The sequence below is a fragment of the Populus trichocarpa genome, chromosome 4 (genome assembly GCF_000002775.5).
Source record: "Populus trichocarpa isolate Nisqually-1 chromosome 4, P.trichocarpa_v4.1, whole genome shotgun sequence".
In the NCBI taxonomy this organism is placed as follows: Eukaryota; Viridiplantae; Streptophyta; class Magnoliopsida; order Malpighiales; family Salicaceae; genus Populus; species Populus trichocarpa.
In genome coordinates, this window is record NC_037288.2 from 23,821,174 (window position 1) to 23,937,647 (window position 116,474).

A 116,474-nucleotide genomic window follows, 5' to 3' on the forward strand; every position below is an offset into this window, starting at 1 on the left:
GAAAAAACAAAATTCGTTTTTGTCTTTATTCTCAGTCATGGCCCGGTTGTAATTAATTCTTTTAATTAGTTTTATATTCTTTTCCAATTTATTTTGTTTATTTTTTTTAAATAGAATAAAGAAAAAAACAAGTAAGCAATTGGATAAATTTTTAATCAAGAAAAAAGGGTTTTTTTTAATAAAAAAACTTACTAAATTAAGAATAATTAATGCTAGTCAAACTAATCGATTATTAGTCTAAGTATTTGATTCTTACATGCTGTCATTTGACGTGACATGGGAATATCCACTTGAAGATCAAATAACCCTTTATTAGTTGGAAGGTAATAAAGATTATTTTTTAAAATATTTTTTTTAAAAAAATATTCAAATAATTTTTTATTTTTTAAATTTATTTTTGATATTATTACATTAAAATAATTTAAAAATAAAAAACATATTTTTTTAAAAAAATCAAAATTTTAAAAAACTTTTGTTCAACAACCTAGCCAAACACCCCGTAGTCTCCTCTTCTTAGTTTTGAAATTGATTTTCAATCCTTCAAGAGTTACAATTTTACCAATTAGCAGCCTGGTGATCTCTCAAGAGTCAAGAGGGAAATGCAATTTCCTAACAGTTTCCTTCTGGTGCCCTTGACTTTGATGGTAGCTTTACCAAATAACCCTTGATCTTTATCCTGCCTGTGGCAATTTTACATTGTTTTAAAACCTGTACCAGTCTAAATAATAGATTTTGAACAACTGATTTTAGATTTAATCGATCAAGTTAAAAAAAAAAATGGTTGTTTTTATGATCTCGATTGACTCGAGCCTCACTTGGTCAAAACCGAATAGTTAATCCATGGACTTTTTCTCTTAAAAAAATCAATTTATTTGGTGTGTATTTTTTGATAAAAAAAAGTAAAAATAAATAATATATGCATAATTGTTCCATATATATACTAGCATATTGACCCGCGCTCCTTAGCGAGTTAATAACAATTTTTTTTCAAATGTATATATATATATATATATATATATATATATATATATATATATATATATATATATATATATATATTTTAAGTGTCTTGAGACCCAATAGTCTTGGGTTTGGCGTAATTCCAGACCCAGTAGCCTTGAATCTGACGGCAATTCCAGACCTTAAATCTTGGGTCTGGCGACCATGTTATTTTTTTTATAAAAAAACATTTAAACTATTCTTGAAATATTCTAAATAGAAATCCTAATTGATTTTTATTTTATTTTTTATTTTTTATTAAAAAACATTTAAATTACCCTTGAAGTATCCTAAACATTAATACTGATTAATTGTTTTTATAAATATTTTGTATTTTTTTTACAAAAAAAAACATTTAAACTCTCATTGAAGTATCCTAAACAGAAATTTTAATTAATTTTTTTTAATTATTTCTATTTTGTATTAAAAAAACATTTAAACTACCCTTAAAGTATTCTAAACAAAAATCTTAATTAATATGTTTTATAAAAAAACATTTAAACTACCCTTAAAGTATGTTAAACAGAAATTCTCATTAATTTTTTTAAAATAATATTTAAACTACTCTTGAAGTAACCTAAACAAAAATTCTAATTTATTTTTTTTATAAATTGTTTAAATTTTTTTTTATAAAAAAAACATTTAAACTACCAATGGATTTCATTAGATATCTTACAACTAGAATCCCTTTTTTTTCTTTTTCTTTTTGGAAATAATTATGGATAGAATTATGACTATATTAATAGATTTTCAATTCAAATTAACCTTATGCTACAATTCTCACCAATCAATTAAATCCAATCACTAGTTGAGATTTGTAGCTTTTGTAGTTATTAACCAAACAAAATGAAAAAAAAATATTTCAGACTTTTAGATCAAACCTAGATCCTTGTTTAATGATTAAAAATAACTCTTCAATCAATATTTAATCAAAGGGGGTTTGTCTATTTTGATTAAACATTGAGATGAATTCAAAATTGTTCAAATTGTATAATCATCAGTTACTAACATTGGTAAACGACCTAAAGCAAGTTTTTTTTTCCTTTTGGAAGATATAGGAGCGAAACAATCAATCTATTGACATTGGAAGACCCAAAGGATTCTTACAATGTATCATTTCTGGGTCCTATAGAATTTATAGGTATAGGAAGAACCCCTGTTAAATAGAGATTTTTTTTTCTTTCGACCATCTTTCGATTGTTAACACAATATAAAAGGACCACTACTACAAATAGTACTACACCCTTGATCAACTATTGTTCTCTTGTCCCCTAAAAGTCATGGAGTAAGACATCATCTTCTTAATAAGTTTTTTGATTCCATAATGTACTCCTCTGAAAAAACATCGGCGCTGAGCTACAACCCTTTTGTTTGTGATATATATTTTATCATGTCAATAATTTCTTGTCAAGATGAATATTTCATGATCCAACTTTTCTCTTTGATCAGTATTGCTTATAAATAATATTACATTTATAATCCATCGATGTGACTGGTTCAATTTTTTTCTTTTTTTGATTCTAAATTACCTACTTAACTCAGTGGTTAGAGAATTGCTTTCTTACAGCGGGACTAGGAAACAAATCTCAGAGATCTTTTTTCCTTTTAAAAGATGCAGGAGCGAAACAATCAACATATTGATATTGGAAGACCCAAATGATTTTTCCAATCTATCATTTATGGGTCCAATGGAATTCATAGGTACGGGAGGAAGCCTTGTCAAATAGAGATTTTTTCTTTCGACAATCTTTCGATTGTTAATATGATATATAAGGATTAATTAATTTTTTATATATAATTTTTTTATATTTTATAAAAAAACTTTTAAATTATCCTTGAATAACTTAAATAGAAATTCTAATTTATTTTTTTATATATAAAAAACATCGTGCACTATAACATGACAAATTGCATTAACAAATCAAATGAATTGGATTATCCAAAACTTCTGTATTCTTCATAATCTGTTTCCAAGTACAAATCAAATGAATTTTGTTGAAACTTCTAATATGGCTTGAAAATGAATTTCACTTTCATTCTTCTCACGTAACAAAGTATTTATTATTTAGATTATGAATTTGATTAAAAAGAACGTAAAGGATGGAAGAGAAAATTCTTGAACTACCATGCATGTTCATTTAATTCACAAATTTAACCAATATAATAATAATAATAATAATAATAGGAGGAGGAGGATCAATGAATTGTTTTATATTAAATAAAAGGTTTGAATCAACACAACTATTCATTTAAGCACAAAAAATGGATGAATGTTTGGTGAACAAAATATTTTGGAGTGACCTCCAAAAGTCATTTAGATATTGAATATGTGGATGTGAATGAATTAACTTGTAGAAAGTAACATTTCATTGTTCTTTTTTAGGAATTTGAATATATTGGCAAGATTGTTGTTAAATATGTTTTAAAATATTTTTTATTTTAAAAAATATTTAATTAATATTTTTTAAAAAAACATCAGCTGCCTCTGCATTAGCCTCGGGTAACCACGCATGAACCGGTACCATAGGCACTTCGACGGAGAAAGAGGTTAAAGAAGCAATCCATAGAAAGAACGAGGAGTCTTACAGTCTCATGTATATATGGTTCTGTAACAGTGATGGGAGAGCAATTCAAGGATTCGCGATTTGTCAATAGATAGAATCTCATTTGTCTTCGTTACAAACAGCCTGACTGGCATATGCAATACCAAAAGCAACTGCAAAGAGAAACCTGGCTTCGATAATTATCAAGTAATTTGAAGGGCCAGAAAAAAACAAGAAGCATACTAGCTACTGGCCACCGAGACGATAGCCTCTTCCTCGAAAAGCCACTCCGTTATTTGAATCAGGCTGCTGTGTTTGAGGGTTTTCTTGTGCTTGCCCAGCAGAGTTATTCCGGGTGCCATTGAGACGATAGCTCCTTCCACGAAAAGCAGTCCCTGCAGATGGATCACGCTGCACTGGGGCATTTACTTGTGTCCCCTCGCCCCAGAATGCTACCAGTTTGTGACTGTAAACTACATTAAGGACTTCACATTAAAAAAAAAATAAAAAAATTTAACGTGATTGCCACCGATCAGTACGTACGTATATGTGATTAAACTCAAGTGGATAGAGTACAAAGTGATGAATATTCTTAAAATATTAGACGATCAAGGAAGGAAAAGCGAAGAAGGATACACCCAAATAGGGGTCTTGAAAATGAATTTTCCACCAGAGAGTGGATGAAGCACAGTAAGGAAGTAATAGAGATGTCCAGCAAGCATTCCAAGAATATCAGGCATTAGTGGATCGCCAAAAATCAAATCCAATGCTAGCATTGCCCAGGGTAGATAGAATCCCTGTGTCAAGCAACAAGTATTAACTAGTATAAGTTTGTGTTTAGTACTGTTCTGATAGCATTTACTGTTGCAATTTAAAAAAAAAAGTTCAAGAAAAACTATAAATAGTAGATTTTTTTGGATGAAAAGCAGGTTTAAACAATGAGAATCAAACGGCTTTTGAAGTCATGGTGGTCGGAAAAGCTTCTTCAGCCGTACCGCACCGCAATATCAAACAACGAAGACATTAAAACAAGATTAGTGATTAATCATGGGATCCATACCTTTAGGGACACCAGACCATAAATGCTGACTTGAGCATTTGGAAACTCACGTCCCCAGATGTAGACTATCATGAAAACCAGAGAAACTCCCATAAATCCAGACCAAAGGAAGGGAACAGCAGCCATCACCTAATTAATATAAATAAAAATTAATCACGATCATATATATATTTTTTAAAATATTGATTATATATTATGTTGTATCTACTCTTTTTTTCTTATGAAATAATAACGTAGAAGGCAATCCGATTGAAAATTATAAGTGAACAAAGGATTGTATCTCATACTTCTTAGAAAATCATGATTCCTAAAACCAAAAAAAATAAAATTGAGTTATTATATTGCTAAGATCGCAAGGATTAAATTATTATAATTTGGAATAAATTACAATAATAACTCTTTTGAGGTGTTATAAAATTGCAGGAACCGCTCAAAAATTCAGTAGAAATCCTTTATCATAACCAAAATATCCATAATAAATAATTGGAAAAAAATAGTCAAATTGTTTTTCTTTTTTAAAAAATAGAGATAGAATATTAAAAAGAACCCGTAACAAAATTGTCAAAAATTAAATAGTGAAATTAATCAGTATTTCTCATGTAATTAAAAAATTCATAAACCATTTTTTTTATATTCTTTCTCTGATTTTTTTTAAGTTTGTAATTTAACTATTTTCTTTAAATAGTAATTAACTAAGGGAATCTTGCATGTAAAGGAAGGTTTCTGTAGTGTTAATCACAGCACATTTTCTCACATACCAGAAGTGACAGTGCCCCAAAGAAGAACATCCACACAAAATCTGCTGTTCTTTTGTCAAATGGTCCTCTCTCCAGTTGAACACCATATCTTGCTCTGTGTAAGTTAAAGAAATAGAAAGAAAATTAATTTGAAGCACGAATTAAAGGGGAAAAAAAAACAAAAGACTCGAGACTTTCTTACATAATTATAAGCCGAAATGCAAAGGGAAATGAAAATGGCCCCAGAAAGAAAAAATTAGTAATTAGCCTCCAAACCTGCAATAATCACAAGGAAATAATATAATTAACTAAGACATTATTAATTAGCTAAGCTTCCAGGCATCGATTAGTGCATAATCAATGGACATAATCACTTAATTAAAGCACAAGATTTTACCTGAAAACGTTTGATTACGTCATCATAGTAAAGTGCTATAGAACTGGCTTGGTAAAGACCAAGATAATAGGCAGCTGTGGTCATTAAGCAAGCCACCCCATATGCCTTGCTCACAGGTGGTAAGGACCGATAGTATCTACACAGAAATTAAATTAAGAAAACAAAATAAAATCTATGAACACAGGCAATCTTTAATTCAAGAGAGGGAAGAAGAAGAACAAGAAGAAGAAGAAGAGAGATTACTCTCCAGGAGTCGACATTTTCAATGCTGTTGGAGGTGATGGAGGTGGAATTGTAAAGAGTAATGTGACATCTTCCTACGTTATGGTCTTATATTTGGCGTCTTCGATGGTGGTGGCGAGTCTTCCAAAGTGAAGGGACTTCGGAGTCTTCCCAGATGCAAAAAGTCAAGTCATCGTTGCAGTGTCCTTTGGGGCTAATGCCATTGACATTAAAAATTTACCATGGACAAAATTCAATAGCGGTGGAACGATAAAAATAAGTTTTTTCTTTCTTTCTCTGCCTCTCTTTCTCTACCTAGGGTTGCCTGCCTCTCTTGTTTTTCTTCTCTTTTTTTTTTTTCCTTTCCCGTCTCTCTTTTTTTTCCTTTTCTTTTAGGTCAGCAGCAAAAGTTTATATAGACTAAACGCTGCTCTATTTAGAAAACAAAATACACTAATCTAGGATATAATTTTGGGTGTCTTACAATCAAATAAAAGACATTAGGAAACCAGAATATCCTAATTGATATTTTTATGATTCTTGTGATTATTTTTCAGTGATTAGAGGATAGTGCGACTCCTTTAGGCACCAACTCTTTCCTGTGGATTGAGGCAGAAAAAAAACATGATCTGCAGCTCAAAAATCGAGCAAGAGAATCATAGAAACCAGCGGGAATAGTTGTGCAGAGTGTCGCACCCGACATCGCGGCGGCTCTAAAAATTAATTCTCTTGATTATCGAAAAAGAACAGATTTCTGGCATCCGGTTCTTTTAGGTGAAAATGTCTTGTTTAAGGAGTCACCACCTAGTATTATGGTCACTAGGAACCCTAACTGGTCAACAGAGATTCTATGGTACGGGACTGGTTACGTAAAAGGAAATATATTATCACCCCTTAAACGTTCTGTCTAAGGCAGACTGCATTGCTGGTTTTGTTTTAAATTGCTAAAAATTTATTCGCTTATGCTATGATGATTTGTTTATAATATTCCTGACTCTTGCGCCAATGAATATTCGAGCTCAAATAATTCCAACTCTGGCGTTGGTAAAAATTCGTAGCTACGAAAAAAATTAGATCAATATTTTTTATTCCTTACTCTAGCGCCAGTGAATAAATAAATAAATTTATTTTTACGCATGCATATATTTTTTTATTTTTCTAGCTAAATAAAATAAAATACAACGAATAAAAATAATATAAATTTAAACCAGTATTTTTATTCCTGACTCTGGCGTCAGTGAATAAACCAATAAATTTACATTATTTTTATTCATGCATACACATTTTTTTATTTTTTCTACTTTTTTTTTCTGTTTTTTTGGGCTGGGCCCAGCTCAGCCCATATGGGCTGGGCTGGACCCAGCCAGCCCGGCCTTACCCGCAGGCGTGCGTCACGCACTCCTGCTACAGCAACAACGTAATTAAATTTACAAGTGTACAGTGTGGGCGAATTATCCTGCAAAGCTGGAGAGACTTACTTGGAAGCAGGGAGACAGAGACGTGATGGAGGGCTGGCCGGCTGATGCTATTTTCTCCTCCTCTATTTTCCTCTTGGCGTTCCTCTAGTCTTCCTTCTCCCTGCCCTCTTTTTCTTTACTTTTATGGGTTCCTTCGTCTCCTCTGATCTCTCTCCCTCCCTCTACTGTGTTTTATTTTATCCACTTTGTTTGCGTTCTAGGGACGAAAGCAAAGCTGGGAACGCTGGCTTTTTGCTCTTTCCTTTTCTTAGTCTGTGCTTTCGATCCTCTGTCTCCTGGGTCTTTTTTTTCTGTGTTCTGGCTTTTTTTCTCTGGTTTTTCGTCCCCTTTTCAGTCCCAAATCTCCCCCTTCTGCTTTCTTTCTCTGGCTTCTTATAGCCAGAGAAAGCCATTCCGTTACACAGATAATAAAGTGACTGTTATTGCAGGAGTAATGGCGATGCATCGTTGGACATCCGTTTTTCTGGTTTGGTGAACGGAAGAAGATGATGGGTTCTCTTTGAAACGACGCCGTTCGATTGTTAATGGCCATTTGTGTTTTAGTCCTTGAAGTTTTGCAATTTTCGTAAGCAAGCCCCTGGATAAACTTTAATTGGACCCCTGCAGTTCTGAGCTTTTTACAAAACAGTCTTTGGACTCTAATCTGTTTCAATTTTGCCCCCAATTAACCCCAAACTTTGGTAATTCTTCAATTAAGTCCCTGATTTCATTAATTAAATTAAATACAAGTCCAATTAAGTCTCAAAACTTATCAATTTTACAATTAAACCCTTAATTGGATTAATTAAATTAATTCCAAGCTCAATTAAGTCTCAAAACTTATCAATTCTCCAATTAAACCCCTAATTGGATTAATTAAATCAATTTCAAGCTCAATTAAGTCTCAAAACTTATCAATTCTCCAATTAAACCCTTGATTGGATTAATTAGATTAAATTCAAAGTTTAATTAAACCCCAAAACTTCCAATCATGTTGCCTTTAACCCAAAATTTAATTCATTCTTCATTTATTTCATTTTACTTGTTTTTTCATCATTATCATCATTTTTTTTATCCTTTTCAATAAATAAAATAATAATAATAATTAAAATAAAATGATCAAAAATTGGATTATGACACAGAGAAAAGAAAAGAATTGCACACAGGGAGGATTGTGCAAAGAAAAGAAAAGAATTTCAGGCAGGGAGGGGCATTGTTCAAAACACAAATGAACAGTACCATGCTTCGAAGTTGTATTTTCTTATTCGGCGTGATAGAATTCCTGTTATTTTTTTATGATCCAGTTCCCCTCTTCAACTTCTTAAAAACCAACCCATTTCCTTCTAATTTCATCTTCAATTAAATCCCTCATTGTAGTACTTTTCAATTCAGTCCTTGGTCCAAAAAAAGTCATTCAAACTAGCCCGTAATCCCTTGAATCAAACCTGCGAACTTGGGCTAGAATCCTTCTCGCGGTAAGATTCTCTGCTTTCATGCTAGACTTACTCATACAAGATCATATTTTTACCCCTCCTACGTTGCATGAAGCAGGTCAAGTCAGGTAATATAAAAGAGGAGATGAATGTACAGAAAAGGGTTCGAAACCTTATACTCTGAGACATAAACACACTTCCTTTTCTTCTACCTGAATTCTACATCTTCTTTCCTTTTCTCTTCTCTATCTTCATAAAAGCTCATTAATGTCTTCATTAATGTCATTTTTACCACATAAAAATAACTCGTACTGACTTAATCTTCGAAGGGTCCCCCATCAACACCCTCAAGGGTCTATAAAGGGACTTTATGCAGGTATTTATTCCAGAAGAATTTCACACCCCTTGAGGAGATCCATTAAAGAAGAAACACGTGTAGTTTTGAAGTGAAGGTTATAGAATACACCGTGAATACTTTGTGCAGGTATTTATTCCAAAAGAATTTCACACCCCTTGAGGAGATCTATTAAAGAAGAAACACATGTAGTTTTGAAGTGAAGGTTATAGAATATAAGAATATCTAGTAGTAATTTATCCCAGAATATCCCCTATTCCCATCATAAAGTAAAGGCAACGAGACTTTTCTAGCTAAGTGCTTACTGTTCTCATGGCACCATACATTTTATTGTTTTAGATTTTATAAGGCCTATGGGATTGATGAATGTAAATTAAATTCCAAGGAAAGACTTAGTTTTCTTTTTGACCACGTTTGGTCATGATTCTGTTGGCAAAAAGTTAAGATGACATGGTTTTGTATAGTGCATAATCCATTAATTATCATCATTCTTGTATAGGTTAGACTTAGGGCAATTTCAACGCGTGTAGATTGTCATTTTTTATTTTTCCTTTTTTTTATATATTAGATTGAAATAATTCTTATATATTGATTATTATACTGGTATGATTCTTGTTTTAAAATTAAATCTATCTCTTTGATGGTCTTGAAAAGTACTCGGTGTAGAGTTATGGATGCATGCAATTAGTGTTTTAATTGGTATTTACATTGTTATCAAAATTATTTAACTCAACTTAACTTAGAAGTCTAGGTTAAGAGTTGAACGGAATTCATTTTATTTATATAAAAAAAATTAAAATGATATCATTTAAAATATATTTTTCACTCAACTCGGATTTTGATCAAATTAATTGGAAAACAAGTTAACTTGTCGGATTAAATAAGTCAGATCAAATCACTATAGGATGATATTTTTGCAACTTGTCCCAGGGGTAATATTAGCCAGGTTCAGAGTTCACCAGACCCTTACCCTAACTCAATTTAATTATTGTATAATTAATTATAATATGGTTATTAATTACAATGGTTTAGCTATTAGTTATTAAAAAATAATTTAAATACAAAAGCTTAAGTTATTAGATAAAATCATAAAATATAATTTATATTATTATCTGATACACCATATCAAGTGTAAGTTTTTTAAGTTTAAAATTTGTATAAACTTGTATTATTTTATATTATTAATATAAAATTTGAATGTATAACTATTTAGTTAAAAAAACTTTTATAATATATAAAAATATTATTTTAACCTATAAATATAAATTATTAAATAATTTAAATTATTTTCAAACATTATTACTCTGGATTGCATGCACACCTCCCCGTTACCAAATCCATGGGCTACTCTCTTCTACTACCCCATGATCGTGGTTGGCGGTTGGGCAGTTGCGCCAAAAGTCTCTCTTAACTAGCTTTCTGCGCCCTAGTGGCCAAATCATAACTTTGACTAGCACATTCATGTAATGGATTTCACCTAATCTTTTCATGAAATGACCTGATCTTGACACGTGTGCCCTTAGCATTCAGTACAAAAAGAAAAATCTCAACCCAAACTATGTATATGAATTTGTTCGTATTACTGTATCAAATAACAATATAAATAATATTTGTAACGCAATGTGTCTACAGCCCAACCAAACTTGTAACTCACCATTTTTTTCCAATTATTTTTTCAGTGACATATGCATTTTAGTAAAAAGACAATCTCATCCTTTCCCTACAATTTTTTTTAACTTTATGTGACAGGACAGTTCTGTCATTATACTATTCTAGTCTATAATATTTTTTTTTATTTATATAAACAATAACAGGATCACTAATCCCTTTTAATATATTACATAATAAAAAGTTTGTATCAACACAACTATTCATTTATGCACAAAAAAAACTAATGAATGTTTGGTGTACAAAATATTTTGGAGTGACCTGTAAAAGTCATTTAAATAATTAATAAATAGATGTGAATAAATTGACTTGTAGAAAGTAACATTTCATTGTTTTTTTTTTTTAGGAATTTGGATATATTTGCAAACTTCTTGTTAAATATATTTTAAAATTTTTTTAATCTAAAAAAATATTAAATTAATACTTTTTAAAATGTTTTTTTTTTATATAATTAGGTATTGTGGCTATGACAAACCCAACAACTTTTAACATAAAAAACAGTAAATACAATGCCCTATGACGATATAGTAGAAACACACTATAAACTCTATGTTTGTTTATAGAGTAGTTTACAGTAGTCCCCAAGGGGCACGACGTAATGACAAAGGGTTTGAGATCTGCACAGCAGGTCTCGAGTTCGAGTCAGGATGTGCATTTCTTGTAAGAGCATGGGACAACCAGAGTTTTACTCGCTTACCTGAGCTCACAAAGTGCACTTTCTAGAGGTGGGGTTTCCTCAAATAAAAAAAAAAAAGAGTTTACAGTACAATAAATCCATGATCTCCACAGTATATGCATAGTATTTTTCCAACTCGTTTTAAAATATAGAATAATATATGCAGATGATTTAACCGACCTTGTTCTTGTTCCTGCCACGACACTCGAAAAGAGCTTTCACTTTTTGAAACACTAGCCCTCACCATCCCCACAGTGTATGAGATAAATATATGCATTACGTCAATTTCAGAGAGCCAAGACGACGGGTCCTGCCGCAGGTGTCTCTGCATGAGCCTCGGGTAACCAAGTATGAACCGGTACCATGGGCACTTCGACGGAAAAAGAGGGTAAAGAAGCAATCCATAGAAAGATCGAGGAGTCTTACAGTCTCATGTATATATGGTTCTGTATCAGTGATGGGAGAGCAATTCAAGGATTCGCAATTTGTCAATAGATAGAATCTCATTTGTCTTGGTTACAAACAGCCTGACTGGCATATGCAATACCAAAAGCAACTGCAAAGAGAAACCTGGCTTCGATAATTATCAAGTAATTTGAAGGGCCAGAAAAACAAGAAGCATACTAGCTACTGGCCACCGAGACGATAGCCTCTTCCTCGAAAAGCCACTCCGTTATTTGAATCAGGCTGCTGTGTTTGAGGGTTTTCTTGTGCTTGCCCAGCAGAGTTATTCCGGGTGCCATTGAGACGATAGCTCCTTCCACGAAAAGCAGTCCCTGCAGATGGATCACGCTGCACTGGGGCATTTACTTGTGTCCCCTCGCCCCAGAATGCTACCAGTTTGTGACTGTAAACTACATTAAGGACTTCACATTAAAAAAAAAAAAAAAAAATTTAACGTGATTGCCACCGATCAGTACGTACGTATATGTGATTAAAGTCAAGTGGATAGAGTACAAAGTGATGAATATTCTTAAAATATTAGACGATCAAGGAAGGAAAGCGAAGAAGGATACACCCAAATAGGGGTCTTGAAAATGAATTTTCCACCAGAGAGTGGATGAAGCACAGTAAGGAAGTAATAGAGATGTCCAGCAAGCATTCCAAGAATATCAGGCATTAGTGGATCGCCAAAAATCAAATCCAATGCTAGCATTGCCCAGGGTAGATAGAATCCCTGTGTCAAGCAACAAGTATTAACTAGTATATGTTTGTGTTTAGTACTGTTCTGATAGCATTTACTGTTGCAATTTAAAAAAACAAGTTCAAGAAAAACTATAAATAGTAGATTTTTTCGATAAAAAGCAGGTTTAAACAATGAGAATCAAACGGCTTTTGAAGTCATGGTGGTCGGAAAAGCTTCTTCAGCCGTACCGCACCGCAATATCAAACAACGAAGACATTAAAACAAGATTAGTGATTAATCATGGGATACCTTTAGGGACACCAGACCATATATGCTGACTTGAGCATTTGGAAACTCACGTCCCCAGATATAGACTAACATGAAAACCAGAGAAACTCCCATAAATCCAGACCAAAGAAAGGGAACAGCAGCCATCACCTAATTAACATAAATAAAAATTAATCACAATCATATTAATTCTTTTTTAAAAAAATATTGATTATTATGTTGTATCTACTCTTTTTTTCTTATGAAATAATAACGTAGAAGGCAATCCGATTGAAAATTGAGGTGTTATAAAATTGTAGGAACCGCTCAAAACTTCAGTAGAAATTAATCCTTTATCATAACCAAAATATCCATAAAAAATAATTATAAAAAATAGTCAAATTGTTTTTCTTTTTTTTAAAAAAAATAGAGATAGAATATTAAAAAGAACCTCGTAGCAAAACTGTCAAAAATTAAATAGTGAAATCACTATTTTTCATGTAATTAAAAAATTCATAAACCATTTTTTTTTTATATTCTTTCTCTGATTAATTTTTTTTAAGTTTGTAATTTAACTATTTTCTTTAAATAGTAATTAACTAACGGAATCTTGCATGTAAAGGAAGGTTTCTGTAGTATTAATCACAGCACATTTTCTCACATACCAGAAGTGACAGTGCCCCAAAGAAGAACATCCACACAAAATCTGCTGTTCTTTTGTCAAATGGTCCTCTCTCCAGTTGAACACCATATCTTGCTCTGTGTAAGTTAAAGAAATAGAAAGAAAATTAATTTGAAGCACGAATTAAAGGGAAAAAAAAAACAAAAGACTCGAGACTTTCTTACATAATTATAAGCCGAAATGCAAAGGGAAATGAAAATGGCCCCAGAAAGAAAAAATTAGTAATTAGCCTCCAAACCTGCAATAATCACAACGAAATAATATAATTAACTAAGACATTATTAATTAGCTAAGCTTCCAGGCATCGATTAGTGCATAATCAATGGACATAATCACTTAATTAAAGCACAAGATTTTACCTGAAAACGTTTGATTACATCATCATAGTAAAGTGCTATAGAACTGGCTTGGTAAAGACCAAGATAATAGGCAGCTGTGGTCATTAAGCAAGCCACCCCATATGCCTTGCTCACAGGTGGTAAGGACCGATAGTATCTACACAGAAATTAAATTAAGAAAACAAAATAAAATCTATGAACACAGGCAATCTTTAATTCAAGAGAGGGAGGAAGAAGAAGAAGAAGAAGAGAGATTACTCTCCAGGAGTCGACATTTTCAATGCTGTTGGAGGTGATGGAGGTGGAATTGTAAAGAGTAACTAATGTTACATCTTCCTGCGTTGTGGTCTTATATTTGGCGTCTTCGATGGTTGTGGTGAGTCTTCCAAAGTGAAGGGACTTCGGAGTCTTCCCAAATGCAAAAAGTCGAGTCATCGTTCGAGTGTCCTTTGGGGTTGATGCCATTGACATTAAAAATTTACTATGGACAAAATTCAATAGCTGTGGAACGATAAAATATTGATGTTTGCCCCTTGCTGCATGTACACAGTTTCTTCTTTTTTTTTTCTACAATTAAGCTTTTGTAAATTAATATCCTTGAAATAAATATTAGTTTAAACTTCAAATTTACGAAATACAATAAAGTTTTTAATTAATTATAAGATTACCCATGTGGGACTGTGGTTATTACATGGTATTCAACCTCTACACACACCTACCTGTTTTATTGCAGGTTCCTTTGACTACGTGGAGATTGCTACACAGATTCCCTGTATCCTATTGCAATCCTATAGTTTTTTTTTTTTTTGACCTGCGATACAATATGGTGGGCTAAAAACCACCACCTCTGGCCTAAGTTGATGCCAGACCATTTCCAAAGCTCTGCTGTCAGGCCAACTGGTTGGGATGCACTTCAAGTCGCCCAGCAAGTCAATTATGTAGCAAGAGAGTCATCTGAATGGTGTTCTACTAAACTTCAGGGCCGGATGCAAACAAGCTAACAAGGCCTCGAAATACTTGTGCAGAAAGCTGGTGTGCTTGGAAGAGCTCACCATCCAAATTCCAGACACTCTGCTTGCCAAAAGAAGTAAACGTAAAAGCTGGCGTCTGCAGACAGCAGAGAGCATAATTAGAAGGTTCTTCAAAACACAATGCGGGTGCAATAAAGCAAAGAATAATACCTTGTGATGTTCCACAAATTCAAAATTGAGGGGCTGTCCTCCTCTCTTTGCAAGCTGGGTAAGGTGCCTGTATGTTCCAGACTCAATAGTGGTTAATGACACAAGGATTTGAGACAAACCCACGAAGAAAAAAAAGCAAACTGAAAACTATGGTTTTGAGCAACACATTATTTTAGGGTAGAGAGAATGATTTAAAAAGCATGACTTGATACAATGAGACAGGGCCTGAACAAGAAACTTGCAGGGGGTATGTGGGCGGAACACAACAAAAGAGAAGCAAGATGATCTACAGTTACACCTTTGCTTTAGTGAAATACATTGATTGCTGAAACAAATGGCATCATGGCCTCTTTCTTCCAGAGCTTTTTTTTAACTCTAAAATGAATGAAAACAATGGAGAATTGATGGGGTGAAGATATTTTCCAGATTTGACATGTGCATCATAGTACTCAATAATCAATGTTTTCTGTTCACATGCAAGACGATTTCCTTTTCTTCGACAGAAAGTTAATAATAAAAAAAGAAGCAAGGATGCCATGTTTGTCCTCTTTGTAATGAGCCACATGCTGAACAATATGGTACATGTAATTAAATAAAAGAAATATTTGTGCTAGAACAAGAGTCCAAATTCTGAAAAAATATTGGAGACTGAGAGGTTTTACGTTACCATAAATATAAAGCGTGAGGGCAGTCTCTAATCATTAAAAGATGCAGAAAACCATCTGAAAGATGTGCATCGGCCACCAAACCATCAGGTGCTCTTTCATTTCTGTTGGAAATTATGGCAGCACCAACACTAAGAAATTTACCTTTAGATCTCAGCCATCTAGTTTCACCCGAAGATGAATAAGGTGTTGAACAGGGACTTCTCTTGGACATATAATCTGATTTCGTGTTGCAGACACCACAGTTTGTGCGGCAAACTACTCTTTCTGATTTTTTAGGACCCTGCCTTTTTCTTAGCCCACTAAACAGTTGACCCTTCTCAACAGTTGGATTTGTTTTTTCAGATTCAGTTTCTATGTATGCTACTTCTGCCTCATATGAGCTGAACACCATAAAGATAATTTCAATCAGAAAAGGTAAACAAATTATTTACATCAAATGTATTGGTATAAACATTAAAAAAATTCCAAAAGGCTGAGGTGTCCCATGTATGAAAAAAGTGGTGGAAAATGGACATAGAGTACCAAAAAAGGACATGCACATTGGCACACCATTTCAGTAATGGTTATTTTGAGTTACAAATAAACCCAACCCAACCATGCATAGCTCGGATGAAATTGGGTTTAAAGCAGAAACCAGAGCAGGCAGAGAAAAGTGACTAATTGATGGAAAAAGAAGAAAAGCATCTGAGGGTCCGTGCCATGTCACATTTCAAACCCATGTATTTGCTTAAGGAAAAAAAGAACATCCCATGGAAGTAAGAGTAATTTTGTTTTTCTTAATGGAGTAATTTTCTAAAAAAATAAAACTGAAAAAGAAATTATTAGGTGCGCAATCAACTTTATCAGTAGTACAGTGATCCTTCCAACTTTAGCTGCTGTTTCTACTCAAAGCAGAATAAAAAAAACACCTTATTGAACACAACAAAAAAGAAAGAAAATAAAAGAAAAAGAAGAGCCAACGGAAAGAATTACCTGTGTCTCAAAAACACTTTTGTTCCAGCGTAATCATAACGTTTGGGGCCCATCCAGCGATATTTTTCACTTTCAGCAATGACATCTCCATAAAACCCATACCTGATGACAATGGAATGATAATTTCAAGAAACTCTCCAAGCAGCATCTTAAACGAGTACAAAAATAATAGCACTGGTGTTTTTCATCACTCTTTAGGCCAAACTTTTAAGAACTGACAAGAAATTCCATGGTGAGAACAGGGAAGGAATTACATTAAGAGACAAATGTAATGCAAACATACAAGATAGATGAAAATGGTTAGCTGTATTTGAATGAGGATCAATCACAATTTAACCATCAAAAACTTGTAAGAGTGAAAATAGATGTGCAGTTAATGGTAAAGAGTCTCAGACATTTATTTTCGTGGACAAAGGAAGAAAGAAAATGAATTAATTGCTGATATGATACTCTCTAGCCTATGTTTCTGCTTGATCTGGGAAGGATGGTGAATATAAAGAATGAACGCTATTTGTTACAGGCAGGCAGCATAATCTATTGCATGATGATTCATTAACACTTAAAATGCTCATGTAATAGTGAGTGAAGTAGAAAACTACCCAGCAAAAGAAGCTGCATAGCGTACATAAGGTTCGATATCAGACGCCGTTGTTGTTTTCCATCTCACAACTTGAGCTATATCGAGGCACACCTTTTTTCCAAGGACAATGTTCAATGCAGATGTTATAGGATCTCGAGTTCCAGTTGTACTGCAAAGAGAAATGCAATACAAGTACAAAGGTGCATTACAATGGTAGGGAAAAAATAACTAAATGTATCACTGATACCAGATATACACGTTTAACTTTTACTGACCCATCAACAGCAAACCGCAGAGCACTAATGCAGTCTGTAGGATATAAAGAGTACTAAAAGAAAGACAGGTGCTAGAGAATAGTGCATGTTATATACAAACAGGAGAAAAACAATAGACATTTCACAAATTCGTATTTAACACTTTAAGGAATGTTGAAGATTTCTGTAAGTATAAATTGACCATCCCAGGCACATTGAACCAAGTTAATTTAAAGTTAAATCCACAAACCCTAGTCTTGGAAGTGATGCTTTCCTTCCCCCGGTCCCTCACAAAAATAGAGCACAAATAACAGTCATCTCCATTCTTCATTCCCATTTAATGCTCTTGTTTCTGATGACTTCTCTTAGCATGATTGGTGACAGGAGCTCTCTAGAATTTATTTTATTATATTTCTGATATCAGAGTCAATTAATCTAGGGCCACGTTGTTAGCATGCGACTTTATCTAAATTTTAGCCATTATTCTACTGTAATTTCCGTTTCCTACTGTTTTCCTCTTCCCACCCTATGTCAATCAGTCATTTGTATCAGTAACTGATTAAGCACAACTGTCCTTTTCAAGTTTGATAGTATGCTAGGACCATATTTCATGTAATGCATGTTGATCAGGCTTTCTGTAACACAACTTTGAAACTTTTTATGTTTTATTTATTTAAGTCTTTTCAACAACACTGCATATGCTAATTCTCAAAGAAGTCAATCTTAGGAGATGACAAGAACTCCATAAGCAAATGCTATCAAATAAGTTTAGAAATTTCACAACTTAAGGGAAATAAGATAAGGAATTACCACATCACAATAGCATCGGTTGAGCCAGCAGGAATGATTCCAAATCTAAACTGTTCACCTGGAAGGGGAAACTCAAAATCTTGACCTGTCAGTTGCAACAGCAGCACAAGAACTGTTGTCAGATATCAGGTATCACTACATGTATGTGTACACATGAACACTGATCCAAGCAAGTGCTTATATCAGCTCCTTATTCTGGTAGCTATTAAAATGAGAGAAACAATTATAACATGCTATATTTTTATCAATTTAAATACCCAAGTCTATAAGATTAGAGCTCACTAACCTATGTTGCAAGTACCATCTTCTGTTCCTGTAATTCAGAAGATCCAGTAATACACAAGATAAACAGATATTACAACTAGAAATTTACTTGCATGAATGTATGGTAAACACATACTGAAATTGGCTTGTCTCGTTCCATTATAAACTGAATTTGATAAAAGGGGAGAATGGTCTTCATTTTGACAAGTAGCTTCAGTAACTCTCTCATTTGGATTGTGAAACAAACCATTGCCACTACTCTGATCAGAATGAACAATATCTGAAGGGGATGGTGGCCGAGGAGCTTTATGTCTAGATAAAAGAAACCCATTGAGGATTTCATTGAAGAAACCATCACCACCCTGGGACCAAAGTGATCAGCAACAATCAATAACTAGGAAATAACTTGCTACTTGGCACTACCAAAAAAAAAAAAACACAAGTATAAATGAATTTGAGGGATCCTGATGCTTACAACAGCTATAACACCATTATATGATTTAAGTTCGTTGTTTGCAGCAGATGCCATCACATCAAATGCATGTCCTGCCCTCTCTGTCACAATCACCTGATCAAGACATTGAACAGAAAGTTAACTTTGGGCATACCAATTTGCAAAGAGATTAGATAGCCGACTGTAGTTCAGATTGTTGCAACACTAACTTACATACACATGATTCAACATATCACCTTCGGCTTAGTCACAGGATAATTAAATATGTTTAGCATTACCTTTGTTTTTACTTTAGCACGCGAGAATATGGGAGCCACCATTTCCCAGGTTCTACGTCCACTGGCTTTGCCACTCATTGGATTAATGAAAACCTAGTCAATAAGAAATAAATTCTGGAAACATTTTTACAACTAGTTTATGCCTTCAGCCATTAAAAATATATCCAAAAGCACAGAAGACATAATAATGAACCTATAGCAGCACAAACCAGAAGATTCTTTGGTCTCCCCATTTCTAAGTTCAGAGAAGCGTTAATTCGATCAACCCATGTCTGACATGTCTGCAAATCCTTGTGACCAAAACTGTACACGGCAAGGACCCAAAGACAAGGCTGGCCTCGAGACTTTTGGAAGCTGTGCACTGTAAAGCGATACATCTGTAACATCATTTAACAAGCAAAGCACATCACCTATATAAGTACTATATTATTAACAAAAAAACATCACACAAGTTAAGGAGAAAACCAAAACAAACCTCAGATCCATGAGAGGCACGACCCTGAAAACACCGTTCAGCTTTGGATTGACGTGAAGCATTAATTAAACCATAGTTTATGAACTCCACACCATACACATCAGAAAATCTGATCTCATTTACAAATTTTTGAACAGGTTTAATTCCAGAAGTTATTGATCCGTCCTGTTCAATCAAATGTGAAAATAAAAAAACCAACACAAGTTAGGAAGTTCAATTCTTTGATCATAAAAATCCATTATAACAAATCAAGCCATCATTGAAAAACCAAGTTAGCACAAAAAGATTCAATCTTTCTCAGCTAACACATCTTACATCAACCAAGACCACATTTTACAATCACAAAAAGATTAGAAAAAACCACATTAAACTGTCAAATCCACTTCAAGTGTAGGTTTACTTACATTATACGAGGTACCAAGAAATTCCAAAGACAGCCCATCAGAATTGAGAGTGAGAACTACATCCCCAACATTTTCTAACAAAAGGGCCGACTTCAAAACCGATGACGATGCTGATGATGTTGCTTCTCCGACATTACCTGACTCCACAACTTTCGGGTCTGATTTATAATCTTCTCTGTTTATCTCCATTAAAACAGACTTGAATATGGAAAAGGAAAAGGAAATTCAGAAATAAATTTTTACAGATTCTCAATCAACTTTACTATCCCAGATTGTTTTCTGGTTTATCAATTACGAATTAAAGAATCAAAAGTCAGGAAAGTTTACTAGGTTGGATTTTCAAAGTTGGCATTCTTTACTATTCTTATTCATGGTCCATACACGACTTGGGCTCTAATGGTACCCTCACATCACATTAAATGCATGTTCGGTAATACACGGAATTGTGTTTTTAAAAAAATATTTTTTAGTTTAAGGTATATTAAAAATCAATTTTTTATAGTTTTTTATTTGTATAAAAATATTAATTTAATATTTTTTAAAATAAAAGATAATTTAAAAAACATGCTAAGCCACCAAAAACAAAGTTATTTTTATCTTAGTAAAATAAAAATATTCTCGAACTAGATTTCAGGAGAGTAAAATCCTTAATAAATGATTTTAAAAACATGCTACTTGTTTCCTTCAATGAATTAAAGGAATTTGATAAATTCTTCAAGTGTTATTCTAAAAAAAGTTGAGCTTTTATCTTTAAAGAATTGTTGAATAGATTCATGTTTTAGTGGCTTAGTGTTCTTGATTCATGGGTCAAATCATGTGAAGACAATAAGTATTCTGCTTGAAATTTATAGTCATTTGAATTTTAGAACGAGATGAAAGAAGCACTCTTTTCTACTAATCTTATCTGATTTTATTTTTTTTCACTATACAAATACCTCAATTAATCTTGAAAAACTATAAAGTTAAATCTTATATGATTGTTATCATGCATGTTTGCGGATTGATTTCTAGCAAAATAGCCAATGATCATGATACAATGTGTTTTTTCTGTCTCTCTTTCTGTATATACACACACATCAACTACATGATACAATCTTATTTTATTTTTATATATATATATATATAGGTTTTTTCAATATATTTTTATAGTTTAAAAAATTGTAACAAGTCAAAAAATTTATGCACACATATAATCAAATAAACTAAGAATTATGTGAACTAATAAATAAATAAATAAATCATTAATGACATCTAAAAACAAAACTTGAAAAACCAAGAAATAAATATAAATCAAGATATTTAATTTTAAAAAATAAAATATTAAATTGATTGAATAAAATTAAAAAAAAGAAGAAATAATATGTAAGACTACATATATTAAAAATATTATCTGAAAATAAATATTTTTTATTTCAAAAACATAATTTATCTATATAAAAGATAAAAGCAAAATCATATATGAACCAGAAAAATCTCTTCAAAAATTTAATGCATAACAAAAAAATTAATATTATTTAAAAGAAACTCTCTAAACAAAATAAAAAAGAGAAAGTTTTGTCCATTTTTTCGGTTTCCAGTTTTTTAACCTATCACGCCACTTTATTTCTTTTCAATTGTATTTCTTAAAATTATATTTTCATGGCAACCATACCAGATTCAAGTGCATTGGGTCAAACAACCATGTCAAACACAAGACGCTTGGATCTCGTAATCATGCCAGCAACAAACAACGCGTTGTCTGTTTTGCCTAGATTCTGGCCACTGTAATAACTGAAAAATCAGGACCTATGCTCTTTTGACCCAAAAACTTGTTTTGCAATCTGTTTTTTACCCACAACACCTATAAAACACCCTAGAAATCATGAAAAACTCACCTATTGCCTAAGAAAACCCAAAAAAAGCCCCAAAAACCGAACTCAGCCCGAAACTAAAAATCAACCCAAGCTCATATCTATTTTTTCACGAACTTTTAAGGTACAAAACACCTAATATGAATTTCCCTCATCAAATGAAATAATTTGACACAAAAATCTCTCAATAAGTTTCTTTTTCTACTGTCAGAATCAGGTAACTTTTGTCTCTCATCTCTCAACCAGGTACAAAATATAACAAAAATAAACGTTTGCACCAAAATACAATTGGAACAATTTCAAGAAACCAAAATTCTATAATTTACATGATTGTTTAAGTTGGAAGACTAAAGTGAATATTTTCAAAACTTATGATACATCACCCATGTTTGCCACGTTTTTCATTTCAGTCATCTCTTTTCCAATCTCACCCTTTTATAAGAATTTAAAATCAATTGCTTCTTAAATAGAACTTGATTGCCCAAAAACTCATTTATGACCTAAAAACCGAACTAAACCCAAAACTAAAAATCAACCCAAGCTCAAATCTGTTTTTTCACGAACTTTTAAGATACGAAACACCTAATATGAACTCTCCTCATCAAATGAAACAATTTGACACAAAAACCTCTCATTTTGGTGGCATAAATTAATGGCAATAATAAATTCTTTTTTCTACCGTCAAAATCTGACAACTTTTCTCTCTCATCTCTCAACCAGGTATAAAATATAACAAAAATAAATCTATGCACCAAAATAGAATTGGAACAATTTCAAAAAACTAAAATTCTATAATTTGCATGATTATTTAAGTTGGAAAACTAAAGTGAATATTTTCAAAACTTATTATACATCATCCATGTTTGCCACGTTTTTCATTTCAGTCACCCCTTTTCCAATCTCATCCTTTTATAAGAATTTAAAATCAATTGCTCCATAAATAGAACTTAATCGTCCAAAACCAAAAGTTGAGGACCAAACTAGAAAATTGTTTTTGCACAATGATAAATATACAACAAAAATCCCAAATCCCCCGCGCTTTAGAGTATTTTATATATATATATATATATATAAAGCAAGACACTTAGAGTTTTGCTTGCCTCCACACATAATCAAGGGATTGGTTACTTTTCCTGGAAAAATATGAAAAGAAAACAGTGTGCCTATAGCAAGCAATGATTACAATATTACACATCTTATTGTCCTGATTTTCATAGAACAATCATGTTTAGGGCAAAATTTGAGCACTTCCGAAGACAAACAAATCAGAATATAGTAACTTGCTAATCACTAAAATTTACAGAACCACGTCCAACAGTCTCAGATTTGGCTAAAACCATAATATCTGCTATCGAGCAATGGCTTATCCAGGTCAAATTCAGAATTCCATCTTCACGAGTAATCAATTGCTATGTTTAACAGGATGGATTCTCGGTTGATTCCAGCCCGGGACACTTATTCATCTCCAAACAGTCTCATTTGCATCAGTAAAGATTGCATTGTGCTGTTCTATGAGACACTGAACAATGTCAATAGCACCGAAGTCCGTTGGCATTGCATCATCCAGGGGAATGAGTGAGGATGCATCCATGTCTTCGCTTTCTTCTGTTTTCATATAAGAGAAGAAAGTAAGAAACCCATCAATTTAAGGCAGTTAGCGTTTTACTTTTCCCTATCCCTTGGATTAACTTTATCTGTCACGTATAAAAGCTGTGCTCCTCATCATATGTGTAGTGTAAGTATATTGTTTGAGATAAACTCTCACCTGAAAGCATGTCCCATGCACTGTAAGTAGGAGCTGGATCCATATTCTTCTTGGAAGGACTTCTTGACAAATTATTCCAATATGACCTGTAAGTTTCTGGCTTCCTTTCTTTCTGCCACATAATAACAGGGGCCATTTCTGTGGCAATGGCCCGGGCATCCATCTGTAGAAATTAAATAACAGTAGGCAATGCTTATCATATATTTGCGCCATATCCATCACTTTCACCTAATGGTAATCTAACCTCAACGGTAAGACCCACAATTGGAAGAGATGGGGTTAAGAGTTCAATTCCATAAAAAAATAAAGGACAATAAAATAAAATCCAACAATTGCGTTCACATAATTAAAGAGTTATTAAATGAAATGGACAGAAAATGAAAATGAAGGTCATGTTATCAGAGCCGGCCAGAGCATATCGGCAACTTGGGCAATGGCCCAAGGCCCTCACTTGACAAAAAGACCCCAAGAAATAAAAGGTATATTTGTCAATTATGCTTTATGAAATGAAAATTGCTCCCACTTAACAAACAGTCTCAAATACAAAATGAAAATTGCTCAAGGCTCCACTTGTCAGACATACATAAAAAATAAAATAAAAATATTTCTTAAATACTTTAAGAAACCCCATTTATAATTTTGCCCAAGACCTCTATTCATCTTAAGTCAGTCCTGCCATCATGGCCTAAGGCATTCTTCTCACAATAAACTCGAGGTGACTAGAGAAATAAAATGAAGGATACGGCCTAGGACATTCATTCAGATTTAACTTGAGAGATCAAAAGCTAGCAAAGAAATGCCTCATTGAGATCTATATACCAGTGGTTGTGAAAAATGTGATATTCAAAGTGTACTACATAGGCAAACAGCCATAACTTCTCATCAACATGAAAGGAATCTATCCACAATAAGAGAAATACAACATGTACATGAGGATGAGCATATGCACATACAAATGCACTTGTGCAATCCCATATTGAAACAAGAAAAGTTGCAACAAGCCATCAGGATGCTACATAAAAGAAAAGTTTAGCCTGCACACGTAAAATGCAGCAGCTTGCATGTATTTAACCTTAAAAGGTTCATAGACAATGTGTGTCATAATGAAGTGATAAATCCAAAATGTATGCTTCTGAAACTCAGAATGAAAAGAGGCGAGAAATCTAAGTAAAGGGACACACCAACAGAAACCATATGCAGTCTTCCATGAAGTGGACTGAATGAGAAAATGATGACAACTCTTTAATGAGAAGATGAACAGGATCAACAAGGGACACGTGCAAAAACTGCACTGTTCCTTACCTTGTTAAGAAGTGACTTCTGGCTAACACGGAGCAGTAGTGCAGTGATGAACTCCAGAGTCATGTAGTTTACAGCAGGAAGTTTCTTCAGGATGTTTTTCATTACATGGATGCTAGAACGGGCACCTTTGATCTCATCATAAAGTTCAAATGTGGTTAGGGGTTCAGGAAGGCTTGCAAGATAGCATTTGGCCAGAAATGCCACATCAATTGGATTTAGACCCTCTGGCAATGATGCATTGGAGTCTGAAACAAACACCAACCAGCATTAGAATACAAGACCACTGAGACTAAAAAGAACAGTAGTCAGCATCAAGCACATAACAATAGATACCTTGGTTGTACAAGGATACTAATTGCTGAATAACCTTTTTATCCCCTTCAGCTTTAAACAAGTCCACTGAGTTCAATCCTGAATCAAAATCATAGATTATTAATCCCTGCTCAAAAGGAATGAGCTTCACAATACCAAATGACTACTAATTTATCTAGTCTAATTTTTATATCAGTTACCTGATAATATGAGATAATCTGCACATTTGACCAATATATGTGGAACAAGCTTGCTGAATTCTTGTCGTTGAACAGTAACTTCAATTGGAACTCCAAATACTGAAGATAAATTTTTTATCAACAACCATCAAGTTACATGTAATTTAGAATTTTGTAATACTTTCAGGAAAATGAAAAGAAAAATAAGGAACAGAATAACAATCAAAAAGCAATATTTTCAAAGATTATGATAGTGTGAAACTCACCGTCAGTGCTTGCAACTCCCTGGGAATGGAAAAAAGAAGTAAGAACATCAAAGCATGTGACAGCAAGCAAAAACAAAAGAACGAAACTGGAAAAAACAGGAGAAAGCAGCCTCACAGTCCTGTACCTTTTGCCATCGTTCAATGTCAGTCAATATTGTCTTACTTTTCTGAGCAGTCTTTTTTGCCACCTGCAGGAGATTCAACATTTCAAAGGTGTTGATCATCAAACTTTACAAGGGATAAACCTATTTTTAGCTGTTAGGAATAAAAACTAGGGTAGTCGAGGATTGAATATTATGAAGTATCAATTATGAAGTATCAGTTTTGTCAACGATAAAATATTCCAATCCATGGGCAACCAAGTGAATGGGAAGCACAAAGTCTTGAAAGTTTACTATTACAATTCAGAGTAGTCTTTGCCAACATACACGGTATAATCCTGCCAACACAAGATAACCACCAATTTTGAGCCACAGAAAGTACCCAACATAATAGGCAAGTGTGAATACCTCTTCCACTTTTGTCTTCCCAACAGTAACCTTGTCCTTTGTCTCTGAGATTCCCTTCCTGAAGAACATACCAGTTGTAGCAGCAGCAGTTATAAGACGTTCCTGCATAGCATGCCTAGTCGATGGCTCCCTAAGAATTGCCCATCGAGTTTTGACTGCTGATCCAACCTTTTCTGCTACATCAGCAACATTACCTTTGGCATCCTTTGCAACCTCTCCGACAAATGTTCCAGCCGATTGTCCAGCTTCTTTAAGCTTCACCCCTTCATAAAAGCAACAAATAAATTCCTAATCAACGAAATTTAAAACAGAATATTACATCAAGCAGTTGAAATTTTAATAAACTCACCAGAGGTAGAAAAGAAACCAGTAGCCTTCTCCTGCCACTGAGGCGAGACAGCTGAAGGCATCTCTCCAATCACAGTACCTAGTAGCAAATTCCAAAAGAATTATTTAAAATTGAATCTTGTTGAAGCAAAACCATCAAAGAAGTATATACCTTTATATAGCTTAAAGCCTTGACAAATTTCAAGCAGACAAAAAAGAAAAGAAATATATAAACAAACAGACAGACAGCTTGATTCCAATCAGCATCTCCCTCAAATAAATAGAATCCGTCTAAAAACACAAACTTTTCAGTAATTAAAACCAATCAGTGAATCAATCAGCTATCAAAAAGTTACAAACTTTTATCTCTGATTTAGCTTAACAGTTCACTAAAATCATCATCAGATCACATGCCTTTTAATCTAAGCTAAAAAGTTCCAAATCCCACCTTCCCTCCAATTTTTGCACCAGCCAAACAAGAACACAAAAAGAAGAAACAAACAAACAAGCTATCAAATCCACGACAGTACTAGCATAAAGAACATAAATTTATCAAAATTTCGCCTTAAAAAAACAAAACCAAACAAGAATCCATCATCAGATAATAAAATTTAACAAAATAAAAACCAGAAATTGAATAGAGAGAGAATATTTGTACCTGTTTATAGTTTCTGAGGGCACAAAGTCAAGGGAAAGTAGCACAAAACAGAATCAAAGAGAGAGATTTAGCTTTTTGATAGTTAAATGGAAGTAATCGTGAGACAAGTTGAAAAGTTTAAAACTTTGAAATTGAAATTGACAGTCAGTGGATTAAACTATTTGTTTTTTGGAAAAAATAATAATATTTTTGGTGTAAGAGAGAGAGAAGTGGTTTGCGTTTGGTTGTGTTTGTTTATTTTTTATGGGAGACTGACGCGGTTGCGGGGGGCTATTAGGGACATGCTTGACATTGCGGCATGGTATAATTTGTTTTTTAAAAGTTTTAATTTTTTTTAGTTTTAGATTTTTTTTTATATATATTTTTTAATATTAATATTAAAAATTAAAAATAAAAATTATTATTTTAATATATTTTCAAATAAAAACTACTTTAAAAAAACAATTTTTATTTACATTTCCAAACAGCCTTTAATTAAAATGAAAAATGGGTTGCTGCCATGTGGATAATTCTTGTTTGGTTTTACCTTCTTCTGTTATAACCGTTATAACGACTCTTGTACCAAATAATGACCTTTTTTTTTTCTCAAATAACACGGTAATTGTTTTTGTTGCAAACTAGCATATTTTAAAATTTAAAGGTTTGTTTCAGAGCATGAAACCATATTTTTTTTTAAATTGAAATTATTTTTTTTAAATGAATTTTTTTTCTAATCTTCTTGATGTGCTAATAGTAATAAATTTTTTTTTTATAAAATTATTATTTTAATATATTTTTAAATAAATAATACTTTAAAAAATAATATCTATCATACTCTTAAAAAATACTAAATCTCAATATCTATAACGTTTTAAACTATGATTTTAATAACAAAAATGTTAAAATAGTAATTTTTTATTCAAACTATAGTTTCAACAATGACATTTCCGCGTAGATGAACCATTAATTAATAGCACATAACTATGAATCATGCAACCATTTATAAGAAAAGTTAAATAGTATGGCATTTGTCTTGTAGCTTAATTATTGTTTATCATTTCATATTTTGATTATAATAGTGAAATTTTTAAAAATTTTAATTTCATCCTTAAATTTTTTTTTATTTTTTTTTGCATAATTAAGCAGTTTTAAGCACAAATTAAAACCCAATTGCATTTTTTTGTGAGGGTTGAATTGAAAAACAAGGGACTGAAGTGACAAAAGTTGGTAAAATTGGTGGCAATTATGCAATTTCTTTAAAAATTTCATTTTCATTCCCCACTTTTTGAACAATTAGGTATCTGATCCCTATAATTATTTAAAAAAATATTTTGGTACCAAAATTATTTTTTTTTTAGTCATTTTTAAGTAAAAGAGAGGGGGGTTGTCAGATTCTGACTAACAGAGAGAAAATTGTCATTTGAAAAGATTTAGGCAACCAAAACTTATGATTTTCATGTCAAAAGGTTTCAAATATTGAGGGGAGTTAAGATTATGTGTTTTCCCCCCTTGAAAACACATAGAATTAATATTTAAGATATGGAAGATTTTTGATTTCATGTTGATCTTGGGTTTTGAGCCTGTATTTTGCATTTTTGAAGGTTATGGTTTGGTTTAACAAGATTCCAAAGATGTTTCCTAGATATTTTGGGCCAAAACAGGTTAAAATAAGCTTTTTGGATGGAAAAAAAAACTATGGACCCCATTTTTCTGACTACCATAGTAATTGGATTTTGGGATTTCAGATGATGCATTGTCTTTTTTTTTTTAAAAAAAAAAGCTTGTCCGTCCCTTTAACTTAAAAAAATTACAAGCCCATGCGCAGGCCCTTTCTATGATGAGCTTGACCTCAATTTTTTTCCTTTTTTTTTTAAAAAATTAATGCTTGTTTTTATATGTATTTTTTAAAAAATAAAAAATTAATATTTTAATTAATACCCCTTATCTATATTTTTTTTGCTTATTTAGTTTTTTTAATTAGCAATTATTTCTTAATTATATTGGATGTGTTTAATTTGTTAAGAAGTTAGTATGAATTATTTATAATTTTTTAATGTATTTTATTTAGATTAAGTATTTTGTTTTTATAATTGTTTGAACATGTGCAATCTTGCACATTATTTTTTTAAATTTTTTTTAAATAAAATTTATATATGTGTCGATTTATATTATAAATTAATTTTCATAAATAAATTTATTAAACACAACCAAGTAAATAACCCGTGTTGCAATATTAAATGTCTTAATTTATCTCTCAATTTTTCCACTTACATTTTTATTTATCATTAATGACTTTTTTTCATTTATTTATACAATAGTTCATGATTTATTTAATTGAAAGCGTGCATAATGTTTTTGATTTACATTTATGAGTTTCTTAATATAAAAAACACGTTGAAAAATTCTACATGTTTAATTATTTTAATCATGTATTGGAGTTTTTAATTTAGTCCTTATTCTTATAATTTTTTTTATTTTTTTCCCTTAAATCTTTTATAAAAATTTAATTTTTTTTAATTTCACCATTCAATCTAAGTTGATAGCGTCTTGTTTTTTTTTTCTTTTCATTTTTGTCCTCATTCTTTTGGTTTTTGTTTTTGTTTTTGTTTTGTTAATGTTTTTGTTTTTTTCAGTTTAAATATCAAAATGAAAAATTATTATTGCCCTTTAATTTATTCTTTATTTCAATTTTAACTTTCATTCTTTTAATTGCTATTTTTTATTTTATATTTTTTATTTGTAATTTTTTTTTTCAATTCCATACTTCAACATTTCATTTTATATGGATTGGGTTTCATGATTATGTTATTTATGGTGCTTCTCTGATGATCCAGGTCAAAAATTAACATCCTTTTTGTCTTATTTTCTTTTACAATATTGTCGTTTGATTTTTTTTTAAATAGTTTTGTGGTTTTTTTTAGTTTATTTTTGTATCGAATTATCTCAACATTATATCCTAGAATACAAGTTTGTCATGTGAATCCGGACTAGCTCGCCCCTTAATGTCTAGATTATATGTCTACCGTGCTAGCTCGGGTTGGCATAGCCTCATTTTTTTTTTATAGTTTTGATTTTTTTTAATTTAGAAAATTTTTATATTTTTTAAAATAATTATTTAAGTTTGTATTTCACTTTTTTGTGATTTTTTTTGCGTATTTAATTTTTTAAATAGTGATTATTTTTTAATTATATTGGATATGTTTAAATTTTAAAGAGATTAGGATGATTCATTTGTAATTTTTATATAATTTATTTATATTAAATTTATTTATAGAAATAAAAAATATTTACTTCTTAAAATATTTTTAATATATACAACCTTGCATAGTTGCTTTTTCTTTTCCTTTTATTTTATTCAATAAATCTTTTATGTTTGTTGATTTCTATTTCAAATTGATTTTAATAAAAAAATCATTAAACACAGTCAAGTAAATAATCCATATTGTGATTTTACATTTGTTTCTCTGTTTTTTTTAAATTTATTTTTGTTTAAGAAATAAATTACACAGCCAAAATTGGTTTGTTGAGTTTTTTTTGTTGAACTTAACTTTTTTTTTTTTATCTATTTTTTCTTATATTGTAGAAAAAAATAGTTTCACATTAAATTTTATACAATATAGATAAGGTTGTTTACCTTATATTTCAACATACCATTTGAAAAAAAATAGTAATAAAATTTTAAAATGAAGTTGTTAAATAATTATTTTATTGGACAAAATTACACATTGTTTGTGTTATATTATATTGATCCAAGCAGCTATTGTTCTTTCTGTTTCTAGAGATAATTGACTTTTTTTGTTTGTTCTTAGAATTATATATTATTCTTGTTGGTAGATGGATTAAATCACTTAATCAATAATCTACTGAGGGTGGCGGCTGCAGCTGAGGTATTTGGACTGCCTAACAATTTAGAAGAGTCAGCTAACAGCCTAAAGAGAAAGTGAGAGGAAAAGCTCAAGCAATGATTCATTTGCTTCTTTATCATCAATGATGTTTTGCTTTCGTTATCTTCTCTATTATTTATGAGAGTAAATTATAAATCAGTCCCCTAGTTTTACAAAATAATTTCTCTAAATTAAAAAAATTAATTAATTAGTCCCTTTTTTCTTTTCATACCCCTTTTCAATTTATATTTTTTAAGAAATAGAAATGGTAAGAAAAAGAAGAAGATAGATATTATAGAGAGAGAAAACATTTTTTGGAATAAAATTAAGCATGGTGAACACTAATCAAGGGGGGGGGGTAATTAATTAGTTTTTTTGATAAAATTGAATATTTAATTTGCTTTGTAGAATTAGAGAAACTAATTTATAATTCTCTCTTGTTTATGAAAAACAAAAGCTCGCTTGGATTGACCCTTTTAAGAAATATATAACATTTGATGAACTTTTATATTCACGGTCTAGAATGAAAGATGCTTAATTTTTTATTTTTAATTTTTTTTCAATTTTTTTTAGGTTTTTTTTTTAATTATTATTACCACTATAAATTTGATTTCGGGTGCATAATAGTTTTCATTTGAAAATACATTAAAATAATTCTTATTTTATTTTTAATACTAATACATTACAATTATTAAAAAACAAAAAACAAATATCAATATACTATTTTTCAAACCAATAACACTTTTAAAACATTCTCCGCACACAGTGTCAGACTCCCTCGGAAAGCAGAAGCCTTTTCCTCATTTCCATTTCTGCAAACCAAGTGGACTAGAGGATCACACATTCTAGCATATATATGTTTCCATTTCTTGAGAAAAACTACAGGCCAAGGCACAAATAATATTGTGGAGTTGAAGTCAAGCAGGTTCCATTTTACTCTTGTCATCAAATTCCTCTACAATTCTCTTCCAAAACCAATGCTCCCTCCACACTCTATCCATTACCTCGATCGGGACTTTTTTAGTCTCAGGCAGCAACAAATACACAAAGGCAGTCATCACTGCCACCCATCCACCAAAAAAGAAGAAAATCCCTGACTTGAAATGGCAAAGCATAGCCAGAAATGTCTGTGCAACAATGAAAGTGAAGACGAAATTCACCGCCACCACAATGCTTTGCCCTACCGATCGAATTTCCAAAGGAAAAATCTCACTTGGAACTAGCCATCCCAATGGACCCCATGACCAAGCAAAGCCAGATACATATATGGATATCATAGTCAGAACAAAATAAGCGTACCCTTTGTTTATGCTGCCATGATCACCTAGTTGAGCTGCCATGATACTTCCAATCATAATCTGTGACACAAACATTTGTACACCGCCGCATATGAGCATTACTCTTCTGCCAAGTTTGTCCACTACGAGCATCGATAGGAACGTTGAAGCAGTGCCGACGACCCCAGCTATCAGCGCAGACATGATGAGCGACACACTCTCGCTTAGACCTATAGTTCGGAAGAGGATTGGAGCGTAGAATGAAATGACATTGATGCCTGTTACTTGTTGGAAAAATGGTATTGCTATTGCCATGACTAGTTGTGGTCTATATTTTTTTTGTATGATTTTCTTGATTGGATGTTCAATGGATTTTGAAACCAAGCTTGCTTTGATAAGATCATTAAATTCTGCTTCGACATCGGTTGTGCCACGGATGCGTTGTAGCATGGTTTTGGCCTTTTGTTCGTCGTTGAAGCGTTGAATTAGGCTGTTGGGTGTCTCTGGTAGGAAAAGTGAACCTATTGTTAGGAATGTGGCAGGGATTGCCCCCATTGCTAGGGAGATTCGCCAACCCCAACCACCTTCAATCTTCTCAGTGCCAAAGTTGATGAAGTTAGCCGAGAGCACCCCAATAGCGATGCAGAGTTGGAAGCCATTGTTGATTGCCCCTCTATATCTTGGAGGTGCCATTTCAGAGAGGTACAAGGGAACCGCCTACAGAAAAATAACAGGACAACAACATGCCATTTCAGAGAGATGGAGTATCCATTCCTTACCACATGAAAATTAGGAGACACAACAGTCAAGTGATCAAATATGGCAATCTAGGTGCGCTAAAAGATTCAAGGTACACTACCTGGTTTGCAAAACCAACTCCAACTCCAAGAAGGACACGGCCAAATATTAGCATGTACAGATTAGTCGCTGCCCCATTGAGGGCAGAACCAGAAAGAAATGCAGCACCTCCTGCAAGGATTGATGGTTTGCGACCGAAGTATCGAGTGATTGACGAGGCAAAGAAGGAAGCGACAAGGCCAGCAACATAGAGTGATGATGTAAAGGAGGTCAAAAGCTGGCTATCGAATTTGCAGTAGTTGCTAATCTTGGTATCTTCCTTCATTCTAGTGTACACTTCTGGGAAGAATTTCTTGAGAAAAGGTTCCATGGATGTCACTCCACCTATAAATTTAATTGCTTAAGTTAATAATCAAATTGATCTCTTTTATAGCAATAATTACATGACAGCAAAAACGTTGACAATAGCAGTAGCAGTAGTGATAAAATTTAGCTCAATCAAGGAAATTAATCTCTCTCTCTTTTTTTTTATGATTTATGGAGTTTAATATTCCTACCCTCCTTGCAAGTGAGGGAATACAAGTTCAAGTTCAAATTCAAAAAACTAAAGAGAAAGAAAGAAGGTTAGAGCAACAGACCTGAAATTCCAATGTCATAACCAAAAATAAGTCCTCCCATGGAAGCTACCATACAAGACAGGATAACAAACGAAGTAATCCTACCATTATACTGCCCATCTTCACTTGCTACAGCAAATCCTACAGCCATGGCTTAATCCTCCACAAGTTCAAAGAGAGGAAGAGATATTCCAAGTTGTGGATAGTATATAGGGAATAAAAAGAGCAGCCTTCCTTGACTGATAGAGATCACCACCAACATCATCAGTGTAGGATAGTCAAAGTAAGAGTTTTTTACGATGTTGTTATCTGAAATAGACTTGATAGGAGCATGTGAGGTTGGATACTTGGATGTTGAGGTTACAGATCTGGAGTCTAGCAATGTATATATACATGCTTTACTTTTCATGGTCATCGCATAAAATCCAAGCAGAAATTGGAGACTAGCTAGTAATATCATTTGTGTTACAAATTCACAGCACACTTAGGGATTTAATTCAGATTTGATTGAACTTATTTAGACTAGTTATATGTGGCACATTGTGTAGCGAAATAAGTTTAGTTTATAGTACCTAGAAACGAGCAGAAGAGCAAAATTTGCAGGAAAGATCCTGTTCAGGATTGATATTGCAGAGAAAAAAAGGCCTGAAATTCTAATGTCATAGCTGAAAATGACTCCTCCCATGGCAGCCATCATACAAGACAAAAGAACAAACCATGTCATCTTGCCGTTGTATAGCCCCCTTGTTATGCTCAATCCTACTGCCATGAGTCCAAGTTCACACACAAATCAGTCTGTGAGAGAGTGAGAGAGCAATGGAGGACACGAGTTTTTTTCGGGTATCCAAGTCTTTTTTTATTTTATTTTTTTACAATAAATAAAAATATGTTTTTTTAATTCGTGAATAAAATTTAAAACTGTTACCCAATAATTTTTTTAACTTTTTATAAACTTTTAAAAGTAATTTTTTTTTATTTCGGATTAAAAAATATTATGCAGTGTAGTCTTTTTAGAAAATTTTGATTTTTTTATGTAAAAAACATATTTCAAAAAACGGTATGGCTATTGCCATTACTAGCTGAGGCCTATACTTTCTTCTGATGATATTCTTAAGTGGGTGCTCATTGGTTTTTGAGGTTGAGTTAGCTTGGATGAGATCGTTAAGCTCTGCTTCCACATCTTCAGTGCCTCTGACCCGTTGTAGCATCAGCTTAGCCCTTTCTGTGTCATCAGTGCGCTGAATGAGGCTGTGTGCTGTTTCTGGGAGGAAAAGTGCACCTAGAGAAAGAATTGCAGCCGGGACTGCTGCCATGGATAGGGAGATTCGCCAGCCCCAGCCCCCTCTGATCCTTTCAGTTCCATAATTTATAAGGTTAGCAGAGAGTACGCCGATGCCAACACTGAATTGGAAACCATTGTTGATTGCTCCTCTGTATCTTGGTGGAGCCATTTCAGACAGATAGAGAGGGACTGACTGTAAAATAGATTTAATATCATAATTTTATCAAAAGACTCTAGAGACTCAGAATTTGAAAAGGATTCAAGTAGATTACCTGGTTAGCAAAACCAACACCAACTCCAAGCAAGACACGGCCGAATATTAGCATGTACACATTAATTGCTGCACCACCAAGGGCGGCACCTGCAAGGAAGGCAGCACCACCTAAAAGAATCGATGGCTTGCGCCCAAACGCTTGGGTGACCGATGATGCAAAGAAAGAAGCAGCAAGGCCAGCAACATACAGGAGGATGTGAAGGAGGTTAATAATTGACTATCAAATTTGCAGTAATTGCTAATGTCTGTGTCTTCTGTCATCTTTCTATACACTTCAGGGAAGAATTTCTCCAGAAATGGTTTCATTGAAGTCACTCCACCTTCACATGAACTTACATTACTCAATCTTCCTACTTATTTTCTTTAGTTTCACGATCACTATCATGATCTACATGAGAAATTGGCAAGAAAGTGTCTACAAAAAAGCATAATCTAGCAAATTTATAGTTTAGTACAGCAAACAGAAGAGGAAAACATGCAGGCAATTGGCAATGAAGAAATCATTTCAAAAGACTTGATAGGAGAGCGTGACAGACCTGAAATTCCAATGTCATAGCCGAAAATGACTCCTCCCATGGAAGCCATCATACAAGACAAAACAACGAACCAAGTCATCCTTCCCATTATACTGCCCCCCTTCACCTGCTATGGCTAACCCTGCTGCCATGACTTAATCGTTCCAAGTTTACACACAAATGTCTTTAAGAGAGAAGACAAGAAGGAGGAGAGGTTGCAGATAGCCTTCCTTTGAGTTGTAGATATCAGCACCATGAACATTGAAAGTAAATGCAATATCATTCACAATCTGGATTTTTGTGGGACAAAATTCTGCGGTCTTCCTTGACTTAGAAATATTTTATGGTTTCCCTCTCAAAGAAGTAACTATTGCAGGACCAGCTAACTTCATCAGTTGGCATGGTGTCTATATATGAAATGCTAAAAAAACTGTTCAAACTTTGAAGATATTGCACAAATAAGAAAGGATGGTGGCAGTCCTCAATTATTGGAGCAGGAGAATATCTTTGACGATGAATGGGTTAAAAGGAAGTTTTTGCTCCTTCAGTATTGAGGTTGGGGCAAATTGAGGCTTCAACTATCAATCTAATCAATTATGTCCTTGAAATCAAAATTTATTGTAAAAAATTATAGTTTGATATGCTTAGCTGAAATTTCACATATTATAATAAAAACTCAATATATTCCAAAATAATTTCAAGATTAGGAAGTGTTTGTTTTATTTTGTTAAACATTAAATATTCATAAAATTGGAAAAACAAATCAAGACTTATTAAGATCAAGATCAAGTCGATTGCATGGAGTGACCATTATTGTTATTTCTACTCTATTTATTTTTGTATTGATTAATTTAGCCCTTTTTAACGTGCTTGTATCTTATAATTTAAATTATATAATATTAGATACCAAAATAGCCTTTAAATTCAAAATTTAACAGGTAATTGAAAAGTGGTGAGGATTATATATTCTTTTCATATAGCTCCCTAAAAATACTTCAAATAATTTGGTATTATCAAGAAAAATAAAACTGACAGATCAATAAAAATAATTAAATAAAATAAATCGAGTATCACAATCCAAACTGATTTCATGACCCAGTTCAAAACTCAAGTAATGAGTTAAGCAATTTCAATAAAAATGAATTAATTAAAATAATATTATTAAAAAATAAAATAAAATAAAACTAAACTTGATGAATCAGATAACAAATTAGTTAAATTTGACCGGATCACATCTAAACCCTGTAAAGTCAAGTTTAATAATCATACTCATGCGATATAACATGGGGTTAATGGAGAGGAGTGATAACTACTGGCAAGTGGAATAATTAAATACGCTTAGCTCAGAGAGCTCGTTTGGTAATGCAGCTGTTGCTGTGTTTTTAAAAAATTTTAAAATTTTTTTTATTAAAATTTAATATGATTTTTATGTTTTGAATTGTTTTAAATTTCAAATTTTTTATTTTTTTTTATTAAAATTTAATATGACACGCAGCTAAAAAATTTGAAATTTTTTTTTATTAAAATTTAATATGATTTGTATGTTTTGGATTGTTTTAATGTGTTATATAAAAAATAATTTTTTAAAAATAAAAAAAACATCATTAACATATATTGAAAAATTATTGGAAAAACATGCGCAACCACACTGCCAAACACGCTCACCAGTGACTAGTTGCTTCCACATTTTTGTCATCATCCAAAGTTCCCAACTTTAAGTCGTCGTCGTCGTCGTCATCAACTTCGACGTTTGAGCAGCAAAAACAAAATCAACCACTTCTTTCATTTGGCTTCATTTTCAACAACAAAAAGCCATATAACTCCAGTTGTCCTGGTAACAGTCACTGCAAGAGCAGCTGCAACAAAGACAACCGAAATGGTTAAATCTATCAGGGTTCATGAGCTTGGTGGACCTGAGGTCTCTTTCTCGATCTCTTGTACTATTGTTTGTATGTTATACAGGTGATCTTATAGGGTGCTAATGTTTTATTATGGTGATGGGTTGATAAATTTTTGTTCTATTGATCTAATTATGGTGACCCTGTTGATAAGGTTCGATAGGCATTAGTTTTATCTGTTTTGGAATCAATGAAATGATTCATCTTTTTAAGTTGGTGATGGGTTTTGTAGACACCATGATTTGGGAAAAATAGAAGCCCCCTGAGTTTGTTTTGTCCAAATTGCTATGCTTTCCTTTTAAGTGTGCCCATGTGTGAGATTGGACTTAAAATCATTGAAAGTTCAGTTCTTTATAGTTTTTCTTAAAAATCTTCGTGGGAGTAATGTATAAGATCGTGTTTTGGTGTTGCATATCTAGAATCATCTTTATTGACGACCATTTCGTGCCTAATTTCTTATTCTTTAATTACCCATTTTTTGCTTATTGAATGTTCATGACGGCAATGATATGTAGGTCCTGAAGTGGGAAGATGTGGAGATAAGAGAGCCAGGTGAGGGTGAGATACGCGTGAAGAACAAGGCCATTGGGCTTAATTTCATTGATGTCTACTTCCGCAAAGGAGTTTATAAGGCTTCCACAATGCCCTTCACCCCAGGTTTGACTTTAACTCTCTCGGATCACCGTGTGACGGCTGTAATTATTCAACAACAGTGGGCATATTTCTAGTAGATTGGCTTTTATGTGAAGAAAAAAACTTTTTAATTTTGAGGGAGAGCACAAACGGGGAATGTTTTAAAATTAGAATCTTGGTATATGGTTTGTTTAGGATATTTTCTCCATCAGTTTTTGCTAGAGTTTTTGACACTATGAAGGTATACATGCATCTTCATCTATTTTCCTTTATACCAGCCAATGTTGGGCTATTGAAGTCCCATCTCCTGAAGGTATTTGAGAATTTTTCTCTATTGAAGGTATGGAGGCTGTTGGAGAAGTGATAGCTCTGGGCCCTGGAGTTACAGATAGGAAAGTTGGAGAAGTTGTAGGTTATGCTGGTGGTCCTATGGGTTCATATACTGAAGAGCAGATCCTTCCTGCAAACAAGGTTGTGCCTGTCCCGCCTTCTATTAGTCCTTCAGTAGCAGCATCTGTGATGCTTAAAGGCATGACTGCTCAGTTCTTACTCCGTCGTTGCTTCAAGGTAGGTTGTATATCTGGCTACTTTCTAACTTAAGCAAGCCTTCGAACTTGTCCTATCATGTGTATCAGATCGTAAAATATTTTGGGTTCAAAAACCCGAGAGGTAATTTGAAATTATTATTTGACATCTAAGTACCAAAAAAGGCAAAACAACATTTGTTCATCGAAATTTCAATGTAAGTTAACACTTTTTCATGTAGTTTTCTATTTCTATGTTCCTGCACACGCATTTGCATTTTCAGCTTGGTATTTAGAGATACTTGTGATTATCATCGTCTTTTAATTGTTCAACTTTTGTTGGACTTCATTATTTGGCTACACGGACCTTAAAAACAAAGAACATAATAATGATAAAATTTTTTGTCTTGCAGTGGATTATTTCAGTTACTTCATTATCTGTCATTTTCCAGAGAAACAAATAAGTTAGTTAGATTTTTTATTCCAGGTTGAACCAGGGCACACTATCCTTGTTCAGGCTGCAGCTGGTGGAGTCGGTTCTCTGTTATGTCAGTGGGCAAATTCTCTTGGTGCCACTGTCATAGGTACTGTCTCAACCAAGGAGAAGGCAGCACAAGCCAAGGACGATGGATGTCACCATGTTATAATTTATAAAGAGGAAGATTTTGCTGCCCGTGTCAATGAGATAACATCAGGAAATGGCGTCGATGTTGTCTACGATTCCGTGGGGAAAGATACCTTTCAGGTAATGCTTATTCTATTCTTCCATTTATGTTGTCTATGAAGGCAATGCCTTTATTTCCCAAATTGATACTTTCAGCTGTAGTTTGATTCTACATCCTCTATATGCTTTACATAAGCAGGTTTGGCTTGTCATGAACCCAAAGAGAGACATTTTTTTTTTCTTACAGATTGCACCTGATCTTAAACTAAAAACTGTCTAAAAACTGCACCTGACCTCAAACTCTGATCTGTCACAGCTCTGACCTGGAAAAACCTGATTTTTTTTTATTCAGTTCTATTCAGAAGAACTATAGAAAACAGAAGTTACGTTCTGACCAGTTGGGCTGCTAGGTTTAGCTTATATAAGGCCAAGCGTGCACTTCTACTCTCAATTTTTGTTGGTTGAGTCCTCATTGGTATGCTGTCATATGCAGGGCTCATTGGCATGCTTAAAGACTCGTGGCTACATGGTTTGTTTTGGACAGTCATCTGGGACACCAGATCCGTTCCCACTGTCAGTGCTTGCCCCAAAATCACTGTTCTTGACAAGGCCTTCCCTCATGCAATACACTGCAACCCGGGGTGAGCTGCTAGAAACTGCAGGGGAGGTATTTGCCAACATTGCATCTGGCGTGTTGCGGGTTCGTGTGAATCACACATACCCTCTATCTCAGGCAGCACAGGCACATGCAGATCTGGAGAGTCGAAAAACATCTGGGTCAGTTGTATTGTTACCTTAAAGAATCTGAGCAGTCAGAATTGTGGTCACAAGCTATTCCGAACCATTGCCAGGGGAAGGACGGGCTTCCACTTTCTGTGGTTTCAACTCTATCAAATAAATCTTGTAGGGGATGTCTTCATGCAATCTATTGTCCTTTTCTAGCAGATTGTGCTCCACTGTAAAGCTATCAGCTTTTTTTTTCCTCGAGGAACAAGCTGCTGTCTTTAAAATAAATCCATGATGGACAAACAACTTTTATTCCGTCTTGAACACTTCTACAGTTCTACTCTCTAATTAGATAAACGCAAAATCTCTAACGTTTTTTTTTTTTTTTAACAAAATTGTGTTAGGCTACAGCCTAACAAGATCAGTCTTGGAAAGAAATAAGAGAGAAGAAGAAGTAGAATTGTTCATTCATGTCATGCCTTCCTCATTCATTATTTTAGTTTATATACAAGTTTCTGAATTATTGCTTATAGTTAGTAACTACTAACAGATTTAACCAATAACTGTAACTAACTCTTACAGCCTAACCTACTGATATTTCACTCACGTGCTAAGCTTTTGTTGTACCTCCATTGCAACCTCAATGCTAAAAACCTTACAGGGCCTATAAAGCCTTAAATTAAGCTTCATGTTCTTCCTCAAAGCTAAACTTATATGTTTGTATGGCTGCAACTTCAAATAAACCAAATCACCAACTTAAAGATTCTTTCTGTCTTGCCCTTATCTGCCATTTGTTTCATTATGTTCCTCAGAGCATTCTAGTTGCAACTTAAGCCATTAATTCATACTCTCTCTTCGTTGGATAGCTTTTTCCAAAGCTGCTACTAAAGGTGTTGCAAAAGAATCAACTCCAATATTAGAAGGGTAGCCATATAATGCCTGAAAGGGTGTTGTTTCAATAATTGAATGGTAACTTGAGTTATACCACCCTAACTAATTATGCCATTTACTATGGCAATGCATGACATACACCTTAGGTAGGTTTCTAGGCATTGATTCTCTCTTTTTTTACTTGACCATCAGTTTGATGATGGAAAGATGTGTTTATCAACAATCTCATCTCAGAAGTATGAACATTTCTTTTCAAAATAAGCTTGTAAAAACCTTATCTTTATCCGTCATAATAGAAGAAGGTAATTAATGGAACTTATAGACATATTCTAAGAAAAAAATGAGCAATCTCTTAAGCGGCAAATGAATGTGTAATAACTAAGAAATGTGCATATTTTGAGAATCGACCCACAATAACCAATATGGCATTCTTCCCTCTTGATCTTGGCAATCCCTCCACAAAATTCATTGTTATATTTCTCCAAATACCCTTAGGTATAGACAATGGTTGAAGCAGACCACAATAAGACACCTTTTCCATCTTGGCTGGTTTACATACATCAAATTCCTCCCTAAATTTATTTATTATAGATTTCATGAAAGGCTAGTAAAACATAGCTTTTAGCCTCTTGTATGAATTTTGGATTCTAGCATGCCCCTCCATTTGAGAATTATGTGCAAGACTAACAACTCTCTCTCTCAAATCCCATGTACAACCAATGATAAATTTGCTTTTTATACCTCAAGACTCCTTCTAAATATGCATACTTTAGCCAATTATCTATATTGATTAGCTTCTCTGCTATAATCTTTTTAAACAACTCATCTATCTCATAAGTTTCACCAACTTAGTCATGCCAAATTTGTGTAATAACAATCATGGTTGCTAAGTCACTACTCTCCTTCTTTAGGGTTTTCTAATTGTCTTTAAATTGTCATCTTTTCAGACAATGCATCAACTATCATGTTTTCCTTCATTTTCCTATACAGAATAATAAACCTCAATTCCAATAGTTTAGTTAATCCTTTCATCTGGATAGGGGTGTGGAGTTTTTGTTCTAGCAAAAACTTTATAATTTCATGATCAGTTTTGATAATGAACTGATCATATTCTAAATAATGCATTCATCTCTCCACCATCATGAGAATAACCATATCTTTTTTTCATGTATGGATAAACCAATATATCTTGGGCATAAAACTTTACCGAAGTATGTTAATGGTCTCCCATTCTAACTTAACACAACTCCTAATCCAGTAACATTAGCATCTATTTCCAAGATAAATGGTTTGGTAAAACCAAAATTGGTGTCTTGCACAAAGCTTCTTTTAAATCATCAAAGGCTACTTATGATTTCTCATTCCAATTAAATATATTCTTCTTCAATTGATTAGTCAGTGGTTTGTTTATAACTCTAAAGTTCTTAAAAAATTTTCTATAACAACAAGATAATCCTATAAAACCTCTCAATTCTTTATCTGATTGCAGTGTAGGCCGATTTCTAACTGCTTCAATTTTGTTTAAGTCAGTGGCCACCCTTTCTAAAGAGATAATACATTATATATATTACACGTATAATAATGATTATTGAACAGGTATTACATAAACAATGACAGAACACACAGATATGTTCTGTGCAATGATCTTTATTTTGAAGGCTTGGTAACAATATCACAAGCAATACTCTTACTCTAGCTGATTGTAGCTTATAACCACGACTCGTGAGATTGGTAATATTTCTTATTATCAATAAATCTGCGTTAGTTGACTGCTCTTACGATTCAGAATCAACACTGACACAAGTAGGGTTGCAAGAGTAAGGGCAATCGATTTTTTCCATGGCACTTCGGTCGTAGAACCAATCTCCAACAGCCTTTCCCATTTTCTGGAGTAAAAAGAGCCGATACAAGGATTAGTAGGAATGCAGAAGCAATCAATATAAGATTATAAATGGTGGAAATAAAGTAAATAAAAGGAAGATATGCCAGTCATTACCGTATCGCCCACTTCGGGAGATTTATCGTTTAACCAGGTAGATACCGACCCAGATTGGCAGTGAGCATAGCAAGAATCTATCCACAATCCTCTTGTTGAAGAACTGCCAAGTCCAGTATCCACTGCTTTTAAGAATTGTGTCCTGTAATCTGAAAATGAAATCCAAAATATAACTTCTGTTGGCGCAAAGGAAAACCAAGCCGATAGACTTCACTTAATTTCCCATCAAGAACCACGAAATGCTCTCGAAAAACGAAACTCTGAAATTTGGTTATTGATTAATAACGGGGCATGAGCTTTGGAAATGATCACCTTGCACGGTCTGGAGTTGACTAGCTGAGCATTTTTTCAAATCAAGCTTGCAGTCCTTCCATTCTTTTTTGGAATCAACAGCTGTTGGTGCAAGAATGTTTTTTATCTGAACGAATACGAAAAGATGGAAGATCAGATAACACACGAAGAGATATGTGTCGCATAAAATTGCGCAGTTGTGTGATCTTTTGGGAATCATTGTGTGGGTTGGGGTGCACAATGATTCAGATTAACTGAGTAACAAGTTAGCATACCTGAAGCCACAATCCTTGCCTTTCAAGAAAGATATAAGAACAAGAGGAAGATATATAGTTGAACGATAAGAAAATGTTCGCAAAAAAAGAGATATTGAACAAAAATCTTTACTGAGAAGCAGAAATTTGCTAACCTGCCAGGAATCGTAAGCTGAGTTTATGATGAAAAGTGGTGTTCGCATAGTCTGCGCCACATATTGTGGGAAGAAACACTGCAATAACAAGAAAGGAATTGTGAGACTGGAGAAGAAATGATGAAGAGAGGTACCAGGTCAATATTAGAATAGCCTTCATTACCAACTCCGGATTCATTTTTGAAGTGCATGATGCAGGCAAATTCTTTGCTGATCCCTGCAGAAAACATAGAGAAACAGAATGAAAAGGTAACTCTAGTAAATCAAATTCACAAGTCAACAACAAGAGAAGGGATCAGATAATTCAATTACATGCACATTACAGCAAGGTCAGAAACTCAGAATAAGATAGAAACAATTATCATAGATAGAATAGAGAGTTACATGAGTTTTAACGACTTGACCGAAGAAGGATTCAATTCGAGACCCTCCAGAAATGTCCGTCCTGTCAAGAAAATTATATTAAAAAAAAACTGATATGGAAGATTCTCGCAGTTAAACAAAGGGAGATTGGATCTGTTCTTGGTATATGAGCTTAATTACCCGTGAATAAAATAACCAGCATCAGAAACACATTTTACTCTAGCAGTTGCAGGCAGGAGGGATTGGAATTTATCACAATGCAAAATAGCAGCCAATCCACCAGCAGAACATCCGGAAAGAATAGCCTGTCATTGACAAGTCCCGACAGGTTATCCCAAGAGAATAAAGGCATAAAACGCAAGTAAATAAGGCTCAGTAGTAGTTATTGAAAGGAGTCGTACATTTCGAGCATTTTGCATTCCTTTCGCCAATAGTTCATCAATTACAGCCTGCCAAACCCTCTCTCCCCTGAAGTAAAGCTTAGTTTCCTGGTCCAGAAAATCAAATGCTACTTCAGTTCATATACAACAATTTAGAATTTTCATCTGTAGAAGAAATCTTTGAAGTTTCAAGGCAACTAAGTCAACAAGCTTATTACCGGATCGACAGCTTCGACATCACCAGTAAATGATGAACCATCACAGTATCTGACTTTGATTCTATTCCAGTTATAGAAGTCTACACATTCAAACAGAACCCAATTACTTAATTAAGCTGCTATACAGATTGATAACAAGATCTAAACCAGTAACTGCTGAATCCTAGCTACCAGGATTAGCTGCTTGCTTGCTGCCCAGTATGCCAGAGAACCCCATTGTCTTCTCCATTTTCGATGAAGAACCCCTGAAAGTGTCCCTACGAGATACACAGGACTCAACACTCTCACACCATCCTCCTCCCTGTTGACCCCCATTTCACAAGAAGAAAAGTTATAATTAAGTAGATCAAACTCATACAACTATCATTATTAACATCCCATTTATCATATTTAATCAAATTCATTAGGCTAGTCCATAGTATAGCTAGCAAGAAAGAAGATCAAGGCCAAGAAGAACTAACCTCCATGTGAACCAACCAGTTATCAATCCCAGAACCAGATCCTTTGTCAAAGTGGTAACCTGGCGGACTCCCATCTAAGCAAACTGCACAGTAAATCACAGTGACAACAGATTAGAAAAAAAAAAGATTAAAAACACGTACTGTATATTCATTAGCACAAAACAAATGAGCTTATGAGTTGCTCACCAGCTCCGCTTGAAACAGCAGTCTCGACAATAGTAATGGGAATGCTAGCTCCTTCTGCCTTGAGCAATATCAGTATGCAAACAACAAGACACGGCCATTGGCCTAATCTTGAACCAGCCATACACTGCTTGGTATCAGAAATTAACAAAGTGATTTAGAAGAAAGAATTAACACACAAAAAGGAAAAATAGGGATGCTTAAAGAAAAGAATATAAACTTGGGACAATATATATAGGGGAGAAAAGGATGTCGTACATGTGCAGGAACAAGAGAGCTTGCGTCAGGAAAAGAATGCTATAGATTCTCAGAACTTTCCTTTCAGACAAGAAACTCAAAATGCCACTTGTAAGAGATAATGCAGGGAATAAAAAAAATTAAACACTTCATATATAACGTGTTCAGACAAATATTAATTTTAAGATTATAAAAAAACATTTTAAGATTATATATGTAAGAGGAGAATCGGCAGTTTCTTTGAGAGTAGAAAAGTATTTTGATTGCAGAGAACTAAAAATAAATATATTTTTTTATGATAGTCTTAAAATAATTTTTTTTTATTTTAAAAGAAAAAATAAACGATTATCTCTATCTATTTTGTTAACCAAACACCGATTAAAGTCAAACAGAGGTTGAAACTAGGGGCTAAGAATTTTGTCTGCAAATAACTTGTTTTCAAGTTTTTTACGTTCATTGACTTGACAGAAATATATAAACGTCTTTTTTGGTGAAAGATTTCCAAATGGAAGTGAAACAATGGGTGGCCGAATGGAGATTGTTGTCTCTTTCCATGATCAGTCCATGCATGCAAATGGCTATATGATCAAATTGATGTCGTTTTCTGTTGTCTATGTCGTTTAGTTTTGAGATTTCATTACAGGTTGGTAGCCCATCTCTTTTTTCTTTCGAATCATTACAAACTTTACTGTCATTGCTAGCAGCTGGTCAGATCTTTTATCATCATTGTACATCCATATCATTAATTATTAATTGTCGGTGGTCTTTAAAGGAGGCTAGCCATTGATGCATGTTTTCATCCTTAGTTTGGCATTGGGATCCAAAATATTTTTGTTTTGACAGTTTTCACATTCAAATTGTTTGAACATTTTCAAATAAGATATTGATTTAAAACTGGTATATTTCTTTTGTTTAGATTCTTTTCCCTCTAAAGGGTAAGAGGGATTTCTGTAAAAATTTCCTTCTCTTAGCTTGCACTGACTTTGAATTTGAAATGATAGCCGAACCTTATCTCAAAAGCTTGACTAAGTAAGCATATTTGCATGCATGCTGGTTCAAATTTCTCAAGTGGAAGTGGGAAAAGGAGGTTTTATATACATTTAAGTGTAAAATCCCAAATTATATATTTGTTTTATATTAGGTGAAGTTGCTGGCCAGTAAATATTACATAAAAATAGATTTTTATATTTGGATGATGTTGATTTAGCCAAACCTTGTCTCAAAGGTTTGACTAATTAGTGTGTGTATATATATATATATCCTGGTTCAAATTATGTGTGGGTTTAGAACCGGTAAGGGGTGATTTTTAAAAATATTTTTTAAATACAAATATATTAAAATAATATTTTTTTAATTTTTTTATTATAATATCATCACATTAAAATTATTCAAATCAATTTTATGTTTTTTTAGGTGAAAAATGATTTGAAAAAACACTTTAAAAAAACACATGGTAATATAAAAACAAACACTCATTATATATTGTTTTATAATATCTATTTTAAAAAAAAAATGAAAAGAAAAGAAAATAGATGAAAATGAGTAAATAAATAGTTTTTGAAGTGAAAAGGAATACTTAATTCATTTATCAAAACTAGAGGGACTAATTTATAATTCACACTCCCATTTTCTATGCCCAGGGGCTAATTGGTTCAAAGGTTGATTTCAGCCAGCTGAATTTCTTTTTCATTATTCTTTTGGATGGGCAGGAAAATACAGACACCTTCCTTTCACCTTCCTTTCACTCGTTTTCAATCCATTCTCGGAACCTTAGGAGGACAGCGGAATGAGAGTAAAATAAGTCACATCATGTGATTGCATCTTTACAATTAAAAAAAAAAAAACTTAATTCTATCCGTAAGCAAATTATTTAATTATTTATTTATTTTTAAATTGTTTTTGATGTACTTATGTAAAAAATAATTTTAAAAATTAAAAAAAAATATTATTTTGATGTATTTCTAGACGAAAAGTAGTTTAAAAAATAACCGCTACCACATTCTCAATCACCTCTTATTAAACAGAATCCAGTACTGAATTTATGTTTACCTATAGTTAAATTTAGTTTAAGCAAACCAACCAACGAATATGGAATCGTTTTTAGAAAACATTAGTTTAGAAACTCGAGTTGCAAGTTGAATCAAAATTTTTATTAAAAAATAATTTGAAAATAAAATTAAAAAAATTGATAAAAAGATATCTTTCAACTCAACTTCTTATCTAATTAGGATTTTAAATTAAATTGTATGAGAGTTGTCTCAATATGATATAGTTGATTTGATCGGTTAAAAAAAACAACTTCTATGACTAACAAGAAAAATAAAGGATGAAACTGAGGAAAAAATAATGAAATTAAAAAAATAAAAAAAAATAAAAAGAAAAGAGCAGGTTTAATTAAAAAAGAAAAAAGAAAAAGAAGAGCTTTAGTATTTATACAAAGGTAAAAAAAAAATCATCGTTTTTTTTAGTACAGAAAGAAATGTTACAAAGAGGGAAAAAAAATATTACATAGATTTCTCTTCGTAATCATATTACTAAAATTGCAAGGGATTATAGAAGAAAAAAAATAAAAATTGATGATGATTAGTATCAATTGTGAATTAAGGATAACATTGATGATGATACCGATAGAACTTAAGGTTCTCTGATCTCTCTCAATCTTACACACATAAAAAAAAAAAAAAAAAAAAAAAAAAAAAAAAAAAACCTTTTTACTACCAATGACTTTCTCTTACCAGTGGCATCCGTAGTTCTCTCTTTGTTTTTTCTCCTCCTATTTATTAATATTTAATTTAGTAAAATCTTTCAATGTGTAAACTTGTTTATTTCAAGCTTGCAACTGTGGTAGAGTCCATCAGGATCAACCAAACTTGATACCAAAATGTTATTTATTCGAGTAATATAACAATTTTTTGAAACTAAATTAAATAGAACTAGATCCATGTCATCTGGGTTTGACATTCTGCTAATCCTAAAGATGCTGGGTATAGATGCAAGCCACGCCCACCTATCAATGGGTTATCACCCTGTCTTAAGGCTTTTTAAACAAGGACTTAGACTTAAAAATGAATTTTCATAGAATGCCAAAAATTTTGAATCATCAATAGCCCCCTAAGTCTTTATGTATTTAATACGTAAAGATTTAAAGGGTTCTTAATTTTTAATGAGAGATTTTACCTTTCCCATATGATAGATTATCTTAAACAGAATAGTTGAGATTCTTATGGTTACGTGGTTTGCCCTTATTAAAAAAACGTTTTTTAGGAAGAGAAAACGGCTGCATGAATTCAATGCAGTAATTAAGTAGTTTTTTTGAAGATTTATGGTGACATCATAGGTTATTCATCCAACAATAAGGATGAAAAAATATTTCTTTTATAAACTGATATGATCCAAGAAATGGTTGAACAAGAAAATTCAAATTCTACCTTAATTGTGCATATTGTCTAGTTTTACTCTATAGGGCATAATTCTTAATTAGATCATTGGATTGAACTTTAATTTTACCAGGATTTTCCGAATATATTGTTCTATATTTTTTAAAAATTTTAGGTCAATCTAAGTTCTAAAATGTATCATGATACATGTCAAAAGATGCAATACAAATTTTGTTATTTGTTACTTTTTGACTGATGGACTTCATATTTGGAAATGATTCTTTTCATAATAATGCAAGGATATTCAACAATTAATTTTAAGACTTTTCCTAGTCCTAAAATGATTTTTTATGGGTAACAATATAGTTTTCAGGTGTGGCAATGATTCTTTTAATGTTCCAAAATCATTTTCTTATAAGGATTCTTGGGTTGATTTCTCATATTGCATAATTTTATACCAATAAGTATATTGTTTTTTTTTTCAACCATTAGATTCGATTGAAGTTTTACCAAACGTTTCTAAATGCCCTATTTTATATCGAGTTAAAATCTCATATCAATCCGACTTTAGAAAGGTCTTGTAATAAGGTCCAGAAGCTACTATGCAAGATTTACATTAACTTCCTAGTTGATTTAAGATTTTTATTATATTTTATTTAGAATTTTTATTTTATTTTTTTTCCAGAATTGCTTAGGATGTTTTTCACTTATTATAAATAGGGTTATTTAGATTGTACATAGATTCTTAGCTTTGGAGCCATGATGTTTTGAATAAATTTGTGTTTTGCGTGATGCAACACTTTTCTCTTTAGTCGAACAAAGACAATTGAACTTATTAAAATATAACTAACTTTGTGATGTTCTTCCTTATACTTCTCATTCATGATTCGCTAATCGTTGGATGGGGGTTCATATGCCAATAATGTTGGTATTTTGGTTCAAGTAATTTTTGTGTCACACTTTTATGAAACCTAAATCTTTGGATTTTCAGGATTTATCTTTATAGCGTGTGGGTTATGTGACCATGTAATCATGAGGTTCATATCATAAACCCTAGTCACTTTCATTTTCATTTTTTATTTTCACTTTTACCACTTTTTTGCTAAAACAAATTGTTGAAGAAGCTTTGAGCGAGACTTGTTCTCAATTGTAAGAAAAGACTCTACTTACTTGATTTTAGGTAATCCTCACCCTTAAACTACTTGATTCTTCTTTTTTATTATTTAGTCATAGAAAGACATAGACTCTAGAAGGGTTATGTTTGATTTTAGGAGTAAAGATTATACTTTTTTAGATGATGAATAAGAAAAACTATTTTTTTTATTTAATATCTAGAATACGTCTTACATATAAGTTTGTAATCTCGTATATTAAAAGAAACAAAATAAATTTTTGATGTTTTTGAAATATAGATCAAGTTCTCATGACTTTAATAAACTAGTTATTAAATTCAATTTGCATGCAAAATTAAAAGATTATTTTTATGATTTTTCTAGTATGCTAAATTATGCAAATATGATTTATTTTTTTAGAAATTTGTCCGTGTGTAATTTAAAATAAAATTGTGTTTTTGGGAGAGAGTTTGCAGGTATTTTTAGTGCAATAAGAGCTAGAATTTTGGTTTGGAGTGAAGTATAGGTACTAGGGTGTAAGTTAGCATAAAATTTGTGTGGTGTAGTGTATAGGTGAGAGAGAAATTAAGACTGAAAAATGGGTACTTGGGCATCCTTTTCTTTTGTTTTTTTGGGAAGAAGACAATGAATAGTAAAATTATAGTTTTTTTTCAATTTGGTCTCTAAACCTTTGGAACTTTGCAATGAAGCCCTCAATCAACCCTAATTTTTCTGATTCCTTGTAATCTCACCCTTAGTCTTCTTCAATTGAACCCTTAAATTTCAGTACTTTTTACAAAGTTGTCATTGGTTTCAGATTTCTTTAATTTGGTCCTCAATTAAACTTCATACTTCGAATTTCTTTCATTTAAGTCTCTGATTGCATCAAATTAGTCTTTCAATTGTGTCCCTAATCTTCTAATCTTTGCTAATTGATTTGAATTAGGCTTTCAAATTTTATTCTTTTTTAATTGAATTCTTGATTAAATCTGCAAAACCCATTAGAAGTTTAATGAATTCCTTAAATTTAATTAATTTTTTTAATTTTTGCTTAATTGACTTTCAAACTTAAATTTTTGCTAAAATTAAATCTTTAAATGAGTCAATTATATGAGCTTTGAAGCAGAGGTTATCTTCGTCATTGTCAAATCGAGCTCACAGTAACATTCCATCTTGGTCTTAGAGCATTTCAATTTTCAACGCATGTATTGTAATTTTTTATAGATAAGACCAATCGCATGTGAAAGAGGAAGAGTCCATGGAGATTCTTACCGCAAATATCGTGTGCTAGGACGTGTCCCAAACGAATTTAGTGATCAGTTTTGGATTGTTTTCGGTGCTTGATGGACTTCAATTTAGACAATCGACCACACGGATTCGAGTTAAGTTTGGTCGGTCATCATGTATAATGGATGGACTTTGTCCTAAATTCCATTCGCACGACTGTCCACTGTTTTTCTTTGTTCGAGAAAGAGTGAGTGATGCAATAATTCATGAGAGGAGGAAATGCATGGGCAAAAATGTTTTAATCAACAAGGGCTTCCTTCTCCACGTTCGTTGCAATGAGAGTCTTGGTGTTTGCTACAGCTAGCTAGACAGGTTCTTCTACGGTTTGAATTGCAAGTCTTTAATAGGAAACGAACATGTAAATATCAGTTCAAGAAAGCAGATTACTGCAAAGACAGATTCTGAAGATATGTTTTGATATATTGAAAGTAGATGGGGGTTGATCGAGTGATATAGAACTTGTGATTGGTGGTAAAACATCAATTTTCCTGTTGAGATTTAATTTGATCTTCATGAAGAATCTCTTGTTATATATATTTTTATTATGAAGTTTTGTTATAACATCTATTAGAGGACTAAAAAATCTTAAATAGGAACTAACATGTCATGAAAATAAATTATTTAAAAAAAAAAAAAGATCAAAATGAGTTCGACCCTGGCTCGAGATGAACGAGGCAAGTCAGGCGGGAAGTGGAGTTTTCAATTGCAGACGGGTGAGTAATGTGTATTAACCTGTTCTTGGGAGGGGAAAGACAACCGGAAGACGTTGTTAATTGAGAAGCAAGAGGAGGAATCCACCCGAGGAGGAGCTCTCCCGTTTGATTATAAGCTAGATGGTAAGGCAATAACTTATGCGCCAGACACACTAGAACTGAGACATCACCCAGATTCCTGTGGGAGGCAGCAATGAGAAATTTTTGCAATGAGCGAAAGCTTGACTGAGCAATGATGTGTAGAGGCAGAAGGTTTACGGGTTGTGAATTTCTTTTCCCGGAGAAGAAGCAACGATCATATCCAGGGAATGAACATCGGTTAACTCTGTGCCAGCAATATGCAAGCTTTATCTGGAACTTCACTCGTTCTTAGGCGCCAAACACTCTCCAAGAAAATGTATCTTTACAATCCAGCCTAACCCATTTAACCCTCATTTTTTTACTGTCGAGCCCAACTCGATCCAGTTTCATTTATTTTCTCCTGTCCAGCACGCCAATGGCGCTCTAGAAGATCATTGATGTTGGTAACCACTAGCTTTCTCAACTAGACCCACCACATGCGACTTTGAGTACGAGGAGGCTGTTGCATTTGCCACCACCACGAACAAGTAGACAAGAACATAACAGGTTAACAACTTTTCTGCTTTAGTCTCTTTAGCATTGTTGTGCTTTTAAAGCATAGATGCTTTTGTTTTAAGATTGAAACTGTTGCTTTAATGGAAAATTTCTTTGCAAGGCATGGTAAGTTTAAATTCTGATATATTCAGAAGATTACCTACCCTTTTATACTCAAAAGCTTGGGAAAACTTGTGGAGCCATGAACAGTGAAGTCTCTCCTCTCTCTTTTTCCAATTCTACCGCCACCCTTTTTCTTTCATTCCCCTCTTTTCTCTACCAATTTCATTATTCATGCTTACCTTTGTTAACAATAATTTGGGTCGCTTTTAGACCGTTTAAATTAACTACATCATAAATTTTTTTATATAATTTAATTTTAAATTTAGATTAAGTAAATTATTAAATTAAAAGGTTTTTTTTTTTTGCCAAGTTTTTTTTTTAATTTCATCCTCAAATTTTTTTTTATCAATGATCGAGTTATTTTTAGGTTGGTCAAATCTTTTAGATCATGTCAAGACAATTCCCACGTAGTTTAATTTTAAATCCGAACTACATAAGTTTAGATGAAAGGTTTTTTTTTTGTTAATTTCATCATAAGATTTTTTTTTACCGGACGGTCGGGTTGCTTTTAGATCACATTAAGCCAACTCTCACATGTTTAATCTTAAACTTGAGTTAGATAAAAAATCAAGTCGAGACGTTTTAAGGTTGATCTGTCGAGACGTCCTTAATAACAATGTTGCGGCTAGATAATTTTTTGTCATGTTCAAAAAAAAAAATCCAAACCCATAGCATAAACTAATTTTATCAACTAAACTATTTGTAGCTCACACCACCAAGCCTAAGTACTAAGCTACAAACAACTGAACAAAGTAAAAAAAAAAAAAGGTTGAATTCTGGTTTATTCACAAAATTTGAAGATAATCAAATAATAGAATTAGGAATTGGAATAAAACTTGTTGAGGCCTACTGCAACATAAAGCAAAGGAAGAAAATTCCAGAGGACGAGCGTTGATGTAAAGTTGATAGATGTCCCCTCCACTTGCACAGCTTTGTTAGGGGTTGTTGCTGCCATTATTACATCATCATCCGGGAACTGCTGTCTTCCAGTGGATTTCCTTTGTGAGTCAGCATCAACTTCTTCCTTAACCATAAAGAAACCTAAAAGATAAGTTTCCATGGCAAATTAACACATGTAACTCCTGTCCTCAATTGCAACCAAAAAAGAAAGCTAGTGTTTATGTACCTGAAATTCAAGACATGTAGCAGACTCGGTAGCTGCAAAGCAACCTTTCCGTGCTTGAATTTTACTCTTTGATTTGTGCTTACTTGATTTCATCTTTCACAAACTGATTCTCATGGCAACATCACTCCCATTAGCATTAGTAACCCGCACAATAACGTACTCATATTGACTGATGCTGCAGACCCGTTTGGCGGTTTCTTCTGCAAAAGCAAACCATCAATATATGAACCATGCCATTCCTCTGTCCCTTTTCTTACGCGTGAAATTTCCTTAACAGGTTAAATGTATTTCTCTGGATATTTGTACATGTGAGCTTATATGTAATACTGATGCGGTCTTGATTTTCCAGTTTCATTTCTTGTTACTTTTTAATTTGGCAAATGAAAGTAATGTTCCATGGAGGTTTCTTCCCAGTTTTGTGCTTACAGATTCCTTTAGGTTACTTTAAGAGATGAGAATGCTTGTGAAACAGAGCTGGGACTTTCAAGGATAACTATTAGATTTTGGAGGGAGAGAGCTCTGTGATAAGTCGTAGAGTTTGGGATTTTTTATGCAAAAGCTGCGAATCACAAAAACAGAATCTAGTAAAATCATATACTACTGTTTCTCCATTGAGAAAAGAATGATTTTGTTTTGAGTAATAATTGAATTTGAATACACTAACAATGATGGGAGACACCCAGCGCACATAGGTTGAGTGCAGTGGTGACTTTTGCTTATTCAGAAGCCTTAATTAATCATAATTTTCTATTAGCTTGTTTAAGCTCTATCTCTGCTAAAATTGTGACTAATGAAAAGAAATATGTGGTTTGAAGAAATAAATCTATACTTCTGGGTTGTCTGGTGGAGCCAAACCACTGTTTTGGCAAGATGGATTGCAAGGGTAAGGACAATCAATCTTTTGGAATGGATTCCGATCATAAAACCAATCTCCAACTGCCTTTGCAATTTTCTGCAAAATAGTATGGTTTTAGAAAACAGAAAAGAAATCAATCTTTTAATCTAGCTTAAAAGAAGAATGAGCTGCAGCAAAAATATTACTGATGTATACACAATAGGAGAGGATTGATAATGAGGAGAAAACTTGCAGTCTCTTACCTTTTTACCAAGCACTGGGGAGTCTTCCATGAACCATTTCTCTTGTGTTTCAGTTTGGCAGTGGGCATAGCAAGAGTCTATATACAATCCTCTAGATGAAGAGTTGGTTGATTTATTCAATGCATTCAGAAACTGCAACCTAAAATCTGAAAAATAAACCCACAATGAAATCCTTGAAAAAAATTCCCAACCACTAGTTGTTTTGAATGAATGCTATCTATGATTACTCTCTGTTGACTGGGAGAAGATTATCACAGATGTCTGAAAGTTCTGAAATAGGAATGTTTAAGAGTTTCAACCACTAATCATCAAAGTGTTTTCGGCTCAGTTGATGAATGTTTGTACAACAATTGATCTTTTTTTCTGTTCTTGTTGGGGACACAGTTTTTAACCTTAAATTTTGAAGTCTTTAAACATGGTTTGTAATAAAAAAAAATTTGAAAAGTAAGTTCATAGGATTGCTTGAGTGTCTAAATTAAGTTGCTTCCAGTCACCTTGCATAGATTTGAGTTGAAGAGGTGAGCAGTTGTTTATGTCTAGCTTGCAGCTCTTCCAGACGCCAAGGGGATCAGCAATACTCGGTGCCAAAATGTTTCTTATCTGAAATAAATACAACACGAATTAGAAATAAGATATGCAAGGAGAAATATAAAGCATAAATAAAATATGAATTAATTTTAATGAAGAGAAAGTGCTCCAGACATAGAGATTACTCTGAAACTCGTCTCCATATCCACAACAGAGCAGATATGTTTGCACTACTTGGAATGAAAGAAAACCTTCCATTCATTTAATGAATTTCATCTCTCAAAAATAGGCGTGTGTTGCATAAGAAGACATGAATCTTTCCAGTGTATAAGCCCCCTTCACCACATAATGGATATGGAGACCATTTAACAGTACTGAGTAACATAAAAGATAAACCTACTTTCTGTTCAATGGAAAGTAATTGTTTACGGAGAACCAGATGTGTGCTAACCTGCCATGAATCGTAGGCTGCATTAAGAATGAAAAGTGGCGTTCGTACTTGTGGAGCCACATATTGTGGGAAGAAACACTGTAAATTGTTGAGAAGTATCAGCAAGACTGTATACGAAACGATGAAGAGAAAAAACCATATCAGCAAGAGCATGCTTACGAATGAGGGTTTCAGCACTGAAGTGCAGGACAGGGGCAGATTTTTTGCAGATCCCTGAAAAAGAAAAATAGCAAGTCTTCATCTGCTCTTCTGTGAAATCTACATTAGAAGGAAGAAGAAAATCCGAGGACAGTACATGTAATGTCACAATTTCATTAAAGTAGGTCTGCACATGCGGGGCTCCGGAGACATCCTTCCTGTTACAAAATACTTTTGTTGTAAGATTTCAAAAGAACATTAAGATAACGGCATAGGTTTCTGAAATAGGTCCTATCAATGAGCTTACACTTTGATAAAATAACCAGCATCTGAAAGGCATTTTACTTTAGTGCCCATACGTAGGAGTGCACGGAAACTGTCGCAATGCAAAATGGAAGCCAATCCACCAGCTGAACAGCCAGAAAGAAGAGCCTGTTCGGAGATGACTAAACAAGTTACAGAGAAAGTTCGGTCAAAAGAGAAAGATGCTGACAGATCTTCAAATGGATCTTACGTTTTCAGCATTTTTCAATCCTTTTGGTAATAGATCCTCAATGACAGCAAGCCAAATCCTAGCTCCTCTGAAGTGAAGATTAGTAGCCTGATCAAATTGTTTCTGATTAAAAATGAAACTATGAAATTCTAAAATGGTTCCTGCTCAATTTTTTTTATTAACTTACAGGATTGACTGCCTGCACATCACCGGTAAACGATGACCCATCACAGTATCTGATCTTAACTCTATTCCAATTGTAAAAATCTGCAAATTCAAACAAAACTAATCAATAACCTGTCTACAAAAACCATGCTACTCAAATTCAATAGCAAGGTCTCAGATAATGAAATATTTGGCCACACCTGGATTAAACGGCCGCTTGTTGTTCATAATCCCAGAGAAAGCAATTTGCTGTCCCATTAGCTTCGATGAACCTAAATGAGTTTTCTTACGGGAAAGGCAGCTCGTGACATTGTTGCACCATCCTCCTCCCTTAATATCACAAGCAAAAGGCATCTTAAACAAGATTAAATGAATTATAAACAGTTCAAGCCATTCTAGACGTGTAAACTGGATTTCCTCAATCTGTCTACTACTCATATTATCTGATTCATACAACTAAATGCTCATGTCCCTTACATCAAAAACCAAAACCAACTTGCCTGTAATCAAAACCAGGCCCCTAACCAGTAACAGCTTCATTTTATTGGCGTAAGAAATTATCAAGTGGACCAAGACAAGAACACATACCTCAAAATGTATCAACCAACTATTAATGCCTGTACCAAACCCTTTATCCCAGTGGTAAGCCGGCGGGCTTCCATCCAAACAAACTGCAGAAAAAAGTATTGTTTCCAAGAGAACAAAAACAATTATAAATTTATAATTGAAAACAAAGTAAGTCAATAAATAATTGAATTCAATCAGAGTATTGTAATTCCTAACCAGCTCCTTTGGCCACTGCACTCTTTACGTAAGTAATTCCTACATAAAGCCCTTGTGTTTTCAGCAATAACATCAGAGAAACCAGGAGTTTTAACCAGTGGCCTAATCTTGAATCTACCATTCTGCACATGCCAAACAGAAATTACACATTATAAACACAGGTTGACACAAAGAAGTGATGCAAAGAGAAAAGAAGCCAAAAGCAAAAAAGAAAATAGGGAATGGCAGTGAGAATTATCAAGGAACAGACATATAATTATACAATAATACAGCATAATCTAGCAACAGAAGATGGAAATGTGAACTCCCATGATCAGAGAATCTTTAAATATTATAAAAGAAATCATGGGGTCTGTCATTTTTAGTGCTAAGATTGTAAAAATAAATAAGTCAAAACAGACAATGGGGCAACCTGACAAACATGTAAAAACCGACCAACCCATATGCATTGAATATAAAGAAAAAGACACCGCAAAATCTAGCGGCAACCATTAAAGTTTCAATCTTTTCTATTGCTTTCAGCTTTAGAATTTCCGGACCACCAATGATTCCCTCAAAGTTTCTTCTTTTTTTTTCAAAAAAAAAAAAATGTAAAAAGAAAATAACCATGAATATAAAATATATCATGAACAGATCAAGCAGCATAATTTCCATTATTAGAATCAAAACTACAATGCTGAATCACTCTTCTCTTCTTTAACCAAGAGTAAAACTTCCATAAGTTTTTTGAGTTGAAATAGGTTTTTTATATATAATATTATATAACTTAACAGTCACTATCGTGACATAGACACAGTTGTATCATTTTTAATTAAATTAAAAAGCACAGTGGTAAAAAAAAAGAAAAAAAGAAAAAGAAGAAGCGGTGATCATTACTAACCTTTGCTGTTCGGTGGGTGATGAGAGAAGCAAAGAAGAGAGAATGTGAGCGAAAGAAACCCAGCAAGTAGTTCAGTAGAAGTGCATTGGCTTTCTAAGCAAGAGAATGGGAGAAGAAGAGGAGAGAGTTGCTACAGCCAACTGTTTGGCCTGAGAAATTCTACAGCTTCTTTCTTTTATTTTGTTTATTGAGCAGAGAACACAAGGCTGGACAGCCAGCCGACACTCATTCGACTTAAAACATTCACTTTCACAAAAGGTATTTATATAGGAATAAACAAAGGGTAAAACTACTCTTTAACCCCTTACAATTTCAGAGCTTCTCATTTTAGTCCTTCTTTTTTGTATTTCTACCATATCATCTCTTATGCTTCCAAAAAGTTCCGAAATCACCTAATATCTAAGTGACCTTACAGGTGAATGTTCCATCAGATTGCGTTTAGTTATTGTTTTGAAATATAAATAACATATACAAAAAATATAAAAATATATTGGATTAAAAAAATCAAAGACATAAACATTAGATAAATTTGTATCCATAATAATTTTAGAATAAATTTATGTATTTTTAAAATATAAAACATGTTTGATTAAAAAAATCAAAGACAGAAACATGAAATAAACCCATATCCGTGCTAGAGTAAATTTTTATATTTTTAAAATATGAATTATATGGAGACATACCCTAAAATATAAATACCCTTTTTTCTTTCATAATTAGAGCAATATTTGAACTAGTCTAATTTAAAAATCTTGAGAAGCTTGAATCCGTTTTACAAATAACATCCGGCATCCCTCTTCCTTTTTCTTTTTTGTTAATTTTTAATACCCTTCTTTTTTTTCTTTCCTTTAAAATATAAACTCTTGAAAATAAATAATTTAAAAGTGGACATGCGATTACCTTATTCTAGCTATGAACTAAGAGATGCTATTATAGAAAAATCTATGAAAACATAAAGGGTAAGTAAGAAAATTGTGAACTATAGGACCAAAATGGAATAGTTTTGAATTCTATAGAAGCAAAAATTTATATAAAAAAGTAGTCCCTAATTTATTAATTGTTGTAGTTTGTGTATGTCACGGGCCTTGAAGGGCAGAAACCTGACCCATAAAATTAGCGGCTAAAAGGCATCTAATGTTGTCACCAATTTATCGAATTACGTGCTTCCCTCCGAAATAAAAAGAATTAAATAAGTAACAAATTAAACTTGCATTTTCTATCATGGGTTTTTATTCTTTTTTGTTTTTTTTATCGGAAACTTATATATATATATATGTATATAGATTGAATCTCCCTATTCTGTATTTTATTTTGTAAATATTCATTATATATTATAATATTAATGATTAATACGTTTACATAGCACTTTTTTTTATCATAATATTAGGTTAAATGGTTGACAAGTGTTTGATAATTAAGATTGCACTAATAATTATTAGTCTTTGATAATATTCTAGTATTGCATTTTAATTAAATTAATAAGGTTCTATATATATGCTATATCAATTCGAGATTTTTATCTCTCATTACATTGCATGGATGTTCATGTTGTCAGATAATTTGGAATGGAAAAATAAATAAATTTGGAAACAAATTAAAAAAAAAACGAATTAGATGATATATAAGAAAATAGAAGATTCGTGGAAAAAAAAATCAATTCTCATTAATCATGTAAGATTTGAATCCTTATCACTATGAATTAATTTGGAAAACTATCTTATAAGAAAATAAATTAAAAACTTGATATATATATATAATTCCTCTAAAAATTAAACCTATTGTATATTATTACTGGCCTTCATCAGATGAGCGGCAAACTTGTGTGGAAGCAGGAAACATGGGAGGAATGTGACCCCACTACCCTTTCCTCCTGACACGTCTTAAATTATCATTAGTTAAGGTTTGTTATTGAATTTTGTTTACCTATAATTTGTCGCTTGATTGGCGCCTTGGCGGTGATCGGCTATCAGTGGGACCCAAGTTAGTTCCCCCTTTTTAAAAATACCGTGATTTCATTAGATATTAAATTAATTTTAAAAAAATATATTTGATAAAATATTTCACAGTTTTAATAAATCATTATCTTTCAAACAAAAATAAATCTGTTCCATTATGTATTTTTTTTCTCTTAATGGTTTTTGCTATGTAATCTGCTATTGCTGGATATAGAGATTGTAATTGTGTTTGTGTATGCTCATGGTTAATAAATGTACATCTTTTGACAAAAAAAAATTAAATAAAAAATTAGTCACTTCCCACGAATGATGAATCTTATATATATATATATATATATTATTAATCTTTGTATGAAAGAATGTATATTACAAAACTATAGTATAAAAAAAGAGACATGGGAGACATGTCCTATGTCTTTCCTTTTTAAAAACAAAAAATTAATTTAAAATTGTTATTGAGATAGATTTATTTTATGTTTTTGTCTTTATCTTTTAATTAAATACATTTGTGCTCATTATATATACATTTATTCTATCTAAAACATTAACCAAACATAATCTATATAAACAAAATTGCTTTGGAGATAATTTTTTTTTAATTTCTCTAATTAAATATATTTTTTATATGTATTTTTCTGTCTAAAACATTAATCAAACGTAATCTAGAGGAAGAAATCTTGAGTTATACATGTTTGGCTGGAAAGCACTAATATTGCTAAATGATTTTAGAAATGCATGTTAAACTATTCCCAACATAATTGAGTGCTCACTAAAAAGTCAACAATGGGAAAGATCCTTTTTTTTCTCTATAGAATATGTTCTTTTTTATTGTTCACCGCCCTAAAAGGAACTCATGTGCCTGCCTTTAGTACTCCATTAAGGAAGAAAGAGGCCGAAAAATAAAATTCCAAAAAGACCTTTCTAATTCATGATCATGACTTTGTACCCTCTCAAAATTCGAAGCATATAATATAAACATCACAATATACTATAATAGAGAGAGATATTGAAATTCATATGGGTGTTACTTACTCGGATATGAATATACACACATACATATATTATGATTTTTCTGATCTTTAAAGGAAATGAACTAGAAATTCATGGTTATTTAGACATTAATTCTCAATCAGATATTGATGATAGCAAATCTCAGTCAGAATATATTTTTACTCTAAATGAAAACACTGTGAGTTGGAAGAATTCCACAAAAAAAAAAAACCACGGCAGATTCTACAACTGAAACCGAATACATCTCTGCGTCTGAGGCGGCAAAAAATGTTGTTTGGATCAAGAAGTTCATTATAAAACTTGGTGTGGTTCCTAGCATTGTTGATCTAGTAGTCCTATACTGTGACAACAATGAAGTTATTACACAATCAAAGAAACCAAGGTCTCATCGAAGATCCAAATATGTAATTAGGTGATTCTATCTGATTAGAGAAAGCATAGAAATAAAAAAAATATAAAAATAGAGCGAATACCAAATGAAAAGAATCTTGCAGATCCTCTCACTAAGGCACTGTCTTAGCATAAACACGATCATTATATGGAGGGATATGGTATTAGATATATGATCGATTGACTTTAGTGCAAATGAGATATTGTTAGTTTATATGCCATATAACCGACCAATTGGTTACACGTGACACTATTTTATTCATGTAGAACATGTTTAATTTTATTAAATAAAAGTATTATTTATCTTTAATATTCATTTATATTTAATTTATGAATTTAATGTTTGATAAATGAATCTATGCATTATTTATGAATTTAATGAACATATTTAATTTATATTCCATATAAATATATTACATGTGTTTATGGAAAGACTCACGTGAAAGTCGTGTAAGTAATCCTTAAACTTGAAATCACTAAGTTATCTTATATATGGAGTGCTATATTTTGATCTTGTTACACGTTATCATGGTAAAGATAACAAATGGGCATACATTGAATATAACATAAATTCTATGAAGCTATTTGAGTGGTCAAAAGAGAATTCATCACCTTTTATGAATTAGAAAAAATATTCTACATGTTCTCAAATAATATTGATTGTTAACTCCTTACGCAAGGTGGAATGAGATTTGAAAAGAGTTTTAAATCTTATTTAAATGATCAATGATTATAATGTTACGAACAAATATAATTTGACATGACAGAAACACTCAATGCTAAAATATCTAAATCAGAATATTATTGATGAAAGAATAATAATTACACTGAGAAACTGGTCACTAAAAGGTTAAGTCAAATTATTTATGATTTTCCTAATATTTGGGGGATCATGACACGTTGCTAGACGGTGCATTTGATCTTCAAATATAAATTAATCAATTATTGAATTGATAATAATTTAAATTGTTTAGGAACTTAATGGGTCACCCGCGTTAAGAACCATTAATTAGTCAAAAATTAAACTGAGATAATTAATCAAGTGTGACTCGATTAAAAATAATTTTAGAAATTAAGCACTAAAATATATTTAATTCAGAAATTATAACTCTAGTCCTATAATAGTCAAGTAGGGATTTGATTGATTGAATTTCTAAAATTATCCTTAAATAACATATATATGGATTTTAGAATTTCTTATAAATATAAAACTAAGCCTGTTATTTTGGTAGAAAAAAAAGTTATGTCGGATATTTTTTACAGAAAAATTATCTAACACAAAATTAGAGCTAGTACTCTAGGCTTAACAAATCTCTCTCTTCTAAATAGGGATATAAATGATTTCTCACTGGTGGTTCATATGGATTACCATTGGAGGTCGGACAACTGGACGACTTATAGTTTGCAACAATCCATCCCTAAGAATCTAACCAAAGTCGAAAAAGATCAAATCTTAAAGTAAATTTTATACAATTCTAGATTTGTCTAACAGAATTTTAGAAATTTTTAAATAATTTTGTTTTATTATTTCAACTACGAATATGAATTTCAGAACCAATGTCATCATATAAGACATAACTTAAATAATTGTTAAAATATCATATTTGTTAACTTTTGTTTTCATCTTATAAACAAGTTAGAATGGCAATACTAAAATACTGATTTGTATTATAATTAAAACGAAGCTTATTTTCTCTTTTTTATTTTAGGGTTAATAATTCAATTTGTTCTTATAGAATAAAGTAATCTCTTAATTTGTTCTTCTATTTTATTTATTGAGTTAATTTTGTTAATTTATCTTTCATGATAAGATATTGTGGTCAAGCCATCAAGATTAGTCACGTGATTTGAACGTGATTATTTTTTATTTGAATGGCAGATTAGAAACTTGTGTGGATTTAAGCATGAAATTGATTCGATTAATTAGAATATAAGAGCATAATGAGAAATTATCGTATCATATAATACCATATATTTTAAGGAGATCGATCCATGTAGTTTTTGCCTGTAACAACGTCGTATTAAATGTGAAGAAATATATTAGAGAAAACTGCTAAAATAATTAAAACATTGATTCAACTATATGCTTGGTGTTGAATAATTGCAGAACCGAACACAATCATGTGATAAGATGAGCAAAACAGTTAGGGTTATATATATATATATATATATAGCAGCAACTTTGAGATCACCTAATTAAGGAATTGGTAGAGAAGCACTCGTCAATCACCATCTCGGCATGGGCCATACGAGCATTTGTGGTCTGAGAGCTTAACCTATCGGTTTCTTTCTCTTTCATGCACGGTCCAAAAATCCAATGATGCAGAGGGAAACCTAACTCCCCACGACTTAAAATCAATATTTAATGATTCTTTATAATATGGCAATATTGGCACCTAGCTATATATGCATCATGAATTGTCATAAAATTAAGGAGGCTTCAAGCTTGGTGTGGTGTCATGTCACCAATTAGCTGTTACATCACACTCACACCGCTCCCTCCTCCTCTTCCTCCCCGGAGAAAATATTCTCATCCTTTCCTGCCATATGCTAGAGTTTCAAAGAAATAGCAAGTGACTTTCTCTTTTCTTATACATGGATCATATTGTTTTGGTATAGAATATTATGTATATTATAATATTTTCTTATATAAAAGAACATATTTTATATAAAGAGACGTGCTTTCAAGGAGCAACATGAGCATATGGATAGCTATGAGAGACATGCATGTTTATTGAATGACTGGACATTAATTCGTATCTTATCATACTTTATATGTGGATTAGACTTCTCATTATTAATTTAGTGTGTGAAAAAATAGTAACAATTATCTTGTATTAATTAGAGCCCATCTTACAAGTCTCTTCTTCTTCTTCTTTTCTCTACAAAAACATCTCTTTTCTCATGGGATTCCCAGTAGCTTCGCGTGTTTTGCCAGGAAACTTTATATATTTTGGGGTGGAGCTTAGGAAATTTTACTAATTTTTACCAGCCTCCTATATATTTGACAGTAGAAATAAATAAATATCACCAGCTTGGTTTTTCTTTTTCTTCCCTCTCATTTTAAATTCTTGGTAGAAATTAATAACTTGAAACAAGCTATAGGCCTGCCTAGTTAGTCAATTTAAGGAGGTAGTTACACAATCTATTTTCGTAAATCATGATGGCAATCGATCTAGCTAGCTAGGACTGATCTTGTAGCTAGTTTCAGATTTGAATTTCTACACACCCTCCGTTTTATTTTTCTCGATTGACTTGATTTTCAAGTTTTATAGGCAAGTGATTGTCAAGAGTTGGTTACCTTTAATTTGTTTAGGTTACCAGCTGATCAGTATATTTATATATAAAGCAATGATTAAAATCACCAACGTAGTTGGGGATTGAGCAACAATTGAAGGAATATCAACATAAAAATAATGGAGAAAATGACCGAAACCAAACAAGTTCTCAAGTAATGAAAGTCAAGCACGATTACCTATTTAGATATCCTACTTGAAGTCTTGCACAAAAATATATAATTGAACTATAATGAATTATTATGGCACTAAGGATCGAGATCTAACCACTGAATTTATTTTTGAGCACTCGTGATCATCTGAAAGGGAGAGAGGGTCATAATTTTATACTCTATTAATAAATTAGGAGCCGAAATTTATAATGATTTTGACCACATGAAATAGTTGAACTTTAATGATATAAGCTTGGGAATTCTAATATATGGTCCCATGTAGGACAGCCTCTTCGACCATAGCCAAGCGTTAGAGATATGGTTGCAATTATATTGAAGCCCTAGCTAGCTATACATGAGACAAGCACATGCTAAAGCCTAGCAAGATCGATAACATATATCTTTGATTATTAACCATACATCTCTCTATCATGAAATCATTAAGAAGGTTCAAGGTATCTATAAGAAAATATTTTTCAAAATGCAACTAATTGGTCAAAAACATACATATCGTTTGAAAAAAAAAAAAAAGAGGATTAAATTGAAATTAATGCAAAAACTAGCTTTGAAAACATAGAGCTAGCACAAAGAAATTCATGCATCTGCCTAAATTATGAAGACAATGGCGAGCACTTTGGATTTTATGGTATGAAAATGGATCTGTGCTTATCCATCTAGTTATACTATCAATTAAAGATGTGGAATTAAGCCACATGGGCTGCCCTGAATTCATGTAGACACAACTCATCCTATTTTATCACACTTTATTCATAATTTTGTTTTTTTGGGTTTTATCACTTACAAAATTGTGAATTAATAGTATTAATAATAATTAGTCCAAGTTTGAGACATTGAAAAAAGAAAAAAAAAATAATAATAAGGACAATGAAATATATGCGTTTAATATTCTTGGACCATGATTAATCTTGGACCGTGTTTGATATCTTACACCATTAATCTTCACATTGTCTTTTTATTTGATATCTTACACCATTAATAACCTTGGACCATGCTTGGAACATATATAGATAAGACATGTTTTTTTCTTCGGATAGAGAGATATTTTTGATGAACTGGAGTAATTACTTAGACATATATTTTGCGGAACAACCCTTCAAATCTAATAGAAAAGGATCTTATAATCCTGAACAGATTTTTCATGAGATTGTATGAAGAGCAGATCTAATTATATATATTAGTATCTACATTGATTGATTTCTTATGTGTATAATACTAAGGTCTAATTAGCAAGTGAAGAACACGTACATTGAAACCATAATTACAAACTCAAGCTTCGAATTCTTTTTTTTTGCGTTCAAATAGGTGTTTATATTTGTTATCTCACACCATTATTATTTTTTATTTCCATGTATTTTAAAAATATCATATATTCAAGCACGCTTAATTACTTACTTTGTGCATGCTTCTCTTATTTTCTTAATAGTTATGGATCATTTTTTTTCTTATCAGCACTCTAAAGAGGGGCTGAAGGCCCTTTCAATACAAAATGGAAAGCCCAGGTGTATTCAAGTTCAATATTTCTCTGTTTTTTTCATGATCATTTTGGAAGAAGCCCTTAAATTAAATTCAAGTGTTTAATTTGAAAGTAAATTAATTAATTAATTAAATTCACTAATTTAAAAAAAATACATTTCAATTCATTTTATTTTCCATATTACTTTGTCACATTCATATTATTTCTTCAAATATCACTATCTTTCATATTTCTTAGCTATTTTTGGCTTGGTTTTACTATTTTATTTTTGTTAAATAATAAAATAATAAGTTTGTTGTGGAAAATTCACACAAAGTAAGCAATAACATAAAAAAATATATATAGAGAGAGATAGAATTACCGGAGAAATCCATCCCGCTGGCCGCCACCAACCTCTCCACACAGCCTGCCATCTTGTCTACCTCCACAACCTGACCGGCATGTGGGATCCTTTTCTTTCACCATAAATGGTTACTCTAATATATATATATATATTTGATGGTCTCGTCGTCCTGAATTCAATGGCATAATCCATTCATGATTTCAACTAAACGATTACCAACTCCATACTTTACAATAATAAAACAAAGTTATATGAGCTTAAATTAAAACATCTAAAAATCTAAGAGTGAGATAATGTGAGTGTTTGAGAGGAATGAAAATAATTGGAGGCCCAAAGAGTGGAGAGAAAAAAAGAAACTCATTGTTTCAAAGGTTTTTTTAAAAGTCATCGTTAAAATTAACTTACTGATTTGCAGGTAATCTACTGGCAGTTCGGAAATATAATATTTAAATAATATCATAATTTTAAATCGCGACATTTCATTAATATTAAGAATTTTAATTTTATTGAAGGTTGGTCTCACCACCAAATTGGTTGTGATGGTCACCGATGTGAAGCTTTCTTTGTAGATGCTTCATCTTTGACATCAATCATTAACAAATAATAATAATAATAATAATTTTCTTAAAAAAGATGGGTAGATAGCAATTTTTTTTAAAAAATATTTTTAACATTAATTACATCTGATTTATTTATGTAACATTATTAGAAATTAAATATCATTTAAAATTCAATTCTTGAGATTAAAAATAATTCCAAACATAAAATTTTATTAAAGCCTCTAAATTAAATTAAATTTAAAAGGTTTAAAATAGCCCGTTAGAATTCTATAGCTTTATTGATAAGCAGCATTATTTGGAGTACAGAACTGGCCAAGACATGGAGGTAATACAAGCATTTAAGCCTATGTTGAGAATCGAAAAAAATACAGGCATATCTACGAACACATTATGTACTCTCTCTAAATGTACTTTTTACCATAAAATGAAATCTCCCTCCTCCCTTTTTTTAATAATAAAAAAAAATATTAAATCGTCTTGAGGTTCCAAGGGTCATTTTTTAGAGCTAATGTTGTGAGTTTGAATTATAAAAACATCAAAACTAATAAAAAAAAAATATAACCTAAAAAGATTTAATCACGTGGAAATAAACGTCAACAAAAAGATAGATTGAAAATACAAAAAAGAATTTAAACACAAATTTGGTGCAATTAAATATTTAAAGATTGATCGAACACAACACGTATAATATAGAGAAATTGAGTGAAATGAAGGGGAAAAAAAGGAACAAAAGGCCTAGATAGATCCAGGAAAAAAAAAATTCCTCGCCACAACAACCTCTATAACATCACACCTCTATCTCCGTAATTAAATATATTTTTTTTTTTATAAAAATAAAATGGAATTGTTTGAAAAAAGAAAGAGTGCTCATGCTACTGTACTTTTAGCATTTTTCCATTTAGCATACAGCAGCTATACCATTACAGTACATTTGGTCTGGTCATAGTCAGCTGTCAAGCATGGAATTTATGGAATCTATCTATCACTTTTTACTGTGACATCTCTGAAATAAAATAAACCCATAATGCTAAAAGAAGAAGCGGTAATGTAGATGGATGCCCTTTGCCTTTACTTTTCCCAACGGTCCTTCTACCATTCCCTCGTTTTCCTCCTATTTTAGTCTCTTTTCACACCTTCCACTAGAGAGTAGAGAATATACTATATTCATCTCTGCTCTAATGGGATTGCGATGAGAAAAAAACAAAAAGACCGGAAAAAAAAACAAACAAACAAATAATAATAATTAAATTAATCGATTAAAAAATCAAAATAAATCCAGTTCAATTTGATTTCAGTTTTAAATATCTAAAATTAATTGAACCCGAACTGAATCAAACTGATTCAACTAAAACTCAATTTTCTTCCTAACCCTAACCTAAACCAAAACCAAACTGAATGAATCGATCTGAACCAGTTTCAATTCTGTTTTGGTTTTGTATTAACAGAAAATCAGTTTAGTTTTTTTTTCACCGAACCGAAAATATTCCGCCCCTGCTACATAATTTTTTGCGCTTTACCAAGGAGAGCATCTATGCAACGCAATTGGCCAACTCGCTCCAACCACGCAAATAGAACGACACTGACAAAAGATATCCAAGTTTCCATGTGGAGGAAGGACGCGGGGGAGAATAATAATACATGTCCAAAGGAAAAGACCAACCAAGGACAAAAATTAAATAATTACATATATAATGTGCCAAGAGTGTTGACAAATAAACACCAAATGGGATGACTAGATGATGAGCGAAAAAAAGATACCTTGACAATTTGGGCAGCAACAAGAGAGACAATGTGGCAACCCTTCAGAGTAAGTTCAGGCTTTTCACATTGGATTCTCTCTCTGTTGTAAGACCTAAAGCCATCCATGACCTCATTCCAATCAGAAAATGGAGCTTGCTAGCAGGAGCTACAGACAGCAGAATCGCCCATATCGAGCTTGGCTTGGCCCCCATAACCTGTTTGAATGGTAGAATTCTTCAGAGATGCTGAAAATAAAAAGAACATAATGATACTTGTTCTGGTTGATCTGTTCAGAATGCAGAGCATGAAAAGATAGCAGAGGGAGGTTTCCTCGAATATATATATATACTCATGAATCTCTTTTTATCCCCAGAATGGTAATGAAGATGAAAATTGAAATGCTAACTGATTACATACTGAACATTTAAGTTCTACTGAAGTGAAGAAACATGACAAAAGAGGCATTGATAACGGACTAGAAACAGCTTCCCCGTCGCAACATATCATCCATATTTTATTTCCTTACTAATTAGAGTACACAACGTGGAAGGTTTCAATATTTTATAGCCAGTATCATTGCCATTCTTCCACAGTAAAAATACATCAGTTCCGCCACTACTGAGAGGGCAACTGCAGTCAGCCATCAAATACAAAAATACCATCTTCTAAAGAACATATCAAGGAATTCATGGCAATTGGCAACTTGATCCTTGAGTCGTGCAAATAAATCCCTCAGTACTCAGAAGATCAGTAGAAGTTACATGGAAAACGGAAAAAGGAACATGATGATATAGAAGGATCAAAAACCTGCAAAGGTAAATCATTCAGCAAGAAACTGAGTCCTTGCCCATGGAGAATTGGCATGTGTACCTGCAAAAGTACCACGGCTGCCAAAATCTGTGATTGTAATGTTCCTCACTTCACAGTGAAGGACTAACTTATGGGCAGACTATATATGTTCTATTGAATGCTAAAAGTTCCGATACGTAATAAAATAAGAGAGGGCGAGGAGCTGCTGGCATTTCAGTCTTCACAGTACCAGTAAGCATACAGATGGCTTTACTAATTGTAGTCTCTCATACCTTGTTTCTATCCAAATTACACTCTTAACATTGAATCATTATCTGTGTATCACTAACCAAAACTATTTTTTCAAAAACTGCAAAGCACCAGCAGAAATAAATTATGAGCAGGTCCATATTACAACAGCCCTATCATTTCACTTAAGCTTTTCACTGCATGTGTTGGACACAAGCTCAATTAACAACTATTCACTGAAAAGATAAAGTAATGTTGATTATTCAAGCAAGTTCTTGAACAACTTGGAATAAAAGACTTTATCAAGTAGATACCTCCAGCATTAGAGATGAAGGATCAGCATTTATTCCCTGGAAAATTTCGGAGAAAAAAGTACATTTCCAAAAGAGGAAATGGAAACTTATTTTCGACAAAAAGCTATACTTTTCTAAATGGAATAATTAGGAGGCTGGTCCAAAAATGAATTCAAAACAAAGCATAAATTCTTAAGACATTGAAGCAACCACGCACACATAAAAAAATCGGCAGAGTAGAGAATCAGGCATTTATTAGCAACCTCTCTACCCATCCTCTCTCCCAAACACCTAACCACCACCTGCATAGCATTTTCCATGCACTTACATATGCCAATTGACAATAAAGGTAAAAATTTGTGGTCTAGCTAGAAAGCTAGAATTCCTTGCAGGTATTTAATTTAAAGGACATATTGAATATGGGGTTCAGATCACAATCTCAGGAATGTAATTCTCAAAGCCATCTGTGTTTGGTCGGCAGATTTCCAAGGAAACATTTTAAACCTTGTTTGGCTCCTCCTTGGACCTAAGATACAAAAAAATATTTCTACATTGCTATTAAATATTTGCTCATACCATTTATTCATTTATTTTTTGAAATTATACCCACAACCATCTATGAATTATATAAGATCTAAATTACAATAAAATCGCTAATTACACATCATGGAGAAATTACATATTCGCCGTTCATGCCAAAATGCTCACACAATAGATTGAAAGGATTCAACACGCTTAGTAGCATTAAATAAAAGCTTGACTTTTCAAAAAATAATTAACTTGTAAATTATGACTTGAGAATGAGACTTCTAACCTAAAATCGTATATTAAATTAAAAAAAAAGAAGCTAAGAAGCCAAGATCTAACAAAGAACAACTACAGTGTATTCGATTCAACCACAAGAGGGCCAAGATCTATTATAAGTAATCAAATCAAAATAAAATTCTCCTTTTCTTGTAGTAAAAATATGAGAAGACCTGAGATCTGATTGAGATATAAAGAGCACGCTATAGAGATCTAACGCTGCTGCCTCTGCTTCGGCGGCGGCGTCGTCTTCACCGCGGTCTCCGATTCAGTTGATGCAAGGCGGGATCCAATTCTCTTTCTTTTTATAATTTGCCTCACAGCCAATCGTGTTTAGCCATCTGGCAATCAAATCGCCGAATCAGTTCCCGACCTGCACCAAGCGAATTAGAGACCGCCGGTAACTAAAAATCCTCTCTCCTTCTCTACAAAAAAATAATTTTAATTTCTTTTCCGTAAATAGCCCTACTTATATACTACATATTTAGGAGTGGGTAGGTATTGGTGAGGGATGAGGGTTATTTATAGTGAGCACAGACGAACGTGATTTCGACACGTCGCCTCCTACCGACTTCCCGTTCCTTGAGGCGGCAACCATAAGCGGGATGTGGTTTTGGTTTGGCCAAATTACAAAAAGCCCCCATGAACTTTTGTTAAAAAAACAAACACATCCTCGAAAAAATAATCCTTGATTTCTCATCCTAAACAATATGATTTTTCAAATTTACTCCTCAATTATGGAAAAGTTTATAAAAATCCTCTCGAATTCTCTCTCTTTCTTTACAAATTACAATATAAAAAATAAATAACCAATCCTTTTTATTATTGGTTTAGTTTGAATCTTGAATGCGGTGGTTGTTTGTTAACAATGATGTTCAATTAAAAAGATATTTGAACATATATTTTCATATTTTGCTTTAATTTTTTTGTCTTATTAGCAAAGTTATTAAACACAGTCCGATTCAAAATCAGAATTATGAGTTGGGTGGATTAACCTATACTATTCATTAAATTATCTAGATTTGACTGGATAGATTTCCATATAGTACACTATGTTGATTTTAATAACACCGCTCATTGAGAGAGAAAAGGAGAGGAGCTTCAAGTATTTTTGGAAGGATTGTTTTGTTAATTTCTTAATGAGATCTTGAAAGAAGGTGTGCTTTCAGGAAATCAAATTGTTTAGGAAGGATAGTTTTTTTATCACGGGGGTGTTTTCCTACAATTTGTGGCAATCAATGACATGAAAATAGGGTTGGAGCTTATGAAGATTGCGATTTGTGTCGGGTCCTGCGTGGTGCTACAGTGGATGCACGTGCGCGTGATCTTTAGCCTCAGTGCTATGTTTTTTAAATAATTTTCTACACCACAGTATAAAATATAAAAGTAGCATTATTTTTTATTTTTTTTTGTGCGTGAAGATTTTAATTCTTCAAAGATCATGGTATCACTAATTTCATATCTCAAGACGATGCCTTCGGCCATCCAGGAGTTTCTTTTATTTAAAGAGGAAAAAAAAATTGTGAATTATTAATAAATGTATCTACATATAAATTAGATTCTTTAATTGAAAAAAGAAAGGTCGAATTAATTAATTTGAGGGCTTAAACTAATTAAAAATAAATAAATAAAAGTTAGGCACACACCTTTTACTTTTTCTGGAACATGTATTTTTAAAATATCAATGCTGCTTGATGGAATCACTTTTGCATTAAACTAAATTTGTAAGGGTAAATGAACATTAAAAACAAAACAGGTTATGAAAACAACGTAAGAACAATTTATGGGGCAAACTCTGACTTTTACAATGGATTTAGCACTTAACTCGGCACGTATTGATTAGGTGAAAAAATAGATCATTACAATATTGAGTTAATTATTAAATTATTGGATTAATATTTTTTTTAAATAGCGTTATTTCATTTATTTTCTTGATACTGACTTAATTAGGTTAGACTAGATCATTAAAAATCAGACCGGATCAACCAAATCTTATCAGATAATATTTTATTTTATTCAACTAAAATTCAAATTGAATTAGGATTCAAATCCTATATTTTTCAAATCAATTTATCAAGATAAACTAACAAAAATCTTAACATCTATGTGGGATTCCCCGTGTTGAATAACAAAAAAAAAGAACAAGTCTTCCACTCCAAGTGAAAAAACCTGGAATAATATTAGCTAAGCTCATGGTTGAAGGCTGGCCTCCTTCGCAGCATCATAGCTCTTCAGGCATTTGGAGGACAGAGCTTGAAAGAAAAATTGATTTTAAGATTCCATGGAGCCGGCCCTGCATGTTATTATTAAATTGGGATCTTAATTAAAATAAATAAAACAGTATTGTGGCTTCGACTTTCACTTTCCGTCCTATGCTTTTGAATCCATTAACAAAGTAACAAAGTTAATGTAATTGTATTACTTATTCTATATGATACATTTTTTTTTTTATTCTTTCTCTACCTTAAGATGCCAAAGTGGTTTCTTAAAAAATTAATAAAAAAATTTTAGATATCGATCGTCCACCTGTCAAATAATATTATTAAATTTAGACTATGCTAATTGGTTTGATCGAAGATCTAGGGTTCCAACAACATAATTGGCCCGAGCTAATACTAAAGACTGAATTTTCGAGACATTTAATAAAAAATTGGTCAAATTCTAGTTCGCGATGATACTAAAATCAGACCTTCAAGAAACTTGATGAAAACTAGTTAAACTTGATAAAACCCTATAAAATCTGGTCGGTTAGATTCGTGGGTGAAACATTAAGTTGAATTTTTTAAAATGAAAAATTATCTATAATGAAGTTTGAACTTATAACATTCAACTTCAAAGATTATATATTTATCATTTCATTATTTTTATTTAACAATGAACCACTAACTGAACAAATCCCATTTAAAGTTTTTAGGTTCTTTCATGTCTTAATGAAAAACCCAATCGACATTGAACTATTCTTGCCGCTTTTAAATCTCATTTCGAATTCAATCTTAGAGTTGAATTAACAAAAAACATACAATATTATAATCATATATGAAATGGAGATCTTAGATCAAATCTAAACAAGTGGCGACCTTTAAAGTGTGTAGACAAGAAGAAGCAATTGTCAAAGGAAATCATGATGCATGTTACCGGAAATGGTCTCTGAAAAGGCGTGGAGAACATGACTGGCCGGCTGTTTTTCCAATTTTCTGACGCCCACGGAGCTCCATTTGCCCCCTTAACCATCATCACCTCTCCAAAGACGGTGTCAATTTTTCCATGAAGGGGGGCCTATGTACAGAAACTCCATGGACTTTTAACTTGGTTACGGTGTCCAACATATGAAACATGAGGATAACTCCGGATTCCAAGATAAAGTTGTCGAAAAAAATTGAGATCCACACCCAACAACACTACAATGAATAATTTTTTTAATAAAAATAATGACAAACACGCAAGAAGATTCGAGCTTGGTTTTGTTTGTTTTTGTGTTGCGATATATATATATATTTTAATATTTAAGTTAAACATACCATGATTTTACATGATTGATCCCACTAAAAACTATCTTTTGAAATCTTTGTTAAATAAAGTTATTTTAAATCGTAATCGTAAAAGTTATTACAACACCGTACCAGACATGCATTTAATATAGTTTCAAATCTAAAAAATGCTTTGTTATAGATAAAAATTAGTGTGAAAATAACCTTCTTTATCATAGAAAAAACTAGTAAAAAAATATGATTATGATATCTAAAATCAAATCTAAAACCGCTTGTGTCTTTCACATTCTACAACCCCATATCTTTTCCAGAGGCCAAACACTTGGTGAACAAGCAAGGAACAAATCGATGATCAAGTTCATAAAACTGAAAGGATATTTCACTCTCTCTTTTTATTTTTTATTTTTAAAATGCATCATCAACCTAAAATATAGACGTCTCAAACTCACATGGTGGGTGATGATTTTGCCACACCTCACAAGAGTAATGTTGACGTATGCCATCGTTATAAACAAAGGGCGTGGCAAAATCTTCAGCTATGTTTTAACACCAAGAAAGACATGGAAAAAGGCATGGTGTAAAGTCAGCATGCATGCTATGATTGCACTCTAGAAGCATCCTTAATGACATATCAAGGTTTTTTTTTTTTTTTTTTTTTTTTCTAGAGAGAGCACAAGAAATTCAAAGAAAAGGTAACGTGCAAGCACAAAAAGGCATGATGCACCTGTAAGGTGTAAATAAGATTTGGGATGATAAAGATGCCTTTGAAATAGAAGAAAAGTGCTCATATATTTTTCAAAAAAGTTTTTTAAACAAAAAAAAAAATGAAAGAAGAACATATCATCACTTCATAGCTGCATCATCATCACTTAATATCTATATCATAATTATCATTTAAAATAATACCTCAACTTTATAAATTTTAATGTAATCAAGATATTTATTATCTGATATAAAATCCAATGTTTATCATTTTAGTAATTTTTATGATTGAGTTTTAAAATACAGGTTTTAAACACAATTATAAATTGTAATTTTTTTCTCAATTAAGATTTTAAAAGAGAATTTTTAGTATATGTTGATTAATCAAACACTTTTAAAACTGCGGTTGGAACAAAATACAGACCGCACCACATAATCAAGCGAAGCCTAGTAGGAAATTGTTGGATTTTCCTTTGATGGTGTAAATGCTTATAAAATCAACATCATAACAGAGGCGTTTGAGTTTGGCCTTCTAGCCCCATATACTAGAATTCACAAGATTTTCTGTTGGTGTAGTTTGTGGATGAATAAAGAAAGAAAAGATGTTTATCCCACATTGAAAAGAAACACTCCCTCCTAAGTGTTTATAAGTGTGAGTTTATATTGTATAGTAAATGAAGTGAAAGTCATGGTAGATGAGCTCACCTAGTGAGCTTCCTAATACTATTATATAGATATTTATAATATCATAAGATGAGACTTGACACTTGTTGATATGTCAGTGAAATTAATTTATTTTTGAATTAATTTCTTTAAATTTCATAATTAATTTTGATATTTTATGACTGTTGAGATAAAACTAAATAACAACTATTCAGTTTAATTTAAAATATAATTATTTCATTAATAGTCATATAGTTTTACTAACAGTCATAATATTAAAATACATAATGTTTCATTATAAGGTTTTTAGGTATAATAAAATCTGTCACTACATAGAAAACAAATATACAATAAAAGCATAATTTCTTTTCTTTGTCTTATCAACTCATTCTTTTAGAGGTTTAAAGGGTTTAGATGTATTCTAGAGGTATTGTCTCTATATGAGACAAATAAACAGCTTTAAAACAGTGTTTTCATGCCTTTAAACCAACTCCTTATTTGTTTTCATCTTATAATATTTCAACAACAATTTTAAGGTGTTTATTCTAATGAAAACAAATCTGAATTCAAGCGTAAGGGTTGCTAAGGATGTCAAAATTCAACTTGATCATTTCGATGGTATGAATTACACAAGATGGTGTTCCTGCTTACTTCATTAAAAATTTGCTACATTCTTGACCTGAATTTGCCTACACTACCTGAACCACAAGAAGATAAATTTGTTACTGTTAAGACTGGAAGACTAAAACGCAAGGAATACAAAGTGCTTTGTCGAGGGCATATTCTTAATACTCTGACCAATCGACTTTATGACTTCTTCATCAAATGAAAGTCACCGAAAGAAATTTGGGCTGCCTTGGAGACACTACAAGTAGGAAAAATCAAGTTCTGATCTTTTTCTTGCTTTAAATTTTTTTGAGTATGGGATTACTAACAATAAGTCAATCATGGATCAAGTCCATGAAATTCAAATGTTGATATCAAAACTTTGTGATCTAGATATCAAAGCTCCTGATTTACTTCAAGTAGAGGTTGTTTTATCAAAACTTTCTCCATCCTAGAATGAATATAGAAAGAAGATGTTGTAATTTACAAATAATTATACCTTTGAACAATTTCAAACTCACTTGCAAATTGAGGTTCAATTTCGTATGCATGAATTGCAAGCAATAAATTCTAAAATGAATTTCGTACTGAAACTGGTTTGACAATAACTCAAAACAATCTAAAAGTTCAAAAGAAAGGAAACAAATTCAAGAAGAAACATAATGCTAACAAGAAGCATAGGGTTTGTTTTCATTGTGGAAATAAAAGGCACTACATAAAACAGTGCAGATTCAAGAGTTTCAACAAGAAAAATGGTTTTTTTTAAAGTGAATATTGTAGAAAAAGAAAAAGTCAAGGAGTTAGTTGCCATGGCTTCAAACATTCAAATTGGAATAATTACTAAATTAAATATGACAACTAATATTGTGAAGACTTCAGATTGGTGGCTGGATTCTGATGCAACAATTCATATCTGCAACAACAAAGTATGGTTCAAGACTTATGAAAAATCGAAGAAGTCTGAAGAGGTCTTGATGAGCAACCATAATTCTGCCAAAGTCTTGGAAAAAAAAAACTATTGAGTTGTACTTTACTTCTGAACAAAAATTATCTTTAGTCAATGTGTTTCATGTTTCCAAGATTAGAAAAAACCTTGTATCTGCTAGTCTCTTGAGCAAGAAAGGGTTCAAGATTGTTTTAGAGTCTGATAGGTTATTGTAACTAAGAGTAGGATGTTTGTAGGAAAAAAATTATTCTTGTGATAACATGTTTAAGTTCAGTATTAATGAAGTCAATGTTATTTATGCTTATATGGATGAGTCTACTTCTTTTTCTTTGGCATGCTAGATTAGAACATCTAAATTATAGATATTTGAAATATATGTGTAAGCATGATTATATTTCATATCAGCATGATAATAATGATAAATATGAAGTATGTATTCAAGCAAATATAACAAAAAAGCCTTTTTCTAAGGTAAAAAAATATTATCAATTACTTGAGTTGATTCATTCTGATATATGTGAAGTAAATGATATGTTAACAAGGGGTGGGAAAAGATATTTCACAATTTTTATTGATGATTATTCTTGTTTTACTTATGTTTACTTGTTAAGAACTAAAGAGAATCCTTTGGAAAATTCAAAGAATTCAAGAAAATGGTAGATAAAAATAAAAGGTAAATTAAAATTTTTAGAAATGATAGAGGTGGTGAATACTTTTCTAAGAAGTTTTCTACATTTTGTGAGGAAAACGAAATAATTCATCAAATGACAGCACCCTATACACCACAACATAATAGACTTGTTGAAAGGAAAAATATGACCTTACTAGATATGGTTAATGCCATGCTTTTAAATGCTAATTTATCAAATAATTTATGGGGTGAAACTTTATTTACTGCATGTCATATTCATAATAGAGTATCATTTAAACAATTAATGTTTCTTCTTATGAAGCATGAAATAGTAGAAAACCAAATCTGAATTATATTAAAGTGTGATGGTGTGTAGCTTTTTATAAAGTTTCTGATAATCAAAGAACAAAATTAGAACCTAGAGGTCTTAAGAGTGTTTTTGTTGGTTATGCACAAAATTCAAAGGCTTATAAGCTTTAGATTTAGAAACCACAACATAATAGACTTGTTGAAAGGAAAATATGACCTTACTAGATATGGTTAATGCCATGCTTTTAAATGCTAATTTATCAAATAATTTATGGGGTGAAACTTTATTTACTGCATGTCATATTCATAATAGAGTATCATTTAAACAATTAATGTTTCTTCTTATGAAGCATGAAATAGTAGAAAACCAAATCTGAATTATATTAAAGTGTGATGGTGTGTAGCTTTTTATAAAGTTTCTGATAATCAAAGAACAAAATTAGAACCTAGAGGTCTTAAGAGTGTTTTTGTTGGTTATGCACAAAATTCAAAGGCTTATAAGCTTTTAGATTTAGAAACTAATGTGATTGTTGAATCTGTGCATGTTGAATTTATCAAATATAAATTCATTAGTGATTCAAATATGCAAGAAATAGATCTAAAAGTAATGACTCCTAGCTCAACTCCAAGTGAAAAATGTAAGAACCTAGAAGTAATAGGTTCAAGTGAACCTAAAAGAAGTCAAAGAGTTAGAAAGGAAAAACACATAGATACATATTTTATTTTTACTGATTCAGTTGTATTTTTAGTGGAAGGTGACAAAAATTCAGTATTTAAAGTGACACCTATGATCCTAAATGTGGAAGATGATCCAAAGACATTCTGTGAAGTTATGTCTTCTAAGGATGTTGCTTTTTGAAAAGAAGTGGTAAATGATGAAATAGATTCAATATTGTCTAACAATACTTGAGTCTTCTAAGGATTCAAGTTCTAACACTAATTGAAGGTTTAAATTGCAAAATACCTTATTGTAAACATAATTCTATCAAGTGAAAAGACATTCATTACAAACTAGTGGGAGATTGTTGATGTAACTTGTAAATGAATAAAGAAGGAAAAGATGTGTATCCTATATTGAAAAGAAACACTCTCTCCTAAGTATTTATAAGTGTGAGTTTTTATTGTGTAGAAAATTAAGTGAAAGTCATAGTGGATGGGCTCACCTAGTGGGTTTTCTAATGCTATTATATGAATATTTATAATATTAGAAAATGACACTTGACATTTGATATGTTAGTAAGATTAATTTGTTTTTGAATTAATTTTTTTAATTTTCGTAATTAATTTTGACATTTATGACTGTTGGGATAAAACTGAATAACAACTATTCAGTTTGATTTAAAATATAATTGTTTCATTAACAGTCATATAGTTTCATTAAAAATCATAATATTAAAAGATATAATGTTTTATTATAAGATTTTCAAGTCTAATAAAATTTGTCACTACACAGAAAACAAATATACAATAAAAACATAATTTCTTTCCTTTATCTTATTAGCTTATTTTTTTAGAAGTTTAGAGAGGTTAGTTGTATATCTCTATGTATGAAAAATAAATATCTTAAAAATAGCATTTTCATGTTTCTAGGCTAATTCCTTATTTGTTTCCATCTAAAAATATTTCGGCAACACTTTCTACTTGGGAGGTCACATGATTATGGCTTGTCTACCCTGGAAACTTGTTCTCAGCAGGACCACACTTTTCTGATACCCTATTCAATAAAATCGCACGGTGTCACCAAACAACCACATAGCCCCTTCCATGCAAATCATTGCAGTCACAAGAGAAAAGAGGGACACGTAAAAAGGGAAGAGTGCACTCTGCACGATTACGAAGAGAATTGATATTAACCTTCTAGCTAATCTCTCCACTTGGATAAACAGTGGCCTGCTTCAAACTCTCATCCAGGTAATAAACAAAAAGGATCACACAACCACTAAATGGACAGCACAGATTGTATCATCAAACCTGTTACGTGATCGATGAACCGGCGACATAACGAGTCCTAGCAAATGATGGCACCACACAACTGTAAGGAAAACATGTCATGTTTAGACAGACACTTGCTTCAATTGATGTACCACACTGGACCATCATTGATAAAGGGGCTAGCTACTAGACCAACAGAAAGGTGTTTCCACAGAATTCATTCTCATAACTAGCTGTTAAGCTCAAGAACTTTCAAAATCACACAAGATTGCAGCTATCCAATGCGCGCACATACAAACAGCTTGATGTGCAAGTTACGTGATAAAAGATTCAAGAGATTAAATTATGCAACAATCTTCTGTCATCCCACTCATTCAGGCTCACATTTAAAAGGATATTGTTTTACAAACAACTATGAGTCCTTATTTTCCCTGGTTGGGCCCTAAACACTCAATTCAATGGCACCACAAGTCCATTTCCCACTTAAATAGAATAAGGTTGAATGTAGAAGAGACAACCAAGCATGATCCCACAAATATATTCCTGTTTATAAATACATGGAAGAGATGTAAAGGTAGGCTCTGACGTCCTTTTAATTGAGCCCACGAACCACAAGTGCAATTCTACTTTAATGACGTGAATTTAAAGATAGTTCTTACAGTGAAATTTCCTGATGCTCGACAAGTCAAATTCAAAGCTTTAACTAAGCTAAAGTCCTACCCAGTATAATGTTATCAGATCATGAGATCAAGGTCATTTAAACTTTATGAGATTAGACTAATCCTTGTACCGACTGTCGACTGACACCCTAGGAAAATATGTTTGGTTGATTACAACCACGCATACCATAAAAATTCGTGTCCTTCTACCCTTTATGTAAAGAAAAACTTAGGCAGAAATGGAAAAATAAGTGATACTGACCTCTCTATTGAAAGTGGAAGAGCTGTTCAATAGCATATATATCTGAGAAGCTACGTGCTCATCGTCGGAAATACACCGCATCAAGCTAAGCATGTGCTGTGCTGATCTCTTCCATTTACTCTTTAATCCTGCATCCCTTTAAAAGTCCCAGGTAACAACATGTCATGACTGCTTGCCCTCTAGGGGTGAGAAATATGACAAAGATAGGCACTAAATACAGGAAAAAAAAAAAACATGCAGAAAAGCCACATAGACAATAACACAATCCATAACGAATTCCTAAACTCATAACACTTCCTGTTTAATTAAAAGGAAAATAAAAGGGAGTTCACAAGTTAATAGCAGAGAAGGAAAATAACACAAGAAAAGCCTATACCGTACAAGCAAGCTATACAATGTGTTCACTACCATGAAGAAAACCTCAAAAAAGACCGATGGCCTGTCTTACATTACATGGTTCCATACTGTACTTCCTACAGCTACGTTCGTAGATTGTCAGTTAACAGGAAGAGATACCAAGCCAGCTCACTGTCCGGTCCAATAAACTCAAGGCCCATGGAGCCAAAATATGGGCTACCCTTGGCAGTGTTGGATAAGTAAGTGTGCCAAGTATGAACCAGTTGATGCTTAGGAGAGCAACTGCATCAGAAGCAGGTTTGTTCTTTATAGTGGAGAAAAATTGAACCACACTTTTCAGTGACATGCCAACAACAGTGAAGAGTGCTACCACAAGGGGCATGCAAGGATCTTCAGCTTCCCAGATGATCATTCCTACCAAAAGTGATAGCACGGCACTGAAAAGAGACTGAGAAAGTGCAGCCTCCCTGCTAAGTATCAGAGCCTCATTAATGTCTAAATTCCTTGAGAAAACACCCGTCGTAACTTGGTGGATGGGCACACTATCTGTGGATTCAGCTTTCAAGCAGTTGGCAAATTCTGCTTTGCTCTTGCAGTCGCCCTCCCATCCCTCTCTCTGTATCATCAGGTCTTGGAATAGGATTTCAGTTCCTTTATAGTCAGATTTCCATGACTGGATACCAGAGGAAATGCCATAGTTGTCAGCAATGATATTATGGCCATTGTCTCTGTGATCATGATCTTTAAAGCTCCAACAACCTTTACCCAGATTTTCCTTCAGCTGAGCATTTTCAGCCTTCAGATCCTGCAACTGTTGGAACCCACATATTTTTTCATTTGCACAGAATACAATCACAATGTGTAGGCAAAGCAATAGCATAGAATTCAACTTATATAGATGCATAAGTTGTAAGGGTTATGGGAAACTGACAGCAACTTACAGTTACAGATCCAAAATCTAACCTAGATTAAGCAATTCCTTGACATTATTTGTTTGTGGTATGCCCTATCTAACTTTTTGGCATGTCAAGTAAGATTTTGTCAATTCGTCCCACTTCCAAATTTGTAAGCATTGCTAAATTGCTATTTTCAAATTGACTAGGAAGGTCGGGAAAGAATGGCATCTCTACCAGGTTGTCTATCCTTGAATCAAGTAAACACCAACTACTACTTTAGAACACAGCATTCAGATTTTAAAGCAATTGCTTCAACATCAGATCACGGTGAGAAAAAGGTCAGATAGATAACAAGATCGGTTATCTACCATGCTAAGACCTGAAAGGATGAACCAATCAATCTGACACATGCAAAGGAAAAGGGAGGTTACGATAACCAAACAAATGCAGGTTATCTAACTCATCCAACATATTAGGCTGGACACATTGTTAGACATGGCAACTTTATGGGCAGCACTTTTTCAACAAACTTCTTATCAAAACTTCGATCGAAAGGTTGATACTCTGTAAATCATTATGAACAAGATAGTACAGGTAAAAGGTTATCATGCATTAATAGTCAATGCTCACATGCAAACTCTGCTCATCTTTTTCCACTAAAACGTATGCCATCGAGATAAGCCATGGCTGAAAAGGCTATAAAATCTCAATGATTTAGACTACAGAATCCGCCCATTTAGAAGAACTAAGCCTGCAACAGGTTACTGCTTATTTTTAATTTGTTCAAGAAGAGAGTCTTCAAGTGCCTGTTTATTAGAAATCTGTTCAGAAATGGAGACTGATGTCTGCAATTAAACGATAGAATTAGTCTACAGGCCAGGTCACAATAACGCAAATTGAGTGTTGAAATAAAAGTTCAAATCGGAACACTTCTCTCCATTTTCTTCCTGGTTGGACAACCAAAACATGTCAATTACAAGGGAAACAATTTCATAAAGGCACCTGCAATGTGTAATTTAAAAGTATGACATTGTAATTGCCATCACCACACATTAGATGATTGAAGCCACAAATTAACTTAATCAGTTAACTCAATTTTCCGGAGGGTAGAGCAATTACCTCAACCTCTAGAAATTCAATTTTGGCAATGGCCTTGTCATTTTCCTCTTCAACTTCGGCTAACATTGATTCCAAAATTCTAATTTCTTTATCTGCTGTCTGGAGCTGGCCATGAAGTTCCTTCCTTTCCCAAATAAGATTATCCAATTCGATCTGCATCCGAAGCAGATGGTCTTCCAGCTGAAAATCATAATAGCAAAGTAGCTTAAGAAATGTATCAAAAGAAAACGTAGCTCCAATTCACCATTAACATACAGTCATGTAGGTCCTAGCTAGCTAAGAAACCAAAAAATACGAATCCTCACACAAATTGATAGCCCATCAAGGCTAAAAAAAAATCTTATCTAGGAAAGCCATAGAAATCAAAGAGTTAAAACTAACCATCTTCTCCCTTGGTAAGGCAGTCAAAACCCGACCAGGAAAAAGTATAAGACCGACAAAGCAAACCATGGCCTTCCAGAACATATTTAGATGAAAATTGATTGTGACTACCAGCAGCTCTATCCAAGTGTGAATCGCAATAAACATGATTTTGAGAGGAAACATGATGGCCAATTTGCATAATGAGAAAGGCTTTGTCACCAAGATTAAAGCAGTATCCATTGATTCCGGAAATAGCACCACTGGATCCATTATAATTGACCAATTAAGTTCATTTGTTGCTCAATTACGACACGTCCACGAGCGCTGCGTAGAGGTTTAAAGCAAAATATTAACTAATTATTCTTAGCTACGATATGATTCAAGATCAGTCCAAGAAATGCTGTAATCAGTTACTCCATTCAGGAACATTTTAGGCAATAATGAAGAGAGAAAAACAAAGTCAAAATCCTGCTCTGCACTGAACATATTCAGGAATTAGCATTGAGTATTGACAGATAATGAACGATTCTCGAAATAGCTTGATCTTAAAAGTTGGGAAATCTGAAGCAAGCAAGAAAGCAACTAAATTTGGCTTCAAGATAGCAACTTTTTGGAGGAAAAAACAGCTGAAACCAAAAACACATCTGCCCAGCTCTTTCAAAAGGGAAATTGAGATAATTGGAAAATGTAGGTGCATGCAGTTTCTCAAGTTGCAGCACCAGTATTCAAGAAGCAATAAAGGAAAGGTAAAAACATTCAAAAGAACCCACAAGTACATGAAGAGAGAGGGGGGAGAGAGAGAGAGAGACTTACTCAGAAATGAAATCAAAGTAATGAAGAAAGAGGGAGAGGGGGAGAGACTTACTCAGAAATGAAATCAAAGTAATTGAGTGAGGCAGCACTGAGAGATAGAATCCTTTTGGAGAGAAAGAGAGAGCCAAAGACAGACACGTAAAGGCAGAGGCGGGCGAGTCGGAAATCGTAACCAGTGATAAGTAGAGGAGAGAAGAGGAGAAGGGAAGAGGTGGCAACGAGAGAATTGTCATGGCTGACACGTGGCTGCCGCCTGCATCTTCTATGTACTTGTTCTCGTACACAGTATAGCACCAAACAAACCAAGATAGATATTTATCCACAGTTATTAAATGAGCCAAACCTGGTAGATGTGGCGGGTTAATTCATGATCCAGGTGATTCAAGCGAACCAGGATGAAATTTGGTTTTTTTTTAAATATGAATTTTTTTATATCTTTTTTTATATATATATTTTTTAATTAGTTATTAATATTTTTTAAAGTTTATTATATAAATATTAGAAAAATATTTTATTTTTTTAATGTGAGATTTGAAATCATTTAGTATATACTACGCGGCGGACTCACTTTTTATTTTCATAAAAACTACTGTAAAAATTTATAATATAAAAAATAATATATTTTTAATATTAATAATAATTATTTTTTCAAATTTATTAATTATTTTATTAATAATATTAATTATAATAAAAATAATAATATTTATAACACAAATAATACCATTTTTTATATGAATATTTAGAATTATAATAAAAATAATAATATTTATAACATAAATAATTATATTAAGAATTTCAAGGATGATTACAACACATAATAATATTTTTTATATCAATACTTTGAGTTATAATAAAAATAATAATATTTATAACACAAATAATACTATTTTTGATCTGAACACTTTGAATTATAAGAAAAAATAATAATATTTATAACACACATTATTATATTAACACATGTGATTGAGTGTGGACGCGTCCAACCTACATTGGGGTTGGGCATGGACGCCTCCACACGTGGCTATGTGCCCCAAGGTGGCACTGGGGTCTGCCTTGCTCAGTGGAGTAGCCCAAGCGCCAGGTGGCGCTTGGGTCTACCCTGTGCAAGGGTAGGGCCGCCCATGAGCCATGTGGTGCTCGGTCTCCCCTGCGCAAGGGCTGGGCAGCCTCAGCGCCAGCTGTCCTTGCGTGGGTAGCGTCAGGTGTCCGCTTCTCATGGCCTGCAGCCCCATCAAAATTTATGCTGACCATTTTCTCCCATAACCAACTCTTCAATGCCATATGCACCCCAGCGAAAAAGACAACCACATCCCTCCCCTACTGCCCTTGTAACTCTTTGTGTCAAGGGCTGAGCTGCCATTACACTGCTCCAATTCACAGTGTTTTGTGTCTATGTAAACAGTAACAGAGGCACTGAGCCCTTTTAGTATATTGTGTAATACTCTATGTTCCCAAGAAAAAAGTTATTTTTTCAATGTGTGATTTGATGCCCTTTTGTATATATACTCTATGTTTACAAGAAAAAAATTATGTTTTTTCAATGTAGGATAAAAAAAATTTTGGTTTAAATACTTAACATAATATCTTTTCAATGTAGGATTTGAAGCTCTTTCGTATATATATTCTATATTCATAAGAAAAAAGTTATGTTTGTTCAATGTAGGATAAAAAAACTTTTTGGTTTAAATACTTCAACTTAAAATGATAACATAATATCTTTTGAATATAGTATTTGAAGCCCTTTAATATATATACTCTATGTTCACAAGAAAGAAATTATTTTTTCAATATGAAATTTGAAGCCCTTTAGTATATATACTCTATGTTCACAAGAAAAAAGTTATGTTTTTAAATGTGAGATAAAAAACTTTTTTTTATTAAAATACTTCAACTTAAAAGCATAACATAGTATCATTTCAATGTGGGATAAAAAACTTTTTAAGATATTCTTTCAAACTTCATTATTTACAACATGTATAGCCTATATTCACATTGATTTTTTCTTAATTTTTTCATATGAAATATTAAAAATTTAAATATATATTTTTTAATTTTTCCGGGTTGACCCATGAAACCCAAGACCCAGCCCTTTGGTCGGGTCAACCCTCAGGCCGGGTTTGATACTTATGTATTTATCCACTTCGGTTTTAATTTTAAGGGAATGATTTAAAATTATTGTGTAATTTGGACACAAATGGAGGTTTTTGTAATATTCAGGTATTGTTTTATAATATCTTTAAACTTTTGGATAGTCATTGTAATTTTATAGTACTTTTAGGGTTTTTTTTTTTTTATAATTCACACTTCATAAAATTTTAAAATCTAGGTAAACAAAATCAATCAAATATTATTTCTTTTAATTATATATATATATATATATATATAAGAATACGAGGGTTGAACTGAGCTTTCTACTTGGTTTGTGATGGCTTTATTGTTAAGTTCTTTCAATTGATTTGTGGTGAGGATGCCATCAGTAATACCACGTTTATTCCTTGCAGCTCCAATTGTAGAATCCTTAATGACATCTGATTGATCTACTTGCAAAGCCTTAGGAGCTGAGGTTTGGCATCCTTCATTCATGTCCTCGAGTTTGTTCATCAATTTTTTTATCTCATGATCTTTTGACTTGAGTGAAGTTGAAAGCCCTTCAAAGAGTTTTGTCAAGTTAGCCACATAATCCTCAAATGACGTCGTCCCGGTCATCATCATTGACATAATATCAAAACCCAAAGCCTTACTTGGTGATTGACTTGGAAAAGTATCCATAAGTGAATTGTCAAAATCACCTCGAGTGCCAAAGAGAATTCCATGCGCCCCACTTGGCTTTTGTAGTGGAGTTACTTGTAGCTTCATCTTTGGAGCTAGATCTTGTGCCCCTCTTGCATTCGAAGTTGATGTCAACTTGAGAGTCGGTTTGGTTTGTATATACAACTCGACGATGGATTTTGTTTTCAATAGCAAGGTTGAAGAATCTTCAATGGTATGTCGACGTTGAATTAATAGCTTTGTTGCTTTTGGAAGCGACAATGGTGATCATGTTCCTCCTAATTGCCATTGAGATTTTATTGAAAATTCTTTTTTAAAGGGAAGAGATGAGAGGTAGAGTTTTTCCCATTGGAGTCGCCAGAAATTTGTAGACACAATTTTGAGCACCTGAAATTAAACAAGCACACGTGTATAAATATATAGTTTTATTAAATATATGACCAGGTACAATCTTTATCTAAAGTATTCTTTGAAAAGAATAAGACAATCCTCTGATTATTCTGTTTGTTGATATATGGTGATTTAATTTATTTGTGAAATCAAGCCAAGATTTATGCTTTGCAAGAACACGAATTTAGACGTGTATTATGAACCAAGATTTGGTGATTTGATGCTTTGAAGAGTATCTTTGATTTGTCTTCAAAGTGTTGTTGAAGAACTCTTATAGGGCGTTTAAGCTTGATCCAACATAGCTTCATTCTTTGTAGACTTCAAGTGTAAACAAAGGAGGCATGAGAACTTTTAAGAGAGCTTCCTTGCTTAAAGAGAGAGCTTCCTTGCTTGAAGAACTTGTCTTGAAGGAAATTTGTATCTCTAAGAATTCTTCTCTTTCTTTTATTCTAGGTTGAGGCCCTCTATTTATAGAAGTTTGCAAGGGCTCCCAAGTCCTTTTCTAATGCCACATGACATGATTTTATTGGTTGATCTTTATTGATGAGATCTTGCATTTATGACAAGATATCTTGAATATCTCATCTCAAATGTCAACCTTTCATTGGCCAAGAAATATATGAAGACTCATTTATTTTCCATGTCATATATTTCAATTTTATTTTATCTTTTCATAAAATAAAAAAAATAACACATGGTGAAATTTGATTGGTAGAAAATTTTTGTTTCTACCCACACAATTCATTATATTGATTTTTAAGTGCTGATTTTTTATTTACTTTTAAAATAATTTTGTTATGTGTGTGTAATTAACTTACCCGCATATATCATGTCATTTTTTTAAATTTCTACATCATCTTATTAGTATACATATCATGTCGTATCCGTATCCTGTATTTGTATTTGTACTTTATAGAACTATATTTTCTAGCCTAAACAATTCTCGAGCTAACTTGCAGCCTCAAATCATACAAGATGATTAGCTCGCGTGCTATTCTATAGATTAAATTTTTTTTGATAAAAATAAAATATTTAGGTGTTGTTAATATTTTTCTAGTAAAAAAAATTAAATTTTGTGGGGTTTAACTCGATATAACATGTCGACTTGGCGATTTCAAATGTAAATCGAACAACCGGTAAAAATATAATTTGATTAAAAAAATCAAAATGACATCTTTTTAAAAAAATATTGCGATATCAACATATTAGATCGACTTGGGTTTTCCTGTCAAATTTGCAACCCAAGTCATGAGACTATGATAACCCAATATAAAATTTAAAAAAAAATTATGAAGTTCAATTATCAAATAACTCAATATTAAAAAAGAAAATTAAAAAAAAAGATTAAAAAAAACTCGAGTCAACTTGTCAAACCCACAATATAAGTCATGAGACCAAGATAATCCCATAAAAAGTAAGTAAAAACAAATTATGAAGTTTAATTTACAATCAACTCAATGTTAAATGATGAATTGAAAAAAAATCCAATCAAAAAAATAAAACAAAAAAAGACCCAAGTCAACCTAGTTAACTTGCCAAAATCATGACACGGTTCATAATACCAAGATAACCTCATATAAAGTAAAGAGAAAAAACAACATGTGTCAACCCAAGTTAACCAGCCAAACCCCACAACTCGGGTCATTATACTAGGATAATCCTATAAAAAGTAGATCGAAATAGATTATGAATTTCAATTCTCAATAAACCTATTGTTGAATGATGAAATTGAAAAAAAATATAAAAAAAAGATATAATAAAACAACCCAAGTCTACTCGCAAAACCCATGACCTAAGTCAATGGGTAAGAATAACCTCATAAAAAGCAAATCAAAACAAATCATGAAATTTAATTCTTAATCAATATAATGTTATAGGATAAAATTAAAAAAAATTCAATTAAAAAAAAACTCTTGTGAAACAAATAAACCCATCAAATCCATGATATGAGTCACGAGACTAGAATATTTATAAAAAAACCAGACCATAACAAATCATAAAACTTAATCTTCAAGAAAACAAATATTAAATAATAAAATTAATTAAAGAGAGAAAAACAACATAGATTAAAAACAAAAAAATGTTGTAAATAAAATTTCGTGAGGGGTGCATTATAAAATCGATCTCTTTCTCCTTTAGGTTTTGTTAATTATAAATTTTAATTAGGTGGCTTAGAATTTTGAGCACCCCAGAGGCAAAGCTTCAGATTAAAGGAGAGCTGATGCCATGAGGAAGCAACTAGAAAAGCGCACTTAATTACCTTCCTAAAATGAAATCACCAAAAGATCTATCAATTGAAAAAAGGGATTTCTTTTTCACAAGCTTGCAGATAGTTTGTAGATGCTTTTTGCTGGTTTTAAGGCTCCACCCATGGCTACTTTTTTCTTAACACAATAGCGGCTGCAGCACTTAGGTTGGTGCTGAAAGCTCCATATATATATATATATATATATATATATATAATGCTTGATAAATTCAAGTTCGACTTAAAACTTCAATTAGAGCAACATATATTGCATTGGAAGGCAATTAATAGTTCATGGAACAAATACTTTTTCTCAGTATACAAAGGAAGTCTAATTAATTAGCATAGTAATTAAATTTGGTTAAATTTATCAACAAGTTTAAGTTGAGTTTGATTTTTTTTTTTAATAATATAATATCATTTTAAATTTTTTTTTAATAAAAATTAAATCGAGTTTTGAATGAATTGATCAGGTTATAAGTTGATTTATTGGGTCGGCTAGATCAACTACGTATCCCAATTCAAAAAAATAAAAGATTTTAAAATTTGATTTTTTTTTAAAACCCAACCTATAAAATAAGTCAGCCGGGTTTCAAAATCATCTGTCGGGTTAGTTTTAATAGCTATGTTAATTAGTAGCAAGGAGTAGAAATAATTATGCTCCTCGGAGAAAGAAAAAAACCGTAGTTTGGTTTGTATTAATTTTTGGAACTTGTGATTGCTTGCACTAAACCTATACTTAGCCTAAAGAAAGGATTAAGAAAAAAAAAAACCTGAAGAAATACATGATAATTAAATTAAGGAGAAATAAGAAAGAACAGATATCCAAATCCAAAACCAAAAGATGAGCAAATCAATCACTTAGACCTGGAGGAGCAACGTCTTGTTATGTAGCTTCCATTTGATGGGCGAAATTGTAGTTGACAATTCAAGTGACACAAGAACTTAACAGAGCCAAGAACCCCAACTCTCCACTGAGTTCTTACACCTCCTTTCAACTCAAAACTCACCTCATCCTTTTTAAGGGATTCATCCACATGATTCATTTGCATAGGATTTAATGGTATAGGATCCGAGGTGTATTCATAGTTAAAATCAACTGAACTATTCTTCTTCACCTCATATGGAGTCGCAGTTGACAATACTGCTATCCTATTCCCATCAAAGAACAGTTCAAGATTGAAATTTGAGAACCTGGCATGGGCCTTCATGTTGTCATTCTTCGACCTTACCAGGATGTTTACTTGCGTTACAAGTACCCCGGCTCCGTCGTAGTTGAAATGAGGGAGATAAGCACTGACAACGCTGATGACTGGAACTCTTGGGTGAATTACCATGTAGCCAATGAAGATGACGATGCCGGCAATGATTACTGCCATGGTGAGGATGGCACAAAAGATAGCAGCAAACCACCATAGAAAATGGGTTCGAGGTGGGGGAGTGGATAGAAAATTCTTGGTCATAATTGACGGCGGCGGTGACAAGTAATAATTGGCACTCTAGGAGTGACAACATCCGGCTTTTCGGTGTTTTGAGGCAATTTTTATGTTATGAAGAAAGGTGAATTCTTAACAGGAGTAGAGGTAGGCAGCAAGGTAAAGAATTTCAAGGTGGGTTCTTGGCTCTCTTTGGTGGGGAAGGTTAGGTATCTTCTTTTCCTAGTTTAAAGCATTTGTGGTGTCTACGATATGTCCATCTTACCGTTATTGTAGTAGTGTACCTGAAGAGCCTCTTTTCTTCTCTATCAAGGAATCTTTAGCTTAGGTAACCGCACCCTTTTTATCAATCCTGCCTTGAGCAAATATATTCTTATCTTGCAATTCAATTCAAATTAAACGCCTCCTTATTTTTAATGAAAAGCTAGAGCCATCTCTCTAATTTATTGGACGTCCTATGTGGATTCCCACTAAAAAAGTGTAGCAGCCTGCTTGTTGAAATTGGTGGTGAAAGTAAAGCAGCTTCAAAGCTTAGCCCATTTTCGTTTCCTTGCATAGTAACGGGATCATTTCCAAAAACGAAGTACGGGGCAATGATCATCTTGTACCCTTTGATTCATCTGTGAAATATTAGAGTGTTCGGCAGTTTTATTTTTTAAAATAATTTTTTTATTTGAAAATATATTAAAATAACTGGATTTCTTCTTCTTTTATTTTGTCTTTAATCTAATCGATAGAGACCAGCCCCGGCAGATCCATTGTTTACAACTATGCTCTTATACTTTCAATTCTTAGTTGTGCCGAATCCTCCATCCTATTTCGAGCCCAGCAAACTATTGCACTCCAACTTTTGGGGCCTTTTAACCCTTTCATCCAATTCAGTCAAGAAAGTTCGTTAGTTTGATTAACACTTTTAGTTGACAAGTCCATGATTTATTCTTAAGATTTGGTCAATCTAAACGCTATCCAGAGAGTCCAAGTTTGGTTCCAACTTTCCAATTGAGATTTTAAGGCGTTAATGGGGTCAGAGTTTTCAGCCACAGCCTCCATAGTCTGTGGGATTTGGTTAGTTATAACAAAGAGGAGAGTGTGTTCAGCCTAGCAATCAATAATGGCAAAACTAAATGAATGACATTTCGGTCCTCGATTGTTGTTGTCTGTGTTAAAAGAATCAAGCAATATACAAAAATCAATGGCTTTACAGTTCATTACTGCTACTTCTATTCTAAAAATCCAGTCTTCTCCTAATTTAAACATGCCCACATGGGGAGAGAGAGAGAGAGAGAGAGACAGACAGAACCTGTAGTGTTGATGACTGTCGGAGAGAGGCAAGCCCGTCAGATAGGAACATTGAGAACTCACGTGCCGCCCATCCCTGCCCCCTTTGGAGTTTATTCATGTTTAAGGGAAACCTCAATTTACCCCTTCAAATATTATCTCATAAACAATGTCACCCCCTCCATGCTCCAACCCATTCATTTAAGTGACCGTGCGTATTTGAAAGTCCAATTGGGGTTGCTTTTCATTTAGAAATTTATTAAAATAATATTTTTTTTATTTTTTAAAAATTATTTTTAACATTAGCTTATTAAAATGATCTAAAAACACCAAAAAATATCAATTTGAATAAAAAAAACATAAAAAAAATTTAAAATATTTTAAAAGCACTTTTAAAACGCAAAAACAAATAAGGAACGGTTTGCTATGTTTCAAACCGTGTTTTAAGCTAAAAAATATTAATTTTTATATTTTTAGTTAAAAACTCAACTTTTACATAATAGATAAACGAGCTCTAAATAACTAGTAATCATTAAAAATACTCCATACAATTCCATACAATTTGCATATGATCTTCAGTTATTTCCATTCAATGTGCAACTATATGCCTAATATGCCACAACACATAATTTCAGTGTAAAATTGTCTTCTAGAACATGTTAAAACTTATTTTGATGTCTTAAATGACAGTACCAAAAAAATTAGATGAAATCTTTTAATCGATATGATAACAAATTATTAAGGGTTGATATCTTTAATATTGGCTATTGTTAGGGATAAAACTGATAAAATCAAAAGTACTTGAAACTGAATTGATAATAGTAATATATTAGGGGGCTAAATTGAGGTTTCCCTCTATAATTTATATAGAAATTCTCACAAACAAGTCAATGTTCGGGTTAAGATGAGTACAGTTTAACTGCTTAACATGCTTCCAAGTTCCATACTTTTATTGGCTTAAATTTAAAAAAAGAAAAAAAAAATCTAAACTTTAAGTGGATTTATGTGGTTCCAGTTTCCGTGAATCATCAATCTTGCTAGCCAGTGCATGCACTTCCAACTCACTGTACCTATCATTCATGCCAAAAGCTCTCACCATCGTTTTCACTCAGTGAACTTGGTGCCTTCAACTCACTGTACCTATCATTCATGCCAAAAGCTCTCTACTTTCATCCACCATGAACCCTTCCCGACCCATGATTTCAAGACCCATCAAAATACCACCTTTCGTGCTCAAGACTTGTAATTTGAGTCCATATTCTAAAAGGGTATCTGGGTTTAGCCCACATGGACATGGTATTAGATTCTCACCTGCTGTGACCAAATGTTCAAGAGCTCGTGATGTTCATTTAGCAGCAGCAGAAGCTACACAATCTTCTTGTTCTTCATCTCGTGCATCCCCTGTAATTGCATCAAAGATACTCGACTTCGAATCTATAGAGGAGAACATAGAGAAGGTATATAACAATAACTAAGCAATTCTTTGTTTGTGTGTGTTTTATACCATCATCATCGTTTTTATTAGCATTAATTAATTTTGTTTGAATGATGTGCAGGTTATTTATCGATGTCGGTTCTTGGCGATTCTTGGGGTTTTGGGCTCTATGGTTGGATCATTTCTCTGTTTCATAAAGGTGCTGCTTCTCCAAACTCTTAAGTTAATCTTTCTTGGGTTTCAATTTCTAAATTTTCAGTTCAGTTTTCATGAAATTAAACTGAAATTCTCATTGTTTTTCCACAAATATTGATGCAAGTGTAAGCATTAAGTTCAATTATGCAAGCAATAGCAACACTACCTGCATGTGATTTCAAATTGTCAATTACATGCCGTTAAGGACGGCTCTTTTGAGCTCAAGTATAGTACTTTCAATTTGGTTGAAGGTACTGATCATTACATTGTTACGGTGTATTAATCATCACATCATTTACTTTGATTTGCAGGGCTGCACTTATGTTGGGTCAGCTTTCATGCAATACCTCGTCAATCGTAGCAAAGTGATTATATTGCTGGTCGAGGCCATAGGTGTGTGATTGGAAATAGTTTTCAGTATTAATGGCTATGCCTTGCTTCATTATTTTGAAGTAATTGAACCCACAACTAGCACACAATGTTCTTTTAGCATTCCATCAAATTAAGCCTTGTATCATGCATGTTTCGCAATGGGTTAATCTAATGCTTTGTAATGCGGTAGTTGCGGGGCAAGTAAAACTATTTCTTGCTTCTCCCTGGTAGAATTCTGGAATTGATTGATGACCTGTAAAAGAACTCAAAACTAAGATAAAGGATTTGGCTCATGTATACTTATTTTTCAGCTTGGTGAGTAGGTCATCAGACTACTTGCAATTGCTAGATATGTATCAAATCACCATACATGCATTTGCTGAAGGGGTTGGGTTCATCTTTTGGATGTCTTTTTTTCTCCGTGAACTTCCAGCTCTTCATTCTCCATCTTCTACAGTGCCTGCTTTGTTGCTGAAAAGCTCCCTCCCTAGAAAATTACTGATGACTGTTTTATTGGATCCCAGATGTCTATCTTTTGGGAACAGTGATGCTAGTCTTTGGAATGGGTCTATATGAACTCTTTGTTAGCAATCTTGACCTTGCAAAGCAGGTGTCAACGGGGAAAGCACCAAACAGGTCAAGTTTATTTGGCTTATTTGCCTTGAAGGTATCTTTGATTCTCTTAAACAACAGCAATTTTTCTACTTTAGCAATGCATGTAATATGATGCAGCTAATGTTTCATAGAAATTGTAGCCTTCTTGATGAGCGGGAAAATATTTATATTGCCTGTTGGTTGGGAACTATACCCTTTAGCTTGTCATATCCAAATGATATCTTATTTGATACTTGACCTTCCTAAGAGTAGAACTATAAGAAAAATTATGTTTGTCATTTACGGTGTTGTTGACTTGTTTCTGTGCACCCCGGTTAATTGAGATCTTCTCTTTTTACCTTTTCTGGCAGGAACGACCGAAATGGTTAGAAGTGAAAACTGTTAATGAGCTGAAAACCAAGCTTGGCCACGTCATAGTAATGCTTCTTCTGATCGGCTTCTTTGAAAAGAGTAAGACGGCAATCATACTCTCTCCCATTGATTTACTTTGCTTCTCAGCTTCTGTCTTCCTTTGCTCTGGTGGCCTCTACTTGTTATCTAAGCTTGGCGACACCAAATGACATGTATAATTTCCCCAAGAGTTAAAATGATTAGAAAATGCTGTCTATAGAAAAAGTGGAAACTAATGTGAATAAGTGAGGTCAAAGTGTTCGTTCCACAGATCTGATAGTGGCATGTAATGAAACCTTAACCATATTTTCACTGCAATAAAATCTCTCTATGTGCATTTAGTTTTTGTTTGAGCTTCTTGAACCAGTTGGACTTCACTAACTAGTTGATCATTCAAACAAATTATATGTGGCTGTATGTTGATGAAGTCAAGTTCCTATAGAAATGCTGCTTGTTTCTTCTTTCCTCCCTTAATTGAAATTGCACGCTCTTTGGTAGACAACACTCTCAACTCCATAGAGTGACTCCTTGATCTATATTATCTTGCTTTCCCCTTACTTATGAACAGGTGGAGCCATGTAATGCTCCTACCATTATTGAACTTTTGAATTTTAATAGTTGCTTTGGAATTTGATACTAGATTCTCAAGCCCCCAAATTCCTGAAGCTACAACCCTGTTCTTCTCATTTTATTTAATCTTTGTTTAGGTTTCAGTATATGGCATTAACTCTGCCTTCATTGTAAGTTGTGAGAACCTTGGTTCCTGCATTATATAAAAATGATAAAACAGAAGATATGTTTTGCTGTGTTCGTGACTAACAAGTATCTTAATTTTCCAAACTATAATTTACCGTATCTTCCTCTATTAAGAACTCCAAGCTTGCTTTGCTAACATGGCAGTGTTGAAGAGATTAATATCTTCAATTTTCGGTGGGGTTAACCTGTCCTAGCTTACACCATGTAGCTTATCCTTTCCGTAGTTAGAATCCCACCAAAACCTTGTTGTCAGGTTACGAAGTATACTGAGTTGATAGATGAAAGTATGAAATCACTGAGTTGTAAGACTCAGGGGTAGACGCTAAGTAGCCCTTCTTATTCTTAGACTTCGAAGGTTGAGTTTTAACGAGTGGAATCAAAGGGAAGCTTGTCTTGCCTAACTATTGATAGTTTGGAAGGCTTTGGAATCCATTCCGTACGATAGAAAGTAAGCCGATCCGAACTTTCATCATAGCCTTGGCTTGAATTGAACTGAAGAGAGCGATGTGAACAGTTCTGAAGGTCAAAGATAAAACCCTTTGTTCAGTAATGATATCATCACAGAAGGTTTTTGGAATCCTAAAACAAGCCATCGTGTGTAAGAAGGCATTGCCGCTTTCCTCCCCGGCTTTGGACCTTCTGTTCCACCCTTTCCTTCAAGTAATTGAGAAATTCACTTTTGGACCCCGCCGATGATTATTTGCTCCAAAATAACACTGCTTTTGGAAAGGTGTTAGCTCTTTCCCAGAGGCTTGGCTATAGACCTGTAAAGCTTGCATGATACATGTAGCTTCACCCATGCAAGCTTTTCCAAACAAAAACGTATCATCTGCAAACATGATATAAGATAAAGAAGGACAAGCTCCCTTGATTTTGATTCCACCATGTGGTTTTGATTCAGCAAAGATGACAAGTAGTGTGAAAGAGCATCGGGTACTAGGATGAATGGATGGATAAGGGGACAGAGGATCCCCGTTTATCATGACCTTGTAATAGACCGTGGGAACCCACTGCATAACTTATCGTATGCAAATGTCATTGAAACCCTTTGTCCTTGAATCCTCTTCCAAGAAACCCCATTCTACTCTGTCAAAAGCCTTGGTCATATCTAATTTGATTGCCATATTGTAGTTGTGAGTCTTGTGACCCCGTTTAGTTGTTCGCGGGTGATGGGATGCTTCATGGATATTCACAATATTGTCTTGGATACAACTGTTTTGAACAAAAGCAACCTGCTCTGGGGAAATTAGTTAATTAAGCCAAGGTTCGAGTCTAGAAGCCTTTGAAATTATTTGTATGTTTGGAAGTTTGGTTTGAAAGTGTTTGGTTAATCGCATCATAATTTTACATAAATCTCACTGAAAGCTCTTTCTCTTGAAATCTTAGCTTAAAAAAAACTACAATTTATAGTTTTTTTTTTGCAACCGTGAAAACTAACACCATGCCAAGCATATTTAGACTTATTGGTCTATAATGGATTAGACATTTCAGGATCAAAACAATATTGGCAACGTTGTTTTCTGGTTCCATAATCCTTGTGTGGAAGAATCAGCTCTCTTACCCTTTTTATCACACTGCCATACATAAGGCATCATGAGAATTGAGTGACTGTGGAACTGCATGAAGGATGTTTTCAAAGGACCCTCTTGGAGAGCTAGCAAAAATACTTGAATACGATGTCTGATCATCTCTGTGATGCAACTCTCACCCTCCACCCTCCACCCTCCACCCTCCACCCATCTCCCATTTCCACTTTTCAATTGCAAAATCTGATTCCATTGCCTCCTGATGTGAAGTTGTGGCATGGAAAACGTTTAGTTACTATAGCTTGCGATAAAAAGAAAAAAAGAAAAAAAAAAAAGACATAGAGGATGGAAATAGAGGGTGCATGTCCCTTTATATCTTCTATTTTTTAAACAAAAATTTACTTTAAAACTGCTTTGCCTCACGATAAGTCTTTCCAATTCATGCTTATTTAAAATTGTTGGAGGTTTTTATAAATATTTATTTTAATTACCTTTATTTCTTATTTAAAAACCATGCTATTAATAGTAAAGACGTGTTTTGTTGGGAAAAAAAAACATGAATAGTGAAAGGAAATTTTGGATAAAAAATATTTTTTCTAAAATTTAAATTTTTGTTGTGATTAACATCTATTTTAACTATAATAAAAGTAAATAAAAATATATTTTAAAAGTATAATGCTTGTGTAGGAAAATAAAATCCACTTTAAAGAAAAAGATAAATATAAAAAAAGAGAAAATAAAATCCATAACACATCTAAAATAATAAAAATATCTTCATTTATAATTTTTTTATTCTTTATATATATATATATATATATATATATATATATATATATAGTATCACAAGTATTGTTCATTATCTTATAAATCATTTAGGATTGGAGCAATAATTTTTTTTTTCAATTTGATTCTTAAAATTTTTTATTTTACACAATTTAGCTTTTTTCAGCCCAAATCAGCACACAATTGCATATGTTTTTGGGAGAAATGGTTGAATTAAAAGATAAAGGATAGAAGTGAAAAAAGTGGATGAAATAGGTAACGACTTTGAAATTTGTTTTAAAAGTTTATTTTCATCTCCCATGTTTTTTGGTTATTACGTGACCAATCCTTTTAGTTTTTAAAAAATTATTTTTGGTACTAAACTTCATTTTTCTCATTTTCAGTTCTTTTCTGGTGGGAGGAGAAAGAGAGACTCGCCAGATTCCAATATAGAGAGAGAAAGTTATCATTGACGACAATTCCATTCACTAAAACAATTAATTTTTGTGTCAAACACTTCCATATGACAAGATTAGTTGAAATTAGGTGTTTTTTTTTATTAACCTTGAAAATACCTTAAAAAAACATATTTGAGCTCGTGAAAATTTTTAATTTCATGTTGATTTCAGGTTTTGAGGTGTTTTTTTTGTGTTTCTTGAGGTCATGAGTTGGTTTAACAAGGTTCATATGATGTTTTCTAAGTGTTTGGGTTAAAATGGGCTGGAAAGGGGTTTTTGGGTAAAAAAACATGAGCACCGTTTTTCTAGCCACCACAGCAGTCAAAATCTTGGAATCTAGAAAACACGTTGTCTATTCCTTTCAAAAGAAATTGCATTTGCCCCATTAACTTAAAAAAAAAAAACAAAAGGCTCGCGCTAGGGCCATTTCTTGATAGGTCAGACGCTTAGCCTGATTTACTAGCCTAATAGCGCCTGACCTCATTATTTTATTTTTTCTTTTTTTTCCTTTTGATTTTTTTAATTAATACCTTGTTTATATGTTTTTTTTTACATAATTTGTAAGTTTATGTTTTAACTAATACCTCTCTGTGATTTTTTTTGGACTTATTTAGTATTTTTTAAATGGCATAATTTTTTAATTATTGGGTGCATTTAATTTTTTAGGAGTTTAGTATGATTTATCTGTATTTTTTAAAAAATATTTTATATAGATTAAATTTATTTTTTTAATTTTTTATAATATTTTTAATATGTGTAGCCTTGCATAGTATTTGTTTTCTTTTATTTTATTCAATGAACTTTATGTGTGTTAATTTTTGTTACAAATTGATTTTAATAAACAAATTCATTATACATAACCGGGAAAATAATTCAGGTTACAATATTAAATATCCTACTCTATATCTGTCTCTTAATTTTTTCAGTTTTATTTTTATTTATCATCAATTTTTTTATATTAAATTATTCTGACCCCATGACCTATGACGCATGGTAAATATGTAATCTGGATATATCTCATGTTCGGATCACGGGCTTCACGTGTTATTCCAACTTTAGAAGTAATATTTATTTATTTATTGTTGTTTCCTCAATGTTTTTATTTTATGGTGTTTTTAAAATAATCAATATTTAACCTAATTATTAAATTTTTCTTATTTCTTTAAAAAAACATAGTCATCTTCTAAAAATTTTCAAGCTAAAAAAGCTTTGGGTGCAGCCGGCACGGCACCAATCTATTTACTCCATAAAGAACATCAAATTTTTTCATCACATGACAAGTTATCATCTCACCACTTGTCCTTTTACAAAACTTCTAACCATTAGTTTCTCTGTTCACTCCTTGTCTGAAATCATGCCTTTTTCGTTGTCTCACTTGAAAGCTTCTTTTGTATACGAATATTGCTGTGTTTATTTTTTGCGGTGTAATTGTTTTAATATTTTTTTAAAATTAATTTTTTTATATTTTTAAATTGATTTAATATACTAATATTAAAAATAAATTTTTAAAAATAAAAAATATTATTTTAATAGATTTTGAAATTAAAAATATTTGAAAAAAAAACAATATTTACTACGATTTCCAACACGGTTAAAAAATGTTAGCCTGCCATGCTTTCCTGGTTGGCTGAATATATGGTGGGCAAATTCACCATTCAAACTTATTCACCTAATCCTCCTTCGCTAGCTGTTCTTCAGTCGACCATTCCTTTTCCTCTTAAATGAGTTTTAAAGTCTCAACAACGTGCCAGCTTTGCTACTAGCTAGAAAAATATGTGTTTGATTAATATTTTAGAGTAAAAATAAAAATATAAAAAAGATAGGAAAGTGTTTTGTAATTAGAGAGACTGATATATATATATATATATATATATATATGTACGCTTTATTCATCATTATCAAAAAAGGCATAATTAACCATACGATGCTCTTTATGCATGTGAACACATACTGATCATGAGAGAGAGGAAATTAAGTCGAGATGTAATCTGTCCAAATCACAACGTAATTATAGCAAAATAATATATAAAAGATATTTCTTAAAATTAATTTGTATATCGATCGAGTTAAATCGAAGATTTTAAAGATATATTTCTTACAATTGAAAAACAATAATAATTAGTAGAATCCATCAGACAAAAAAAAAAAAAAAAAAGAGGAATTTTCTTATAGTCCTTGAATTGAAAATATCCAATCATTAATTAATTATATTAAGAAAGGAAATGGAATGTATGTTCCATTAGAAAAAAAACAACATTCAAAACTTCTATCAATGAAAATCTTCATCGATTTCCCATTTGTACATTGTTAAAAATCTAGAGCATGCAAGCCTTTTACTACCTTCTTCACTCTTTTGCAAGCATAATATATATTCACTCCAAAACCCTAGCCCTACCAAAATGAAAACAACCTCCACTCAATATTCTTGTTATTTTTCATGCATGCGTAACATCATGTCCATATATCATCAGCCAGCTCCTCATATCTTTGCATGTAGCACTGCGTTCAAGGAGCAGCTGGTGGATTCTCGTGACCAACACCAGGGCTATGGCCTGGAGTCGTTGGCCTGAAAGCGTCTGACTCGAGATTCTTGTAACGATTTATACGATACCAACGATCATGAACATCCGTAGGAGGAGGTTCCGAGCCTGATCTAGGGATTGCTGGTGAGTGAATGTCTAGTGGCCTTGATGCTGCCGTCAAGTCGAAATGTTGGTGCAAGAGGAGTAGGACAACAGTGAAGAAAGTTAACATGAAGCTGCGGGTCTTGTCTGCCATGATCAATGACAAAAACTTAAAGTTCTTATATATTGATCAAAGGCAAACAAGAAATATTGAAGATAAGCAAGCAAGAGAAACCAAGCTTTCAAGCTAGCTTCCCCGAATTATTTTGCAATCTACACATGAAACGTTATAATTTGATGAGTGAAGGTGATAATTAAGTTAGTGTGGTATTTAAGGCGATATAAATGGCCCCAAGTGAAGTTCAACTTGAACATAAAATAGGCTTCTTGGTGCACATGGTAGGGTTTAGGAAGCCATTAATGTAATGATGAGTCGAGAAAAGCAAAAGCATGCGAATAATTTCTATAAATGGCAAGTTTAGCAATCTCGATTCACTCCAATTCAAAGACCTTTCTTACGACCATTCGTTGAACATGCATTTGAACTTAAAAGGAAAGAGCATGGCTGTGATTAGACAACACCATCAACACTTTGCTTAAAGATTTCTGTTTTGATTAGCAGCTTTCAGGAGACGACTGAAGTTGGCAACAACAGAAAATGGAAATGCTCTGAGCTCATTAATTAATTTTTTTAAAAAAGGAAAATGCTTGCTCCACTAAACTTATTATATAGATATATAACGTCTATTTGATTATTTTTTTAAGGAAAAAAACAAAGGCTCACACGGTTTTAAACTTGTCTTGAACTACAAAATCATATATATATATAGGCAATTAGGTGGTGTAGAAATAATACTTAGTTTTAATTTTGAATTTAAGTTTATCAAGACTTGATGAACAAGTTGATCAGGATCATAAAAAGTAGTGATTTTCTTTCATTTACTCAATGCCAGCTGTTTTTCAAAGGTTCCCTGGGAATCAGTTTCTTAGCTGTTTAAAGAAGAAGGTCTCTATAGTGATTTAGTGCAAATCAGAGATATTCGATTCACTGTGGCAGTTGCACGCACAGCTGCTTGTTTTAGAAAGATTTCCAATTAAATTAATCCATTTTGAGACTTGTACTAAATTACTGCTATGTTGCGAGAGGCTGATCGATCTCCTTAGAAATATTTTTTTATTTATTCTGTCAGTAATCTTCTTTTGTGTGTATTTCACTGTATGTGTGACAGGGAATTTAGTTGGCCGCAAGACAAAATGTCGGCTGATCAACCATGAAATAATTATGAAAGGTAAAATATTGCACTAACAATAACAACTCCCAACTTGACTATTAAAGTAAGATATCAGAGAAAAGATTTCGATTGATGCAAGTTGATTTGAAGATACCCTTCTCATCGGGGAAGAACAAAAAAAAAAAAAAAAAACTTTGATGGTTATGATTAATTAAATAACCTTAACAATTTGATATATTTTTATTGGTCAATGAACTTTTAGCTTAATTAACTAGGATTAATTAATGTTCTATCTTATTTGAGAAAATCTCAAATTCAAATATATATATATATATATATAGCTTAACTAGCCTCCAACACGAAACACCATCCCCAGCAAATGCCTAGTTAGGGAGAGATTCCATGTGTGCTAAGGGCTAGCTCTACCCTTCCCTTAATTTAAAGATTAGTTATGGTTAATTATGCATACAGTTCAATCACAATCAATTCCTTCCTTTTTCTTTTAGTTTAAGGAAATCCTAACCTAAAATCTAGATTAAAGTGGCATATCGTACTATATGTCTCGCGCCATTGCAAGCCCACACATTTGGGCAAGAAATCTCCCTTTTTTCTGCCTGGCCTGCATTCCCATGTTAAGAACCAATGACATTGCGCATTTAGGTACTTTTGTTCAATATATATATTGAAATGACGAGGTAGCTAGGCAGCAAGAACAAGAAATCAAGAATATACCAATAAACTATAGGATTTCTCTTTTGATGCCCTTGATCGATGCCCAAAAAGAAAAAGAAAAAGAATTAAAAAGGTACGGTTACCTCTCCAGGATCTGTAGCAGTAGCCCACAAAGTATCTGAAACCTATCTCTCCCTGAACTTGCACTTTACAACAAGGCATTAGATTCTTTGGGGAAGATATAATTAAAGAAATTTAGATAACATTTACTAATACGTACGCATAGAGGTTTGTCTCTTGGACATGGATTCTCATATAATATACTTCCACTCTTAAAATCCCATTTAAATTTAATTAAAACGTTGTTGTTAAGGAAATATTCCCACTCCGAGTCTGAGGTCAGCAGATAATTAATTTATCAAAATTACCAGTGGAGTTTTGTTTTTTGATGCACTCTTAGATTATGTCTGAATAGGAAGGAAAAATCACGGAAAGGGTAAGTCGAATTTTAGTCATAGCAACATAAGTTTGTTGTTTATTCAAAATCTCAAATATAAGTTTTTTTTTACAGTATTACCATATTTTTTTAAGGTTTTTGAGTATTAACAAATCCGTTTATTATACTATATTTTAAAACACGCGGGAGAATACGGTACAAGTACTGTGTATATAGACACATTACACTGTGGACCACACTATAGATATATAGTGTTTGCATTGTGGACGACATTGTAGCACCATTGGGACGTTGTCTTTTTTGTTTTTTATGCCAAGTGTTGTTGGGTCTATCTCGGCAATCAGACTCAATGTTGTTAGGTCCGGCAAACCCAGTATTATAATACACTATCTTTCTCAAACAAATCCCACTATCATACTCTTTCAACACATACCTACCCACTAATAGCTTCCATCTAAAATCCAAAGCTTGCTTTTTCAAAGCATTAGCTATTGATTTCAGCTCTTCACTTTCTTCATCGTTTAGCTTCCGTTTTCTCGGTCTACCTCTACCCCTTTTCTTCACCTCAATAGACTCCATTATAGAATTAAAGTCGAATCAAATCAAATCTTAAATCCACTTCGAAATCTCTAAAAATTCCAAGTAAATATCACTGGATCACAGATTTGAAAGCAAAGGAAAACCTTTAATATAATACTCGACTATGTCTCTTCGTGGATCTAAATTTCATCCAAATCACTGTAAAAAAAGTAGTAATTAAAAAAACAACATTATATTAATTCATTTTTTTAGTAAGTTTTTTTATATATAATTTTGAGGTGTTGTTGTTAAAAAAAACATGAATACGAATGTTTCTTTGGAAGTGGCGCAACTCCCCAAAACTTCAAATTTTCCAAAAAAAAGTGACTACAGGCCTCATATAGAGGAGTGGCAGTGATTGATGAAGAACAGTGGGAGAAGATTATTGGGATTGGGTCTGGCTAGACCGCCTGACCCAAGGCTATAGGGCCCGGCTTGACCGTGAGACCCAAGGCTATTGGGTCTCGCTGGGCCGTTAGACCAAAAGATTGGGTCTGGAATTTTCATCAGACCCAAGGCTCTTGGTTCTGGGAGTATCGTGTACATAGTGTGTGTGTGTGTGTGTGTGTGTAATAACATTGATGAAAAGTGATGCAGAAGAAGATTTTTTATACATATAGTTAGGTATAGAGACGATGCTTAAAATTTGCAAAGAGGTAGAGGTCATGGCAGTTGTGGTGACCTCTAACCCGTTTGGCCTACATAACCCATCCAGATATTTTTATACGCATGCATTTTTATATTTACAATTTTTTCATTTTTTTGACCCTATGCATATTTGTTTAAATTAATATGGATTTTTTATATTATACATAAAACTAAAACATGTGGGAAAAGTCATTTTCATTAAGATTCATTGCACTGTGTATTGGAACAGTGTTGAAAACGGACACTGTTCACCAAGACTCATTGCACTATGAATTGCACATTTTGCTAAATTATGTGGTAAAAGTCTCATTGCACTGTGGATTGCACATTTTGTGGGGGCATGGTGTGCTGCAGCCTCAGGCACAAACACCTGGTGCTTGAGCTGACTGAATGTGTGCTGGGCAGACCAAGCGCACCCGTGGCGCTTGGGTTGTCTTGCGTTGCGGGCGTCAGGCTCGCACCCCACGTGGAGACACCTGGCGCTTGGGCTGCACTGGGCGTGAGCCATGCCCGTGCCCCACATGGGGAGACCTGGTGCTTGGGTCATGGCACTAGAACCAAGGGGAATGGGTTTGGCGTTAGGACCCAAGCTCAATGGGTCTTACGTGAGGACCCAATAGAATTGGGTCCTTCATCAAAACTCAAGGTTCTTGGGTCCTCAGTTTCTAAATATAATTATTTGTATTATAAATATAATTATTTTTATTAAAATTAAAATTAATAATAAAATAATTAATAAATTTGAAAGAAAATATTATTATTAATATTGAAAACATATTATTGTTTATATTATAATTTTTTATGATATTTTTTATAAAAATAAAAGGTGAGCCCGCGGCGTAGTATTATTAAAAATATTCAACAGTTCTAAGTATTAATCTAAAAAATATTATTATTTGTGTTCTAAATATTTTGTTTTCCTTATAATTAATAGTATTAATATTAAAAATAGTATTATTTGTGTTATGAATATTATTATCTTTACTGTAATCAAAGTATTAATATTAAAAATATTATCTTTGTGTTATGAATATTATTATTTTTATAATAATTAATATTATTAATAAAATAATTTCTAAATTAGAAAAAAAATATTATTTATATTGAAAAACAACCATAGATTTGATTTGAAAGATAAAATTAAAAATTACTATTAGTATTATTATTGTTATCATCATCATCATTAATAAATTACTATTAGTAATACTATTATTATTATTGCCCTGCCTATGCTCTCGGTCAGACCGACGTGGCGCTGGGGCTAGCTTGCCATGTAGCGTTGGGGCTGGCTTGCTTTGTGCCCAAGGCTAATTAGTCATGCGTCAGTACCTAATTTTCGTGGGTCCTTTGTCACGATCCAGAGCTATTGGGTCGTGGTCCTGCGTCAGGATCCAATTTTCGTGGGTCCTTTGTCAGGATGCAGGGCTATTGGGTCTTGGGTTTCTAAATATAATTATTTTCCTTATAAATATTATTATTTTTATTATAGTTGAAACTATTAATATCAAACATATTATAATTTGTGTTCTAAATATTATTAGTGCAATTGTAATACAAATGAAAATATTTATATCCCAAATAATAGTATTGTTGATATTAATACTTTGAATTATAATAAAAATCATAATATTCAAAACACAAATAATACTATTTTTAATATTAATACTTCCAATTATAACAATAAAAAAATATTTATACCGCAAATAATAATATTTATACCACAAATAATACTATTTTTAGTATTAATACTTTCAATGATAATAAAAATAATAATCTTTGTACCACAAATAATAATATTTTTTATATTAATACTTTGAACTTTAATAAAAATAAATATTAATACTTTCAATTATAATAAAAATAAAAATACTTGTACCGCAAATAATAATATTTATACTACAAATAATAATATGCGGAGACGTGGCGCTGGGGTTGACTAACTTGCATTAGCGACCCGAGCGCCACATAGTACTTGGGCTACCCTGACTGTATGCCTACGTCAGGACCCAATGGGAATGGGCCGCTGTGAGGACCCAATGCGCTTGGATCCAGCGCAGGACCCAATGGAAATGGGTCCTGTGCATGACCCAACCCCATTGGGTCTTGCCATAGATCCATCCCCCAATCCTCTTGGGTGTAGATAGGGAAGGACCCACACCCAAACCCATTTTGGGTCCGGACACGAAAGGACCCAAACCCATTTTGGGTCCGGAACAGAAGGACCCAAACCAAACCCCCTTGGGTCTGGACTGCGACCCCACCCCTAACCCATTGCATCCGGACAATGACCCAGCCCCTAACCATCTTGGGTCCGGCAGGGAAGGACCCACTCCCAAACCCGTTTTGGGTCCCTACTCCGACCCCAGCCCAAACCCCTTTGGGTCAGGACACAGAAAGACCCAAACCCAAACTACCTTGGGTCCAGACTCCGACCCCACCCCAACCTATTTAGGTTCCTGAAAGGGAAGGATACAAACCGAAACCCAAACCCCCTTGGGTCCGAAACCATACCCCAAAGCCAAACCCCTTGGGTCCGAACACTGACCCCAAACCCAACCCTCTTAGGTCCGGACACCGACCCCTCTTGGGTCCGGACAGAAAAGAACCCACACCCAAACCCCTTTTGGGTCCGGATGCTAACCCATACCCAACCCTGTTGGGTCCGGGCGCCGACCCCAGCCCAAACCCCTTTGTGTCCGGACACGGAAGAACCCAGACCCAAACCTCCTTGGGTCCGGAATCCAACCCCACCCCAATCTCATTGACTGGTATGACCCTAATCCATTTTCATTGCATCCATAACCATATTCCTATAAGGATTACTATTGTCATCTACAACTCTATGCACATTGCTAGCATTAGAAGTTGACCCAATCATCCTCTCTATCATGGTATCGCGAGGAACATATGGTTCTTCATGTGTATACCAACACATATATTTCTCCGTGAATCTTTTTTGTAGAAGATGTATCGTTACAACATCTGGATTGATAATTTCTTTATCTGTACACCTCTTGCATGAACATCTAATACTGACTCCACTAATATTTTTCGGATTAGATAGTGTGTAATTAATAAAACTCTGCATCCCCTTTCAATAATTCATCCTCCACAATCCCTGGGTGAATCTCGATACATCCATGATCAATCATCCATTACTTATATCAAACCTATTTAAATAATAATGACAACATGTATTAATTAACTATATTAACTAAATAAATTTATAAAAAATATTGGTTTAGTTCAATCTTATTCAATCTATTTTAATAGTTCTCTTAATTCATTATCAATTATATATCTAAATAAATTTAAATTTCTACACATTTACTGAAAATTACAACTCAACAATAAAATTAACAAAATATAAAAATGAACTCATTAAATAAGTCATTATTTATTTCATAACAAAACACCGAAGTCAAAAATTCAACATAAGTTTCATCAGTTTACAAACAAATATAATTTTACAAAATTTAAAACAAACCATAACATGTACAAATCATAAATCCATACAATAAAATAAGTAAATACCTAAACAAAATACATATACTACAAAAATATGCAAAAAAAATAGCATTTAAAAATTGTGTTCAAATAAAAAAATGATAGATTTGCTTACTTAAGGTGGAGAATCCTCAATAAAATTTGAATTAGAACATGAATGTTGATAAACCAAGTGTTGTGGAAAGTTGAATTATATTGAGATTGAGGGGTTGGCTGTTTGTTGCAGAAAAAAATACATAAGAAAGAAGGAATAATGAGAGGAGAGGAGGGTCGATCGTCAGGTCATAAATTAAATATTACAAATATGTTGGGAATTTAATCGGTCATTCTGTCAGTAAAAAGTGTCACTTCACTGTACAATTTGCCTTTTTGAATCTCACCGTAATATCATTCGTAATTTCATCGGTATATACTAAGAGATTATTTATGTCGGTATATATACAAACGAACTTTATCGTCGGTAAAAGTTATTTGTCATCGTACTTTTCTGACTTTTTTATTCTTTCTTTTCCCACTACAATTCCCTCGGTATATACCGATGGAAAATTTTGTTGATAAAATTCACCGCAATATACTAATGAAAAAAATTATGTCGGTGATTCCATTTGTATTCGTCAAATTTCTGGTATTGAATTCACATAAAATTATTTAAAAACCAAACACATTTATATTTAATAAAATCCAAATTTATTCATTTATAAATAATCCTAAAAAATCTATTAAAATGTTTTAATAGAAAATTACAATAAATTAATTAAATAATACACATACAAGCACGTACCTAGAAATTATTTTGGAGGGAGATTGCAATGGTAACACCATGTTATAGAAAAACATCAAAGAAATATCTCAACCCAATAGTTTAAGCTATTAGGTGAGGTCTCAATATATAATTTATATTATTGTCTAACACACTTCCTCAAGTGAAAGCTCTTTGGGCTTAAAACTTGCATATGCTCACATTATCTTGTGTTTAATTTTTATTAAATAAATAAAGATGGTGAGATTTGAACTCATGACCGCTTGGTTATCAAGACTCTAATATTATATCAAATAATCATCTCAACCCAATAGCTTAAACTATTAGGTGAAGTTTCAATATATGATTTATATTATTCTCTGAAAGACTTTGTAAATAAAAGCAATCAACCACTGTGCCATAAAATTCCCATTTTTCTTTTGTTTCTGAAAAAGAAGCAATATAATAAATATAATCAAGGCTTCTGAAAACCCGCTGGAGCACTATAGAAATTCAATTTGCAGATCAGGTGTGTGTGTGTGTGTGTGTGTGTGTGTGGTGTGTGCAAGGTTGTCAATTCCGTTCCGTTCCGCCTGGAATGGCCGAAACATTCCATACCAATTCAAAAAATGGAACAAAACGGAACAAATTTCATCTCATTTTAAATCTCGGTCCGTTCCGGATTTTTCGGTTAAATTCCGCCCGAAACGTTCCGGTTCCATTCCACATGTTCCGTTCCGCTCTTGAAAAGTCATTGAATCAAATTGAACCTTATTCAATTTAATTAATTAAACCACCCAATTATAAAAAAACTATTTTTTATTACTATTTTCTATAACAATGATATTAATAATAACATTGAAAATTATTATTACTATTTTCATTAACAATGATATTAATTTTTTAAAATTAGATTTATCACTAATATATATGGTTTATATTCATGTTATTTTTTTCATGTTTATACTTTGTAGGAATTTAAGCAAAACAAGGGATGCTTTAGATTCCATTAGCCTTAATAACATTGACCTAACTTTATATTTAAAATATTTATGTTAAAACATTTTACTTTCATAATATTTTGATATTTTGTTTAAGTTGAATTACTTTAAGTTAAAGATCTATTTAATCTTGACTATTTAGAAATATTTTAAATTTTGAAATTATATTTGTTTGGCATTGTGTTTGTATTGCATAATTTATAATTAATTTATCTTGAATTTGAATTATGTTTGTTGAATATATATATATGAATAGTACAACCCCGAAACGGCACGCCGAAACACTCTGAAACTGAAACATTCCGTTCTAATTGAAAAAACAAAACACCTATCAAAACGGAATTGACAACTTTGGGTGTGTGTGTATGCGCGCGCTTACATGCTTCTCTGGTGATCAGTTGTAATCTGCTTTTATGAGATAATCTATCTATTTTTTCTAAGAATAAATTATTTAATCACTAAACATTTCTATTTTTAAATATAGCCGCGATAGCGTATATATAGCATTCAAGCATACTGGGGTAGCTGGCATTGGCAAGTGATCATACAAGGCCTGGAAAGGTGAAAAAGGTAGGCCCCTGCTGATGAGAAATCAATAAGTTGACAATATCTTCTCTGTTCTGTACTTGAATGTGGTTGAACAAGAGCTAGCCCTCCCTCTACATTTGTTTTTGACTTGCTGGACTCCACTGATCAAGTTATGCAAGTTACTAGCTTTGATACCCGTGCGATGCCGCGGGTTATTTTTTTTTCATAAAAAATATTAAAAAAAATAAAAATTTAAAAATCATGGGTTTTTCTGCAAAGTTATACCCAAGAATCTTGGGTTTGGCTGCAACGTCTGACCTAAGAGTAATATTTATAATATTAATAATAAAATTAAACTTGTATGATCCAAGTTTAAGTGAGTCTGACTGTAATACCGGACCCAAGAATACTGAATATGGGTCTGGCTATAAGGTCGTGTCATAAAAGTGTGATAATTAAATAGTTTAATTAAAAAAAACAAAGAAAAAAAATCAACAGGAAGGAAAAAACTAATGAAGAAAAAAAAACATTGAATTAATTGGGTCAACCTTTTAAACCAGGTTATCCCGTAAAACCTGGGATTTGCGTCATGAAAGTTTGATAATTAAATAGGAAAAAAAAACTGACGGGTTTACCTAGAATTAACCAGGTTAACCCATCAAACCAAGTTAACCCGTCAAGCCCAGGATACGTGTCATAAAAGAATGAAAGTCTGATAATTAAATAGAAAGAAAATTAACTTTAACAAACTAAACTAAATGAAAAAAATAACTCGTCAAATCAGGTTAACCCATCAAACCCGAGATTCGTACCATGAAAATTTGATAACTAAATAAAAAAAAATTAACATTAACAAACTAAATCAAACAAAAAAATTCAAAAAAAAATAAAAAGAAAAAACAAAAGAAAAAAACAGTTATATAATATAATACAATATAATATTAATTATAATTATAATTATAATGAAAAAACACGGGGAAAATTTAAAAAAAATGAAAAAAAATGTGGGGAAAGCTAAAGCTAAAGCTAAATTCTCATCCAACTCAATATTGAAAAAATAAATTTAACAAGGATAATTAAAAAAAAAACATGTGGAGGAAACACTGTAGCCAAACAAAAATCATGTAAGGGAAACATTGTAGTAATCCATAGTATTTTTTTTTAAAAAAAAAACTACAAAGCTAATCTCTCTACCAGCTCAATATATAAAAAAAACCGACAAAGACTATCTAAAAAAAAAAAAAGAAGTCAATTTTGGGTAAAAGAAATGAAAAAAAAATGTACAAAAAAGGAAACAAAAGCGAAAAAAAAACACGTGAGGAAAGCTACAGTGTTTTAAAGAAAAAGACAAAAAAACTAAATTTTCAACCAGCTCAATAGTAAAAAAATAAAATCAACAAAAATAATTCTGAAAAAAATAAAACAAAAGGAAAGAAAATATGTAAAAAATGACAATTTTGGAAAAAAGAAAAAAACATATGGGGAAAGCTAAAGCTAGATTATCAGCCAGCTCAATTTTAAAAAAATAAATTCGATAAAGATAATTTTTTTAAAAAATATATGGGGAAACACTGCTGCAAAACAAAAACTATGTAGGGGAAACACTATAGCAATCCATATTTTAAAAAAAAAAAACTATAAAGTTAAATTCTAAACCAACTTAATATAAAAAAAAATCTACAAAGGCCATTTTGAAAGAAAAAAAAACAAATAAAGAAATCATAAAAAAAAAAAAACAATGTATGAGAATATTATAGCAATTCACAATGTTTTTTTTTTTAAATTACATAGTTAAATTTTCAACCAGCTCAATATTTAAAAAAATTAGCAAAGATATTTTTGAAACAAAAAAATTAAAGAAAAAGAAAAAAAAAGAAGAAGAAATCAATTTTGGGTAAAAAAAAAACATGTAAAAAAAAACAAATGCAAAAAAAAAAGAAAAAACCTGCTACTACAGTGTGAATATCCCACCGGTTTTAGAGTATTCTTTAATAAACAAATTAAGTGATTTTTTATAGTCAACTTGTAGGATTGAATGCAACTTGATTTTGAAGGTAAATATAATATATAATGTTTTAGCTGGGGAACGAGGCATGAGCTGTTGAATATTCTTATAATGCACTGGCTAGAGACCTATCTTTTCTGACCACTAGCTCGCATAATCTACTTGTTCTTCTCAAGGGCACAAGAATCATGTAGGGTGCAGCCAGCTACGATGGCCTCTGGAGTAGTAGACTGGATCGAAGCTTTCTCTTTAAACATCCGCAAGCCATGAAGTTCCCTGAGCAACTTGTTCAAGACTTTCCATTATGATCATAGATGTGGTTTGTGAGGAAAAACTTTTGATGGTAAAAAGGGCTTGAGACAAGGGACCCTCTGTCTCGTATCATTGTTATGGAGTGCCTTGTTGAATGAAGTGGGTGAGAAGAGTATATTAATTCTATATCATCAAAAATGTAAATAAAAAAAAAAAAACAAGAAGAAGAAGAAGTGAAGCTTACTCGTGTTTTGTTGTTCAAATTCAGAGGAATTCTAAATCAAAATATCATTTGTCTGGCTTAAAGTGTGACCCTACATGTTCTGCACAAGAGGTTCTATAGAGATTGCAGAAAATACATACGAGGGTTGAAGTTGGTTAAGCTTCATGTCATGTATCTTGGGGTGCCTTAATTAATTTCATCACTGGAAAACTGAATTATTCTGACTACAACCCTCTCCTCCACATTATTATACATATTTTCTATAGAAATGATGTAATTATAAATTTTTACAATTTTTTATTGTATTGATAGTGACAAAATTATAATTTTCAGTTTTGTTTTTTAAAAAAACAGGTTTTTTTATATATTTTTTCTCTTTATATTTGGAATTTTTATCATTTTAAATTTAGCCTATATATCATCATTTTTTTTTTCTTATCTTCATTTTTTTGTAATAATTTTTTAGTTTTTCCTTTTTTTCTTTACATTTTTTTTAAAAAAATATTATTTTTTTATTTTGTACACTTTTAATATTTATCACTCTACACTTGACCTATTTATCATAATTTTTTTTTCTTATCTTTTTTTTTTTAATTTTTTTTATGATATTTTATTATATGTAAGTATCGACTTTTTGATTCATGATTATATATTTTACTCGACGTCAAAAAACATATTAATAACATCTACACATTAAGTCTTTTGCGCTGGTAAAAAAATCATTCGACTTGTAACAAGGCATGTTGAATAGACACTTTAATACTTTGTTTTTTGTATTTATTGGCATAAATGGTTATCGATTTGTTTAATTAAATGCATGCATGTATAGGCCTTTTAATTTATAATTAAAATTAAAAAAAATACATTTGAAAAGCTTGTATGTTTATTTTTTTACTAAAAAAAATATCCAACTTGTAGTGAATTGGAGGGTAAATAACTAGTAATTACTAGATCGCATCTTTAGGCAGCAAGTTTTCTCTCTTTTCCTGGCTAACTACAACTAATCTGTTGTGATTTTTAGCTTCTAAAATCATTAATGTTCAGCTTTATGCTACTAGTGAAGATTATTAAGAGAACGAAATTGATAAATCAAAATAAAATAAATTTATAAAATATTATTTTTTAATATCCTTTAATTAGGATCTTGATTGTTTGTTTAATTGATTCTACGCTATAGAAGAATCACGCCATTAAATTCTCTAATAAATTTGAGGAAATGTAATTACTTACAAGAGAATATAAATTAATTTCTTCAATATTTAACTGATCTCGTCTGTGGTCTCATATGCATGTTACATATATACTTATACATATAGAAGACCTATTTATGTATAATTAATGATATTATCATTCTTTTAATTCTGAGTACTAGCTAGACCGGTAATTATATAAAGAGGTTTACTTTCTTCTTTATTATGTTGAACTTGTCATTAATTTATTGATGAAAATACATGATTTAATATCATGACTAATGACATTCCACGTACAAACAAGTCATAATTAATTAATAATAACAATTTGTTTTTTTATTAAAAAAAAAAACCTTTAAGAGCATGTGATGTAGATAAAGATTCATGCTCGTTTTGAAAGTTATTTAATGGCAGTTGACTAGCTAGCCAATTAATTTTATTATTGGTTAACTAGTTGTATATATACAATGTATACGTACGTACGTACACAGCTTAAAGGGCTGGCCTGGC

General features: G+C 32.5%; 10 protein-coding genes, 1 long non-coding RNA gene and 1 pseudogene across 24 annotated transcripts; 2 read left to right on the plus strand and 10 right to left on the minus strand.

Annotated features, from left to right (window-relative positions):
- Positions 1-3,617: 3,617 nt before the first annotated feature.
- Positions 3,618-14,455, minus strand: LOC18098403 (derlin-1). 4 transcript variants are annotated; one of them, XM_052452307.1, is made up of 8 exons: positions 14,219-14,455; positions 13,982-14,117; positions 13,787-13,860; positions 13,606-13,699; positions 12,983-13,111; positions 12,564-12,724; positions 12,172-12,394; positions 3,618-3,788 (listed from the first exon to the last, which is right to left on the minus strand). In XM_052452307.1, the coding sequence occupies exons 1-7, from the start codon at positions 14,233-14,235 to the stop codon at positions 12,175-12,177; spliced, it is 831 nt and encodes a 276-aa protein (XP_052308267.1). In that variant the 5' UTR covers positions 14,236-14,455; the 3' UTR covers positions 3,618-3,788; positions 12,172-12,174. The 4 variants fall into 4 exon arrangements, with proteins under 4 accessions (XP_052308267.1, XP_052308266.1, XP_006385123.1 ...); XM_052452306.1 differs by lacking the exon at positions 12,172-12,394 and having other exon boundaries at positions 3,618-4,008; XM_006385061.3 differs by lacking the exons at positions 12,172-12,394; positions 12,564-12,724; positions 12,983-13,111; ... (2 more) ...; positions 13,982-14,117; positions 14,219-14,455 and adding exons at positions 4,179-4,339; positions 4,603-4,731; positions 5,361-5,454; ... (1 more) ...; positions 5,737-5,872; positions 5,980-6,199 and having other exon boundaries at positions 3,618-4,008.
- Positions 14,456-14,586: 131 nt separating this feature from the next.
- LOC18098404 (ceramide kinase) lies at positions 14,587-20,684 on the minus strand. 3 transcript variants are annotated; one of them, XM_024599992.2, is made up of 14 exons: positions 20,301-20,684; positions 19,897-20,061; positions 19,631-19,798; positions 19,422-19,514; positions 19,165-19,257; positions 18,826-19,051; positions 18,712-18,738; positions 18,426-18,510; positions 17,381-17,530; positions 16,782-16,883; positions 15,951-16,189; positions 15,809-15,863; positions 15,142-15,208; positions 14,587-15,067 (listed from the first exon to the last, which is right to left on the minus strand). In XM_024599992.2, the coding sequence occupies exons 1-14, from the start codon at positions 20,487-20,489 to the stop codon at positions 14,930-14,932; spliced, it is 1,797 nt and encodes a 598-aa protein (XP_024455760.1). In that variant the 5' UTR covers positions 20,490-20,684; the 3' UTR covers positions 14,587-14,929. The 3 variants fall into 3 exon arrangements, with proteins under 3 accessions (XP_024455760.1, XP_006385125.1, XP_006385126.1); XM_006385063.3 differs by lacking the exon at positions 15,809-15,863; XM_006385064.3 differs by having other exon boundaries at positions 15,809-16,189; positions 20,301-20,683.
- A 2,642-nt stretch (positions 20,685-23,326) lies between these two features.
- LOC18098405 (uncharacterized Rho GTPase-activating protein At5g61530) lies at positions 23,327-27,714 on the minus strand. Its single transcript, XM_006385065.3, has 10 exons — positions 27,469-27,714; positions 26,833-26,910; positions 26,484-26,746; positions 26,100-26,162; positions 25,975-25,993; positions 25,730-25,828; positions 25,551-25,628; positions 25,218-25,462; positions 23,916-24,078; positions 23,327-23,755 (listed from the first exon to the last, which is right to left on the minus strand). The coding sequence occupies exons 2-10, from the start codon at positions 26,891-26,893 to the stop codon at positions 23,610-23,612; spliced, it is 1,137 nt and encodes a 378-aa protein (XP_006385127.1). The 5' UTR covers positions 26,894-26,910; positions 27,469-27,714; the 3' UTR covers positions 23,327-23,609.
- Positions 27,715-31,972: 4,258 nt separating this feature from the next.
- On the minus strand, positions 31,973-34,317 carry LOC18098406 (hexose carrier protein HEX6). The gene is made up of 3 exons (XM_006385067.3): positions 34,045-34,317; positions 33,468-33,790; positions 31,973-33,325 (listed from the first exon to the last, which is right to left on the minus strand). The coding sequence occupies exons 1-3, from the start codon at positions 34,172-34,174 to the stop codon at positions 32,249-32,251; spliced, it is 1,530 nt and encodes a 509-aa protein (XP_006385129.2). The 5' UTR covers positions 34,175-34,317; the 3' UTR covers positions 31,973-32,248.
- A 132-nt stretch (positions 34,318-34,449) lies between these two features.
- LOC18098408 (hexose carrier protein HEX6-like) lies at positions 34,450-37,435 on the minus strand (annotated as a pseudogene).
- A 327-nt stretch (positions 37,436-37,762) lies between these two features.
- LOC18098409 (uncharacterized) lies at positions 37,763-40,854 on the plus strand. The gene is made up of 5 exons (XM_006385070.3): positions 37,763-38,012; positions 38,508-38,649; positions 38,966-39,192; positions 39,637-39,894; positions 40,307-40,854. The coding sequence occupies exons 1-5, from the start codon at positions 37,971-37,973 to the stop codon at positions 40,610-40,612; spliced, it is 975 nt and encodes a 324-aa protein (XP_006385132.2). The 5' UTR covers positions 37,763-37,970; the 3' UTR covers positions 40,613-40,854.
- A 2,115-nt stretch (positions 40,855-42,969) lies between these two features.
- Positions 42,970-46,177, minus strand: LOC18098410 (pectin acetylesterase 11). 2 transcript variants are annotated; one of them, XM_006385071.3, is made up of 13 exons: positions 45,990-46,177; positions 45,735-45,858; positions 45,549-45,631; positions 45,259-45,388; positions 45,088-45,167; positions 44,891-44,977; positions 44,670-44,794; positions 44,511-44,571; positions 44,290-44,343; positions 44,127-44,204; positions 43,739-43,844; positions 43,427-43,575; positions 42,970-43,316 (listed from the first exon to the last, which is right to left on the minus strand). In XM_006385071.3, the coding sequence occupies exons 2-13, from the start codon at positions 45,853-45,855 to the stop codon at positions 43,206-43,208; spliced, it is 1,185 nt and encodes a 394-aa protein (XP_006385133.1). In that variant the 5' UTR covers positions 45,856-45,858; positions 45,990-46,177; the 3' UTR covers positions 42,970-43,205. The 2 variants fall into 2 exon arrangements, with proteins under 2 accessions (XP_006385133.1, XP_024454634.1); XM_024598866.2 differs by having other exon boundaries at positions 45,735-45,861; positions 45,990-46,172.
- A 7,775-nt stretch (positions 46,178-53,952) lies between these two features.
- On the minus strand, positions 53,953-59,097 carry LOC18098411 (pectin acetylesterase 8). Of its 5 annotated transcripts, none has more exons than XM_024598915.2 (15): positions 58,858-59,097; positions 57,978-58,099; positions 57,783-57,865; positions 57,395-57,524; positions 57,217-57,296; positions 57,051-57,137; positions 56,844-56,968; positions 56,694-56,754; positions 56,558-56,611; positions 56,399-56,476; positions 55,914-56,019; positions 55,420-55,565; positions 55,151-55,273; positions 54,322-54,521; positions 53,953-54,236 (listed from the first exon to the last, which is right to left on the minus strand). In XM_024598915.2, the coding sequence occupies exons 2-14, from the start codon at positions 58,096-58,098 to the stop codon at positions 54,432-54,434; spliced, it is 1,284 nt and encodes a 427-aa protein (XP_024454683.1). In that variant the 5' UTR covers position 58,099; positions 58,858-59,097; the 3' UTR covers positions 53,953-54,236; positions 54,322-54,431. The 5 variants fall into 5 exon arrangements, with proteins under 5 accessions (XP_024454683.1, XP_024454681.1, XP_024454680.1 ...); XM_024598913.2 differs by lacking the exon at positions 58,858-59,097 and adding an exon at positions 58,390-58,670 and having other exon boundaries at positions 53,953-54,215; XM_024598912.2 differs by lacking the exon at positions 58,858-59,097 and adding an exon at positions 58,390-58,670 and having other exon boundaries at positions 53,953-54,219.
- Positions 59,098-69,722: 10,625 nt separating this feature from the next.
- Positions 69,723-72,482, minus strand: LOC18098412 (uncharacterized). Of its 3 annotated transcripts, none has more exons than XR_008059097.1 (2): positions 72,108-72,482; positions 69,723-70,014 (listed from the first exon to the last, which is right to left on the minus strand). It is a non-coding gene; the product is annotated as an uncharacterized LOC18098412 (long non-coding RNA). The 3 variants fall into 3 exon arrangements; XR_008059098.1 differs by having other exon boundaries at positions 70,607-72,482; XR_002981264.2 differs by having other exon boundaries at positions 69,723-70,044; positions 70,607-72,482.
- Positions 72,483-82,412: 9,930 nt separating this feature from the next.
- Positions 82,413-85,958, minus strand: LOC18098413 (uncharacterized). 2 transcript variants are annotated; one of them, XM_024598836.2, is made up of 4 exons: positions 85,733-85,958; positions 84,886-85,191; positions 84,505-84,684; positions 82,413-83,300 (listed from the first exon to the last, which is right to left on the minus strand). In XM_024598836.2, exons 2-4 carry the CDS (start codon positions 85,135-85,137, stop codon positions 82,632-82,634), a joined length of 1,101 nt encoding a protein of 366 aa, XP_024454604.1. In that variant the 5' UTR covers positions 85,138-85,191; positions 85,733-85,958; the 3' UTR covers positions 82,413-82,631. The 2 variants fall into 2 exon arrangements, with proteins under 2 accessions (XP_024454604.1, XP_024454605.1); XM_024598837.2 differs by having other exon boundaries at positions 85,681-85,750.
- Positions 85,959-91,753: 5,795 nt separating this feature from the next.
- LOC18098415 (NDR1/HIN1-like protein 12) lies at positions 91,754-92,864 on the minus strand. The gene has a single exon (XM_006385082.3). The coding sequence runs from the start codon at positions 92,545-92,547 to the stop codon at positions 91,942-91,944; it is 606 nt and encodes a 201-aa protein (XP_006385144.2). The 5' UTR covers positions 92,548-92,864; the 3' UTR covers positions 91,754-91,941.
- Positions 92,865-94,781: 1,917 nt separating this feature from the next.
- LOC18098416 (uncharacterized) lies at positions 94,782-97,151 on the plus strand. Its single transcript, XM_006385083.3, has 5 exons — positions 94,782-95,255; positions 95,355-95,432; positions 95,740-95,821; positions 96,325-96,467; positions 96,766-97,151. Exons 1-5 carry the CDS (start codon positions 94,977-94,979, stop codon positions 96,973-96,975), a joined length of 792 nt encoding a protein of 263 aa, XP_006385145.1. The 5' UTR covers positions 94,782-94,976; the 3' UTR covers positions 96,976-97,151.
- The last annotated feature ends 19,323 nt before the right edge of the window (positions 97,152-116,474 follow it).

Excerpts from the sequence above, each read along its gene's own strand:
- LOC18098404 (XM_006385064.3), bottom strand. The coding sequence starts at position 20,489 with ATGGAGATAAACAGAGAAGATTATAAATCAGACCCGAAAGTTGTGGAG. Across the intron at positions 17,531-18,425 it reads ACCGATGCTATTGTGATGTG|TACAACTGGAACTCGAGATC; the intron begins GTAATTCCTTAT and ends TTCTCTTTGCAG. Across the intron at positions 15,209-15,808 it reads CCTCACGCTTTATATTTATG|GCACCTTACCCAGCTTGCAA; the intron begins GTAACGTAAAAC and ends TGGAACATACAG.
- LOC18098403 (XM_052452306.1), bottom strand. Across the intron at positions 13,700-13,786 it reads GCATTTCGGCTTATAATTAT|AGCAAGATATGGTGTTCAAC; the intron begins GTAAGAAAGTCT and ends TAACTTACACAG. Across the intron at positions 12,725-12,982 it reads ATGGTCTGGTGTCCCTAAAG|GGATTCTATCTACCCTGGGC; the intron begins GTATCCCATGAT and ends TGCTTGACACAG.
- LOC18098415 (XM_006385082.3), bottom strand. The coding sequence starts at position 92,547 with ATGACCAAGAATTTTCTATCCACTCCCCCACCTCGAACCCATTTTCTA.
- LOC18098409 (XM_006385070.3), top strand. The coding sequence starts at position 37,971 with ATGGTTAAATCTATCAGGGTTCATGAGCTTGGTGGACCTGAG. Across the intron at positions 38,013-38,507 it reads ATGAGCTTGGTGGACCTGAG|GTCCTGAAGTGGGAAGATGT; the intron begins GTCTCTTTCTCG and ends AATGATATGTAG. Across the intron at positions 38,650-38,965 it reads CACAATGCCCTTCACCCCAG|GTATGGAGGCTGTTGGAGAA; the intron begins GTTTGACTTTAA and ends TCTCTATTGAAG.
- LOC18098413 (XM_024598836.2), bottom strand. The coding sequence starts at position 85,137 with ATGGATCCAGTGGTGCTATTTCCGGAATCAATGGATACTGCTTTAATC. Across the intron at positions 84,685-84,885 it reads CCTTACCAAGGGAGAAGATG|CTGGAAGACCATCTGCTTCG; the intron begins GTTAGTTTTAAC and ends TATGATTTTCAG. Across the intron at positions 83,301-84,504 it reads TTGAATTTCTAGAGGTTGAG|TTGCAGGATCTGAAGGCTGA; the intron begins GTAATTGCTCTA and ends GGGTTCCAACAG.
- LOC18098411 (XM_024598913.2), bottom strand. The coding sequence starts at position 58,631 with ATGGAAATTATGCTGCTTGATCTGTTCATGATATATTTTATATTCATG. Across the intron at positions 57,866-57,977 it reads TGCAGTGGCCAAAGGAGCTG|TTTGTTTGGATGGAAGCCCG; the intron begins GTTAGGAATTAC and ends TTTTTTCTGCAG. Across the intron at positions 57,297-57,394 it reads CAAGCGGCCGTTTAATCCAG|ATTTTTACAATTGGAATAGA; the intron begins GTGTGGCCAAAT and ends TTGAATTTGCAG.
- LOC18098410 (XM_006385071.3), bottom strand. The coding sequence starts at position 45,855 with ATGGCTGGTTCAAGATTAGGCCAATGGCCGTGTCTTGTTGTTTGCATA. Across the intron at positions 44,795-44,890 it reads GAATGCAAAATGCTCGAAAT|GCTATTCTTTCCGGATGTTC; the intron begins GTACGACTCCTT and ends TGTCAATGACAG. Across the intron at positions 43,317-43,426 it reads CTCCCGAAGTGGGCGATACG|AAAATGGGAAAGGCTGTTGG; the intron begins GTAATGACTGGC and ends TTTTTACTCCAG.
- LOC18098406 (XM_006385067.3), bottom strand. The coding sequence starts at position 34,174 with ATGGCTGTAGGATTTGCTGTAGCAAGTGAAGATGGGCAGTATAATGGT. Across the intron at positions 33,791-34,044 it reads TTATGACATTGGAATTTCAG|GTGGAGTGACATCCATGGAA; the intron begins GTCTGTTGCTCT and ends TTAAATTTATAG. Across the intron at positions 33,326-33,467 it reads GAGTTGGTTTTGCAAACCAG|GCGGTTCCCTTGTACCTCTC; the intron begins GTAGTGTACCTT and ends ATTTTTCTGTAG.
- LOC18098416 (XM_006385083.3), top strand. The coding sequence starts at position 94,977 with ATGAACCCTTCCCGACCCATGATTTCAAGACCCATCAAAATACCACCT. Across the intron at positions 95,822-96,324 it reads ATTGCTGGTCGAGGCCATAG|ATGTCTATCTTTTGGGAACA; the intron begins GTGTGTGATTGG and ends ATTGGATCCCAG. Across the intron at positions 96,468-96,765 it reads TTGGCTTATTTGCCTTGAAG|GAACGACCGAAATGGTTAGA; the intron begins GTATCTTTGATT and ends CTTTTCTGGCAG.
- LOC18098405 (XM_006385065.3), bottom strand. The coding sequence starts at position 26,893 with ATGCCTTCAGCTGTCTCGCCTCAGTGGCAGGAGAAGGCTACTGGTTTC. Across the intron at positions 25,629-25,729 it reads AGATTATCTCATATTATCAG|GATTGAACTCAGTGGACTTG; the intron begins GTAACTGATATA and ends ATTTTGATTCAG. Across the intron at positions 23,756-23,915 it reads TGCATGGGACATGCTTTCAG|AAGAAAGCGAAGACATGGAT; the intron begins GTGAGAGTTTAT and ends ATATGAAAACAG.